The sequence below is a fragment of the Eurosta solidaginis genome, chromosome 2, assembly GCF_040869045.1.
Source record: "Eurosta solidaginis isolate ZX-2024a chromosome 2, ASM4086904v1, whole genome shotgun sequence".
NCBI lineage: Eukaryota > Metazoa > Arthropoda > Insecta > Diptera > Tephritidae > Eurosta > Eurosta solidaginis.
In genome coordinates this window covers 233,550,885-233,695,063 of record NC_090320.1, presented here as the reverse complement: position 1 = coordinate 233,695,063, position 144,179 = coordinate 233,550,885, and the positions used below count along the sequence as shown (strand labels likewise).

General features: G+C 39.1%; 3 protein-coding genes across 4 annotated transcripts in view; 1 reads left to right on the top strand and 2 right to left on the bottom strand.

Moving 5' to 3' along the window:
• Positions 1–2,572, bottom strand: part of Tbcd (tubulin folding cofactor D) — a 26,017-nt gene extending 23,445 nt beyond the window's left edge. The window contains exons 1-2 of the mRNA XM_067767293.1: positions 2,289–2,572; positions 1,411–2,219 (exon numbers count right to left, since the gene is read on the bottom strand). Of these exons, the coding sequence (XP_067623394.1) occupies positions 1,411–2,219; positions 2,289–2,449 (970 nt within the window). The 5' untranslated portion in view covers positions 2,450–2,572. The remainder of the gene's footprint in view (positions 1–1,410; positions 2,220–2,288) is intronic.
• Positions 2,573–9,957: 7,385 nt separating this feature from the next.
• Positions 9,958–43,348, top strand: Tnpo-SR (transportin 3). Its single transcript, XM_067767292.1, has 6 exons — positions 9,958–10,237; positions 10,319–11,407; positions 25,683–25,849; positions 27,688–28,502; positions 39,066–39,615; positions 42,261–43,348. Exons 1-6 carry the CDS (start codon positions 10,121–10,123, stop codon positions 42,319–42,321), a joined length of 2,799 nt encoding a protein of 932 aa, XP_067623393.1. The 5' UTR covers positions 9,958–10,120; the 3' UTR covers positions 42,322–43,348.
• A 24,909-nt stretch (positions 43,349–68,257) lies between these two features.
• On the bottom strand, positions 68,258–108,790 carry Vps53 (vacuolar protein sorting 53). 2 transcript variants are annotated; one of them, XM_067767291.1, is made up of 8 exons: positions 108,579–108,790; positions 108,004–108,510; positions 107,725–107,932; positions 94,294–94,864; positions 94,060–94,232; positions 81,203–81,458; positions 78,571–79,547; positions 68,258–68,404 (listed from the first exon to the last, which is right to left on the bottom strand). In XM_067767291.1, the coding sequence occupies exons 1-7, from the start codon at positions 108,690–108,692 to the stop codon at positions 78,575–78,577; spliced, it is 2,802 nt and encodes a 933-aa protein (XP_067623392.1). In that variant the 5' UTR covers positions 108,693–108,790; the 3' UTR covers positions 68,258–68,404; positions 78,571–78,574. The 2 variants fall into 2 exon arrangements, with proteins under 2 accessions (XP_067623392.1, XP_067623391.1); XM_067767290.1 differs by lacking the exon at positions 68,258–68,404 and having other exon boundaries at positions 78,395–79,547; positions 108,579–108,789.
• Between the last annotated feature and the right edge of the window lie 35,389 nt (positions 108,791–144,179).

The window sequence follows — 144,179 nt, the reverse complement described above, 5'->3', positions numbered from 1 at the left end:
GCTGGCATTTGCTATTTTTCCCCCAGCGGGTTAGGGGGTTAGAATATGCCCGCGGTAGGTATGCCTTTCGTAAGAGGATCAAAATACCAAATAGATTCTAGGGGTTGTACAACGCGACCTTTTGAAGCGGTTGCCAGCGCAATATATAACTTCTCCAACCCAATTGTCAACCTCACCTATCCGTGGAGAATCCATTAACAGCCGAGGCTCTGGAACTCCTCATTGATGTAAGGGGTGGGAGGGCGGTTTGGCCTAGAAGGTCGCATGCGGTCATACTAAATCGTTCCCGAGATGGCCGGGCTTGGTACCGGAACGTACCGGATCTTCATCCGGCAAAGGACCGTCAACATTCGATAACACTCCCCAATGCCTTCGGGGAGTGTCCTTATCGCTACAACAACAACAAAAACAACACTTGCTATTTCTGTTGTTCTTAACATTGGGTAGCTCTCTGTGATACAGTTCCGGAATATAGAGATAGTAAAATAACAAATTCCACTTATCCTGCGTTTTAGCTATAGATCGGAAGATCAAATTAAAGTGGGACACTTTGAAACTAGTAGCGCTCCACCGTAAACATACTCTCGTAGTGTTTAGCAATGGCTCGAAGAAACGCGAGGGCTTCGGAGCTGGGAGTCATTGAGTATGAATTGTTTAGGGGTTAATGGAGCTATTATGGCGTTAGGGTATCTCACAATAAGGGAAGAATTTAGGCAGGAGGCAAGCCTCAGAGAACGACACTGGCGTGGAATTCCAGGCAAAGGCACTAATAGAAAGACGGATAATCATAAAGCGATATAAAGTCATGATTAACATCCGGAAACAACAGCCTTGGAATTTTGACGGGCATACTTACAGTCACTGCAGATTAAATAGCCTCATGCACAAACTCTATATTTGGTCTAGCAATCTCCATCGGTTCTGCGACAGCGAGGATAGGCGGTATAGCACACCCTTCTCGAATGTGATGCCATCGCAAAAAGACTCCTTATATCGATAAACCTGGAAAATAATCATATACACTCTCTAAAACCAAGCACCCTTCTGCAGGCAGGAGATGACCTGTGGGTTCAAGAGAGTGCAACCCATACCGCCTGCCAATTTATTGGGACAATTAGTAGCAGAATACTACAGATTTGAGATAAAACTCGATCTAATACGTTCTCTAAGTTAAATTTGTTGCAAATGGTATATTTAACGCCATGAAGCCAAGACTGAGCCCGTCCTTTATTTGTTTATGAGCTCCAGAGTACAGAAATCGAGATGGAAAGAGACTAAAACGACCAAGTCTAGGTTTTGCTACAGGAAGCGGAATAACTAGTTATCAAGTAGGTTTCAAAGATTATTTTAAAGTATTTTGTATTAGAATAAAAATGGAGTCTTAGGTCCATACAAAGTATTTCGTCTTACCGCGCTTATAACGCCAACCTGCTAATCTTGGTTTTAAATATACCAAACCAATACGCTGTACAATCTTTATATAACTCTTGTATTTCAAGAAATCATTGCTATCCTTATACTGTAGGCTAACAATCCAGTGTAGCAATTTATCTGCATAAGGCAACAAATCTTCACGTTTTCCATGTTTCAATATAGCCGACACTGCAGCTAATTCACCAAATTTGGCATCACCACTCTCCCTCTGATGCTGACTCATTACCCAATCCAAATAACGTTCCAAGTAAATATCTTTAATATCGGCGCGTACCAAATATTTGGCAGCTAAATATGCTGCTATATTACTGCATGTATCATTTGTGGCCGAATAAAGTTGACAAATATCAAAAATGCGTTCCATTTTAGATTTCGTTTGTGCGTGATTCATTAATATTTTACCATCATTTATGCCGTTCCCATCAGTAATTGCAGAGTGGCCTGCATTACTAGCAGTTGTGGTATAGGCGTCGAGACGTGACATATGGAATGGATTCAAAACCAATATTGACATCCAAAGTAATAACATATAACGCGTTTCCCAATTATTATGTTCTGTCGGATTTTGGCGTTCGAGCAAATCCAATGCGAATTCCAAGTCAGTCAATTCATGTGGCAAGAATTTTACCAACACTTTATATGTACGCACTTTACTAAGGATATACATATATTTAAATGCAGTATGAATTGCATTTTCTGGTAATGCTTTATCGTGCACTTTTGCCAGCAATCGCCCCAACAACAAATCCAAATATGGATCGAGTAAATGGGGCTGCTCTTGGTATCTTAAATAACGTAGAGTATTGTTTCATATATGTATAACTAAATTTAATAAAAAATAAGTTGTTTTTTACCTGGACAAAACTTCCGTATATCTTTCGTAATTTCGTTCAAATCCTGGTTCATCGCAGGCCTTCATTGTATCGATCATTTCAAGTACTTGATCCAATTCCGTAAACTGTTCCAGCGTATTTGAGGGACCTTCATCTTCCTTCAGTTCCTCGCATTGCAGCATTTTCAAGCTGAATTTATTTATCTATTTTACTGAAAATTTTTGGTTAAAATTTTATGTTTTTGAAACAGCCGGTTGCTGAGTGTGATGTCAGTGATGTTGGGTTTTTTTTTTTTTTTTTTTTTTCAATATATATTCAACTATATGGTTGGCTCTTATCTACAGCAACAACATACCTTTGTTCAGATTGTCAAAATCTGCGTGATGGTGTTACGCAAATGGAATGGAATGAAAACATAAAACTTAGCAAAATACTTGTTAACATATTTTGTGTCGAATTCGATTGTTATATTGCAGTTTTTAATTGCGAAAAATGTTAGAAAATTTACCAACCAGTGGGAAAATAATTTCACTTGCAGTTAAGGGCCAATTAATGGTGACTTATAACCATATAACCAAAAGATAAAACAGCTGATCGAACCTACCTTAAAAGGCCAATTAATGGTGACTTATAACAATAAACCATAACAAGATAAAACAGCTGATCGAACCTACCTTATATAATAATTTTAAAGCAAAATTATTTTTATACTGTAAGTCATTAAGCATGTAATGTATACAATTTATTTATATATATATATATATATTTTTTTTTTTTACCTTGAACTAGGTCTTAAAGACCGTAAATAAATAAATTATTATTATTATTATTATATCCATAACCTAAAAATATTTGAGTTGGTTAATTTAATAACTTTTTGTAGATTTTATTCATTGTTTTGGATACGTTATGGCCAACAGACTTATTCTTTGTGGAATATGTTTGTAATTTTTCGCGTTTTCTTCATTTTTATGAAATTTTTACGATTTTTAGGTTAAGGCACCATTAATAGATCACATTGGAGATGGTTAAGGACGAATTAATTGTGAATAACCAGATAAAACAGCTGATCGAACATACCTTATGGGAATCAATGTAATCGATTAATGGTGCCATACCATAACGCTAACTCGATTACATTAGCTATCATCCGGTGGCAAAATCCTGAGCCAGATAAATAATTTTGCACGTAAATGCAACAACAACGATTTGAGCCAGATAAATACAGATAGAAGTCTGGTTCAATTTGTGAGCCAGATAATTTGTTAATTACTTCTTTTTAGGTTGGCAACGCGGCCTTTAATATACCTACTTTTTCAAAAATAGATGTCGCTGCTTAGCCTTTCGTCGTACGAGTTAAATGAAAAACAGCGGCGCCATCTGCCTATCACATTTCGGTGTGCGAAAATTTCACGACATCTGCTTCTCAAGTCTCTCAATTATCCAGAGCATTCCCGTGAGAATTGATTTCCATAAGGTATTCGTGATCAGCTGTTTTATCTGGTTATGGCTTTATGGTTATAAGTCACCATTAATTCGCCCTTTATGGATATGGGTATGGTTACGACTATGGCGTTTGGGTTAAAGAAGTTCAATTAGCCCTTATGCCTTCACTAACTATACGTTTTGAACGTAGTTCTGCTGACAAATCTCTTAGTTCCAGCATTATGTTGTTAATTGGAAGAAATACAATGTATAGCGCAGTTAGGTTTTAGTAAGAAAAGGCTAAAAAATTTGCGTTTTGGTGTAGCCGTACTATGAGCAAACTCGGTAAATCATAAATGATGCTTACTTTTTCCCCTGAACGTTGAGATTAAAAATCAAACGTCTTAAAAGTTTCAACTGTGCAATTACGGAACCTGATTATGATTACATATAAGTAAGTACTAGAAATTAGTTAACAACGTTGTTATTGAAGTTTATGGGGTTCTCTAGCTATGAGAATAAAATACAAAACACTTCTTTGGAAATCAAATCTTTTTTACATTTCCTTCAAAATCTGAATTTAAAAGTAAATTTGTTCAATCGCGATTCGTTATTCATTTGTTTTGGTCACAAAACTCTTGGTTCCAGCATTATGTTGTTGATTGCAATGAAATAAAATGTATGGTGCAGTTAGGTTTTAGTAACAAACGGTTCAAAATTTGCGTTCTGATGTTGCCGAACTATGTATGTGGAAAACTCAATAAATCATAAATGAAACTAGGCAAATTTGTTAGTGCTATTTTTATAGATGCTTACCTTTTCTTTTTCTTTTTTGTTGTTGTTGTTGTAGCGATAAGGTTGCTCCCCGAAGGCTTTGGGGAGTGTTATCGATGTGTCGGTCCTTTGCCGGATACAGATCCGGTACGCTCCGGTACCACAGCACCATTAAGGTGCTAGCCCGACCATCTCGGGAACGATTTATGTGGCCACATTGAACCTTCAGGCCATTACCTCCCTCCCCACCCCCATAGCCTCGTCTGTTAGTGAAACAGGATTCGCCGCGGATAGGTGAGGTTGACAATTGGGTTTAGAGAAGCTATATATTGCACTGGCAACCTGAAGGGTTGCGCTACACAGCCCCTTGAATCTGGTATTTTAGTCGCCTCTTACGACAGGCATACCTACCGCGGGTATATTCTGATCCCCTAACCCGCTGGGGTGCCTAGATTCAGTAAGTGTGAGTTCTGATCCCAGGACTCAGGGATTCTGCTAGCACCTACGGGAATAATTTTATACAAAACCTTCCTTCCGAAATCAAATCTCTTTTGCATTTGCTTCCTTCTGTCTTCGAGTTAAAATATTTCTTGTGCCAAGATACTTAGGTAATTGAAAACCTTGCGTAGCTTAACACCATAATAGTTCTGGAATTCCTTGAACTCATTGAGCTGGGTGAGAAAGATTTAAATATCAAAGTACCAAACGATAAGTAATGCATAGAATTTCTTTGTATAAATTTTGTAAGTGTTAGGCTCACGGCAGAGTGCTCGCTATTCTAGGCGAGAATCAATTTTTATTTTCATAAATTTTACATAGTGCTGTATAATCGATCGAAATATCTAGCCGTTATTAATATTATTATAAAACAAGCGTTTTTTTGATTAGTCGGATATTTAATCAACAATTAACGACAATGTGTTTGCCAACACTTTTCTTTTTAATGCCTGGCATAAATTATATCCTAGGTGAAATGTTATTGTTCTGGTACATTTTATTGACTGAGCAATTTTTTATGGTGAGAGTTCCATTGAAGTAAATTCAAAATTATATGGGGGCTAACAAAAGTGTCGCGAATTTTTGGGCAATATTTGTGAATTTTTACCTGAGTGAAAAAGAAAGAAAAGTACCAATCGAGGCTACTGCCTAAAAAGGACCAAAATTGAAGAAAAGGGACCAGCGGACCAAATGGGGTTGGAAGGGACCATTTTTGGTCCAAATGGACTAAAGTGGCAACCGTGAAAGCGAAGAAAACTACCATTCAAATTTCTCCACAGACACTGGTGAGTTTCTTGATGATGACAGCGTTACCACTTGGGCCAGAATCGCGAATAAAAGAACTGGTAACGATATTCGGTTACATAGAAAAGGCCTTCACACTGATATAATTTACACCGATTTCAGTAAAGCTTTCGACAAAGTATCACACCCATTACTTATTCATAAGCTCAGTCAACTCGGTTTTCAACCCCGTCTTATATGTTGGATTTCTTCGTATCTTGGTTATCGTACGCAAAAAGTAATCTTTAAAAATACACTTTCTGGGGTCATCAATGTTTCTTCTGGTGTTCCTCAGCGCAGCCATCACGGTCCGATTCTGTTCTAGTTGTTCATAAACGATATATCTGGTACAATTAAATACTCAAAAATTTTGATGTACGCAGACGATGTAAAACTTTTCAAATCATGTGCCTCGGTTGAGGAACATTCCTTGCTTCAAATGGATTTAAATCACTTGATTACCTGGTGCAATGTAAATTATATGCCGCTCAATCTCAAAAAATGTAAATTCATGTGTTTTTTCTCGAAGAGTTTCGCCACCAGCTTCATATAGAATTAACAACTATAGTCTATAAACTGTAAATAATTTTACATAATTAATTTGTTTATTGGCCGTTAATGAATAAATATATATATTTTCTGTTGGTGAGCTCTAGGCCTCTTTTAAATAAAACAACTCGGTTTGTTGCTTGTATGTATTTAATTATTCGATATTTCGATCTCAATCTGAGATCATCATCAGGACTGTAATAAAAAACAATAAAAACACACATTCAATTACACATAAAAAACATATCCATCTCTTAAACATAATGCATAAGCGCAACTTACATCTTCCGCTGTGATGCAAAGACTAAAAATTGTGAAGAAAAATGATTATCGGAACCAACGAAAAAACTAAACAGAGAGTATAAATATTTAGATAACCAAATGAAATACCGTAATAGTAAACAAAAATAGGGAAACATTAACAACAATAATATGGCAAGCGGCGAAAATAATGATAATAATAATGTAGGTATGCGTGCAAGTAATCAGGTGTATAATTATTGTACCAAGGCGGCACAGAAACTGCATGAGTGTGCATGTGCAGGGAATGGAGCAAATTGTTACTATTTTTGTTTTATTTTATCACAAGTATTGGTTGTGCTTTAAAATCAGGTTGCGGTAGGCGTACGCACAATGATCCGTGTCAGCCTTAAAATTCATCCTTTTATCATTAGGGGTGTTCACTATGTGAAGCATTTCTAAAGTAAAACGCTTATGATAATTTGTCTCCTCTTCCAAAATTTTGATATTTTCGAAATCCGGGTAATGTCCGGTATCCTTACAATGAGATGATAGAGCCGTTATGTTGTCAGAAAAATTGTTCCTTAATTTTATATTGGATTTATGAGCAGATATCGTTGTCTTCAGTTTTGATTTTGTAGTACCCACATATACTTTCTCGCATACGTGGGACCCGTCGCCACTGCAAGACATCCGATTTTTCCTGTATTGGTATTGGGTCTTTTAATCTGCTGAACACCTTTTTTAAAGAATTGCTGTAGGTAAACGCTAGCTGCACATTATCCATATCATACATTTTTGAATGTTTGATCCTCTCTGAAAGCCCAGGGATATATGTGACGGATTTATAGATTTTGGCATTTTGATTGTTCTCCGTATTATCTTGACCTAGACGCGAGTAATAAACAGAAAATATATATATGTAAATAATTTTATTGACTTGGGAGTCATGATGGATTCCAAACTTAGTTTCAATCTTCATATTAATGCTACAGTGAATAAAGGCAAAAGTGTTTTTGCATTTGTTAAACGGTGGTCAAAAGAATTTAACAACCCTTACAGTCTCGAATCAATACAAAACCAATTTTTACTATTTGCTTTAAGAAATTTCCAATGGGACTCCCCTACAAGAAACGCTGATAGTTTTACTAATACACTCACACTTGTAATTGACAATGCTGATCCTGCGATGACGTAAACATTGATACTCAAATTTATGTATGTTCCTTTGTTCGCTCACGCATGTCCGCATGTTCCCAACGACAGCCTATAATCATGAAAAAGGACTCAAACTGGGAAAGCTTCGGACACCTGGTACAGAACAAAAAAACACACAGCAGATACCATTATGCATGTGAGATAGATACATAATTCTCAACGGAATTTTATGTATGCGAGAACAGTTTATCCGATTTAATCATGTTGTCACTACTGACTGTGATATGACAATCAAATGATTATCACGGTTGTTTTGTTATTTTTTAAATTCCTCCATTTTCAACCGACGAAAACCATATAAAAAATAAGTTTAAGAAATGAAAAAGAGAGCATTTCAAAGCTCCATGCTAAAGGAAAAAAAATCGAAAATAATATTAAAAAATACCAAAAGCTGTCGGAATATATGGGGCGCACTCAAAAAATTGATACGCAAAAAACAATATTGGTTAGTGGTGATTCATTTTTAAATGTGTTTCCGCATGAGGAAAGCGCTCTTCTGTTGTTTTGTTATTTTCTGAATTTAAATTGAACATTATGAACTCGAATTCTTATAAAACTATTTATTTTAAACAAATAAGAAACACGTATGCTTTTATCATGTACAAAATTAAAAACGTAATGAAATAAAGTAAATAAAAAGCAAAAAGCATTGTTTAATTTTTGGCAGAATATAACAATGTTCATTTATGATAGTATAACAGTCAAACCTGATATCTACAGTAAACTATCATTTATGACACTTTTTGATAGTGAGAGTGTCAGCACTGATCCAGGAAAAGGAATGAGAGTGAGCAGTACGGCTATATACTTAATCAGTAGGCCATGTTGGTGTATAAGAAGGAGACAAAAACTCACACGTACACAGTTGTTTACATCACATTTGCACAAGTCCCCTTAAGTTTGTGATAGAAAGTTTGTATGAGGCGCGGATTGTTAGGTTGACATTGCTGAAAATCAGATGTTAGTCAGTATTCTCGTAGGGTCTTTAACTAATCTTCGACCTTATACTAATCGATTAAAGCTTATCAATATTCCAACTCTTGCTAGTCGAAGGGAAATGCTTGGTGTAATATTTATGACAAAACTTTTAAATGGATCAATTTCGAGCGCGTTCCTTCTGAATGAAGTGAACTTTTGCGTTCCCTCTCGGACATCGAGACACTTCAAACCTCTTCTGCTGAAACAATGTAGAACGAATTTCGAACAAAATGAACCTTTTCGGCGTTTATGCCAATATTATAACTCTCACTCAAACACATTTGATAGCTCGGACTGCCTTTTTTCTATAAAAAAGATTGTTCTCACCTCTCTAAATTAATGTATAATACGTTTGCTTCTGTTCTCTTTAAGTATTACGCTTGGCTGATGAAATTTCTTCTGTAGCTGAGCAGTCTCAGATCGTGACGCTTGACAAACCGCTGCCCATCAAAGACTCGGCAAAATAATGTTCTGGGAACTATTTTACCGGTAACGCTCAGGATCGAGGCGTTATTCGTATGGAAAACTATGGTGTGTATGTGTATGCATACACGTATACACAATGTTTACATCAGGTTTGTCATGTCGCTTCTAACAACCTGATAGAAACTTTGCTTTACGCTGTAATGGAAATTTCCATCAGCCATATCTGCCAATTGATGCCTCAAATGACTGACAGCTCTCTAGCAGGGATATCATTGGTCTGTTACATTTTATTGACTGAGCAATTTTTGTGGTAATATTTCCACATACATAAGTAAATTGAAAATTATATGTGGGTTAATGAAAGTGTGCCAAATGATGTGGGTAGAGTTATGAATTTTAACCTCAATGAAAAAGGAAGAAAAGTACCAAAATCATGCTACTGCCTAAAACTGGAGTTGGAACCAAAGTGGCAACCTGCTCGTTAACTAACACAAAACTTACGTTATATTTGGCCAATACCTATATTAATATTAAACGTATACAATAGAACATGTTTGCGCAGGTACTCCAAACAGATCCACAGGTAGTAGGCTTTTATTTAAATTTTTTACCTTAATTACCTATAAATGCAAGCAACATCGTTTAAAACAATCAAATTAATCTTGGCGGTGCACAATTTTGTACAATTGATAAGCGAGCAAATTTAAAGTCAAAAATAATGTATTTTTATGAAATTTATTTACAGTTTGCCCTGTAGATTAGGAATGACGCTGTACTCGATTCCAAGTCATTCCGCAACTAAAACTACTTTTTAACAAAGGTTTTATTGCTGCCTACAACAGACGAGTTGTGGAAGAAAAGTAGGGAAAGCAATCAATTTTTGAGTTATATTTAACTTCAAACCAAAATTTAACAATCGGGATAAATTTTTAAGTGTATAAGTTGGAAGTATTGAAAGAGAAATGGAAACAGCTCCAACTGCAGAGCTGGTGTATCAGGGTATTTGCACCCTTTTTCACAACAGCAATCCCAAAGAGAAGGAAAAGGCCAACAAATGGCTAGAAGATTTTCAAAAGTCGGTGAGTTATCAATCAAGTTGCTTGAGAATACAACGCATGTAAAAAGTTAACACTTGTGACTATAATTTCTCTATTTTACAGATATATTCATGGACAATCGCTGACGAACTATTACAACAGAAACGTGATTTGCATTCGTGTTATTTTGCAGCACAAACGATGCGCAACAAAATCCAGAATTCATTCAACGAATTGCCACCTACTTCACATGAATCTTTACGCAATTCATTGATTGCACACATTGGACAAATAACTAACGATACAGACGCTGTTATTGTCACACAATTGAGTCTTGCTGTTGCTGACTTGGCATTGCTAATGGCTGTTTGGAAACAACCAATTATTGATTTGCTAGATTTACTTTCACCACAACCACAAGCTGTCTGGCCGCTATTAGAGATGCTTACTCTAATACCAGAGGAGATAGATTCACGTTATCTGCGATTGGGTTCAAATAGACGTGAAGAGATACACAAACAATTAGATGCAGCTGCACCGAAAGTACTCGAATTCCTATGCATGTGTTTACAACGACAAGATTGTCCACAAGAACGTCTTTTAAATAGCACTTTTCGCTGTTTTAGCGCTTGGGTGGCAATACAAGCCATACCCATACATCATTTCACAGATAATCCGTTGGGCCAAAAAGTTTTCGATTTACTAAGTAGCGCCGAGACATCACGTAAACTTCATGATACATGTACGGAATGTTTATGCAGTTTACTTAGCTGTATTGAAGCCAATACAAATTGTTTTACCATATATCCAGCTATGGAAACACAAATCTTCAATGCAGTTTGCTCGCTCGAGACTGCGTATCATATAAGCGTGGCACATGAAGATATTGACAAAACTATGAATTACTGTCGTATTTTTACTGTATTATGTGAAGCGTACTTTTATGAAATGCTTTCTAAAGAGGACGTGCCACATTTTTCGATAAAGGGTTTGGATTTGGTGCTGATGTGCGTCGGTCATTTCGATTATGAAGTGGCGGAAATAACATTTAATTTATGGTATCGATTAAGTGAAGATCTCTTTCAACGTTATAATGATAAATTGACATCGCATTTCAAGCCACATGTTGAGCGTTTGTTGGGCGCACTCTATCGTCATGCGCAAATGGACGCCGATCACGATGGGCTGATTGATGAGAGTGATAGTTTTAATGTGAGTATGAATGATGCGTTTATATAATTTGTATGTGCATATATGAATTAATGGGACCCTGAAGAAATTACAAAGTAACCCGAATCAATATATATAAAAATGAATGTCCGTTTGTGTGAGGCTTATAGAATCAAAAACTATCCACTCGATTTTGTTCGAAGTTCCGTATACCTCACGCGGTGGTTTGCACATAGGTTTGGTTACGATCGGCGCACAAGGTCTCGAGATATAGGCCAAAACGTGGACCAGGGTACCCCTAGAATGTGTTTATAGAATATTTAATTTAATTTTTAATTTATTTATAATTACGGCTGTTTAGGCCTAAAACTTAAACTACTAAGTACAATTTATTATTATATCATTGATTTCTATTGAATATGCTGTTGGAATGCCATGTGATTCCGATCAGCATATTTACTGGCGTAACAAACGGACGAGTCTGGGAGCCAGTCAGAATATGGATATCAAATTAAAGCTGTTGTTGAGTGCTTTGGTAGAGGGTAATTTTCATACCCCTGGGTGACTAGGGTCTTGAGATATAGGCCAAAACGTGGACCCGGGTAGCCCTAGAATGTGGTTATAATATCAAATAAAAGCTGTTGATGAGTGCTTTAGTAGAGGGTAATTTTTATACCCCTGGGTGACTATGGTCTACATAATGAGGCGAGAATACTCCCCATCTGGGAGAGAAATGAGATGCTAACCAAACAGTTTCTGTTGAATACTCAGAAACCTGGGCATTCCAACAGACGTCTGATTGATGAGCCAACACCGCCTAGGGACTTGAGTCATCTCCGTGAGAATTTTGAGGAAATACGGCACTTGAGAACTCAGCCGTATGAAGCAAAAAACACAAGCAGGTCCTTGATGAACTCCACATACAGGCGTCGGACCTTTATGCCAGGAATTGCCCGGTGAATCCACTACTCAAAAAAACAGTACCCAAAACTTGCGGAAGAGGAACGCATACTCTCCAGGGAAACGCGAGTCACTCTAGATCAACTTCGTTCTGGATACTGTAACAGGTTAAACTCTTACATATCCAGAATCAACTCCGAAATACAAAATGTATGCCCCGCTTGCAATGTGTCCCCACATGACACCAACCATCTCTTTAATTGTAATGTGTAACCAACGTCTCTAACACCCCTTTCATTATGGTGCACCCCTGTTGAAACAGCAAGTTTCCTTGGACTCCCGTTAGAGGATATTGATGACAATTTGTGATCGGTCGCAGCTATTAGGTGGGGCGAAGCATTGCTACAACAACAACAACTAGGGTCTCGAGATATAGGCCAAAACGTGGACCCGGGTACCCCTAGAATGTGTTTATAGAATATGGATAACAAATGAAAGCTGTTGATGAGTGCTTTAGTAGAGGGTAATTTTCATACCCCTGGGTGACTAGGGTCTCGAGATATAGGCCAAAACGTGGGCCCGTGAACGCCTAGATAGTGTTTTTACATTATGGGTATCAAATTGAAGCTGTTGATGTGTGCTTTAGTACAGAGTAAGTTCTACACCGCTGGGTGACTATGGTGTCGAGATATAGGACAAAACATGTTGAGAGCTTTAAAGCATCGACCTGGCAAAACTGATAAATATGCATGCGAAGCCGAAATAAATCGAATTAATAATACCCACATAGGGAGGACAGAGTTAGACGGAAAAAGCTTATTAAAATGTATGCAGATAGACACAATTTAGGGCAGAACAACGTCTGCCGGGTCTGCTATGTGGGTTTTATTAATAATTATAATGTAAAAACACTATCTAAGACTGGGGACTGAGACTGAGACTGAGACTCGGAGTGGGACTGGGACTGCAACTCGGAATGGGACTGGAACAAAATACATACCACCGTCTGGGACTGGAAATAAGAGATGAAGAACAATGAGAAAAATTTGAGAGAAGAGAAAAGAGGGAAGGAGACTGAGAAAGAGATAGAATGAGACGAAGATGGATATAGATGAAGCGAAAAAATACGGAGGGAGTACACAAATTAGGAAACAGTGTAGAGGGGGAGAGCAGTCAGACGGAAAAAGCTTATTAAAATGTATGCAGATAGACCAAATTTAGGGCAGAACAACGTCTGCCGGGTCTGCAAGTATATTAATATAAAAGGCCTGAAATCGTCTCATTTCAAACACCCAACTAAATATATCCTGAGTTTAGACCAACACAAAAGCGTAGGTCAATTTTTTCAAAACTTGTTTAAACCAAAATATTTGAAAAAAGCTTGAATTCTAAATGAACCTATGATCCAGATTTCGATTTAGATCTGATCTGCGTTGTCAATTTTATAGATACTACGCAAAAATTTTGTTTATGTATGCAACAATTTGTGTTCTTTTCATATTTCTTTATTTCAGTCTATGGCATTTAAAGCCCTTACAGACTAGATAACAATGTTAAATTAAAATTAGATAATTATTTAATAGTATAGTACATAAGTTGAGTATAGACACAATACAACTTACATGCTATGAAGAGGTTGACCAGCACATTTATCTGTTTGAAAAGATATCAGTAAGTATTGTTTTAAAAGTAAACTTAGAAAGAGCAAAATCAATAGCTGAAGAATCAGAGATGCGATTAAAGTGGGTCATAGCTCTAAGCAAAGGTGCGTTTGAGGCATAGAGGGTTCGGACACAATCCGTATAGAAAATAGGTATATTTTTATTTATTTATTTATTTATTTAAGCCAATTAAAAAAGAATCTTTAGGCTAATTATAAAAGTGTAAAGTAGTTAACAATGTATAATAATATAAATTACCTTACTTATAAAAAGTATTTAAAATACTCAGAAATCCATCTTTCGAACAAGAAAAATCTATCTCACAAAATTTAGAAATTCTATTGAACTCAATTAAGGCTCTAGTAATTGGAGCATTCCGCGCATAAAGAGCCCTGAGAACACCAATATGAAAAAACTCAGAAGCACGAAGAGCTCTAGCCGGTATATTAATGAAAATCCTCTCCAAGAGCACAGGGCAATCAACAACCCCACGCTTCCCAAGGCAGTCGGTTCTATGTACCGGAGCGACTCGGGATTTTTCCCGACCAAGGACTGTCATTTCAGTGTAACCCCATTTAATTTGTTTCGTCCCTCCCATAAATTGTCATCCTCCCAGCAGCTCCTTGCAGCAGGACTGCTCCATATTCTCTTGCTCCGGGAAGGTATCGAATCCAATCCGGGTCCGTCTCCTGACCCCGGTCCTGAGAAATGGTTTTGCTGCATCTGCCGGAAAAGAATCTTTTTAGGACGGTCATACTCTGTTCAGTGTGTCTCGTGTAAGGGATGGTTCATCGGACAGGTTGTTCTGGGCTTGATCCCAAAACCCGACGTCCACGTAACTTTTATAAATCTTTTGTGGCTCCTTGCTGTTCACGCCCAAGGGCGCCTCGTAGTCTACGTCTAAGCGCCCCCCCATTACCTTCCAGCAGCCCCGCTGCTCAGCAAGCCACAACAAGTACCCGCTGCTGCTCGCGCCTTACGGCGCCAACAACTCAAACAGCTGCTACCACTCATAACTACAATCTTCGTAGTAGAGTCGGAAGCAATGCTGAGCAACAGCCCCTGCCCCCGTCTTCTCCCCCCCTCTTTTCCGGCAGCAATCGTGTAGGTCAGGGAACCAGACTCTTAGTCCCTACCTCCGTTTGCACCGTTTGCCAGCACAGAATATATATGTTTGCGACATCCGCCCAATGCAGCTTCTGCCTTGGGTGGTGCCACTTTCCTAGATGTTCTGGTCTCCGCGACGGCAACCCCTCGACGGGTTTCATCGCGCCATGTTGCCAGGTCGCAACCCCAAATCATCCGGGTACCCCAATGCTTGCCCAAGAACGCCCAGTCCCAGGGCCACAACAGCAATTGCGTCCTGGCCTTCCTCAACCCAGGCGTAGTCACCCGTCACTTACCCCCAGAGTGGCGACGTCTCCCCTCATGCACTTCAGAATTCTGCAGTTAAACTGTAATGGACTAACTGGGAAGATTACGGAGATAGTCAATTTCATGAAGCGGCACAACATCCGCATTGCTGCGATTCAAGAGACTAAACTCACAGCACGATCTGCATTGCAGACCTGCTCTGGGTATAATGTCCACAGAAAAGATCGCGAGAGCGGAAATGGAGGCGGCCTCGCGTTTATAATACACCACTCTGTGCAGTATCACATATTTGATCCTGGCATCGACCGCAGGGACAACGTCTTAGAACGTCAAGGCCTATCTGTCCGGTCAGGCGATGCAAACCTAGAAATCATCAACATCTACATCCCCCCTGCCACCTGTTGCCCCGGTGGATACCGCCCTAATATCAGAGCCTTACTCACTGGAAACAATCGCATTATTTTAGGCGACTTCAATGCCCATCATGATCTATGGCATTCAAATTTGCGGGCGGACAGTAGGGGCGAGATGTTGGCGGATCAAATAGAAGAAACGACGTTCTGCACAATAAACGGAGACGCCCCCACACGTATGGTAGGAAGCTGTCACAGTTCGCCAGATATCTCAATCGTGAGCGCAGAACTCGTAAACTGCGTCAACTGGCAGCCGATGGTATCATTGGCATCCGACCACCTGCCTATACTTGTTTCGCTCGAGCGTACCGCCGACTTCATCGTCACCGAAAAACGCACTTTCATAAACTTTAAAAAAGGAAAGTGGGAAGAATATAAATCCTTTACAGACAACCTCTTTGCTTCCCTCCCTATCCCGACTGATGCCCGCCAAGGGGAGCGTGCCTTCCGCAAGGTCATTGAATCCGCCTCGGCACGTTTCATTCCCGCCGGGAGAATTCCCGAAATCCGGCCCCACTTCCCGGCGGAGGCCGCAAACTTAGCGAGAGAACGTGACCTTATAAGGCAGCTTGATCCAGGCAACCCCCAAATAAGGGATATAAACCAACGCATCAGATTGCTTGTGGAGCACCTAAGAGGTTGTAACCTCTCTACCGGTGTGGGTAAACTTTGGTCCACGGTAAAGTCCCTATCGAATCCGACTAAGCACAAAGACAAAGTTTCCATCGCCTTTGGCGACAAAGTGCTGTCGGATGCGAAAAAATGCGCGAGCGCTTTCTGCCGACAATATATAATGCATTCTACGGTCGACATAGTTAGACGGAGGGCCAACAGACACGCACATAAACACAAATTCAGCGCGTCACCAATCACCATCACCGCTAAAGAGGTTGAGGACGCCATTGGTCGCGCTAAACCATCCAAAGCAGTGGGCCCAGACGGCATAGCCATGCCGATGCTTAAAAGCCTAGGGAAAGAGGGTTTCAAATATTTAGCGCAGGTCTTCAACCTGTCTCTTTCCACCTTTGTCATACCCGAGAAATGGAGAATGGCCAAGGTGGTCCCGCTACTAAAGCCTGGTAAACCAGCTAACATAGGAGAGTCGTATCGTCCGATATCTCTCCTATCGCCAGTAGCAAAGACGCTCGAAGCCATTTTACTCCCTTATTTCCAAGCAAATTTGCAACTAGCCTCCCATCAGCATGGCTTCAGAAAACTCCATAGCACTACCTCCGCGCTAAATGCCATCAGCACCCAGATAAATTGCGGTTTAAATCAAAACCCCCACCATAGAACAGTACTCGTAGCGCTAGACCTATCAAAAGCTTTTGATACGGTCAACCATGGCTCGTTACTGCAAGACCTGGAAGGGTCTACCCTTCCCCCATGTCTTAAAAGGTGGACCGCAAATTATCTGGGTGGTCGGCAGGCATCGGTGCTATTTAGAAACGAAACATCAAAGCCAAGGAGAATTAAACAAGGGGTGCCACAGGGTGGTGTCCTATCCCCACTTTTGTTTAATTGCTACATATCTAAGCTACCTTCACCACCGGAAGGAGTCACAATCGTTTCCTACGCCGATGACTGCACAGTAATGGCCACAGGCCCAGGCCCACAGATCGATGAGCTATGCAATAAAATAAACGGCTACCTCCCTGATCTCTCCAGTTTTTTCGCCTCGCGAAACCTGGCATTATCACCGACTAAATCTTCCGCGACCTTATTTACAACATGGACGTCCCAAATGTCGACCATTTTGAACATCCACGTCGATGGCTCTACGCTACCGACTGTCCTACACCCCAAAATCTTGGGTGTGACGTTTGATCAGGATCTACATTTTGGTGAGCACGCAGCCGCAATTGTTCCGAGAATTCAGAGCCGTAACAAAATCCTCAAATCCCTTGCTGACAGTACCTGGGGAAAAGATAAAGAAACGCTCATGACTACATACAAAGCAATTAGCCAGCCGATTACGTGCTACGCGTCACCCATATGGTCGCCAAGCCTAAAAATTACCCACTGGAAGAAGCTACAGGCCTGCCAGAATACTGCTCTCAGAATTGCCACGGGCTGTCTTCTTATGTCCCCAGAACACCATCTACATAATGAGGCGAGAATACTCCCCATCAGGGAAAGAAACGAGATGCTGACCAAACAGTTCCTGTTGAATACCCAGAAACCTGGGCATCCCAACAGACATCTGATTGACGAGCCAGCACCGCCTAGGGGCTTAAGGAGTCATCTCCGTAAGCATTTTGAGGAAATACGGCATCTGAGAACACAGCCGTATGAAGCGAAAAAACATAAGCAGGTCCTTGGTGAACTCCACAAACAGGCGTCGGACCTTTATGCCGGGAATTGCCCGGTGAACCCAGTACTCAAAGTAAAGTATCCAAAACTTGCGGAAGAGGAACGCATACTCCCCAGGGAAACGCGTGTCACTCTGGCTCAACTTCGTTCTGGATACTGTAACAGGTTAAACTCTTACCTATCCAGAATCAACCCCGACATACAAAATGTATGCCCCGCTTGCAATGTGTCCCCACATGACACCAACCATCTCTTTAATTGTAATGTGGAACCAACGCCTCTAACACCCCTTTCCCTATGGTCCACCCCTGTTGAAACAGCAAGTTTCCTTGGACTCCCGTTAGAGGATATTGATGACAGTTTGTGATCGGTCGCGTCTGTTAGGTGGGGCGAAGCACTGCTACAACAACAACAACAACAACCCCACGTAACAAATCGAAAACGAACGACAGCGATAAAATTGTCCTCCTGTCCTGCAATGATTTTAAGTTAATCAATAAGCAACGAGCTTTATAAGTCGGGATAGGATCCGAGAAGCGCAGACTGCGTAATGCAAAGCGTACGAATACTTTTTGGATTCGTTCAATTCTTGCAACATGGCAGGAATAATACGGAGACCAGATGAAACAAGCGTACTCAAGTTTGGATCGCACAAACGCAGAATATAAAAGCTTTAGCGTATACGGGTCACTGAAATCCAAGCTATGACGCCTAACAAAAGCTAGCATGGCATACGACTTAGTAATGCACACATTAATACGACTTGAAAACGAAAACTTCGAGTCAAATATTACTCCCAAGTCCTTAATTTCACTAACCCGCAAAAGGGGCGAGTTTGATATTTGATACACGGTATCAATCAAGTTGACACGCTTCGAAAAAGTTATTTGAAAGCACTTTTTTAGGTTAAGTGATAACCGATTATTATTACACCAGTTACTAAGTTTATCCAAAGCTTGTTGCAACAATACCGCATCATTAAGGCTATGAATAGGGAAGTATATCTTAAGGTCATCTGCATACAGCAAGAATCTTACTTTAGAGAAGCAAGAGCGAATGTCATTAATAAACATGACAAAAAACAGTGGACCCAGGATACTACCTTGTGGAACACCGGAGGAAGCAACGAATGGACGAGACCTAACACCATCAACTACAACCATGCAACGACGATTAAATAAGTAGGATTCAATCCAACTCAAAAATACTGAGTGAAAGCCTAAACAGGCTAACTTTTTTATCAAAATAACATGGGAGACCCGATCGAATGCCTTGGAAAAGTCAGTATACACAGCGTCAACCTGATATCCTGCCTGAAAAGCTGCGAGGCAGTCATCCGAGAAAATAGTCAGATTAGACACAGTTGAACGTCCTGGAAAAAATCCATGCTGCTCTGGACACACAAAATTTTTTACACAGAAACGTAACTTATCTTGGATGATACATTCAAAGAGCTTCGCAATGGTGGACAGTTTTGAAATAGGCCTATAATTAGTTAAAGTACCTGTAGATAACGAATTATTAAAAATTACCAACAGTGGATAGACTAGGGAATCACATTGTTTAAACAAAATTGCAGAGAACCCATCGATATCGGTAATCGTCGACGTCTTAAGCCGAATAAGCCCATTGAACATCTTCCTTAGACAATACTACATTACCGAAGTCAATAGAAGCCTGAATATTAAAAGTAATATTATCATGATTGACAGAGTCAGAAGTGAAATTGTTCATAAAGTATTCAGCAAATAGATTTGCAGCGTCCTCCCGAGTATCGACAGCTTCTTCAGCAAGAAAAAGAGAGGACGGAATATTCGAAACTGATTTCTTCGTGTTGACAAAGTTCCAAAATGATTTTGGGTTAGATTTAAGATTTTCCTCAAAATTTAAAATATAATTTCTGTGTAAGAATTTATCCAGACACGCGAATTTCTTATCATACTCTTTATACAAGTTGAAAAACGTTGGATTTGAGTTCTTTTAAATTTCCGAAGTTTCATCAAGGCTCTATTATGCCAGGGCACCTTGTACTTCTTTTTGGAAGCCAAGGGAATGACATTTCTACAAATTTGCAGAACAGTAGACTTAAATATCTCAAACCTTTTAGTGGTATCAAGACTGCAAAACAAATTATCCCAATTTATTTCCAGCAAAAGATTGTTCAAGTTCGAAAAATTACATCTCTTAAAATTAAAAGAAAAATGAGAGCTGGTAGTACTCGCTTCGGCAAATTTATAAAACTCAAGATCAAGAACTAATGGAAAATGATGCAAATCGGATTTTTTAATAGGAGAAATACATTCAAAAAGTGAAAAATTTAGATTATTAGATAAAAATATCAAATCCAAAGTACGACCTAGTCTGTTTGAAAAATATTAATTTGTTTAATATCAATACTTAAAAAACCATCTATTAAATATATGGTTTTTAAGTATTGATATTAAACAAATTAATATTAAATATATTTCACTGGAACCAATGACCTCACATGCTATTAAAGCCGAGTTTGATAGAGTGGGATTCAAGGGGTTGTGTAGCGCAATATATAGCTTCTCCAACCTAATTGTCAACCTCACCTTCGAGCGGCGAATCCCGTTTCACTAACAGACGAGGCTCTGGCGACCCCAAGCTCCTCATGGAACTTGGGGGTGGGGAGGGAGGGATGGCCTGAAGGTTTAATGTGGCCATATAAATCGTTCCCGAGATGGTCGGGCCAGCACCTTAATGGTGCTGTGTTACCGGAGCGTATCGGATCTGTATCCGACAAAGGACCATCACATCGATAACACTCCCCAAAGCCTTCGGGGAGTAACCTAATCGCTACAACAACAACAACAACAGTTTGATAGAGTCTGTGACCATTTAACATTACCCAGATTAAAATCACCCAGCACGCAGAGATGATCACCACCAACTTTGTTCAATGCCAGTGACGTAATATTATCGACATGTGCAGTGTATAAGTCGTAGCTACTATTGGGCGGTATATATGAAGCACAAACAAAAACAGTGTGTGATGAGCCTCGAATGCATACACATAGCTGGTCAAGTAGCGCACTATTATTTTCCAGTATGATTTCAGAAGCATGATGTTTGGAATGTACCGCAATGAAAACTCCACCACCTCGTGCACAACCAGTAAGGTTTGAATTTCTATCTTTGCGAAAAACATTGTATAACATAGGATCAAAATATTCCTCGCTGAAAAAGTTTTCATTTAGCCACGTCTCAATGAAGACAAAAACATCATATTCTTCATGGGAGCTAAATAGCCGCACCAGCTGGGATTTTGTTCTAACACCAGCCATATTCTGCATATATAATCTTAGGTGATTATTTCCTCCATCTAACCCAACCGATTGCCGTCGGACATCGGTTGGTTTTCGTCGTTTTTTGGCTTGAATTTAAACGGGCGCACAACAATATTTGCAGGCCATAGTTCAGGCCTCAACAGCATCGCATATGAGTTGGCATTAACGCCTAACTTGAAATTAAGGTGTCTCAAAGAGCTCGGATCCACACCTTTCTTGCTAAGACTACTGCAAATAATGGAGTTTTGTTCCATACCAGTATGTCTAGCAATAAATTTTTTTACCTGGTCAGCTGTTGCTGAAGTAGAAAAGGGAGATATATGGAGCCATTTTCTTCTGACAACTCGTAACTCATTACTGGAGCTCGACCCAATAACTAAGGGTTTTATTAATTTCCGAGCGTTTGCATTTTTTGGGGGGCTAGCGTTGATATTTGCCCTGGAATCAGCATTGTTACCAGAATCTTGCAACAGATTTGAATTTAAATCGCTTTGGGAAGAATTTGCTGTACTAGAACCAGAGGACTTATTTTTGCTTTTATTAGACCTCTTTTTTTTACGCACAGTGTTCCAATCACTTTGGTTATCAGCACCTGCAGATGGTTCTTCTAAATTATTTGCATTCATATGGGTTGGAAACACCGGCGCCGCAGTCGGAGTACCAGTAGCGGGAGCAGCAACATGAGGGGACGGCAGCATTTTCTCTTGGCCAGTAGAAGCAGAAGAAGAGGTATAAGAAGAGGAAGTATTAGTAACTACACTAGTTGACAAAGCAGCAACGAAGGCGTATGGCATATATGTTGTTGGAACAGAAGCTGTCTCAGCTGCAGAATAAGAAGTATTGACTGCACTGAGTACACCATTACCATCAGACACAATTATTTCCTTTCCACTATCCTTCTCTTTGGCCAAAGGGCAACTAACAATACCACGCACTTCACTGAATTCAGATAGAAAGTGCGACGCAATCGATTTATTTTCAGCAAGCATAGAGCGCAATTCAATGATTTCAGTTTGAAGAGTCTCAACTTTATTGCGAAGGCATTCATTATCTTCTCTCAAAGCATTAACCACACACAGAATATTAGAATTAAGAGCTTTAACTTCAGCGAGCTCATCGATCAACAACGCAAGAGATTGATTGTCAATGTTTTGGTTGCACTGGCGCTCATTACTTGTTGTATTATTTTTAAGCGGAGACCGAAGAGAACAACGGCGCACAGTTTTACACTCATCGCACAGAAATGGGGTATTTGAACTCAAAAGTTACTCTAAGTCAGACTGTTGCATACCAACACAATGTAGGTGGAAAAGCTTATTACAATTAGAGCACTGCACTTTGGCCTGAGCACGTTCCACTTTCGTCCCACAACGGCAAGTCATATTTAATTAAATAAATGCACAACTGAATAGATATAATTACTAAATTGTTTGTTTTTTTTTTTCTATACACACTGCGATCACAACGAACTATTCACATTATAAGAGTCAATATCTCAAACAGTTTATTATGCACCATGCATAAAAACATTGCAAAATTATTAGTTATTAAGACATAATTAGGGCGCGATTAAAAAACACGTCCTCTCCGAACAAACGACAGATCGTAAAAGCGAGGCCTTATAGGGATATGGAATCGGAGACTCCTGAGGAGACAAGGTGCATCAACTACACCATTAATGACGTCATAAACAAACGTGAGCGATAGGACAGTTCTTCTGCATTCCAGGGACTCTAATTTGATAAGTGAGCACCTGGATTTATAAGATGGAATCGGTTCAGAAAAGTTCATCGAGCGCAGCGCGAACCGAACAAACGCTTTCTGCACACGTTCAAGCCTAACAATATGGCATTCATGATACGGCCTCCAAATAAAACAGGTATATTCCAGCTTCGAACGAACTAGTGCAGTGAACAATAACTTGAGGGTGTAGGGATCCGTGAAGTCCGTGCAGGAACGCCTAATAAAAGCCAGAAGTGAATACGCCTTAGAAATAGTAGAGTTAATATGAGTCGTGAAAGAAAATTTCGAATCGAAGACAACACCCAAGTCCTTTATCTCGTTAAGAGTTGAGAGGTGGGTACCATCGAGAGAGTAGGAAGTGGGATGAGGCCACGTGATTTAGAAAAGCTTACAAGAAAGCATTTGCTAACATTTAGTGGCAAGTTATTGGCACGACACCAAACAGCAACGTTATCTAAATCAGATTGCATTTTAATCACGTCGTCTGAGTTTCCGATGGTATTAAAAATCTTTAGGTCATCAGCGTATAATAGAAAATTAGAGTGCTGGAAGCAGGTGGAAATATCGTTTATAAAAATTACAAAAAGTAATGGGCCAAGTATGCTACCTTGAGGCACCCCGGAGGTGGCTGTGAATGTGTTTGAAGAGTTATTGTCTACAACCACAACACAGCTACGCTGGTGGAGGTATGATTTAATCCATGATAAAAACATCGAGTGGAAGCCCACGCAAGTCAATTTAGAAATCAGGATAGAATGACTAACTTTATCAAATGCTTTTGAGAAGTCGGTGTACACAGTATCAACTTGACAACGGCCATTAAAAGAAGATATGCAAAAATCAGAGAAGATAGATAGGTTGGATCTACCGGCCATAAAACCATGCTGATTTTCAGTGATTAGAGGTTTAAAAGCAAAGTACATTTTTTGTTTCACAATGTACTCGAAAATTTTGAAACCGATGATAATTTTGCAATGGGCCTATAATTCGCGACATTGTTCTTGCTACCACACTTGAAAATAGGGCTGATGAAGGTTATCTTCCACGCATCAATAAATTCGCCGCACTCTAAAGATTTGTTGAAAATTAAAAGGAGGGGAAATGCCAGAGCCAAACAATTTTTCAAAAGATAAGACGATAAGCCGTCAATATCAGTATGGGTAGATGATTTAATATTCTGGAATCCATCGACCATATCTTCAATTGATAGAGTCAGCGCACCAAAGTTAATGGGACTGTCAACCACAGTAGGCAACTCCTGCGGGTCTTCCGGTGGCGTAACGAAATTGGAGCAGAAGAAGGCTGCAAAAAGATTGGCCGCTTCAGCTGTTGATGAAGCATGCTCAGGATTATAGATGACTGAGGCAGGGATACTTGAGCATCGTTTTTTGGAATTTACATAAGTCCAGAATGCCCTAGGGTTTTCCTTAATGTCGGATTCAAAATTACGAACATAGTTACCATTGAGCCTCTTGCCTAACGCTTTGAATGATTTGGAATAACGCAGGTATTTTTCTTTATACGCCATTAGCTTAGTGGCCTTGAACTTTTTGTAAAACCTATTCCTCTGATTCTTAAGCCTCTTTAGTTTTCTAGTATACCATGGTATTCTGTAACACCGCTTGATTTTCTGAGGTATATTGTTTATGCAGATTTGATTTACAACGTTTTTAAATAAGCTGAAGCATCGAGCAATATCACATCCCCGAAACAGGGCTTCCCAATCAACGGAAGAAACTTCCTGATATATCCAGTCATAATTTCCACGTCTAAATGAAAAAGTAGGATCCTCATTCAGAGTTCCAATACTTTCGAAGTTATAGAATTCTACTTCGAGGATAAGCGGAATGTGGTGCAAACCAGAGCACGACAACGGTTCCAGGCATTAGGTGACCGTACAGCTAAAATTATCATTAAGACAAGATCAAGAATTCTCGACAGTTGATTGGTGAAGCCGTTGATCTGAGAAAGACTAACACTTGAGAAACTGTCAATAAGGTAAATCTCAGAAGTGGTGTTTACATTGTTCGGAACCAATGAGTAGTTATTATCGACGTAAGACCATTCAACGAACTAAATCAGTAATATTATCTACATGAGACTTATAAAGTGAGTCTAGACTAGACGGTGGAATGTATGACACACAGATAAAAATTTCAGAGATGCCGCGAACTGAGACACACAGTTGGTCAAAAAGCGAGTCTTGATCCTTCAGCTCCACAAGCGACGAGTTGATGTGCCGGCGTATGGCAATTAAAACTCCACCGCCTCTAGAGAGTCCAGTTTTGGAAAAATCGCGATCCTTGCGATAGACAGTGTACAGGTTAGAGTCATAAAACTCAGCTTCTGATGGTGACATATTTACTCCCGAGCCCGAATAGGTTTATTCGGTTGCAACTTATACATATATTCGCTTTTTCGAATTTGAATTTATTACGACTTTACGTACTTGGTCACTTCTTTTTGAGTAATGGTGATTTTTGGATATTTTCAATACTTTTCAAATTTTGAATATGTTTATTTAGTTTCTACCCTACTTCGGATATTGGTCAATCATACTTTTCTCATTAAGATAAACCCATTTCTATTTATTTTTTTTAAGGATTTCCGACGTAAAGTATCTGATTTAATTAAGGACGTAGCTTTTATTGTGGGATCAGGAGCCTGTTTTAAACAAATGTTCCTTATATTGCAAGCGCCAAACACCACTTGGGAGTCGACGGAGTCGGCTTTATTTATAATGCAAAATGTGGCTAAAAATATAATACCGTAAGTGAAAATTTTAAAAAGTGTTATGCTATATGACGTTAATAAAAATGTTTTATTTTAGGAGTGTATAGCGTGTTAGGCGGCCACCGTGGTGTGATGGTAGCGTGCTCCGCCTACCACACGTTATGCCCTGGGTTCGCACCCCGGGCAAAGCAACATCAAAATTTTAGAAATAAGGTTTTTCAATTAGAAGAAAATTTTTCTAAGCGGGGTCGCCCCTCGGCAGTGTTTGGCAAGCGCTCCGGGTGTATTTCTGCCATGAAAAGCTCTCAGTGAAAACTCATCTGCCTTGCAGATGCCGTTCGGAGTCGGCATAAAACATGTAGGTCCCGTCCGGCCAATTTGTAGGGAAAATCAAGAGGAGCACGACGCAAATTGGAAGAGAAGCTCGGCCTTAGATCTCTTCGGAGGTTATCGCGCCTTATATTTATTTTTTTTATTTTATAAAATAAAACTATGGCTCAATTTTTTAGGGCGAGTTTAAACTCCAGTTACAGTTGACTACAGTTTAACCTTGCCACTTTCATAACATCAATGCAGCATAAGCGGCCGGAAAGGCAGGGTTCCTAGTCAACTTTAACTGGAGCTCGTAATAAAAAATTGAGTCTTGTAAACACGAAAAGAAAGTTCAGCAAAAATGGGACAACTCATTGAAATTTTATATGAAAGTCCTATGCGGAGTGTTAAGGCCACAATAGAGGTGGACGGTTGGCGCAAAGGTGCTCAAATGGTGGACGAGGCGATACATGTGTACACAGATGGTTCCAAAGTAGTGGAAGGAGTAGGATCTGCGGTATACTGTGCTGATCCGGAAATAAACAGATCCTACAGGCTGCCGGATTAATGTAGCGTTTTCCAAGCGGAAATAGTAGCCGTAATCAAAGCAGTAGAAACCCTGGAAGAACCCAAGCTGCAATCGTGTTAAATTTTATATTGACAGTCAAGCAGCAATTAAAGCACTAATTTCGCATTGCACAGCATCTAAATGCGTGTTAGAGTGTAAGCAGTCCCTGGAGATAATCGGGACAGGGAGAAGTATACATCTATATTGGCTCCCAGGGCATATGGGAATAGATGGGAATGAAAAAGCGGATGAATTAGCTAAAAAGGGCGCATCCCTTGAAGCTTGCTCCGTAGAAGTCTCAATAAGACTGAGCGAGATTAAGTAAAGGCGAGAGGTGCACATGATCGACCAAGCAGGAAAGACGTGGGTAAAGCGCGGGGCTGTAAAGTGTCGATAATTATGTGTAGGTCTTACAACATTAGACTAACAAAATTGCTTCTATTATTAAAAAGAGAGGACTGTAGACTCATGACGGGTGTTCTGACTGGACACTGCCTTCTGGCGTCACATGCCTTTAAATAAGGCTTGGTCAGTGATAGCAGATGTAGGAAGTGCGAGCTGGAGGAGGAAACGATCGAGCATGTTCTGTGCTCGCGCCCTGCGCTTGCCAGGCTAAGACTCCGGCTATTAGGAGTGATACAGCTGTCAGATCTAGAAACAGCAAGTGGAAGCTTATATTTGCCAAGAGGACGGAGTTATTTTATAACATAGGTCCTGGTGTTTGATGGGGTTTTTCAGTGTGGTCGTTAAAACAAACTTCTGGTAACACTACGGACTTATTCAGTCTATGTGAGGTCCTCATGGACCGGCCAGTTCAACCTAACCTAACCTATGCGGAGTCGCATTTTCGCAGAACTTTGTGATTTTGAGTGTTGTTTTATGGCTATATTTAACTTTTTTATACACTCTTAAATAAATCCATTTTTATTGCCGGCCGTTCATATATAGTATGTACATACGAAGGATAACAAATTTCTATGTGCTCTTCTTACAGTGATGAAAACGAAGTTATACCCAAAGTCGTCGAAGCCATACTTAATCTGCCTGATAATACACACATTGCCGTACGATACACTTCCATTATGTTATTGGGCGAGTTATGCGATTGGATTGAGAATCATGCGGAATCACTACAAGCAGTACTAAATTTTCTACTATATTCACTACAACAAAAGAATGGTTTAGCTCCTGCTGCAGCAATCGCGCTGACATCAATTTGTTCGGCTTGCCGACAAAAAATGGTTTGTCACATTAGTGGCCTTGTTGAAATAGCACGTAGTCTGGATAGTTTTGAAATTAATAACGATTTAGCTATTGGCCTCTTAAAAGGCATTTCTTTGATACTATCTCGTTTGCATCGCACACAACTCGATAGTGCGATGCGTGAAATAATCTCATTTCAATTACAACCCCTAGCCTTAATGGTTGAGAACCCAACTGTGGTCACCGTACAAAAAGGTGAGCGTACAGATCCGGCTTATTGGATTGATCGTGCATGTGCAGTAATACGTCATACAAATCCTGATGTTACCGATGGTGAAATACATCCGACTCTGCAAATACTCACCGACGCCTGGCCGCTAATAACACAAATTATGACTAAATATCAAACTGATGTACGCATAATGGAACGTACTTGTCGCCTTATACGCTATGGTGTGCGTATGGTGCATAAACAGGCTTCACTTTTAGTTGAACCATTAGTTCAGCAAATGATTTGTATATATGCACTTCATCATCATAGCTGTTTTTTATACCTGGGATCTGTTTTGGTGGATGAGTTCGCTAAAGTTGGTGAATGTATACCAGGTGAGTGGAAACTTTTTACAACGCAGAAAGTAATATATTTTTTCACACCCAGCGGGTTATAGGGTCAGAATATACACGCGGTAGGTATGCCTGTCGTAAGAGGCAACTAAAATACCAGATTCAAGGGGCTGTGCAGCGCAACCCTTCAGGTTGCCAGCGTAATATATAGTTTTCCCAACCCAATTATCAACCTCACCTATCCGCGGCGAATCCTGTTTCACTAACAGACGAGGCTCTTGCGACCCCAAGCTCCTCATGGAACTTGGGGGTGGGGAGGGAGGGATGACCTGAAAGTTTAATGTGGCCACATAAATCGTTCCCGAGATGGTCGGGCTAGCACCTTAACCATCCTACCTAGCACCATCACATCGATAACACTCCCCAAAGCGTCCGGGGTGCAACCATATCGCTACAACAACAACAACAACATATTGTTTCAAAGAGAAGTGGGCGCTTCGAAAGTCTTATTCTTATATTCGAATTATTTTACCACCCCCTTAGGCAAAATAGTCGAAAAATCAATCTTATTTTTCGGATATCAAAAAGGAAAGTTTTTTTAATTATCTGCGCTATAACGTTAGGGATTACCCATTCAATTAACATTTAGCTATTCGAGAGTTTGCGGAGAATCAAACGACTTTATTTCTGTTACCTGATCATCTTCATATTCGAAAACTCAGGTTCCGATTTAGTCGGAATGCCAGCTTTAAAAATCCTTTCAGATTTTAGTTATGGCTAGCACAGGCTGGATAAAAAATATTGGGCGAGAATTGCATGACCAGACTGTAGAAAAGCGCAGAGAAAATACAACATAATGTAAAAGAAAGTGCTTTTAGACTAGACGGCTACCCAGCAGTCTGATCACGAACTCACGATTCTTGTTTTGTTTCCTCGACCGTTTCTAACGTCCTGCTTGTCTGAAACAGTTTCATTTTGGCGCTAAATTTGCAACTTCGTGAGCGTCTAAGTGCCGGGACAACTGGCTGATTTTAACCATAGCTTCCACACCTCAAATGAATTCAAATCTGAAAAAATTACACTTTCTTTCTGAAAATTTTATATAAACTTTAATGATATATATACTGTTTTTGGACCGATTCCAGTTTATCGCAGTGATTTTGATACCGTGGGCTCCAGATTATCGAAGCATATTCGAATATTGGCCTCATCAATGATGTAAACAGAGTTTTAGTAACGTGCGGATCATTAAATTCCTTAGACCAGCTTTTCACCAACGCCAAAGTACCTTTAGCTCTGTTAACGCAAGTTTCTATATGTAACCTAAAGTCAAGGTTAGGGTCCACTGTAACACCTAGGTCAGTGAAGTTGGAGACTTGCTTAATAACATAATCTCCAATCACATACTCATGGGAATTAAAGGTTTTCCGTGTAAAACACATGAACTTACACTTCGGAAGATTTAGTGACATGAGGTTAGCATTACACCATAAAACTAGGCTGTTCAGATCCAACTGAAGAAGTGCTCTATTCTCTGGTGAGCGGATAGGCATAATAAGTTTCACGTCATCCGCATACATCAACGGCTTAAAGTGCTTCAAAACGCTTGGTAGGTCGTTAATGAATAACCAATGGCCCAAGATTGCTACCTTGTGGAACACCAGAAGTTACATTAATAAATTTGGACCAGCCGTTGTTAAAAATAACAGTTTGTTTAGGTTTATTCAAATAAGAAGAAACCCAAGAGAGAAGTAAAGGAGGAAAGCTTAACCGGTCGAGTTTGTGTAAGAGCAGAGAATGGGATACTTTAACATCAATTCCGCAGTTAGATTTAAAACTATTGGATACTAGAGTCGTGAACTCTAGAAGTTTAATTTAATTTAATTTTATTTTATTTATTTACGATCTTGAAGATCTATATAATTTAATAAGGTACAAAGTATTTTTAATGTTTACATATTTGTTTCAATTCATTGAATTTCTTTGACTTCAACTATATAATAATCTATAAAATTATTTACTAAATAAATTTAACTACTTTACAGGTAGCGCTTTACAGTAGCTGTATAATAACTTTCTGAATTTTTTGGTATTATTACAGTTTTTAATATCAATTGGCAGATCATTATATTCTCTAATTCCTTCGTAGTATATACTTTTTTTATCGAATTCAGATCTCACTACCGGCAAGTAAAAGTTGTTATTGTGTCTTGTTTGATAGCTATGGACCTCTCTGTTAAGTCTGACACGTTCACTTAGGTAATTCGGCAAGTTTCCCAACTTTATGTTGTGTATAAACTTCAATGTGTAGTAAGTGATGTTCTGTTTTACACTAAGCCAGTTTAAGCTGTCTAGTAAATCCTTAATTGGGGTATCATACCGTTTTCTTAATATGAAACGCATAACTTTGTTTTGTTTAATTTGTAGCCTGGATTTTTGCGAATCAGCTAATGCGAATAGGATTGTAGGACAGTAAATAAAATGCGGGTCGATAATGGATCTATAGACCATTATTCTGTATTGCATACTAATATGCCTGCATGAACGAAACATGAACCCTATTTTTTTGGAAATTTTCCCTTCTATGTATTTAAGATGTTCATCAAATTTTAATTTGTCATCTATAATTATTCCCAGGTATTTTATTCTGGTTACTCTTTCTATAGGGGTATTTGCTATTTTTAGCGATACATCATCTTGAGTCACTCTAGACCCCATTATCATCCATTTTGTCTTTTCTATGTTTATTTTAAGCATATTTTGGCACAACCACTTATATATTGCCTGTAGGTCCGATTGTATTTTTGAGGCTGCCTCATCAATTGTGTTACCGCTTATAGTCAAAAGTGCATCATCAGCGAATAATCTTATTTTGCAGTATTTGATACAGTTTTTAATATCATTTATGTAAATTATAAAAAGAATTGCTGCAAGCACCGATCCCTGTGGCAATGCTATTTCAATGTCCACTTCGGGGGAAATCTTATTTCTTATTACAGTTTTCTGTTTTCTTCCACTAAGGTAACTTTTGAACCAGTTAAGCGCTATGTTTCTTATGCCAATTTTATACAGTTTTCTTATAAGAATATCTCTGTCTACTGTTTCGAAAGCTCTTTTTAGGTCGAGGAAAACTGAAATTGTAAATTGTTTCTTCGTTCTACTTTCTTTCCATTCTGCAATTACCAGGTTAAGTGCAGTTTCACACGAGTGTTTTGATCTAAACCCCGACTGCTCCTTTATAATAATTTCGTTTTTATTTAAGTAATCCAGCAATTGGTTCTTAACTACAGTTTCTATTATTTTCTCATCGCTAGGTAAGGTATTTATGGGTCGTATCTCCTCTGGTTTAATTTTTCCCTTTACTTTTTCCACAGGTACAATTACTGAGGTCTTCCAGCAGTCTGGAAATACACCAAATTGGAAACTTTCATTAATTACACATGTGTAGGTATATCCTAAGTACTCCATGCTGTCTTTTAATACACCTTCCGTTACTAATTTTTTTCCTCCGTACTTGTTTTTTAATTTCGTTGTAACTCTCATAATTTCTTCAACATCTATTTCCTTCAATTTAAACACGCTTCTGCTTATCTCCATTTGATTTCCACCTGCTTCGAAGATTTCAATGCTATCTCTGATTCCGATTATGCTCTCATTAAAGTAACGGTTTAATTCAGTTGCTATTTCATAATCATCTTCAATAAGAGCACCATTTATAGAAATTTTTTGAATTTGTGCTACCTCACTACTCAAATTTATGGCGTCTTTTAGACATTTCCACATTAACTTTTGGTTATTAGTATTTCTTGAGATTTTGTTTTCCATAAATGTTTTCTTTTTTATTTTAACTGCTTTTTTGTAATATCGTTTTATTGTAATATAGTTATCCCAAATATTGGTTCTCTCTGCTATTTTAAATTGTTCATACTTCAGCTTATTCAACTCTGTTAGTTCATGGTCGTACCATTTATTAATCAATTTAACTTGAACTCGCTTTTAATATGTTAAAGTGGCCATTACGTCATTAAGGATGTTGTTTATTCTTTGGACCTTTAGACTCACTTCGCAGTTGTTTAGTTAAGCTAAGTTGTAAGTTCTAAGGAGATTTACTAAGTGGTCTTTTGCATAGTTATTCCAACACACGCGGTTTTCAAAGATTCTCATTTGGTACTTCTTTTGAATTGGTAGTTTGAATGAAATAGTTTCATGATCCGATATTTTATGCGAATCCAAATTCGATACTTCAACTTCAGTTTTGTTACTAAAGAGTAGATCTATTCTCGTTTGCGTTGTTTCTGTTATTCTTGTATTAAAATTAATTAATTGATACATTGCTAGTGATTCGAATGTCCTAATTAGCTGTCTCGAGTATGTTGTGTGTGTATTGACATTTATATCGCCAATAACGATATTGTTGCCGCTTTCAGAAAAGCAATCTTCCATCATCTCATTGATATGTCTTATGAATTCGGCATCACTGGTGTTTGGTGAGTGATATAACGCACAAACCCTCCACTTAGTTATACATCGTATTGTTTCAAACACAATACACCATATATTATTACCAATGCTCCTATTGAATATAACTTTGAAATCAATTTTCTTATGAATATAGGTTAAGACACCACCGGTGTGACGACTATGCGAGTCGCATCTAATATGATTGAACCCAGCAATCTCCAGTTCCGAGTCATATACATCCTCCGTAGTATGTGTTTCTGCACAAAGTACAATATCTGGATTTTCTTCCTCGATCATTATTTCAACTTCATTTTTGTTAGCTGTGATACTATTTGTGTTAAGATATATACATTTTAGTTTATTTTTGGGTTTCTTGAATTTGTCATTATATATTTTTTGTGAGCTTTCTGCATCTTCATTTAGTTGCTAATATCCTAATTTTTGTTTTTTTATCTCTAGTTTATTATTGTAGCAGTGACAGTTCCTGTCAAATGTATCATGAGTTATGTCTAAAGCTAGGTTTAAGTTTGTGTTCGCTTTTATGCAATTTAGACACTTGTTAATTGGATTTTCTTCACATGTTTTATCGTTGTGTTTTCCGTGGCATTTGTGGCAAGCTTCTTCGTTTTTACAGTCGGCTGATTTATGATTAAATCCTTTGCATTTGTAGCACATTAGTACATTAATAGCATCGAAGACTTTACATCTATCCCACCCGATATTTATTCGCTCTGCGGCAAGAACCTTTGTAAAATCCTCTTTATCTATTTCGATGATTGCATTATACACCTTTATGTTGCCTCGATTTCTTTCAAACTGCTTCAATACTTTTAATGAGCCTTCGATCAGGTTAATATTTTGCTTCTTTATTGATTCTATTAAATCGCTGTTTTCGTATTTAAAATTCATTCACTAGACACTGTTGACTTTCCTTACAACATCTGCTTTGTGACAATCGCTTCGAACAGCTTGGGAATGGCATTGAGTTTAGCTATTCCTCTGTAATTTGTGACACAAAATCTGCTGCCATTCTTATGGAGAGGAATTATAAATGACTCTCCACTTCATAGGAAACATCCCTTGCTTCAAGGAGGCATTAAATAAACAAGCTAGAGGTCGATATAGGTATTGTGCACAAGTTTTTACCACAACTGGCGGAATTTGATCAGGGCCAGTAAGATATTTTCAGATTCTCCAGATGCCAAAGAACATCCTCAGCACTAATACAAGGAACTAATGCCGAATTCAGTGGGGACAAACTAAATGTATAATCTGACGGCACTTTGAATTAATCTGCAAACATATTAGCAATTATGGCATTATCGCTCGAAGTATGATCGTTAAGCTTCATTGTAAAAGGAAACCCTTTATTTAGTCTTTCTTTTCGAGTTAACGAAACTGTAAAACGCTTAGGGTTACAAAAAATTTAACTCCTAATCCTACTAATATACTCTTTATAGCAACTGCTGTTTAGGGTGTTATATTTATGACGTAATATAGAGTAAGCAGCATAGGCAGTTCTTGTACAAGATAGTTTGTATCGCTTGAACAAACGCGTCTTTTGGTTTTTCAGATGTTTTAGTTCTTAAGTGCACCAAGCAGTTGATGTAGCTGTCGAGGTGTCCGATAAAGGTATGCATTTGTGAAAAATATCGCGAAGCACATTGTTAAAGTGAGATACGCTCAATTCAATATCCCCGTTGTACTCAGGCCAGGCAATTTTTGAAATCTCGCTGATTGGCTCGGACCAATTGGCTTTCCTGAATAGAAACCGGCGAGGAGTCTCACACGCTTCCCAAGGCAGTCGGTTCTATGTACCGGAGCGACTCGGGATTTTTCCCGACCAAGGACTGTCATTTCAGTGTGACCCCATCTAATTTGTTTCGTCCCTCCCACAAATTGTCATCCTCCCAGCAGCTCCTTGCAGCAGGCTGCTCCATATTCTCTTACTCCGGGAAGGCATCGAATCCAATCCGGGTCCGTCTCCTGACCCCGGTCCTGAGAAATGGTTTTGCTGCATCTGCCGGAAAAGAATTTTTTAGGACGGTCATACTCTGTTCAGTGTGTCTCGTGCAAGGGATGGTTGCATCGGACAGGTTGTTCTGGGCTTGATCCCAAAACCCGACGTCCACGTAACTTTTATAAATCTTTTGTGGCTCCTTGCTGTTCACGCCCAAGGGCGTACCGTAGTCTACGCCTTAGCGCCCCCACTACCTTACAGCAGCCCGCTGCTCAGCAAGCGACAACAAGTACCCGCTCCTGCTCGCGCCCCACGGCGCCAACAAATAAACAGCTGATACCACTCATAACTACTAACTTCGTAGTAGAGTTGGTAGCAATGCTGAGCATCAGCCCCTGCCCCCGTCTTCTCCCCCCCTCTTTTCCGGCAGCAATCGTGCAGGTCAGGGAAACAGACTCTTAGTCCCTACCTCCGTTTGCACCGTCTGCCAGTACAGAATATATAGGTTTGCGACATCCGCCCAATGCAGCTCCTGCCTTGGGTGGTGCCACTTTCCCAGATGTTCTGGTCTCCGCGACGGCAAACCCCCGACGGGTTTCATCGCGCCATGTTGCCAGGTCGCAAACCCAAATCATCCGGGTACCCCAATGCTTGCCCAAGGACGCCCAGTCCCAGGGCCACAACAGCAATTGCGTCCTGGCCTTCCACAACCCAGGCGTAGTCACCCGTCACTTACCCCCCGAGTGGCGACGTCTCCCTTTATGCACTTCAGAATCCTGCAGTTAAACTGTAATGGACTAACTGGGAAGATTACGGAGATAGTCGATTTCATGAAGCGGCACAACATCCGCATTGCTGCGATTCAAGAGACTAAATTCACAGCAAGATCTGCATTGCAGACCTGCTCTGGGTATAACGTCCACAGGAAAGACCGCGAGAGCGGAAATGGAGGCGGTCTCGCGTTTATCATACACCACTCTGTGCAATATTATATATTTGATCCTGGCATCGACCGCAGGGACAATGTCTTAGAACGTCAAGGCCTATCTGTCCGGTCAGGCGATGCAAACCTAGAAATCATCAACATCTACATTCCTCCTGCCACCTGTTGTCCCAGTGGATACCGCCCTAATATCAGGGCCTTACTCACTGGCAACAATCGCATTATCTTAGGTGATTTCAATGCCCATCATGATCTATGGCATTCAAACTTGCGGGCGGACAGTAGGGGTGAGATGTTGGCGGATCAAATAGAAGAAACGACGTTCTGCACGATAAACGGAGACGCCCCCACACGTATGGTAGGAAGCTGTCACAGCTCGCCAGATATCTCAATCGTGAGCGCAGAACTCGTAAACTGCGTCAACTGGCAGCCGATGCTAACATTGGCATCCGACCACCTGCCCATACTTATTTCGCTTGAGCGTACCGCCGACTTCATCGTCACTGAAAAACGCACTTTCATAAACTTCAAAAAAGGAAAGTGGGAAGAATATAAATCCTATACAGACAGCCGCTTTGCTGCCCTCCCTATCCCGACTGATGCCCGCCAAGGGGAGCGCTCCTTCCGTAAAGTCATTAAATCCGCCTCGGCACATTTCATTCCCGCCGGGAGAATTCACGAAATCCGGCCCCACTTCCCGGCGGAGGCCGCAAACTTAGCGAGAGAACGTGACCTTATAAGACAGCTTGATCCAGGCGACCCCCAAATAAGGGATATAAACCAACGCATCAGATTGCTTGTGGATGAACACAAGCGGGCGAAATGGGAGGAGCACCTAAGAGGTTGTAACCTCTCTACCGGTGTGGGTAAACTTTGGTCCACCGTAAAGTCCCTATCGAATCCAACTAAGAACAAAGACAAAGTTTCCAACTCCTTTGGCGACAAAGTGCTGTCGGACGCGAAAAAATGCGCGAGCGCTTTCTGCCGGCAATATATAATGCATCCTACGGTCGGCAAAGATAGACGGAGAGCCAATAGACACGCACATAAACACAAATTCAGCGCGTCACCAATCACCATCACCGCTAAAGAGGTTGAGGACGCCATTGGTCGTGCTAAACCATCCAAAGCAGTGGGCCCAGACGGCATAGCCATGCCGATGCTTAAAAGCCTAGGGAAAGAGGGTTTCAAATATTTAGCGCATGTCTTCAATCTGTCTCTTTCCACCTTTGTCATACCTGAGAAATGGAAAATGGCCAAGGTGGTCCCGCTACTAAAGCCTGGGAAACCAGCTAACATAGGTGAGTCGTATCGTCCGATATCTCTCCTATCGCCAGTGGCAAAGACGCTTGAAGCCATTTTGCTCCCTTATTTCCAAGCAAATTTGCAGCTAGCCCCTCATCAGCATGGCTTCAGAAAACTCCATAGCACTACCACCGCGCTAAATGCCATTAGCACCCAGATAAATTGCGGTGTAAATCAATACCCCCACCATAGAACAGTACTCGTAGCGCTAGACCTATCAAAAGCCTTTGATACGGTCAACCATGGCTCGTTACTGCAGGACCTGGAAGGGTCCACCCTTCCCCCATGTCTTAAAAGGTGGACCGCAAATTATCTGGGTAGTCGGCAGGCATCGGTGCAATTTAGAAACGAAGCATCAAAACCAAGGAGAATTAAACAAGGGGTACCACAGGGTGGTGTCCTATCCCCACTTTTGTTTAATTTCTACATATCTAAGCTACCTTCACCACCGGAAGGAGTCACAATCGTTTCCTACGCCGATGACTGCACAATAATGGCCACAGGCCCAATAAAATAAACGGCTACCTCCCTGATCTCTCCAGTTTTTTCGCCTCGCGAAACCTGACATACCGACTAAATCTTCCGCGACCTTATTTACAAGATGGACGCCCCAAATGTCGACCATTTTGAACATCCACGTCGATGGCACTACGCTACCGACTGTCCTACACCCCAAAATCTTGGGTGTGACGTTTGATCAGGGTCTAAATTTTGGTGAGCACGCAGCCGCAATTGTTCCGAGAATTCAGAGCCGTAACAAAATCCTCAAATCCCTCGCTGGCAGTACTTGGGGAAAAGATAAAGAAACGCTCATGACTACATACAAAGCAATTAGCCAGCCGATTACGTGCTACGCGTCACCCATATGGTCGCCAAGCCTAAAAATCACCCACTGGAAGAAACTACAGGCCTGCCAAAATACTGCTCTCAGAATCTCCACGGGCTGTCTTCTTATGTCCCCAGAACACCATCTGCATAATGAGGCGAGAATACTCCCCATCAGGGAGAGAAATGACATTCTGACCAAACAGTTCCTGTTGAATACCCAGAAACCTGGGCATCCCAACAGACATCTGATTAATGAACCAGCACCGCCTAGGGGCTTAAGGAGTCATCTCCGTAAGCATTTTGAGGAAATACGGCACCTGAGAACCCAGCCGTATGAAGTGAAAAAACACAAGCAGGTCCTTGGTGAACTCCATAAACAGGCGTCGGACCTTTATGCCGGGAATTGCCCGGTGAATCCAGTGCTTAACGAAAATTATCCAAAACTTGCGGAAGAGGAACGCATACTCCCCAGGGAAACGCGTGTCACTCTCGCTCAACTTCGTTCTGGATACTGTAACAGGTTAAACTCTTACCTATCCAGAATCAACCCCGACATACAAAATGTATGCCCCGCTTGCAACGTGTCCCCACATGACACCAACCATCTCTTCAATTGTAATGTGGAACCTACGCCTCTAACACCCCTTTCCTTATGGTCCACCCCTGTTGAAACGACAAGTTTCCTTGGACTCTCGTTAGAGGATATTGATGACAATTTGTGATCGGTCGCGGCTATTAGGTGGGGCGAGCATTGCTACAACAACAACAACAGGAGTCTCACACGCAACTTTGGACCTATGCTCAGGAAGATCGTGAGATTCGAAATACAAAATAAGAGCAGGATGATAGACATCTGCAGGCAAAGCAAACGGATCACATCTATTTACAGAACACATCGAAGTGTCATCTACAAATATCAAGTCCAAACATTTACCAAATTTGTTGTGAACATTGTTCAATTGATAAAGTCCGACATCAGCTAGGTCGTTTAAAAAATCGTAAAAGCACGGGAAGATGCAGGAACCATAAATAAATAATAAATAAATATCTAAAACAATTCCTTTTTCTAAGTTATTAATTTAAACTGTTTTCCTTTTATCTTCAACAGGCCTTTTAGAAATGATGCGATCATTTATTGAACCCACATTCAGTATGTTGCAAGTTGAAAATGGCTTAAAAAATAATCCCGATACAGTTGATGACTTTTTCCGACTTTGTTCGCGTTTCATCGAATGCTGTCCCATACCCTTCCTCGAAAGCACGCTTGTCACACCTATCTTCCAATGTGCTCTATTAGCTTGTACGCTAGATCATCGAGAAGCCAATTCATCTGTCATGAAGTTCTTTTGTAATCTACTGAAATGGGGCCGAAATTCAAATAATCGTCAACCACAATGTCGTCCCTTGGTTAAAGAAATAGCACAACAAAATGGCGAAGCACTTATTATGAACTTAATACATGCTTCGGTTTATTGTCTGCACTCGTACATGCTATCCGATGTGGCTGATGTAATGTATGAATTAAAACAGGTTGTGACACAGGATCATATGCAGACATACGTCAAGACAGCACTGGATGCTTTACCGAAACGAAATAGTGGTGGATATGTGACAGCTACTCAACAGCAATTGAATGATTTTACTACAGCGTTGTTGAGGTAAGTAGTAGACACTAATTTTTATACTCAGCTGAGCAGAGCTCACATAGTATATTAACTTTGTTCACATAACGGCAAAAACTAATCGAGATGGATATAGACTTCGATATATCAAAATGATCTGGGCGAAAAGAGAATTTTATTTAGCCATGTCCGTCCGTCCGTCCGTAAACACGATAACTTGAGTAAATTTTGAGGTATCTTAATGAAATTTGGTATGTACGTTCCTGGGCACTCATGTCAGATCGCTATTTAAATGAACGAAATCGGACTATAACTACGCCCACTTTTTCGATATCGAAAATTTCGAAAAACCGAAAAAGTGCGATAATTCATTACCAAAGACGGATAAAGTGATGAAACTTGGTAGGTAGGTTGACCTTATGACGCAGAATAGAAAATGTGTAAAATTTTAGACAATGGGCGTGGCACCGCCCACTTTTAAAAGAAGGTAATTCAAAAGTTTTGCAAGCCGTAATTTGGCAGTCGTTGAAGATATCATGATGAAATTTGGCAGGAACGTTACTCCTATTACTATATGTGTGCTAAATAAAAACAAGTAAGGACGGGACTTCATTTAAAACTTTTCTTGAATGGGGCTGAACAATCGGGTGTATAAGATAAGAAATATATAGTGAACAGATGTACATACCTAAACGATTTTTAAAATAAATATGAAATAAAAAATGGCAAAAAACACCCCTATCTGAACGATCGGTTGTATGGGATATATATTATATATAGCTCCGATCGAAATTATTTTTTCATGAAATCTTCTATGATATATTAGAATAAATATCACCAAGTTTAACGTTTTTATATTGGAAATTAAGGGAGAAATTTCCAAAAATCTTTCTATCTGAACGATCGGTTGTATGGGATATATACTATATATAGCTCCGATCAAAATGATTTTTTCAGAAAATCTTCTATGATATATTAAAATATATATCACCGAGTTTCACGTTTATACTTTCTAAATTAAGGGAGAAATGGCCAAAAATCTTTCTATCTCAACGATCGGTTGTATGGGATATAACTATATATAGCTCCGATCAAAGTGACTTTTTCAGGATATCTTCTATGATATATTAGAATATATATCATCGAGTTTCACGTTTATACTTTCTAAATTGCGGCAGGAATGACCAAAATCGTCTTATCTGAACGGTCGGTTGTATGGGAGATATATGTTATAGTGGTCCGATCCTACCGGATCCAACAAATGTCTAATATAATACAAATATACATCCTTGTGCCAAATTTCATTGAGATATCTAAATATTTGAGGGACTAGTTTGCGTTCAAACAGACAGACGGACGGACGGACAGACGGACGGACGGACAGACGGACATGGCTATATCAACTCAGTTCGTCGCCCTGATCAATTCGGTATACTTAATGGTGAGTCTATCTTCTATATTTCTCAACGTTACAAATATCGGACCAAAGTTAATATACCATTTCATGTTCATGAAAGGTATAATTAGCAAAATCGGATGACGAACACGCCCACCTTAAAAAAAAATAATTTAAGTCTTTTAACAAAAAATTTAATATCTTTACAGTATATAAGTAAATTATGTCAACATTCAACTCCAGTAATGATATAGTGCAACAAAATATAAAAATAAAAGAAAATTTCCAAATGGGCGTGACACCGCCCTTTTTCATTTAATTTGTCTAGAATACTCTTAATGCCATAAGTCGAACAAAAATTCACCAATCCTTGTGAAATTTGGTAAGGGCATAGCTTCATTGACGATAACTGTTTTCTGTGAAAATGGGCGAAATTGGTTGAAGCCACGCCTAGTTTTTATACACAGTCGACCGTCTGCCCTTCCTCTTGGCCGTTAACACGATAACTTGAGCAAAAATCGATATATCTTTACTAAACTTAGTTCACGTACTTATCTGAGCTCACTTTATCTTGGTATTAAAAATGGGCGAAATCCGACCACGCCCACTTTTTCGATATCGATAAATGAAAAAATGCCATAATTCTATACCAAATACGAAAAAAGCGATGAAATATGGTGATTGGATTGGTTTTTTGACGCAAAATATAACTTTGGAAAAAACTTTGTAAAATGGGTGTGACACCTACTATATTAAGTAGAAGAAAATGAAAAAGTTCTGCAGGGCGAAATCGAAAGCCCTTGGAATCATGGCAGGAATACTGTTCGTGGTATTATATATATAAATAAATTAGCGGTATCCAACAGATGATGTTCTGGGTCACCCTGGTCCACATTTTGGTCGATATCTCGAAAACGCCTTCACATATACAACTAAGGGCCACGCCCTTTCATTAATACCTTTAATTTGATACCCATATCGTACAAGCACATTATAGTCACCCCTGGCCCGCCTTTAATTCGATATCTCGAAAAGGCGTCCACCTATAGAACTATGGCACACTCCCTTCTAAAATACTTTTTAATACCTTCCATTTGATACCCATTTCATACAAACACATTCCAGGGTTACTTTAGGTTCATTTTCCTACATGGTTATTTTCCCTTACTTTGACTCCAAAGCTCTCAGCTGAGTATGTAATGTTCGGTTACACCCGAACTTAGCCTTCCTTACTTGTAGGATCTATATGTACTTATATTTGTTTACATTTCTTCTTTTTGTTTAGCGCTGATGCACCTAAGACGATAACTGTTGCACTAAAAAATTTTACTCGCTTGTACCGTTAAATCGAGAGCACTCAAGTATATTGCGCCGCCGCGAATGTCATTGTTAAACACACACATATAGCATTACATGCACATACATAGATATTATTATGTATTTATATAGATGTATATACATATATATATATATTATTTTTGCATCCATAAGGAATATGACAAAAGGTAAAATTTTTTTAATCTTCAAGAAAAATGCAAATACAACAAATGATTCCTTTGCGCGAATTTTTATTCAAGTCAACTCATTTACGACTGACCTGACTCCAAAAGTACGTTATATATTTAATTAGTTTATTATTGCCATTTGATTTTATAATCTGACTATGTACGGTAATTTTATCGTAAGCTGTTCGTTCATACGTTTAAAGAAACAAATTGTTGAGTGCATACAACTACAATTTGCTTAGCAAAACCTTATGCAATTATTGTTGCTTTTTGGTTAATTGAAGCAAGATATTAAGGGTGCATATTAGACTGGGTTGATTTATTAACTGATATTGCGCTATCGATTTTTCGATAGGATTTGGGCTCAGGAAAAAAAATTCCCCTACGCATACCCAAAAAAAATTATTTTCGAGCCTGCGAAATTAAATTTTTTTTTTTTACTTTTTTTCGACTTTAATTTTTAAGGTTTTTTTCATGATTGTAAAAATTTTTTTAGTGTCATGAAAAAACCTTAAAAATCAAAGTCGAAAAAAAGTAAAAAAAAAAAATGAAATTTCGCAGGCGCGAAAATTATTTTTTTGGGTATGCGTAGTGGAACTTTTTTTCCTGAGCCCAAATCCTATCGAAGAATCGATGGCGCGATATCGGTTAACTTTCGTCCTTACAAATCGACCCACCCTAGTGCATATACTGTAAACAGATTTAAAAGTAATGGCCTATAGTTTAGATTTAGCAGAAAGAAAAAAAAAAAAAATAAAAGAACTATTATTAATATAGCGGTTATAATACATAATTTAAAATGTAAACTTAAAAATTTAATGCAATTTTTAATGTTAAATAAATGAGATAGATACGAAGAAGAAATAAACTACTTACTTTCTTTTTTTAGCTGATTTTCTAAATCGAAAGGTATTTCACTACGCATTACAATAGGTACATTTTTGAGTAGGGTTGCCACCTATTCGAAATTAATAAAAAATTACATGAGATGTGCTGATATGGGTATCAAACGATAGTTATTTCACTCCGCATTACAATAGGGACATTTTTGTGTAGGGTTGCCATTTAGGGTTGCCACCTATTCAAAAAAAATTGCATGAGATACGCTGATATGGGTATCAAACGAAAGGTATTTCACTCCGCATTACAATAGGAACATTTTTGTGTAGGGTTGTCATTTAGGGTTGCCACCTATTCGAAATAAAAAAAAAAATTCCATGAGATATGCTGATATGGGTATCAAACGATAGTTATTTCACTCCGCATTACAATAGGGTCATTTTTTAGTAGGGTTGCCATTTACGGTTGCCACCTATTCGAAATTTAAAAAAATTGCATGAGATATGCCGATGTGGCTATCAAACGAAAGGTATTTCACTCCACATTACAATAGGGAAATTTTTGAGTAGGGTTGCCATTTAGGGTTGTCACCTATTCGAAATTAAAAAAAAATTGCATGAGATATGCTGATATGGGTATCAAACGAAAGGTATTTCACTCCGCATTACAATAGGGACATTTTTGAGTAGGGTTGCCATTTAGGGTTGGGGTAGTTAGGCGAAATAGTACTCTACTTACTCATATTCTATTAAAGCTTTAAAGGAGAACATTAAAGTTAAAAATCTTCGTAAAAAAATCTTACACATGATTCGACTTAATTTTCTTAATTTCACATACGCTAATAAAATTGAAATGCCATATCAAGGCACCGTGGCAAATTCTAGCAAAATATATTTAAATGCATATTTTTGGCAAATATGAAATGAATAATTGCAATTTCTCACAGATTACTATTAGAAAGATTTCTCACCATGGTAATTTGCTACCGTTGAACACTAGAGGCATATGTTCAATTTGAAAACGACATCTAACCATTTAACTACTTACCAATAGATGGCGCTTAGGGAGGTAATTTGATATTTAATTAAACTAACTGATAGTTGTCATTCGTGAAATTTACAAGTTTTTGGAATGTAATAAAATTGTGAGACTTTCATAGTGTATAACTAAATAAAAAATGTTTGAAATTAATAAGTCGGCGCATGAAAATACTCGGGCTAAATAACTTAGTTCTCGATTTCTCTAATTGTCATAAGAATCCCTTATACGGCTGGAATTACCCATTTCAAATTTTTCATTCCAGTTCATTTTGCGGTTAGTGTTTGATATGTTTTTGAAATCTATTTTTAAGGAAATCAAACATTGGTAAGTAAAAATATATAATATATGTATGTACATTAGGGTGCGCCTTATTTTTTGACTTTGAACTATGGCATAACACCCCCCCCCCCCCCCCCCCCCCCCCCCCAAAGTTGCATTAGAGTATAATATTATGTTCTACAAAAAATTTTGGCGATTGGATAATGGGAAGACGTGGCGCAACGAGGGTTAAGTTTGCAAGATTCATAAAATTTTTTTTAAAATCACAATATCTTCAGTACTATTGAACCGATTTTCAAAACTTTTTTTGCATTGGATAGGTAATTGAATTGCCTTTCATTTGAGGTAACACTGCTGTGGGTGCAAAACCGCGTATGTGCAAAATTTTATTTTAAAAACAACCCTGGGCTACGCCATGCCAAGTCCTTCGGCGTAGTACATCCTTCTGCGAAGTTGCATTAGAGTATACATAATACATACACAGACAAACATAAATATTCATAATCAGGAGCCATATGCAGGCATTGCATTGACACACAAACCTACATGTATGTAGCTCGCACAGCGGTGGCTGGCAGCTTGCAACTAATCTGCTACCAATTCGACACGACGCTTAAGTACTTTTTCTCCGTGCCGAACTTTGGTTTAGCCGAAGCCAAATCGTGTCGCGAAACACTTGAGCAGGTCGTCGGTAAAAAACTACTTAAGCGCGGCCAAAATGTAGGCATTTAAGCAGTAGTGAAATAAGTGATAGTGTTTAATAAAAATAAAAACTAAAAAGTGTTTAAAATTAGTGCAAGCTCCAAAGTGTCCAAAGAGATCAAAAATTGGGTACCAAAGAGATCAAAAAATGTACCAAAAATCACTTTGGAGCTGCAAACTTGACTTATACAGACATGATAATTATTTAGTTTATTAAGAAGTTTAAAGTGTGCTACCTCGTGTAATTTAAATAAGACAATTAAATTAAATTAAGTTAAAAATGCAAACCAGGACACAAGAAAAGTTATATCTCCTTGACTATGATGAAAGCCAAATTATCGGCGCTAAGTTGCCATCCAACGACCAAGTTTTGCGTTTGCTTTTTTATAACCTTCGTAAAGTAAAATTAAGTCTCCGTGGTGCTGCTTACCTCGTTATTAAAGAAGTGGAAGTTTTTTGGGCTAAAGCACGAATACCAACGAAGAATGTGGACAAAAGTGTTTTAAAACTTGAAGGCTTGTATCAGGAATGGAAGGGGTTGCTGAGAGCTCTAATCGCCGGACAACAATGCAGGAAAATCGGGAGCAAGATTTTGTTGCAACTTTTAATAACCTTTTTGACATTGCCCACGCTGATGCCCTACAACTAATTACGATTGAGGAAGATAAATTATTTCTTCTAGTCAAAGGCAGGAAGGGAGACCCGGTTCAATGATTGGTTCAGATCGCGTCTTGTTGGAAAAAGAAAAGAGGAAACTCCTTCGCGAAGCTGTAGGAAAACGTAAAACCGCCGAATATGTTGCTAACATCCATGGTAAGATATATAATTTAATACGGTTCGAGTTTGACGTTGTTTAGCGTAAAATTTTAGTTTCACCATGTTTTTATTATTTGTGTCAAGTGTGTTGCAAAAAGTATACATTTTTTTCTTTTTGTTTTGTTGTTTAATAGAGGGGTATAAAAATTCCGAATGCACGTTAACTGAAGATGAAAGTAGTGAAAATGAGCAAGATGATGAAGATTTATCCAAAGATTTCGACGATTTGCCGGGTCTCAGTAATGTAAAGAAAAGTCGGGCGCGAATCAACTTTATTACACCCGAGCTTGTCACAGTTCTGGATAAATGCAAAGTAAGTGATCGTGATGCGGTACGAATACTAATAGCAACTGATAAAGCTTTAAAACATGACGCTAACGACCTTATTATAAACGGAACCTCCCTTCGACGGTGTCGTTTTCGATATCGAGTTGAATCCGCCCAATAAATTTATCGCGCCTTCAAAAACCAGGAAATAACTGCAGTGGTGGTTCATTGGGATGGTAAAATTTTACCATCTTTGATCAACTCAGAGAACGTTGATCGGCTACCGGTAGTGATATCATTCAATGGTACTGAACAATTGCTTGGAATCCCAGCTATTTCTGCAGGCACGGGAAAGCAACAAGCGTCAGCCATATACAACTTGCTCAGCGAATGGGGCCTTCTTGAAAAAGTGCAAGCCCTCTGCTGCGATACTACAGCGTCAAATATGGGACGTTTACAAGGGGCGTGTATAATTTTAGAGCAAAAATTAGAGAGAGACCTTTTATATTTACCCTGACGACATCACATTCTGGAAATAATTTTGCGGAGCATGTTTGAACAAAAAATGCAAGTGTCTTCTGGTCCTGGTGTTCAAATATTTCACAGATTTAAACAGAGTTGGCAGAAAATAAATCAAATGAATTTCAAATGTGGTGTTGAGGATAACTATGTGAAAGATACACTTGTGGACGCATCAGAAATTATAGAATTCGCCTTGCAGAATCTCAATGAAAATCAACCACGAGAGGATTATAAAGAATTACTCCAGCTAGTTGTAGTTTTTCTTGGTGGTACGATATCCCAGTTCGTATTTCGGGCACCTGGAGCATTTCATCATGCCAGGTAGATGGCTAAGGCAATTTATTGCTTAAAAATATTTTTATTTCGGGAGGAGTTTAGCAAGATTTAGTTTTGATCAAGAACTTGTATGCTTACAGATACATAGATGAAAGAGCTAGTCAGGAACTGCTACGCAAATTTTGTAACCATTTATGGTATTTAACTGCAGAAGCTGCTGGATTTGCCTTTTTTGACCCACAAATCAACAATGACATAAAAAAACGTATGGTGACCGCTTTGAAAAATGTTAACGATACCGAGGAAAAAAAGTTGATAGTACCTTCACAGGATTATAGCCTATATTCCGACAAAAGTATTGAAGACTTCATTTCACAAAAAACCAAAACTTTCTTTAAAAGATTCGGTATACCAACAGATTTTTTAGCAAAAAATCCTGTAAAATGGAAAGATGAGTCGTCTTACAATATCGGATTAAACATAGTTAATAAAATAAATGTTGTTAATGATACGGCAGAAAGAGCAGTAAAGCTTATGGAAGATTTTAATAACGTACTTTCAAAAAATGAGGAAGAAAAGCAATTTATTGTTCAAACTGTAGCTGCTTATAGGAAACTTTACCCTGACGCAAAAAAGTCGACACTTTTGCAATAAGAGCATTAATGTACTATGTGTAAATGCCTATATGTATAAAAAAAATTATGAACAAAATGAATTTATTAAACTCGCTATTTTTTTCAAAATGCAAATACCTTTTCTTATAAATTTTAGAAATAAAATCGCTCATAAAATTACCACTGTAGTATTATTGGTTTATATTGCAATTTTTATGAATCTTGCAAACTTAACCCTCGTTGCGCCACGTCTTCCCATTATCCAATCGCCAAATTTTTTTGCAGAACATAATATTATACTCTAATGCAACTTCGCAGAAGGATGTACTACGCAGAAGGACTTGGCATGGCGTAGCCCAGGGTTGTTTTTAAAATAAAATTGAAATTGCAATTCAATTACCTATCCAATGCAAAAAAAGTTTTGAAAATCGGTTCAATAGTACTGAAGATATTGTGATTTTAAAAAAATTTTTATGAATCTTGCAAACTTAACCCTCGTTGCGCCACGTCTTCCCATTATCCAATCGCCAAAATTTTTTGCAGAACATAATATTATACTCGAATGCAACTTTTGGGGGGGTGTTATGCCCTGTACGCTATATTTTTTTTTCTCCCATATAGCTAAGGCGCAGCCTAATGTACATATAAAAAAAGTAGAGGTTGATTAATGATGACATGTAGAACAAAGTATGTTATGCGGCATACTCGAAGATTGCCGAGCAAAGGTCGGTCGCCCAGGCACTGTAACCTTGAAACAGATATGGCCATACAAGGTGGCATGGAAGTCACCTCCCTAGAAACAGGGGGTTGCCCTTCAGAAATTCATGAACGTGGAACCGATGAAATAAGAGGTACATTAAGTACATGAGTTGGGCTGGAATTATTAAGTAAACCTACTGTGTTGGCTGCTTGAAGGTTGATGCCACATTTGTGCCACCAGAATTAATCGCCAAAATTTTTTGCAGTAACTGTAGGAGCTGGTGTTAAAGGTACAGGCGCATGAGTAGGTAAGATTGGGAAGGCTAAGGATTTTAACAGCAGTGTAGAGGAAGGGACAGCTAAGGAGGTACCATTTTTAGTTTGGACGACGACGGCATAACCAGAAGTCACCAATACTTTTCTGCTTTAAGGACTTACAATTTTCGAGAAGCGAAGCAAACTTAATAGACTTCATCCATTTGAGAACCAATAATGTCAGCTTAGAAATTCAACGAACAGACACTTTTGCTAACAAGTGGTCCCACACAAAACAGGCTCTATATGTTTCTCATCACACCTGTCCTTATTTGTATACGACTCGGAATCGTGAACGTTGCAAGATATTAGGATGACAATTGCAGTATTCGATTTTCTTTCTATGGTTTATGATCTGTCCGGTGGTGCAATAGCGTATATCGGAAGTTTAATAATATGCTGTATAAACCATTCGCATATAAGAATATAGTGCAGCCAATAGAAGCACAAAGAGTAGGTTGGTTGGATCATGTTATGAGAATGGATGAGAACACTTAACAACACCAGAAGAAATTTCTTCCGACACACTACTGGTTTTGGTAGCACAGGAAAGAGGAGGAAGGTGGAGCAAAACTTGATCCCTATTGGCGCCAGTTCTCGCTAAGCAGGGACTACTAAAATTATTTGCTACACACCAGCCAAAATCGTCAATCAATGATCATATACATTTCTGACTGACTAAAAAAATAAATGAAAAGAATGTATTTGTATTTATTCGAAAATGTGTATTTGTATTGTGACGAATATTAGCATCAATAGGTTAGGTTAGGTTGCAAGGGCTGAGCTGGACACTATGGTAACAGCTCACTACTTAGGCCACCAATTGGCCCATTGTAATACCCTATACGGTCTCAACGAGGACCCCTACCCTGCCTAAAACGGGTCAAACCACTTCGTGGAATTTATATATTTTGCTATAGCCTTGACTTCATAGCGATAAGGTTGCTCCCCGAAGGCTTTTGGGAGTGTTATCGATGTGATGATCCTTTGCCGGATACAGATCCGGTACGCTCCGGTAACACAGCACCATTAAGGTGCTAGCCCGATCATCTCGGGAACGATTTAGATGGCCACATTAAACGTTCAGGCCACCCCTCCCACTCCATGAGGACCTTGGGGCCGCCAGAGCCTCGTTTGTTAGTGAAACAGGATTCTCCGCGGATAGTTGAGGTTAACAATTGGGTTTGGAGAAGCTGTTTATTGCGCTGGCAACCTGAAGGGTTGCGCTACACAGCCCCTTGAATCTGGTATTTTAGTCGCCTCTTACAACAGGCATACCTACCGCGGTTATATTCTGACCCCCTAGCCCGCTGGGGTACACACTCTCCTCCTCTTCTGTGCATCTGCAGCTGCGACAATAGTCGAAGGTCGTTGCCCCATTCTAACACCATGCGTGCCTATTAAACAATGCCCTGTTAGAACCCTTATCAGGGACGATAGAACTGATTTCTTTAAAATCAGAAGCGCTCCTGTGCGCCCCTTGTCATATGAGGGCCAGGTTATCCTGGATGTCTCACACGATGATATGGCTGACCATAGTCCATTTGCAATTCTTATAGTGCTTGTGTTCACACGAAGCCTGAAAGTGGCAATGGGTATACCTACTGAATCATTTCCCGGAAGGATATGGTCGGTGGTGCCTCTTCTGGCCAGCTCGTCTGCTCTGCAGTTGCATCAATATCTCTGTGACCAGGTGCTGAGTCATCTCGTTAAGAGATCTGCGGCATTCAGTGACCGACTTTGCGTTGTCTACGAATGAGTCCAGGGCCTTTAATACGGCCTCGCCGTCTGAGAAAATAAACACCCGTTTACCATCCTTAGGCATAGACCCGAGATGATTCACAGCCTTGTGTATTGCCAGCATTTCCGCTTGGTAAACACTACAGTGATCTGGTAGGCGAAAAGAGACCTCTAGATCCAGATCCGGTGAGAAGGGGCCTGCTCCCACCTTCCCGTCAAGCTAAGAACCATCCGTGAATATGTTGATGGCACCCGTTACCGTATGTTGTCTGGTATTCCAGTCTTGTCGCGATGGTATGTATATATTGTTACGAATATTAGTAACACTAAGTGATACTCACATCACTAATCTGATACTAAGTAAATAAAGCTACAACAACACACACACACTTGTATGTACGTAAACAAAGGTAAACAAATCAATCATTATGTCTACACATTTGTCCATACAAGCAGCGGAGAGAAACACACAAACACATGCATATATCTGAGATACTCCCAAAAGTAGGCAATCATCGGTGGAAGTATCACTCACATATAGACACCCATATGGCTATGCGAGAAGCTATAATGTGCATCTGTAGTTATAGCTGGTAACTAAGTAGTAAATTCTAGAAACGCCTAGAAGTATGCGAACGAAGAAATCGAAGAGCATAAAAGAGCGCAAGCTGAGCAATCATGGAATCAGATGATGCGTTTAACGCAAGCTTATACATTCCAATAACATCGCCACAATCAACCAAGATGTCACGTTTGTAAATATGAAGAAACTTCAGACTTGGCAATTGATGTTTATTACGCCTTGCTCATTCACATACAAAATTTCGCGAAGGACTGGTATAAACATTCTCCCTATACAACAAAAATACTTGCTAACATATTTTGTGTCGTATTCGATTGTTATATTGCAGTTTTTAATTGCGAATAATGTTAGAAAAGTTACCAAGCGGTGGAAAAAATAATTTCACTGCAAATTGTGCCAACACCCTTAGCAAAAGTAAACGTCAAATTCTTCTTATGATTTGCTTGCAAAAAAATTTGGAAGTTGGCTACTTTTCCATATCAGATGGCGCCAGTGTCGCTCAATCTACCGTTCCCCATAAAAATACGTGCAATCTACTCATAATGCATAAGCATGTGTCAAACTCATCTCTATGAAAAACTGCTTATCTGACGGAGCTATAATTACCAAGCAGGAGATAGAAGAGTTGTAGAAGATGGAACGTCTAGAACTTTGGAGAAATATGCGGACGAGGCAACAGAGAGCATACAAGCAGCGCAAGCTGAGTAATAACTAAACAGTTTTGATTTAAACACGCTACTGGTTGTGAAGTACTACTCCCAAAGTAATCTAAATAAATACTAGTTTGCAATACTGGATTTTGGAGTTATTTATTCGACAGCTCAGCGATACGGACGTTAGCAGAAGGTTTCAAATAAGCGGAATTCCCCAAAATTCGTTACAGTATTTATTTGAAAATGTGTTCCTAGCACAACAATTTGACAAATTATTTTACAGTGTTAGTCATGAATAGCATGAGCTATAAAAATTCAACATTAATAATAATAAGGTACATAACCCTCCGAGGTGATTTATGCTTCCAGTTTGCGTCTACTTAATTGTTCCTACAATTTAGCTATACGGGACTTACGGCGTCGCTGAGAAGCTTTTCATGGCAAAAATACACTGTGTTGGCCAAACCACTGCCGAGGGGCAACCTTAGAAAAACTTTCTTAAAAGTTGCTTGTTGCTGCTTTTCACGGGCCTTGTGCTAAGGATCTTTGGTATGGTAGGCTAGTACGCTACTACCTCACCACGATGGAAAGTATTTAAATCGATTCAAGTACAAGTTGTTCGATTATCGAGCTGGGGTTTCCTTGTGGTGATAAAGACAATCCCTGAAGGTTTTGAGGAATTTTTAACGATGTTCGGGGACCGATTTATTATGACCACATTGATCCTTCTAGGCGATACCGTCCGCCATCTCCTAGTTCCATGAGGAATTTGGGGTCATCTGAGCCTCGGCTGCTAAAGAAACAGGATTCGTCAGTGGTAGGTGAGGTTTGGGTTGGTGAAGCTATAAATTGCGGGTATATGCCCCCTAGCCTCTTGTTCTGTCAAATCATAAAATGAAAAAAATTTTAATAGAAAATATGTGGAAATGTTGGAATTTTTTAAACAGTTTTATTTAGGTTGACTTGACAGGCAGCACTGAAATCCAGCGAAGAACCAATCTTGCCAATAAATGCTACTTTGGACTAGGTAGGCAATTGAAAAGTAAAGTCCTCTCTCGGCGAACGAACATCATACTCTACAAGTCACTTATCGTACCCGTCCTGCTATACGGGGCAGAAGCATGTACCATGACAACAGCAGATGAATCGGCTTTGGGAGTGTTCGAGAGAAAAGTTCTTCGAAAGATTTATGGACCTCTATGCGTTGGCGATGGCGAGTACCGAAGAAGATTTAGTGATGAGCTGTACGAGCTATACGCAGACATCAACATAGTCCAGCGAATTAAAACGCAGCGGCTGCGCTGGCTAGGCCATGTTATGCGAATGAAAGATGATGCTCCGGCCAAGAAAGTGTTTCTATCGGAACTCGCCTATGGAAGCAGAGGTAGAGGGCGGCCCCCACTCCGTTGAAAGGACCAGGTGGAAAACGATTTAAACTCCCTTGGTTTGACCAATTGGCGCCGGTTGGCGGAGCGAAGGAGCGACTGGCGCGCCTTGTTGGACGGCCATAACCGTTTAGACGGTTAAGCGCCAATTAAGTAAGTAAGTAAGAAATACATACAAGAATAGAAGGCGACCTATGAAAAAAATCGCCGCTAGGTGGCGCAAGGATCGATATATTCACAAGAATCGTATTTGTGGTCCGATTTGGTCCATATATTAAAACACATAATACATACATGAACAGAAAGCGACCTATGATGTCCGATTTGGCTCATATTTGGAACACATAATACATACAAGAATAGAAAGCGACCTATGAAAAAAAAACGCCGCTAGCTGGCGCAAAGATCGAGATATCCAAAAAATCGTATTTGTGGTGCGATTTGGTCCATATTTGGAACACATAATACATACATGAATAGAAAGCGACCTATGATGTCTTATTTGGCTCATATTTGGAACACATAATACATACAAGAATAGAAAGCGACCTATGAAAAAAATCGCCGCTAGGTGGCGCAAAGATCGAGATATTCTTATAAATCGTATTTGTGGTCCGATTTGGCTCATATTTGGAACACATAATACATACAAGAATAGAAGGCGACCCATGAAAAACCGCCGCTAGGTGGCGCAAGGATCAATATATTCACAAAAATCGTATGTGTGGCCCGATTTGGTCCATATTTGGAACACATAATACATACATGAATAGAAAGCGACCTATGATGTCCGATTTGGCTCATATTTGGAACACATAATACATACAAGAATAGAAAGCGACCTATGAAAAAAACGCCGCTAGGTGGCGCAAGGATCGATATATTCACAAAAATCGTATTTGTGGCCCGATTTGGTCCATATTTGGAACACATAATACATACATGAATAGAAAGCGACCTATGATGTCCGATTTGGTCCATATTTGGAACAAATATTACATACAGTCCGGTAGAAGTGACATCAAAATATTATGGAGTTGGAGGAGGGACAAGCATACGTGGCGAAGGGTCGAGTAAAGTCTTTGGAAGGATTATGTATTGAGGACTTAGCTTGTAAGAAATTGTCAGGAAAGAGTCTTTGTAATAATGAGTCACTAAATGAACTAAATAGAATGAGAAATAATAGGCAATTAAATAAAGACTAGGTTAGGTTAGGTTGAACTAGCCGGTCCACGAGGATCTCACATAGACTGATTGAGTCCGTAGTGTTACCAAAAGTTTGTTTTAACGCCCAAACTGAAAGACCCTATCAAAAAACAGGACCTATGTTATAAAATAACTCCGTCCTCTTGGCAAATACTAGAAGCTTCCTAGGACTTAAGCCACTTGCTGCTTCTAGATCTGACAGCTGTATCACTCCTAATAGCTGGAGTCTTAGCCTGGCAAGTGCAGGGCACGAGCACAGAACGTGCTCGATCGTTTCCTCCTCCAACTCGCACTTCCTACATCTGCTATCACTGACCAAGCCTAATTTAAAGGCATGTGACGCCAGAAGGCAGTGTCCAGTCAGAATACCCGTCGAGTCTACAGTCCTCTCTTTTTAATGATAGAAGCAACTTTGTTAGTCTAAGGTTGTAAGACCTACACATAATCTTCGACACTTTACAGCATGGTCGATCATGTGCACCTCTCACCTTCGCTTAATCTCGCCCAGTGTAATTGGGACGTCTACGGAGCAAGCTTCAAGAGATGCGCCCTTTTTAGCTAGTTCGTCCGCTTTTTCATTCCCATCTATTCCCATATGCACTGGGACCCAATATAGATGTATGCTTCTCCCTGTCCCGATTCTCTCCAGAGACTGCTTACACTCTAACACGCATTTAGATGCTGTGCTATGCGAGATTATTGCCTTAATAGCTGCTTGACTGTCAATATAAAAGTTAACACGGTTGCAGCTTAAGCTATTCTCTTCCAGGGTTTCTACTGCTTTGGTTACGGCTAATATTTCCGCTTGGAAAACGCTACAGTAATCCGGCAGCCTGTAGGATCTGCTTATTTCCGGATCAGCACAGTATACCGCAGACCCTACTCCTTCCACTACTTTGGAACCATCTGTGTACACATGTATCGCCCCGTCCGCCATGTATCGCAACCGTCCACCTCTATTGTGACCTTAAGATCTCCCTCGAAGCGCAGATTGGGAATCAGGTAGTTTATTCGTCTTGTGATTGATGACGCTATACTACTATAGCCACATGGTCGGCGCTCAAGCTGCCCCGAGGGCACCGAGCCTGGTTGCGGTTATTAATGCTATGTTCTTTGCTACCAGGTCTACAGGTGGAATGTGCAGTATGACATACAGTGCAGCCGTCGGGGTTGTTTTCAAGGCTCCCGTAATGCTAAGCATCGATAGTGTGCATACCCCCTCTAATTTTTTTAGGTATGTTGTGTTTTGTGTGGCTTTCCACCAAACATGAACTCCATAGTATAGAATAGGGCTTACAATAGCTGTAAAAACCCAATGAGAAAGAGAGGGCGATAAGCCCCACGTACACTCCAGCATTCTTTTACATGCATAGAGTGCCGTTGAGGCCTTCTTAACCCTCTCCTCCACGTTGAGCTTCCATGACAGCTTATTGTCTAGGATGTTTCCTATATATTTTGTGCAAGGTTTCCCCTGCAAGGTTACCCCTCCTAACTTAGGCCTGGTCCAATTTGGGACCTTGTACCTCTTTGTATATAAGACCATATCCGTCTTCTCCGCATTGACTTTCAATCCGACATTAGATGCCCAGGTATGAATATCCCGAAGCGCCCGATCCATCAAAGAACTAATCGTTGGAAGGCACTTTCCACTTATGACAATTGCAACGTCATCTGCGTAAGCCGTAAGTTTTACGGGTCCCTCATCGAATCGCCTGAGCAGTTGGTTGATGACCAGCGTCCACAGCAGAGGTGATAGCACCCCTCCCTGCGGCGTGCCCCTGTCCACTGATTTTGTGGCCTCGTACAATCCGCATTGTGATGTAATCGTCCTGCAATTTAACATGCAGCCGATCCATCTGATTAAGGCGGGATGTCCTTTAATGTAATTAAGACCATCCATAATCGACCATATAGAGACATTATTGAAAGCCTCGGCAATGTCCAAGAAGACTCCTAGAGCATACTCCTTATATTCCAGGGATTTCTCTATACTTATTACCACCCTATGCAATGCGGTGTCTACCGACTTGCCTTTGGTATACGCATGCTGTGTTGTGGAGAGCAGCTTTTCATCCACGTTGGACTTTATGTACACATCTATCAGCCTCTCAAAGGTTTTGAGCAGAAATGATGTTAAGCTAATGGGTCTATAGTCTTTGGGATACACGTGACCGACCTTCCCCGCCTTTGGTAGGAAAGCTACACGAGCAATTCTCCAAGAGTGCGGTACATGAATCAGCCTTATGCACCCATCGAATATTATTTTAAGCCATTCCACGACCGCCATACTTGAAACTTGTAGCATGGCCGGGAATATACCGTCTGGGCCCGGCGATTTAAACTTAGAAAACGTTTTCACTGCCCATCCTATCTTGGTATCGGTCACCAAGCCCGGCACTACTAGCTCCGTGATCGAAGTGTGAGTGATGTCTGCTGGCTCTTCTAAACCGTCTCCCGATGAGAAATGTGAGTCGAGAAGCACCTCAAGGGATTCCTCACTATTAAGTGACCATTCCCCGTTCTCTTTCTTTATTAGTCCCTGGACTATGTTTCCCCTTGCTAGTGAAACCCGAATTATATGAATAAAAGGCAACACATAGTTGATATAAAGTATTTAATTCATTTAATGTAGAAAAGTGAATTAGTATTAGGAAAGTAAATGTTGATAGAATTTAATATGACGGAATGGTAAAGTGGTGTGTCTTCGTTTGTCCCGAGCGCGCAACTAACTCTAACTACGTAAATTGCTCATCAGTGTACGGAGTTTGTTTTTAAGGTTGCCATACCGTAACAACTCGGCCTATCCTGCATCTCTGATCGCCCTCGATCAGATGTTGTCATCGTCCATATTACTCGGACTATCATTGTCGTCGTCAGGAAGCGTATAATTAAATAACTTTAACTTGCCGGATGAAAATACAGTAGAGTAATGCTTCTGAGTACGTCCAGGAAGATCTTCGATAACGTAGCGATCGTTGCCAAGACTTTTAGCAACGACAAAGGGACCCTTAAATCTGGGCTCTAACTTTCGTGGTTCGCCAGTACTACTGACTTGGCTTTCGGCTAGTACAATGTCACCTTCTTTATAAATCCTCGGTTTAGTATGTGGTCGAATCGTTGTTTTGCTTTTTCTCGTTGCGTGGTGATTTTTTCGGCCGCAACCTTGCGTATTGATTCGATATCTGTGGTGTGTGATCCTTCTTCGGACTATAATGTGAGGATGGCTTTGTTACGTAGCGTATCACGCGGTTGATAATTAAACAATAATTCATGAGGCGTTCTACCCGTGGTTTCGTTAGTCATCGTGTTGAGAGACCACTGCAAAGAGAATAAATTTACGTCCCATCGTTTATCGTTGGTTGTTGATGTTCGTAGCATGGATATTAAGGTTCGGTTCACGCGTTCGGCATGTCCATTAGCCCTCGGGGTACGGACAGCGTTAAGTATATGCGTGATATCATTGTCGACACAAAATTTTTTAAATACGTTAGAAGTAAAAGCCGTGCCTCTGTCTGTGATCATTCTGCCTGGCGTTCCAAAGTAGCTAAATACGTCGTTAAGTACATCGATGACATGCTTCGTCGCGGTGCTTTTGACAGCACGAATAATCGTGAACTTAGTAAACGCGTCAACGATGACTATGGTGTGTTCGTTCCGTAGACTGCTTCGTGGAAACGGGCCTAAATGGTCCAGATGTATCGTTTTGAATGGGATCGGGTCAACATCGGAATAATGATACTCCCCCTCTCTTTTGCCACTAGGTTTTTTATTATATGCGCAGTCCACACAGGAGCTAATATAAGATTTTGTAAAATTTCTCATGCGAGGGAACCACATAGTTCGTTTTATTCTGTCGATCGTTTTGTCAACACCCAGATGGCCTGCCTTATCGTGAGATTCGAACAGTATTTTGTAGCGTACAGATTTTGGAACAACCCATAGCGACCTATCTTTTTCTAATCGATAAAGTCTCCCCTTATCAAGGTGGTAACCATCCATTTTGGTACCGTTTCGCTTATTCATCTCGTCTACAATTGCTTTTATCTTGCTATCTTGTAGTTGCAAACTGAATAACCAGTCACAATTTTCGACGTTAATTTTGTTAATTCGTAGTGATGCTGGTTCCACTTCGTGTGGAGGCTCGGCAGGAGACCTACTCAGTGCATCAACGTGGTTCATGAGTTTTCCCGCCCTATGTTCGACTACGATTTCGTAGTCCTGTATGCGGAGCCACCACCTAGCAATGCGTGGAATTAATTCTCGTCTGGTCATTACCGTTCGAATAGCGCTACAATCGGTTACAACCTTTATCGATTTACCCTGGATGTAATACTTCATCCTCTCCAACGACTCAACAACAGCCAGGCATTCTAATTCATAGCTATGATAACGTCGTTCAGCAATACGCCAGCTACTCCAACAGAACTGGCGTCGGTATGAAGTTCATGATCGGCTTCTAAACGATATGCAGCTATAACAGGCTGCGAAGTTAATGCTAGTTTCAACTTATCAAATGCTTCGTTTTGTTCCTCCCCCCAAATAAACGGTTGATTTTTGCGCAATAGTAATCGTAACGGCTCTGATAATAGGGCGTAACGACGAACGAATTTTCGGAAGTATCCACTAAGCCCCAAGAATTTTCTAAATTCCGTGAGATTTTTTGGTATTTTAAAATTATGAATAGCTAAAGTTTTTAACTTACAAGGAGTGATGCCTTCAGGTATTAATTGGTGACCCAAAAACTCGATTGTCTCCCGTAAGAAAACGCATTTATCGGTGTTAAGTGTTAACGACAACTCTCGTATGGCTGTAAAAACGCGTCTTAATTTCGGAATAATGTCGTTAAATGTCATGCCGGGAACCAAAATATCATCCATATAATGGATCATGTCGCCCGGTTCTGTTTTTTCTTTAACTTTTGCCATCAACCGCTGGAAAACCGCAGGCGTGTTTTTTAACCCGAACGGCATACGTTTAAACTCGTAGAGTCCTTCCGTCGTTACAAACGCGGTATATTTTCGGCAATCCTCAGCGATTGGTACTTGGGTAAACCGCTATTTCAATCTAATGCACAAAACATTTTATACCGTTTGGCGTCGTGCAATGTTTCTTCGATATTCGGCATTGGATTTCTTTCTTTGTATATTGGTTCACTTTTCGAAAGTCGATGCACAATCTATCTTGACCATTTTTCTTTTTAACGAGCGTTATTGGGCTTGCGTATTCCGATTCCGATTTTTGCACGATATCATTCTCAATTAATTCGCGGATCATTTTTGCTACGACGGCACGTTTTGGTTCCGATACGCGATACGGTTGTTGCGTTATAGGTTCGTTTGTAGTTAATGCGATTTTCATCTCGATTGCGTTAGTGTTACCGATTTCACCCAAGCCACACGCGAATATGTCCCGATATTCATTTATCAATGCCACGATTTTGTTCTGTGTTTCTGCATCACTTATACAGAAAACGATGTCGGTGTTACTGATTGGACGTTTTCCAATTTCTTTGTAAACTACACTTTTATTTTTATTTTCATTAGTGGCTACAAACTTTGCCACTCCACTATCGACAGTAAAGTTTAAATCATGAAATACTTTTTGCCCGATTAACAAGTCATGAGTTAACATATCGTCATCGACGATATACGCTTGTATCTTTCTAGATACGTCATCTATTTGGATGTCAATTTCTGATTTTTCGTTCGCGAATCGTTCACCACCACAAATACCACTTATTTTCAAAATACACGGTTCTCGTTTTATAGGCAAAGCAGCAGCAGCTGTTTTTCGTATTAACGTGCAATGACTACCCGTATCCACAAATGCAATGTATTCGCACTCATTTATACGCACAATTTTTTCAAAAACTTTTTCGAATGCGTTACATATAGCTTGTCTGACTTGCCTTGCTTTACCACAATTTTGCGGTTCACCTTTGGGATGAACTTTTTTGCAATCCGTACAACGTGGGCGACGAGGTGGTTTCGGACATTTAGACGATATATGCCCTACTTCACCACAGTTGTAGCACTTAATTCCATTTTGCTTATCGGTCACAGACGCACTTTTAGACGTATTGTCGATTTTAGTTTTATTAGCAAATTGTTCGCGTGTATTAACCGGATTATTTTGAAAAAAGTCATTTATACGTTCACGAAGGTCTTTAATGGACTGAAACTTCATAGCTGCAATGGCACATTGTAACTCGCGGTGTCGGAGACCGTCGCGTATATATTTTATTATCGCTTGTTCGCTTAAATTAAAACGTCTGCCTAGAGAACATACACGGAAACAATAGTCAATAACATTTTCATTGCTTTTCCGCGACGCAGTGGACATTTGATGGTGTACTTCAGCTTCATTTAGACTTAAACCGAATTCGTTAACCAGATCGTGCGAAAAGTTTCCCACTTTGCATAAACTACTATGGAGCCATCAAGCCACAATTTTGCAGCACCCTTCATTTTACTAAATACGGCTAGCATAAGCCCTTTTTCGTCCCACCGATAGGCGTTTACTGCTGCATTAACACGTTCGACAAAATGTTCAGCCGTTATAGACTGCATGTCCGTAGGATTAAACTCAGGTATGGACTCGGCAATTTCTTTCACGGAAATAAATTACGCGCCGCACCCGCAACAGCCCTTTTATTTGCTTCAACAATCGCTGAACTTTGCTGTACATTACCCGGGGTTTGCTGTAAATTACCCGTGCCGCTTGCACCGATCCCACCGACCGCAGCAGTTAGTTATTCGATAATTTTGCGCATTTCATCCAATTGGTTTTGCATATTCGCGTCTTCCGAACCCGTTGCTTCGATATATGATTGTACCAATTCAGCTTTTGTTCCTACCGTTGACAAATTCTTCACCCGCAAAATTTCTTTTATTGCTTCGAGGCACAAGTCATTTATTTTAACCATTTTGTTTACGTTTCGTATTTTTGTTATGATAATGTATTCACTCGTTAATTCGTTTGACGTTTTATAAATTGCTTTATTTGTTGAGCTCTTTTGACGTTTGCGTTTACTCGTTACGCTTTCTTGACGTTTGCGTTTATTCGTTTTATCCAAAGCTCATCACTTGATTCGTTTTCAAATTTTCGGTTATCCGCGTTTTATCCGTATATATATATATGTATATGTACATATGTATCAGCACAATCGTAATTACGCCGAATTTGTTTGCTTGCTACAAATTTACACGAGCATGCTTTACCATGCACATTTGAACAAGAACAACTGCCTTTTCAAGTGATTTACTTATACATAAGTATCGCGCATATACATTCGTATTCACATATATTATACATATATTACTTCTTTTTACCGGATCGCACATAAACAATTGCGCGTTGCATTTACCGAGACAGCGATTTTTGTCAACGTTTTATACCGACACTCACCAACACTTCAACCCGCACGTATTGTCACATATAATGCTTTATGTTGTGAATTCAGCCCGCTTCTGACTTGAAACGCGTATTATATGAATAAAAGGCAACACATAGTTGATATAAAGTATTTAATTCATTTAATGTAGAAAAGTTAATTAGTATTAGGAAAGTAAATGTTGATTGAATTTAATATGACGGAATGGTAAAGTGATGTGTCTTCGTTTGTCCCGAGCGCGCAACTAACTCTAACTACGCAAATTGCTCATCAGTGTACGGAGTTTGTTCAACCGTGCTGTTTCGCTGGAGCACTCTATGTCCGCACATAAACTTTTCCATGAGTTTCTCTTCTCCCTGGTAATTTCACGCTTGTAGATCCTCAGTAGATCCCTGCACTCGTCCCGACACGCTTCGTTTTCTGCGGTCTTTGCGAGCTTAAACATTTATTTTACCTGTCCTCTTACAAGACTCAGCTCATTTCTCCACCATGGCGGCTTTGCTTTTCTTCTGAATCTTCTTAGAGGGCAAGCTTTGTTATACGCAGTCGTAAGCGTCCTTGTTAGGAATTCATTCGACTCCTCCAGTTCCTCCACATTGGCACACTCTTTGGGTTGTCCCAGTTTTGTTTCTACATGTTTCTGGAATTTAGTCCAGTTCGTTGACCTAGGGTTTCTAAAGGTTCCTCCCTTCTCTGCCCTCTTTAGGGGGATGCTGAAGCTGATATACGCATGGTCGGAGAAGGATGGTCTATCAAGAACCATCCAATCATACCTTGATATATCACGCTCGGAGCTCAATGTAATATCCAGAAGATTGCTGGATGTTGGACCAATGTATGTAGGGACATTTCGGCTGTTGGCTATGTAACAAAATAGAGATTCGCCTCTCTCGTTCGTATCTGCTCCTCCCCACGCATTGTGGTGCGCATTTGCATCTGCGCCTATGACCAACCGCCCTTTGCGCCCTTCCTCCTGTACTAGCCTTTTGCACTCCATCGGTGGAACCTGCTTATTCTTTTGCTCAACGGCCACCGCTACGAGGTCCTCAGTGGTGTAATTAGGCAGCATATATGAATGCAGCTGTTTCCTTACCATTACTACAGCTCGCACCCGTCCTTCCGTTTGCGCGTAGTAAACGCCAAACCCGCGCGCGCTAAGTCCAGAAACCTTTCCTCCCGATGAGAGCCACGGCTCCTGGATCAGCGCCACTTCAAACGAACCCTCCTCAAGGGTTAGGAGGAGTTCGCTCGACGCCACATTACTGTGTTGGAGATTTATCTGTAGGACTCGCAGCACCATTGGGCTGTTTGTCCCCCTCCAGCACCTTCGTCGTGACGTCGCCGTCCTCCCTTTGCCCTTTTGGTTTAGAGTATTCGAGGCCCCCTTCAGCCTCTCGTGACTGTTGTGCCTGGTGTTCCTCTGTGCGAGTCACATTACCATTTGGCGGTTGGTCCTCTTCTAACACCTTCGTGGTGACGTCGGGGACCTTCACCCGTCTTTTTTCCTTTAGGCTTTTGAGGTCCTTTTCGACTTCGCCCACCTCTAGCTGTTAGGGTTTTTATCCTCGGGACTTCTTTTCCTGAGTCGAATGTAAATTTTGCCAGTGCCAAAGGACATTTTGCCAAGCTGCGTGTACAAAATATCCTCCGCCTGCTTGTTTGTTTTGGAAGATGTAGAACTGACCATCCCCGGTAGGCCGATATACAGTAAGTGCTTTTCAATCCTGTGTCGGTATGTTCGGATTCTGATTCTGCAGAAGTCGCAGTGTATCCTCCGACTTCATCACGCATGGTATCCATACCTTAACTTTTGGTACCGTGGGGATTTGCGCTTTATCCACCACCTCAAACGGCGCGTTCGTGCCTTGCCCTTAGAGGTTTGGAACCACTTCCTCCAGCCACCGCAAGCTCGCGATGTTGTCGCACGTTATCATCTTCACACCATTATACCATCCCCCCGAATCAAAGGTTGGAAGGGGCTTACTTGGTTGTTCCCGCATCATCTTAAGCATGAAGCTAATAAGCTCCCTTTCCACAGATCTCCACCTTTCAGTACTCATTTGTCCGAAAGGACTGCTACGATCAAACAGCGCCACAGTCAGTGACTGCTTTGCCACATCACACATCTTCTCGGGAAAAGCCGGAGTGTTAGTGTTATCTCCCTTTGGCACCTCCGAGAAAGCCGGAGTCTTAGCGTTAACTCCCTTTAGCATCTCCGAGAAAGCCGGAGTCTTAGCGTTATCTTCCTTTGGCTTATCTCCTACTTCCGGAGTTGGAACTTCCCTCTGGCTAGCAGCTTTCGAGGTACTTGCTACCTCGCTATTGGGGCCCATCTGTATTACATCTTTGGGCCTACTTGTCTTGTCTATGCGACTGCCCTGCCTCGCGGCTCTAGGACTGGGTCCTTTCTGCCTCTTGAAAGCAGGCTTGTCGCCCTCCGCCGAACGTTGCCTCTTAATTCTACCATTGGACGCTTCTTCCTCCTCGTACCGGTTGCAGAACCGAGGGTTTCTCGCAGCAAACCTTTTGAACTGCCTTCGACCTACTTCTACCGCCTCATGGGCCCATTCCATGCGCTCGATCTCCACTTCTGATGGATCGACCACTGCTCCCAAGCGTTGTACAATTCTTAGTGCTGCACGGTACTGCGAGAGAGCTCTTTTACTTCCTCTGCTCCGTACCCTTCTCCACTCTTCTACTCCGTTTTCATTTGTGTGCTTCTCCAACACGGAGTTCATTGAATCAGCACTACTCGCGCTCCCCGAGTCCGACGCATCGCTTAATTCGTATTTGTCATCCTTGGATTGCGACCCAGTCCTCCTCTTTACATCGTCCTTATTACAATCAGGTAATGAGTCGTTCATCTTGGTCGTACGACCACCTGCCCAACAAGGCGGACTCAGCGGTCCAGTATTATATACGGGGAAAGAACCGTCCGCCAAAGCAATGCCCCTTACTGTGGTAAGGCCATAAATACTTCCCGAGGTGGCACGGTATCGGGAAGGCTCCGTTCGAATACAGCCGAATTTATCCCCTGGCTGCAAATCGTCCAATAGGCACGGTCCGCATAACACCCTGGATTAGGGGGTTGGCAGTTCTTGGACACCGACATCCCGCCGCTCTCCTATGAGGCGAAACGGCGTAGATGTCAGTCCTAAACAGCTCCGCCTCATAGTCGGGCGCTATGGAGTTCGGCTAAGCCCTCACATAAAGACTAAAAACTTGAAAATAAAATATTAAAAAAAAATTTTTAGTTAAACGGTTTTATTCAAAAACAATACTGTAGCATTATGCGTCATGCCCACCTATGCAATATATTTGCGGCATTACGTATCATAAACTTCTATGCCAATACATTTTTGTAATAGCATAATCATATTACAATATTATGCGACAAAAATTACAGTGACCTAACACAGCGGTAAGCCAACATCAATGGAATGCCGAATATGAAACCCTTGTCAGTTCACACATTACACATTTTTCTTAGTCACTCACTCCGGTCAATACACTGCCGATCGTCAATGTTAGTTTGCCACCAAAATATTTACATACAACCAATAATGTGAATTAACCAAATATTCACATACAAACATTTTACATGAATAGCAATCTGCTGACTTTGCATACAAATCTACAAGTATGCATACCATTTATACAAATCTACATATATGCATACTATTAATACAAATCTTCATGTATGCATACCGTTTATACAAATCTACATATATGTATACTATTAATACAAATCTACATATATACACACCACTAATACAAATCTACATATCTTTAGTATTAGAATAATTATGAATGTATAAGTTAAGAAATTATGTATAAAAGGGAAAGAATTTCTTTTAATAAAAGCAATCATTATCCGACTTCCAAAGTCAGAGTTTCTTTTATTTACTATTAAACATTTCATGGCGATCCTGCCAGTTCGATCCCTAATAAGCATAAAAATTTGCTGACCAAGCAAATATTGCTAAGAAGATCTAAACTGACCAGAGATCCTGCCAAGTTTTTGTATTTAATAAAATTAATGGCCACAAACTCGGACCAAAAAGCAGGACATACTGGAAGGAATCGAAGCTGCATTATTTGACAAACAAACCGAAGCTAACCAATGGAAAAATTCGAACTGGATAAAAAACTTTTTCATCGAACCGCATAAAGAGTGGAATAGAAATGGTAATGAAGATAGATAAAAAACTTTTTCGTCAAACCGCATAAAGAGTGGAATAGAAATGGTAATGGAGATGGACAAAGAACTTTTTCACCAAATCGCATAGAGAAGTGGAATACCACATTAACATATCAGATTGGCAACAAAACCACAAGGATTTTCGTTTTGGATGAAGAAAACCACAATATAACCAGATGCAATTAAGTATATAAAATTAACATTAAGTCTTAGCATCAATTGAGCGGCCTTTACGGACGCTAAACTATTAGCAAAAACGGAAATTTTTGCTTAGGATTTTTTTTTTTCTCTCCTAAGTAGGAATTGAAAATAATTAATATGCAAATAACAAAAATTCGTTGTAAAGAAAATTTAATAAAAAAAATAGAAATAGGAAAATATATGTGTTAAATTTTGAACATTTTTTTTTAATTTGAAAAAATTAAATTTGAAATTTTTTTTAAGAAAAAATTTTAAATATCTAAATTAGAAATGAAAAAATTGTAAAGTAACATAAAAACTACAATTTTAGAAATAAGTTGTTAAAATAGCTTTTAATTAAATAAAGCAAATTTATTAAAAATTAATGAAGGTCAAGAGTAAAATGGAATGCATAGGATAAATAATAAAATCAAAATTTTATTAAAAATTAAACTTAGTTCATTTCTCAGAAAGATAATTATAGAAAATTTTCAGGATGTCTTGGTGGACAAAGATTGCGCAAGGCATCATGATAGTGATAGCCGGATATGAACTAGGGAAGGAAAATTCAGCAAGTTCAGAAAATAAAATATCTGAATATAGGATAGTTAAATATGAGCCACCAGACGAACTAGACACAAAAATTACCCCAAAAATTCCAGATTTTTGGATAGGAGCAATTATTTGCGTAGTCGGGCTATTGATCATTGCAATGGCCACAATACTAAGAAAATATTTGAAAATCAAATATATGCAATTGAAAAACGTACAACAGCGCATCTAAAATTTTTTTTCTCCTCAAACACCTAAATTCTTTTTACCCAAAACTGCAGAAGAGCAATAAACAATTCAAGTAGATCTGAAATAGCAAATCTAAAAATGTCACAATCGACAGCGAAGGCAGCCCTGCCTAAAGTGAACGTCAAATCAAAAATTTGCATAAATTCCTGTGAATGCGCCTGACAAAAATAGTCATGAAGCAATAGAAAATTCTAGGACAGTGGAAATAGGCAAAAACTAAGAACAAGAAAAATTTTAAAACCACCCCATAACAACAAAAAAGAAAAGAATGAAGAAAATTCACAAAGAGAACCTATAAAAATATAAGTGAAGCGCTATATAAATTTCCAGCAATAAGACATGTCGCGCTCCTAAAATGGTAGCGTAAGAAATACAAGCAACCTGATTGTAGATGATAAAATTGACTTAGAACAATTACTTATCAGGCTGTACACACGTTGTACAAATGCCGCCAATCCAGGACTTGAAATTTTTAAGAAAAACACAGTTGTCCTGAGGGACAAATTGGTGAAAAATAATTGAATATTTCCTCGAGTAGGCAAATTTAAAATAATAAAAATAGGTGCCCAAGTTCTCAAAGATCAAATAATTGCACTAACCAAAGAGGTTGTGCATGTGACAATCCCGGTAAAAAAATAAAAATAATTCTTCATAAAAGTCATGACGATTCTATCTTGGTGGCCGCCGCAGAAATCGCATGACGAAAAAGACCAAAAATATATTGCTGGAAAATACGAAGAAAACATGAAAAGAACACTTATAGATATGAAAAAATTTTGCATCCACTGTACCTTCCGTTTACCCGTTAATTAAAACTACTATGCTCTTCCATCAATCACAACCCCAAACATTTTTTTTTCGCACAATGAGTGACAGACTTCTTACTTTATGTGTCCAAACAATGAAAGTCGTTGTTAATACAAAAATCAATCATCTTTAGTTATTAGAAATAAATATAAAAATATTTAGGCACCTGGGTCCCCTTTATGAAAACCTCACAATTCAGGTCATAAGCACTACATAATATACAAAATATTTTTACTTTAGCCACAGGTGGAATAGGAAATATTAATAAGAAAATATTTTTAATCTAACCTTCAGTAGAATAGGAGACTTAAATAATTAAGGAAACGGCATCTCGTAAGATAAACAATAAGAATTTTTACCTTAACTTATATACATAGAAAAATTTCGATAGGAAAATAGTTTTGTATAATTTAGAAAATAATGATAGGAATAATAAAGATAAAAAAAAGAATAGTCCATAAGAATAGGCTTAAACACATTTAAAACATCTTTTGATAATTTAAAGCAAATAATCGTAAAATAAGCATTCCAATTTACTCGGTTATTTAATAAAAACTTCTAGAAACAAGAAGATTTTAGGTGGGTCGACACATTTAAAATCCGGCTGTAAAATAAGTAAAATATAGAAAATAAATAAAATAAGTAAAATTAGTAAAATAATCGTTAAATTTAAAATTTTTTAAATATAAACGAGCTCTAGGCCAAATATTTGTATATTCTTAATAAAACACAATACGTGAATTTTTGATATACAATTATATTATTTAATTTGTCGATATTTCGACTTCAGTCTGAAGTCATCATCAGGACTAGGTACGAAAAGAACAAACATATATATTAAAATCATAAAAATACACATTTGCACAAGTACAGAACTTACATTTTTGAATGCAATATGTCGACTAGTGTAACAAAAATATAAGTTTACGAACAGTGCAAAGCAAATAACAATAAAATGTAAATAACACACAGCCGTTATCATAAACAAAAAATGAACATAAGCAGAAAGTTATCTAAATGAGTAGTGAGCGCCGCTCAAGTGATATCAGCTGCAGCCTGCAGGTGAACTCTTTGGTAAACAGTGGGAGATGCTCTTATCTATTATTGTTGTTGTTGTTGATCAGATGCCTAAAGGCAGAGGCAATACCAATTGTATCAGATTTGAAGTTCATCCGTTTGTCGCTGGGTGTATTTATTATGTGCAGCATCTCTAATATGTAGCGTTTGTTGTAATTCCTCTCTTGCTGTAGAATTTCTACATTTTCTAAATTGGGAGAGTGTCCAGTTTCTATGCAATGCTGTGTTAGCGCCGTTTTGCCATCATTATGGTTGTTGCGATTTTTAATATTCGTTTTATGCCCGGAAATCCTCGTGTTTAGTTTCGATTTAGTAGTCCCCACATATACTTTGTCGCATACGTGGGACCCGTCACCATTACATAGAATTTTATATATCAAGTCCGATTTCTCATATTTATCTATTCTACTACTCTAGAGCCACACCACACTCACAAAAGAACTTTTTCTAGAAGTTGTTCGTTTCTGCATTAGAGATAATAGATATTTTAAATTAAACAATAAAATTTATGAGCAACGCTGCGGTATGCCCATGGGTTCCCCAGCATCCCCCGTCATAGCAGACATTGTAATGGAAGAATTACTGGAGAAATTTGAAGATGACTCCCCTTATAAGCCACGTTTGCTTACCAAATACGTCGATGACCTTTTCGCAATTGTGAAAACTGATACGGTGGAAGAATTGCTAAATATTCTAAATGGATACAACAGGAGTATTAAATTTACAATTGAGGTGGAGAAGGACGGAAAACTACCGTTTCTCGATACTCTTATTATAAAAAAGAATAACCAATTATGTTTTGATTGGTATAAAAAACCTACCGCGTCAGGTAGATTAATTAACTTTAATTCTAAACATGACAAATCTACAATAGTCAATACGGCCAGAAATTTTATCAACAGAGTTCTCTCGATCAGCGATGAAGTTTATCATAAAGAAAACATTAAAATAATAATAAATGTTCTAGAAAATAATGAATTTCCTACACGCATAATAAAAAACTTTATAAGAGATTATTATAAGAAACCCACTGCGAGGAAAAATGCCGAAAATAATAAAATATATAAATCGACTACATATGTGTCAGGCCTGTCTAACAGAATAAAATATTCAAATATTTATGACAAAGAGAAATATAATTTAGCCTTTACCTACAATAATACGTTGCGACAAATTTTCAGTAATACCAAGAGTAGAATAGATAAATATGAGAAATCGGACTTGATATATAAAATTCTATGTAATGGTGACGGGTCCCACGTATGCGACAAAGTATATGTGGGGACTACTAAATCGAAACTAAAAACGAGGATTTCCGGGCATAAAACGAATATTAAAAATCGCAACAACCCTAATGATGGCAAAACGGCGCTAACACAGCATTGCAGAGAAACTGGACACTCTCCCAATTTAGAAAATGTAGAAATTCTACAGCAAGAGAGGAATTACAACAAACGCTACATATTAGAGATGCTGCACATAATAAATACACCCAGCGACAAACGGATGAACTTCAAATCTGATACAATTGGTATTGCCTCTGCCTTTAGGCAGCTGATCAACAACAACAACAATAATAGATAAGAGCATCTCCCACTGTTTACCAAAGAGTTCACCTGCAGGCTGCAGCTGATATCACTTGAGCGGCGCTCACTACTCATTTAGATAACTTTCTGCTTATGTTCATTTTTTGTTTATGATAACGGCTGTGTGTTATTTACATTTTATTGTTATTTGCTTTGCACTGTTCGTAAACTTATATTTTTGGTACACTAGTCGACATATTGCATTCAAAAATGTAAGTTCTGTACTTGTGCAAATGTGTATTTTTATGATTTTAATATGTATGTTTGTTCTTTTCGTACCTAGTCCTGATGATGACTTCAGACTGAAGTCGAAATATCGACAAATTAAATAATATAATTGTATATCAAAAATTCACGTATTGTGTTTTATTAAGAATATACAAATATTTGGCCTAGAGCTCGTTTATATTTAAAAAGTTATAATTCAAAGGCCGTAAACAACAAAAATAATTTAAAATTTTATAAAAAAAAAGATTTGTACAAAACATTGTTAAGAAAAAAAATATATAAAATGTAAAAGTAATAAAAGTATCAAGTTCAGCAAATTAGAAACAAAGTACACAAATTCTTTCATTATAATATCAAGTTACAGTAAAATACCAAAATCATTTAAAATTCGAACAAAGAGTCTTATACAATTGTTCACAAAACAATTATATAATCATCTTTTTCTAAGGCGGATGGTGTAGCATTATGCGTCATGCCCACCATCATGAACTTCTATGCCAATACATTTTTGTAAAAGCATAATCATATTACAATATTATGCGACATAAATTACAGTGACCTAACACAGCGGTAAGCCAACATCAATGGAATGCCGAATATGAAACCCTTGTCAGTTCACACATTACAAATTTTGCTTAGTCACTCACTCCGGTCAATACACTGCCGATCGTCAATGTTAGTTTGCCACCAAATATTTACATACAGCCAATAATGTGAATTAACCAAATATTCACATACAAACATTCTACATGAATAGCATTCTGCTGACTTTGCATACAAATCTACATGTACGCATACCATTTATACAAATCTACATATATGCATACTAAGATAAATAAATGTAAGGCGCGATAACCTCCGAAGAGATCTAAGGCCGAGCTTCTCTTCCAATTTGCGTCGTGCTCCTCTTGATTTTCCCTACAAATTGGCCGGACGGACCTACATGATTTTATGCCGACTCCGAACGGCATCTGCAAGGCAGATGAGTTTTCACTGAGAGCTTTTCATGGCAGAAATACACCCGGAGCGCTTGCCAAACACTGCCGAGGGGCGACCCCGCTTAGAAAAATTTTCTTCTAATTGAAAACCCTTATTTCTAAAATTTTTGATGTTGCTTTGTCCGGGGTTTGAACCCAGGGCATCCGGTGTGGTTGGCGGAGCACGCTACCATCACACCACGGTGGCCGCCATGCATACTATTAATACAAATATTCATGTATGCATATCGTTTATACAAATCTACATATATGCATAATATTAATACAAATCTACATATATACACACCACTAATACAAATCTACATATATTTAGTATTAGAATAATTATAAATGTATAGGTTAAGAAATTATGTATAAAAGGGAAAGAATTTCTTTTAATAAAATCAATCATTATCCGACTTCCAAAGTCAGAGTTTCTTTTATTTACTATTAAACATTTCAATACTTATTGATAGTCATATATAAGACCAACTGAAATAAACAGCTGTTGGTTTTGGTGGTACCACCTTGGAGATTTTTTTCAACTCCACCTCAACTCGATATGCAATGTAGGATACCAACTGGAGAAATGTGTTGAATATTCATTTGAGAACTGTACATTTCTCAAAATCTCTCGAAATTAGGATAATAATTGGAAAATAATGTTACGAATATTAGCAAAACTAAGGGGTGCTGCTATCTCTAAGCCGATGCTAATCAGTGACGTGAATTCACATCAATAATTCAATCATTATGTATCTACATAAACGAAACAATAATTGCGTCTACACATATGTACCACGTACATACGTATACGAGCAGCGGAGAATCACTGCGCAAACACATGCATATATCTGAGATACTCCTGAAAGTATGCAATGAGAAAAGCTATAAAATCGTGCAATTGCAGTTACAGCTGAGAAGTTTGAGAGCTGATGGACTAGTAGATTCTGGAAGCGCCTAGAAGATGCGAACTTTGAAATCAGAGAGTATTAAAGGCAGCAAATGTAGAGGCGCTGGAATTCAGTTTGATTTGAGCTATCAAGCATTTTCGATTAAGACGCTATCTAGCGAGCCATAGCAGTATTATTTTGAATGGTAGAGTTTCATTTGAGCTATTAATCAGTTTGGTTGTTAAGCAAGCTAGTTGCAAAGTTGATGTACTGGAGACTTGAAGTACTTTATCTAGCATACAAATGTTTATATTATATACGTATTGAATTACTTGTCTAAATGTATCTCATATTTTTTCATTCAATAAATTTCATTAACTACAATAGGTTTTGGGCCCAGGCGATAACTGTCAAATTAAAAAATTAATTTAAAGTTTTTTCATTGAAATGTCGGTTACGAATATTCCTCAAATTGAACGACTTAAAGGGCGAGAAAATTGGGACAAATGGCGTTTTGCAGTAGCATCGTATTTCCAGATGGAAGACTTGTGGAAATGTATTATTGGCACTGAAACAGATGTAAGGAAGAACGTCGTGGCGAAATCGAAGCTGGTGCTGCTGGTGGATCCGATGCTGTATGTTATGATACAGAACGATGCAACTGCAAAAGACATGTGGGCTAGTCTTGAGCGGGCGTTTCAGGATTCAGGACTAACACGGAGAGTAAGTCTTTTGAAAAAGCTGATCACGACTCGTATGGAAGATTGCCAGAATATAGAAGATTATGTGAATACCATAATGTGCACAGCGAATAAACTAAGCAATGTAGGTTTAACAGTGAGCAGCGAATGGATTGGAGCGTTGATGTTAGCGGGATTGCCGGACATCTATCTACCAATGATCATGGCTATCGAAAATTCTGGAGTTGATATAAGCGGAGATTACGTGAAGACAAAATTGTTGCAGGATATGTCAGTCACCTTTAACCAGGACATTGCATTGTTGGGAAAGCCAAGTAAGTCTAATAATAAAAATTATAGAAAGGGACCGAAATGCTACGGATGTCAAGAATTTGGGCATATTAAAGCAAACTGTCCGAAGAAAAATATTGTAAAGCCGAAGAAAAAGTCAATGTTTGCGGCAATGTCAGCTAGAGAATGCATAGATGGTGAGTGGTTTTTTGATTCAGGGGCTACAGCGCATATGTGCAATGATTCATCTGCGTTCAGTACAATTACACCATGTTCGAAGTTTAGCATTGTTACGGCTAACAACTCTTCAATGGACGGGGATCATTTTGGAAACATTGATGTGAAGGTAATTGATGATAATAAAACCGAAGAAATCTGTTTGCGAGATGTTTTATATTTACCGGGCGCACATACAAATTTGTTGTCCATATCGAAAATTGTGAAATATGGTCATGAAGTCGTTTTTAATTCTACGGGATGCAAGGTAATTGATTGTAATAAAAATACAATTGCAACAGGTAGTATGGTAGATGGTATGTTTCGCTTAAATAGGGCACAAAAGTCAGTTTATATAGCGAAATCAAATAACGACGCCGGAATTTGGCATAAACGCTTGGGTCATCCATGTCATGATAACTTAATGAAGTTGGTAGATCGCGTTGGTGGAACTAAAGCGAACTTTTTAGAAAACAATCAATGTACAGTTTGTGCGAAGGGAAAAATGTCACAACTGCCATTTAAAGACCTTGGAAATAGAGCTAAGGATATGCTTGAAGTCGTAATTCTGACTTGTGTGGTCCAATGGAAGTAGCTTCGTATGGAGGGTCTATCTATCTTCTGACATTCATTGATGACTTCTCTAGAAAAGTTTTCGGGTATTTTTTGAAGTCGAAGTGTCAAGTTGCAGGAATATTTTGTCAGTTTAAACAGTTGGTTGAGAATCAGACTGGTAGGAAAATTAAAACTTTAAGGACGGATAATGGTACAGAGTTCTCCAACAAAAAGATGGAAAGTATAATGAGGTCTGCTGGAATTGTTCACCAAAGAACAGCCCCGTATACGCCCCAGCAGAATGGAATGGCAGAACGTATGAACAGGACGCTGATCGAGAAGGCACGTTGTATGCTCATACAATCAAAGCTTGGCAAAAGGTACTGGGCGGAGGCGGTAAATACAGCCGTGTATCTAGTGAATAGGTCGCCTTGTAGAGGACTAAATGGTAATATTCCAGAAGAAGTATGGCTTGGTAGAAAAATAAACTTGAAACATTTGAGAGTGTTTGGTTGTAAATCTGTAGTACATATCCCAAAAGAGAAAAGAAAGAAGCTCGATTCTAAAGGCGAAGAACTTTTATTTGTTGGCTATTGTACAGAATCCAAGGCATATCGATTTATGAAACCAAATACTGGTAAAATAACCATTAGTAGAAATGCTGTTTTTCTGGAAGACCAATTCGTTTCAGATAGTTGTTTGAAATCTAATCAAAATATGTTTCTTATTTACTATGATTGTCATCATACAGTAACAAATTCGATAGAAAATGGTTCAGAGGAAGAATTTTACTCGGATCTTGACGAGACAGGAGAGGATGAAAACGAAAAAGATGATTCACTTGACCGTGATAACGATGTCATTCTAACTACTTCCTGTAAAGAGCATCAATCTGTAGAAAATGGTGTACAGATTGTTCCCGATAGCCAGGTAGATAGGGATGCTGAAGCTGAAGAAACACTTGTTCTTAGGAGATCTTCAAGAGTTAAGAAACCTGTACAACGTTATGCAGTACTGGGGATTGAAGAACCGATAATGGAACCCCAAACTGTAAGTGAAGCTTTGCAGAGTCCACAGGCGTCGATGTGGAAGAAAGCAATGGAAGAGGAGTACAATTCTCTTATTGAAAATGGTACATGGGTTTTATGTGATCTACCGCCTGACAAAAAGGCAATAACGAACAAATGGTGCTTCAAATTAAAGAGGAACACTATGGGGAACATTGAGCGGTATAAGGCACGCCTAGTTGTAAAAGGATACTCCCAAAGAAAAGGTATTGATTACGAAGAAACGTTTGCACCGGTAGTTAGATATTCTTCAGTGCGTTTGCTTTTGGCTTTAGCGGTGAAATATAATCTGGACATTGATCAGATGGATGTTATAACAGCATTTCTTCAAAGCGATTTACAGGAGGAAATATATATGCAACAGCCAAAGGGTTTTGATATTACACAAGGGAAAGTATGTAGGCTAAAGAAGTCACTATATGGGCTGAAACAAGCAAGTCGTTGTTGGAACAAAAAGCTTTGTGAGACTTTAAAAAAATTTGGATTGTGTCAGTCGAAACGGGATCATTGTTTATATTACTATGTAGAAGGGGAAATAAGAGCATACATAGCAATATATGTGGATGATATCCTAATTTTTTCAAATAATACTTTGTATAAAGAGAAACTAAAGGCATTTTTAAAAACGAATTTCAAAATAAAAGATATGGGACAGGCTAAATATATACTAGGTATGAAAATTACAAGAAACCGGAAGAGAGGAAAACTATGGTTAGATCAGCAGCGATATTTGACGGATATCCTTAATCGGTTTAACATGGAAGATTGCAAAAGCGTAAGCACTCCTGTTGATGTAAATCAAAAATTGTCAGATGAATTTTCTCCTACGACAGATGAAGAGAGAAAGTTGATGCAAGACGTGCCTTATCAAGAAGCGATTGGAAGTTTATTGTATGCTGCGCAGATTAGCAGACCAGACATTGCATTTGCAGTGGGGACCTTATCCAAGTTCAACAGAAATCCCGGAACTGTGCACTGGAAAGCTGTTAAGCGATTATTTACATATATTAAAGGCACACTTCATTATAAATTAGAATTTTCCCAAGATATCAATGGAGAGGTAATTGGCTTTACTGATGCTGATTGGGCTGGTGACATTGATAGTCGTCGATCAACTACTGGTTACGCGTTTATGTATCAGGGTGGTTGTATATCTTGTAGTTCAAAGCGGCAAACAACTGTAGCATTATCAACAACCGAAGCTGAATATATGTCATTATCAGCAGCATGCCAAGAAATAATATGGCTAAAAGCACTATTGAATGAGCTGGAACAAAACCAAAAGAAATTGTGGACACTATATTCCGACAATAAGAGCTGTATTGACTTAGCGCATAACAACATGTATCACGCTAGGTCCAAACATATTGATATTCGACATCATTTTTTGAGAGACCTTGTTCAAGAAGAAGTTGTGAGCATTAAATTTATAAGCACTGAAGCATGGCTGCAGATATTCTTACAAAAGCAGTGACAATTACACAATTTAACTTCTGCAGAAACAAGCTAGGCGTGAAGAACTTCAATTCTAGTGGGGATGATGTACTGGAGACTTGAAGTACTTTATCTAGCATACAAATGTTTATATTATATACGTATTGAATTACTTGTCTAAATGTATCTCATATTGTTTCATTCAATAAATTTCATTAACTACAATAAAAGTATAAGTGTTATTGTGAAGTACTTTAATAAAGGCCATTTTTCCATTATTCAATCTTGGAGTTATTTATTCAACAGTTTAGTGATTCCAACTTAGCAGAGGGTTGCAAATAAGAGGATTTGCAGTAAATTCGTTACAATAATATTGACCTTGTAGATCAACTCGAAAACTTCTAATTTTACAAAATTCTCAGAGGTTGGATAGTGATTGGAGAATGAAGTTGGATATTAACTCGAGAACTATCTCGTTTAAGAATAATTAAATAATGATGTTGGATCTCACTTCCGGAACTAGATATATATTTCGCTGGGTAAACAAAATCCAGCTGTTGCCGTATCTACAGTTTAAATATGACTAGAGTTTAAGCAAACTTAGTTTAAGCTTAGCTTAACCAACTACTGATAAGCCGGGCGTCAGTATTTTGTATTGGCAAATTCTATTTCCAATTTTTTTTAATATTTTGCGAGAATTTTAAACTGATCAAGTAAGGAAGGCTAAGTTCGGGTGTAACCGAACATAACATACTCAGCTGAGAGCTTTGGAGACAAAATTAGAGAAAATCACCATGTAGGAAAATGAACCTAGGGTAACCCTGGAATGTGTTTGTATGACATGGGTATCAAATGGAAGGTATTAAAGAGTATTTTAGAATGGTGGACGCCTTTTCGAGATATCGCCATAAAGGTGGACCAGGGGTGACTCTATAATGTGTTTGTAAGATATGTGTATAAAATTAAAGGTATTAATGAGGGTTTTAGAGGGGAGTGGCCCTTAGTTGTATATGTGAAGGCGTTTTCGAGATATCGACCAAAATGTAGACCAGGGTGACCCAGAACATCATCTGTCGGGTACCGCTAATTTATTTATATATGTAATAGTTTTTCGGGTTTTCGAAATTTTCGATATCGAAAAAGTGGGCGTGGTTATAGTCCGATTTCGTTCGTTTTAAATAGCGATCTGAGATGAGTGCCCAGGAACTTACATACCAAATTTCATAAAGATACCACAGAATTTACTCAAGTTATCGTGTTTACGGACGGACGGACGGACATGGCTAAATGAATTTCTTTTTTCGCCCAGATCATTTTGATATATAGAAGTCTATATCTATCTCGAATAGTGTATGCCGTTACAGGGTACCGTTATGCGAACAAAATTAATATACTCTGTGAACTCTGCTCAGCTGAGTATAAATATGTTGATATGTTGGAAGTTTTTTCACTTTAGCACTTCGCAGAACGAGAATTACCGCCCCTCCTCCCTGAACATGTTACGTATTACGGCGAGAACAGTTTTTTCTTTTTATAACTTAGTAATTTGTAATGCAAATTCTATTTCCGCAAAGCAAAAGGCACTGCAAATATACTAATTTTTTTTTTAATATTTTGCGAGGATTTTAAACTAAAAACAAAAAGGTATAGTGTTTGAAAATTAAAATGGAATGTAATTAATACCCACCCAAAATCAATTCAAACCAAAAACAATTAGAACTAAATAATTCTCAGAGCATACAACTTCTTCTCCTGAAGCAACATACCATCTTAAGGCAAACGTTTTTTTAACAAACTTTCCAGCTTACGTATACGTCCGCGATCACTACCATTATTCGATGAGCCATCTACATTCTTATCTGCACTCCCGGTAAAACTGCCGACACTAAAAATGAAAGCACGTTTTGGCGTAGACGTGGAGGCAGCAGCAGGATTGGTATTACCACCAATAATGTCACCAGTACTCGATTGTGTGACCATATTCAACTCACCACTGCTGTTGGCTTCATTTGATATCAATGGGTCAGCATCTAAATTTGCGCTATCATTCAAATTCCCTTGTAGTGGGGTTGCACCATCTTCACTAGGCGCCGTCACATCCGACAAACCGCCAACTACTGCTACATGCGATGCAGTATGCTTAAATAAGTCAATCAATTGCAACTGATCCACACGCTTTACTGCTTTCATATCTAAAATTTTTTGATATTCCGCAATGGTAACATCCGGTAATAGTTTTAACACTTGTTGTGTAAAATGGGATGGTGGTTGAACTGGTGTCATCACAACTTTAATAATCATTTCAGCACGTGTCATATCCTTGACCACAACTTTCGTATAGCTTGTGGGTGCTTTACGATTTACACTCGAACCAATCGAAGGCAAATCGAGTAAGGCCGTCTTCAAACTGTGCGTATCCAATAATAATTGTTCGCACCCCAAAACATTGTTTGAGCCATCGGAATGCGTTAACTTACATTTGTATAGAACATTAATGAATTTCGGTATAAATGCATTAACAAATTTGTGGCAAAATTGCGTAAAGTATTTGCGTGATGTTGCCAAATTGTCGCGTATTATAGGCACTGTTTGCTTAAAGTTTGTACATATGGTGCTAATAAAGGGACTCTGATCGCCAACATTACTTATACTCTGCCATTGTACTTTCGACATGGACTGCAATGAGGGTTCACAACCCGATTCCAAATCCTGCACCAGCAATTGTATACAATTCGATATGATACTGTGGATGAAAAGCGAGGAAGTAAAGTTTATTGTAATAAATATTAAAGTGTACGTTCGGGCTGAAACTGAATATTATATACCCAGTGCACAGTGGTCGGTTCCCTAGGCCAAAAATAAAAAAATTTAAGTGAAAAGTTTGTCACCAAATATGTCGTTAGTATCTCTTATTAGAACAGCCTTTTAAAAGATACATATATATATTTTTTTTGTTGTATTCGAACTGTACTCTTTTGTTCAAAAGTGAGGTTATGGTATTAGTTGGTTTTTGCAGTGTGAGCAAGTTAAAAATAAAGTGCAAGTTTAAGTTATTTAGAAATACATAAAATATCATTGTATTGAAATAAGTAAAAATGAATATTGAAGTCAAAGGTATTTACTTCATTTTGAAATAATTGTTTGTGTCTTTAGTTTTTTTTTTTTTTGCACAAATATTTCAAGTTCAGCTAAAGGTTTAAGTGCTAACTAAACTTCCTTAACACTAACGCCATAGTCGTAACCATACTCATATCCACAACCATCTCCAATGTGATCGATTAATGGTGCCTTAACCTAAAAATCTTGAAAATTTCATAAAAATGAAGAAAACGCGAAAAATTACAAACATATTCCACAAAAAATAAGTCTGATGGTCATAACGTATCCAAAACAATGAATAAAATTTACAAAAAGTTATTAAATTCACCAACTCAAATATTTTTAGGTTATGGATATGGCGAGAAACCAAAAACCAATTGGTTGGCTGCGGTATGCTTATGGTGTAAGCGTTATGTTATGGTACCATTAATCGATTACATTGATTTCCATAAGGTAGGTTCGATCAGCTGTTTTATCTGGTTATGGTTTTATGGTTATAAGTCACCATTAATTGGCCTTTTAGTTGGGTTTCTCACCGATCCTCACGTTGGGACTTATATCTTAATATTAGTCATAGTTTTAGAATTCTAAAGTGTTAATATTAGCTGCCACTTTCTGCCACTAACTATGTTTTGCGACATTTTTCTGATAGCGTCAACCTGATAAATATTGTCGTATGTCATATGTACTAATATGTAACATATGACATTATTTTATCGAGTCGACGATATGCAAATGTAAACTTTTGTGTGTGTTTGTTGTTTTGTTATTGTTATGTATGCAAGATCTTTTAATAACTTTAATTTCTTTATTTAATCCTACTAAACATTGTATTTGCGATAGTCACATCTTACCACTTTTCCCCCACATCTACTTACTTTTTGTATGCATGCAGTGAAAGTGGGTGGATGTGGGTCGGTATGAAGGTATCACCCATACCAATTTTATTGAAAAAATAATTCCCACATATTTGTAAAGCCGTGACCAAAGTTTCACGTTGATATCTCTACTGGAAGTATTTTTGGCCACCAACTCCATATAAGACCGACCACTGTGCAGTAGTGGGGTCTTGAAGAGAAAATTTCACCGGTTTTTTTTTTTTTTGAAAGCGACTAACCAAACTTTCAGAGTAATGGTGTCGTGCTGGATAGACGAAAAATCAAGTTCAGTAACAAGAGAAATTCTTGTTTGCAATAACAAATTAAAATAAAGAATTAAATGTTATAGAATGAGGAATAAACTAAATTTGCAGCTGAATATTAAAATTTTCGATAACAAATTAAAATTTCGAATACTCACCGATGAAAAACATCTTTTTCTTCCGACATATCAATCTTGTTCACATATGCTACGGCTACTTTTTCCTTAAGCTTATCCTCCAATTGCTGCACAGTCTCCAAACAGTATTCAGCAGTGGTTAGAACACAGCAAATTTGTATTAAATCTTCACGTTGAAATCTCTGTGTCTCGCCTTCTTTTAAAAAGTTATGAAAAACTTGACCAGCGGCTGTGGATAGATTCTGCATGTCGCGGGTAAGTAAGGACATGCTTTTGCCTTTAAAATATATAAAGTATACGCTATTTCATTTATTTTTATATTTATTTTAATTATAAATAACGAGTCTTATATATATACCCAGATGTGGCTCCCACTGCGGGTAAGTGGTTAGAATATACCCGCGGCAGGCAAGCGATCTTAAAAGGCGACAAAAAATCGCGGGTGCTCAAAGGCCGCAAGTACGTCTTGCGCAACCCACCATTGTCGCCTAAAATTGGTGCCGTGGGAAGCCTGTATATAGTTTTCACTATCATGGTCATGGCAACGGCCCTTTGAGGGAGTTTCGCATTGGATGTGGCAACGTCATCTGCGAGGTGGGTTTACTTTTGATTTTCATTAATAAGTTCAAAATAAAGTGCTGCCTTAGGGTTGTCCCACCCGATAGAAAGCAAGTCTGACATAAAAATATTACATTGTATTAATTCTAAACTATGCAAGGAAAACGATACATTTTCCATGAGCGTATCTAACAAAATTTGAAAAATACAAAGCAATTGTTTTTTACACATAACTCTTGATAGAAGTAATATTTTTATACCCAGCTGTACTTGTACACAGGGTATTATAACTTTGATTGGATAACGGTTGGTTGTACAGGTATAAAGAAATCGAGATAGATATAGACATCCATATATCAAAATCATCAGTATCGAAAAAAAATTGATTGAGCGATGTCCGTCCGTCCGTCCGCCCGTCCGTCTGTCCGTTAACACGATAACTTGAGTAAATATTGAATTATATTCTCCAAATTTGGTACACGAGCTTATCTGGACCCAGAATAGATTGGTATTGAAAATGAGCGAAATCGGATGATAATCACGCCCACTTTTTATATATATATAACTTTTTGGAAAACACAAAAAACTGATTATTTAGTAACTAATACACCTAGAATGTTGAAATTTGACGCGGGGCTGATATTGAGACTCTTGATAAAAATTTAAAAAAAAATTTTAAATGGGCGTTCCACCGCCCACTTGTGTTAAAATCAATTTTACAAATATTATTAATCATAAATCAAAAATGGTTAAACCTATCGTAAAAAAATTCGGCAGAGAGGTTGCCTTTACTATAAGGAATGCTTTGAAGAAAAATTAACGAAATCGGTTAAAGACCACGCCCACTTTTCTATAAAAGATTTTTAAAAGGGTCGTGGACGAATAAAATAAGCTATATCTTTGCAAAAAAAGCTTTATATCAATGGTATTTCATTTTCCAAGTGGATTTATAACAAAAAATAGGAAGTACTTCAAATTTAAAAAAATGGGCGTGGCACCGCCCCTTTTATGACTAAGCAATTTTCTATGTTTCGGGAGCCATAATTCGAGGAAAAATTAACGGATCATAATAAAATTGGGTTCACAAATTTTCCCTATAGCAGGAAATATTTTTAGAAAAAATGGACGAGATCGGTTAAAGACCACGCCCACTTTTATATAAAAGATTTTTAAAGGGGTCGTAGACGAAAATAGTAAGCTATATCTTAGCGAAAAAGAGCTTTGTATCAATAGAATTTAACTTTCTAAATTGAATTATAACATTAAATTGGAAAACACTAAAATTTTTGAAAATGGGTGTGGCACCGCCTCTTTTTTGTGTAAGCAATTTTCAATGTTTCGGGAGCCATAACTCGAAGAAAAATTTACATATCGTAACAAAATTTGGTACACATATTTACCTTACAGCAGGAAATATTTCTAGTAAAAATGGATAAGATTGGTTAAGGACCACGCCCACTTTTATCCAAATGACTTTAAAAAGGGTCGTAGGCAAAAATAATAAGTTAAATCTTAGCGAAAAATAGTTTTGTACCAATCGTATTTTGTGCCATTATAACAAGAAATGGGAAAATAATTCAAATCTTGAAAAATGGGCGTGGCACTACCTTACAATGCATTTCCCAACGTTTCTGGAGCCATAACTCGACAAAAAAAATTGGTGTTTAACAGGAAATATTTTCAGTAAAACTGGACTAAATCGGTTAAATCGCCTTCTTTTATATACAAGATTTTGTAAAAGTGCGTAGATGCAGGTAATAAGCTATTTCTTGTAAAAGTTGGAAAATTTCGTTAATAACCCTACCCACCAGCCACCAGCCTAAATATTCGCTACCACCCTAATGCACATTTTTAGCAATATTATTTACCGGTAACGGCCCACCCCTGCCGAGCGCTAACTTCAAAGGGGAAAAACTCGACGAAAGTTAGCTATCGGTAGGTGGTGCGGACCTTTTTTCGTTTTAAACTCGTCCACTTCTGTTTAGAACGTTCGAGCGCCAGCAGCTATCTTACAGGTGAGTAATCTAAGCCAACCATTTTCACTATTTAATAATTTGCCATGTGAATCAATATTGCAAGTATCTAATTTTATTATCTGTGCATTTAATAAATTTTTTTTTCGTGAAATTATATTGCAAATAACTATTTATATGAATTCGAATTGCCAAGTGCATAGTAAAGTGTGCATGTAATTTATTCTCTGCGTTGTGGGTTTATATATTTTTTACAATTTAACACTTGCAATTGTCATTTAATTTAGATTTGCAATTAATCACCTGCCTAAATTTAAATGTGTAAATGCCCTTTGTATTTGAATTAATTCAACCCTTTCAATAAACAAAGCGAATAGTTGTTCTCCTTTAATATAGTGAATAAAAATTGTTATTGTCTGATACTAACTCGGTCTTTTCTTTTCTTTTTATTTGCGTGCGATCGCGCCCCACGACCCGGGTGCCAAATTCCCCCCGCAACATTTGGTCCTTCGAGCCGGATATGAACCAGCGAGTGTCAAGTGGTGAGCGTGCTTCCTTGTTACAGATTTTCTTGTAATCTACTGATCCATTCCAGAGCATGACTGGAGTAGACGATTGAATTTGCGTTCACCCATATCATCTTTGTGTTTGGGCACTGGTCTACCACAAGCACCAAACAGCTTGGCAGGCCAACTGAGCGGAATTGCAATTATGCACAGTTGAAAAATAATGAGTTTTGTTGGTAAAAGTATTAACCTAATGTACAATTTACGAAACCCCCTTACACTTACTGTCTAATATGCAAGCAAATGTTGAGCCATTGGTTGTTTAAACGGAGACTGTATTTTAGACCTTGTTTTAATGTAAGAGATTTTCAGCAGTCCCGCAGCGATACAACGAAGGCTTCAGGGACATATTTATGAAAATATAATTATGTGGCGGTGGAGAACTCTCAGTTCCCAAATCGTTGCACAGCGGGAGGGACTGGTAAGACTTATATTCTAGCTTTACAAAAGGTTTCACCTGACACATTTATATTAGGAAACTGTTTGTACGAAAGTTCCTCTTAACTTCAGAAAAAGGCCACAAGCCTAAATATTCGCTACCACCCTAATGCACATTTTTAGTAATATTATTATTTACCGGTAACGGCCCACCCCTGCCGAGCGCTAACTTCAAAGGCGAAAAACTCGACGAAAGTTAGCTATCGGTAGGTGGTGCGGACCTTTTTTCGTTTTAAACGCGTCCACTTCTTCTATTTTTGAACGTTCACGAGCCAGCAGCTAGCCCCAGGTGAGTAATCGAAACCAACCAATTTTTACGCTTTAACAATTTGTATTTGAAGTGATATTGCAAATAATAATTTTCATCTTTTGTGCCTTTAATTAATTCCCTCTTTGAATTCCGTGAATTAATATTGCAAGTAACTATTTGTGTAACTTTGAATTGCCAAGTGCATAGTGAAGTGTGCATTTAATTAATTCTTTCTTTAACCAATACTTTTGAGTTGGAATTAATTAAGCCCCTTCATTAAATACAGCGAGTGTACTCTTGCACAAACTTTGGGTTTTAACTTTAACCTTAACGAACCTTTTGATAATCAATAATCACATCTTCTTTACACAGTGAATAATTTTTTATTGTTTTGATACTAATTCGGTGTTTTATTTCTTTTTATTGCGACGCACACGCCGGACTTCCCCGGGTTCACACTGCCCCCGCAACAACGCTTTTTAGCACAATGGCACTTGCGGGTTTATGTTTATTGTTCTGTTATATCTTTATTTTAAAATAAACAGTAGGCAAATCCCCATATCTGAAGGAAAACTGTATTATTACCCGCTCAAGGTCATTGGTGTTAGCCCCTGTATCCTTTTTGCTTCTTTTAAACGGTAATTAGTTCATAATAGAACCATATTTGTATATATTATTGCGCAACCTTGTAACACTATTAAGCATACAAAACAAACAACAACAGCATTTAAAGTGTACAGATGGGTATGTAATGTTCGGTTTCACCCGAACTTATACTTCCTTGCTTGTTAATATCAACATTGGACGATTTTTGTTAGGTTCAAAACACATCTTTTGATATCTCTTCCCACATTTTTGGACGTGTTTTAATCCGGTTTTCAAGTATCAGTATTCTATACCTTTTTATACCTTTCATGAAAATGAAATGGTATATTAATTTCGTCACGAAACCGAAAATTGTAAGTCCTTAAAGGAAAATAGATAGACCCACCATTAAGTATACCGAAATAATCAGGTTGAAGAGCTGAGTTGATTTAGCCATGTCCGTCTGTCCGTCTGTCCGTCTGTCCGTCTGTCTGTTTGTATGCAAACTAGTCCCTCAATTTTTGAGATATCTTGATAAAATTTGGTGAGCGGGTGTATTTGGGTGTCCGATTAGACATTTGTCGGAACCGACCGGATCGGACCACTATAGCATATATCCTCCATACAACCGATTTTTCAGAAAAAGAGGATTTTTGTAATATCTTACCCAATTTAACAGATTGAAGCTTCAAACTTCACCATATACTTTCGTATATTGCACATATTGTTGCCTGAAAAAATTGATGAGATCGGTCGTATATATAGCATATATCCCCCACAACCGATTGTTCAGATAAGGAACTTTTCGTAATTACTGCCCTATTTTAAGAGCTAGAGGATTCAAATTTCAACGAATGCTTACGTATATAGCATATATTGTTGTCTGAAAAAATCATAAAGATCGGTGGTATATATAGTATATATATGGTGGTATATATAGTATATATATATAGTATATATATATATATATATTCGCAAATTTTAGCCCCATTTTAACAGCTAGAAGCTTCAAATTTCACCGAATACTTACGTATATAGCATATATTGTTGTCTGAAAAAATCATAGAGATCGGTTGTATATATAGTATATATCTCATACAACCGATTGTTCAGATAAGAAACTTTTCGCAATTTCTACCCCCTTTTAACAGCTATAAGCTTCAAATTTCACCGATTGCTTACGTATATAGCATATATTGTTGTCTGAAAAAATCATAGAGATCGGTTGTATATATAATATATATCTCCTACAACCAGATTGTTCAGATAAGAAACTTTTCGCAATTTCTACCCCATTTTAACAGCTATAAGCTTCAAATTTCACCGATTGCTTACGTATATAGCATATATTGTTGTCTGAAAAAATCATAGAGATCGGTTGTATATATAGTATATATCTCATACAACCGATTGTTCAGATAAGAAACTTTTCGCAATTTCTACCCCATTTTAACAGCTATAAGCTTCAAATTTCACCGATTGCTTACGTATATAGTATGTATTGTTGTGTCAAAAAATCATAGAGATCGGTGATATATATAATATATATATGATGGTATATACATATAGTATATATATATAGTATATATATTTTTTTTTGCGATTTCGGCCCCATTTTAACAGCTAGAAGCTTCAAATTTCTCCAAATGCTTACGTGTATAGCATATATTGATGTCTGAAAAAATCATTGAGATCGGTGGTATACATAGTATATATCTCATACAACCGATTGTTCAGATAAGAAACTTTTCGCAATTTCTACCCCATTTTAACAGCTATAAGCTTCAAATTTCACCGATTGCTTACGTATATAGCATATATTGTTGTCTGAAAAAATCATAGACATACGTTGTATATATAGTATATATCTCATACAACCGATTGTTCAGATAAGAAACTTTTCGCAATTTCTACCCCATTTTAACAGCTATAAGCTTCAAATTTCACCGATTGCTTACGTATAGAGCATATATTGTTGTCTGAAAAAATTATAGAGATCGGTTGTATATATAGTATATATCTCATACAACCGATTGTTCAGATAAGAAACTTTTCGCAATTTCTACCCCATTTTAACAGCTAGCTATAAGCTTCAAATTTCACCGATTGCTTACGTATATAGAATATATTGTTGTCTGAAAAAATCATAGAGATCGGTTGTATATAGTATATATCTCATACAACCGATTGTTCAGATAAGAAACTTTTCGGAATTTCTACCCCATTTTAACAGCTATAAGCTTCAAATTTCACCGATTGCTTACGTATATAGTATGTATTGTTGTGTCAAAAAATCGTAGAGATCGGTGATATATATAATATATATATGATGGTATATATAGTATATATATATAGTATATATATTTTTTTTTTGCGATTTCGGCCCCATTTTAACAGCTAGAAGCTTCAGATTTCTACAAATGCTTACGTGTATAGGATATATTGATGTCTGAAAAAATCATTGAGATCGGTGGTATACATAGTATATATCTCATACAACCGATTGTTCAGATAAGAAACTTTGCGCAATTTCTGCCTCGTTTTAACAGCTAGAAGCTTCAAATTTCACAAAATGCTTACGTATATAGCATATATTGTTGTCTGAAAAAATCATAGAGATCGGTGGTATATATAGTATATATCTCATACAACCGATTGTTCAGATAAGAAACTTTTCGCAATTTCTACCCGATTTTAACAGCTATAAGCTTCAAATTTCACCGATTGCTTACGTATATAGTATGTATTGTTGTGTCAAAAAATTATAGAGATCGGTGATATATATATAATATATATATGATGGTATATATAGTATATATATCTTTTTTTTGCGATTTCGGCCCCATTTTAACAGCTAGAAGCTTCAAATTTCTCCAAATGCTTACGTGTATAGCATATATTGATGTCTGAAAAAATCATTGAGATCGGTGGTATACATAGTATATATCTCATACAACCGATTGTTCAGATAAGAAACTTTCCGCAATTTCTGCCCCGTTTTAACAGCTAGAAGCTTCAAATTTCACAAAATGCTTACGTATATAGCATATATTGTTGTTTGAAAAAATCATAGAGATCGGTGGTATATATATTATATACTTCATATAAACTGTCATTTTTGCCCCTTTTTACGGCTAGAAGCTTCAAAATTCATAAAATTTCATCAAATAGTTACGTTTACGTCATATATTGTTGAAATACGTGATTCGTAGTCATAGTTTTTACACGGAGACCACAAAAAACCGAAACTTTGCATCCTCACACAAAGTACCTACCTATTTTTTATTTTATATTTATGTTAAAAATCGTTTATGTATGTAGATCTGTTCACTAGATATTTCATATCTTATACATCCGATTATTCGGAGATTACGAACGGGATAAGATTATTGTTCAGCCCCATTCATGAAAGGTATGAAGTCTTCGGCATAGCCGAAGACAGTCCCGTCCTTACTTGTTTAGTTTATATTCAGAAAGTTCCAATTCATATTCAGAAAATTACAATTGTTATTCGTAAAGTTACAATTGATATTCAGAAAGTTCCAATTCATATTCAGAAAGTTCTGAATATGAATTGGAACTTTCTGAATATAAACTGAAAAAGGTGTTGTTTTTCTTTCAATTGTAAAGTTCCATATGTTTAAACGAGAGAGATATGAGAAATACATCGGTTTTGTGGTATGGCTAAGAACTAATACTACTAGTTATTGTTTTGTATTTTAAATTTAAAAAAAAATTTAGTTTTTTAAATAACAGGCAAACATATTATGTGTATATATGAGTTGAGTGCTACCAACTGTCAAAGATCTGATCCGGATCATTTCAATAAGATTTGATACTTATCCAGAACTGAATAGATCATTGCAACGTTCCTCATGTGGGTAACGCACAAGTGGGTTAAAAATATTAAAAAACAAGTAAGGAAGACTAAGTTCGGGTGTAACCGAACATTACATACTCAGCTGAGAGCTTTGGAGACAAAATAAGGGAAAATCGCCATGTAGGAAAATGAACCTAGGGTAACCCTGGAATGAGTTTGTATGACATGAGTATCAAATGGAAGGTATTAAAGAGTATTTTAGAAGGGAGTGGGCCGTAGTTCTATAGGTGGACGCCTTTTCGAGATATCGCCATAAAGGTGAACCAGTGACTCTAGAATGTGTTTGTACGATATGGGTATCAAATTAAAGGTGTTAATGAGGGTTTTAAAAAGGAGTGTCCCTTAGCAGTATATGTGAAGGTGTTATCGAGATATCGACCAAAATGTGGACCAGGGTGACCCAGAACATCATCTGTCGGGTACCGCCAATTTATTTATATATGTAATACCACGAACAGTATTCCTTCCTGCCATGATTCCAAGGGCTTTTGATTTCACCCGGCGGAACTTTTTCATTTTCTTCTACTTAACATGGTAGTTGTCACACCCATTTTACAAAGTTTTTTCTAAAGTTATATTTTGCGTGAAAAAAACAATCCAATCACCATGTTTCATCCCTTTTTTCGTACTTGGTATAGAATTATGGCATTTTTTTCATTTTTCGTAATTTTCAATATCGAAAAATTGGTCGTGGTCATAGTCGGATTTCGACCATTTTTTATACCAAGATAAAGTGAGTTCAGGTAAGTACGTGTACTAAGTTTAGTAAATATATATCGGTTTTTGCTCAAGTTATCGTGTTAACGGCCGAGCGGAAGGACAGACGGTCGATTGTGTATAAAAACTGGGCGTGGCTTCAGCCGATTTCGCCCATTTTTTGTTCGACTTATGGCATTAAAAGTATTCAAGAACAAGTAAGGAAGGCTAAGTTCGGGTGTAACCGAACATTACATACTCAGTTGAGAGCTGTGGAGCCAAAGTAAGGGAAAATCACCATGTTGTAAAAAGAACCTTGGGTAACCCTGGAATGTGTTTGTAAGACATGTGTATCAAATGGAAGGTATTAAAGAGTATTTTAAGAGGAATTTGGCCATAGTTCTATATATGGACGCCATTTAGGGATATCGCCATAAAGGTGGACCAGGCCTGACTCTAGAATTTGTTTGTACGATATGGGTATCAAAGAAATGTGTTAATGATAATTTTAAAAGGGAGTTGGCCTAAGTTTTATAGGTGGACGCCTTTTCGAGATATCGCCATAAAGGTGGACCAGGGGTGACTTTAGAATTTATTTTGTACGATATGGGTATCAAATGTTGTTGTTGTTGTTGTTGTTGTAGCGATAAGGTTGCTCCCCGAAGGCTTTGGGGAGTGTTATCGATGTGATGGTCCTTTGCCGGATACAGATCCGGTACGCTCCGGTACCACAGCACCATTAAGGTGCTGACCCGACCATCTCGGGAACGATTTATGTGGTCACATTAAACCTTCAGGCCATCCCCTCCCTCCCCAACCCCAAGTTCCATAAGGAGCTTAGGGTCGCCAGAGCCTCGTCTGTTAGTGAAACAGGATTCGCCGCGGATAGGTGAGGTTGACAATTGGGTTTGGAGAAGCTATATGTTGCGCTGGCAACCTGCAGGGTTGCGCTACACAGCCCCTTGAATCTGGTATTTTAGTCGCCTCTTACGACAGGCATACCTACCGCGGGTATATTCTGACCCCCCTAACCCGCTGGGGGGTAATCAAATGAAATGGGTATCAAATGAAAGGTATTAATGAGTATTTTAAAAGGGCGTGGGCCTAAGTCCTATAGATGGACACCTTTTCGAGATATCGCCATAAAGATGGACCAGGGGTGACTCTAGAATTTGTTTGTACGATATGAGTATCAAATGAAAGGTGTTAATGAGTATTTTAAAAGGGCGTGGGCTTTAGTTCTATATGTGGACGCCATTTGGAGATATCGCCATAAAGGTGGACCAGGGGTGACTCTAGAATTTGTTTGTACTATATGGGTATCAAATGAAAGGTGTTAATGAGTATTTTAAAAAGGAGTTGGCCTTAGTTCTATAGGTGGACGCCTTTTCGGAATATCGTTATAAAAGTGGACCAGGGTTGACTCTAGAATGCGTTTGTACAATATGGGTATCAAACGAAAGGAGTTAATAAGTGTTTTAAAAGGGAGTGGGCCTTAGTTCTATGGGTGGACGCCTTTTCGGGATATGCCCATAAACGTGGATCAGCGGTGACTCTAGAATGCGTTTGTAAAATATGGGTATCAAATGAAAGGTGTTAATGAGTATTTTAAACGGGCGTGAGCCTTAGTTCTATAGGTGGACGCCTTTTCGAGATATCGCCATAAAGGTGGACCAGGGGTGACTATAGAATTTGTTTGTACGATATGGGTATCAAATGAAAGGTGTTAATGAGTATTTTAAAAAGGAGTGGGCCTTAGTTCTATAGGTGGAACCCTTTTCGAGATATCGCCATAAAGGTGGACCAGGGGTGACTCTAGAATTTTTTTGTACGATATGGGTATCAAATTAAAGGTATTATTGAGGGTTTTAAAAGGGAGTGAACCTTAGTTGTATATGTGAAGGCGTTTTCGAGATATCGGACCAGGGTGACCCTGAACATCATCTGTCGGGTATCGCTAATTTATTTATATATGTAATACCACGAACAGTATTCCTGCAAAGATTCCAAGGGCTTTTGATTTCGCCCTGCAAAACTTTTTCATTTCATTCTACTTAATATGGTAGGTGTCACACCCATTTTACCAAGTTTTTTTCTAAAGTTATATTTTGCGTCAATAGACCAATACAATTACCATGCTTCATCCCTTTTTTCGTATTTGGTATATAATTATGGCATTTTTTTAATTTTTTTTTTTACACAGTACAAAGTGAGTTCAGATAAGTATGTGAACTGAGTTTAGTAAAGATATATCGATTTTTGCTCAAGTTATCGTGTTAACGGCCGAGCGGAAGGACAGACGGTCGACTGTGTATAAAAAAGGGAGTGGCTTCAACCGATTTCGCCCTTTTTCACATAAAACAGTTATCGTCCTAGAATCTAAGCCTCTATCAAATTTCACAAGGATTGGTAAATTTTTGTTCGACTTATGGCATTAAAAGTATCCTAGACAAATTAAATGAAAAAGGGCGGAGCCACGCCCATTTTGAAATTTTCTTTTATTTTTGTATTTTGTTGCACCATATCGTTACTGGAGTTGAATGTTGACATAATTTACTTATATACTGTAAAGATATTAACTTTTAAAATTTGCATTTAAAAAAAAATTTTTTTTAAAGTGGGCGTGGTCGTTCTCCGATTTTGCTAATTTTTATTAAGCAGACATATAGTAATAAGAGTAACGTTCCTGCCAAATTTCATCATGATATCTTCAACGACTGCCAAATTACAGCTTGCAAAACTTCTAAATTACCTTCTTTTAAAAGTGGGCGGTGCCACGCCCATTGTCCACAATTTTACTAGTTTTCTATTCTGCGTCATAAGTTCAACTCACCTACCAAGTTTCATCGCTTAATCCGTATTTGGTAATGAATTATCGCATTTTTTCGATTTTTCGAAATTTTCGATATCGAAAAAGTGGGCGTGGCTATTGTCCGATATCGTTCATTTTAAATAGCGATCTGAGATGAGTGCTCAGGAACCTACAAACCAAATTTCATCAAGATACCTCAAAATTTACTCAAGTTATCGTGTTAACCGACAGACGGACGGACGGACATGGCTCAATCGAATTTTTTTTCGATACTGATGATTTTGATATATGATACAACCAACCGTTATCCAATCAAAGTTAATATACTCTGTGAGCTCTGCTTAACTGAGTATAAAAATTAAATGAAAAAGGGCGAAGCCACGCCCATTTTGAAATTTTCTTTTATTTTTGTATTTTGTTGCACCATATTATTACTGGAGTTGAATATTGACATAATTTACTTATATACTGTAAAGACATTAAATTTTTTGTCAAAATTTGACTTAAATTTTTTTTTAAAAGGTGGGCGTGTTGTCATACGATTTTGCTAATTTTTATTTAGGAGACATATAGTAATAGGAGTAACGTTCCTGCCAAATTTCATCGTGATATCTTCAACGAGTGCCAAATTACAGCTTGCAAAACTTTAAAATTACCTTATTTTAAAAAAGGGCGGTGCCACGCCCATTGTCCAAAATTTTACTAATTTTCTATTCTGCGTCATAAGTTCAACCCACCTTCCATGTTTCAACGCTCTATCCGTCCTTGGTAATGAATTATCGCAGTTTTTCTGTTTTTCGAAATTTTTGACATCGAAAAAGTGGGCGTGGTTATAGTCCTATTTCGTTCATTTTAAATAGCGATCTGAGATGAGTGCCCAGGAACGTACATACCAAATTTCTTCGAGATATCTCAAAATTTACTCAAGTTATCGTGTTTACGGATGGACGGACGGACATGGCTAAATGAATTTCTTTTTTCGCCCAGATCATTTTGATATATAGAAGTCTATATCTATCTCGATTAGTTTATGCCGTTACAGGGTACCGTTATGCGAACAAAATTAATATACTATGTGAGCTCTGCTCTGCTGAGTATAAAAAAATTTAAATTATCTTACCAATAGATGCCGTTGTTGTTAATAATTTTGGTGTACTAAACTCTAATACCTTGCTGGCATATTCACGTAGATATTTTTTAAAGACGAGTGCTAATTCATACATTGGTTGGTCGTTGCTTAGTTGATTACACTGCACCATGCACTTTTTGTAGAATACAAACAAATCTGCTGAGCTGTAATAAGAATAGCAGTTTTACTGGAATATCAACTCATATTTAAGAACGTATCGCTAACCTTGGATATACCGTAGTTTTGACTTCAGATACTTTCAGTGGCGCTTTTGCCATTTCCACAAATTTTTCCATCAGTTCTGTTAAATTACGATCAATGCTTTTAATGTAAATCCCCAAATGTGCTTTGAAACAAATGCCAATTTGATCATGAAATATACCAATTGTTGTTGATGCCGTACTTTGATCAGATAAACCACTTTCAGGTAGTACTTTAAGTGCGGATGATGTAATTAACGCTGCTGGTGTTTCAGCACCAAGTGTAACACCGGTGAAGCGTTTGGAAAGCAGTTGCTCAAAAGCTTGAGTTTTATTAATTGCAAATAGCAGTAGACGCACATCAATTTCATTACTACGTTTCGCCATGATTTGGGAAAGTTGTTCGCGTGTGAGGCGACAAAATTCGACGGTAATGCGTTCAGAGACCTCCCAATCAAGTGGGAAAACAGAGCCAAATTTATCTTCGAAATCTAATAGATGTCGTTTTAGCCAAGCATAACGTTTATCGATTTTATCCAGCCAAGCAATATCTTGGTTTTCATGAAACAGTTGTACATACTCTTCAAGTTGTTGTGCTATACAATAAAAAAAAAGATATAAAAAAATTATTCTTCAGCTAAGCCAACTTTCTTAAGCAATTCTTATAATAATTGAGGCTTTATTAGGGAGTGAATAACATATGTATGTATATACTGTAACGAGCTTCAAGAAACCCTTGATTATTCTGCATTTTTTGCTATCGTTGGACCCGTTAAACTGTTAATGGGGGTTTTAAAAGGGAGTGGTGGTAGTTGTATATGTGAAGGTGTTTTCGAGATAGGGACCAGGACGACCCAGAATATCTTCTGTCGAGTACCGCTAATTTATTCATATATGTAATACCACAAACAGTATTCCTGTCATGATTCCAAGGGCGTTGCATTTCGCCATGCAGAACTTTTTCATTTTCTTCTTCTTAATATGGTAGGTGTCACACCCATTTTAGAAAGTTTTTTTCTAAAGTTATATTTTGCGTCAATAAACCAATCCAATTACCATGTTTCATCCCTTTTTCGTATTTGGTATAGAATTATGGAATTTTTTTAATTTTTCGTAATTTTCGATATCGAAAAAGTGGGCGTGGTCATAGTCGCATTTCGGCCATTTTTTATACCAACACAAAGTGAGTTCAGATAAGTACGTGAACTGAGTTTAGTAAAGATATATCGATTCTCAAGTTATCGTGTTAACGGCCGAGCGGAAGGACAGACGGTCCACTGTGTATAAAAACTTCGCCCTTTTTCACAGAAAACAGCTATCGTCCTAGAATCTAAGCCCCTACCAAATTTCACAAGGACTGGTAAATTTTTGTTCGACTTATGGCATTAAAAGTATCCTAGACAAATTAAATGAAAACGGGCGGAGCCACGCCCATTTTGAAATTTTCTTTTATTTTTGTATTTTGTTGCACCATATCATTACTGGAGTTGAATGTTGACCTAATTTACTTATATACTGTAAATATATTAAATTTTTTGTTTTCTGATTATTTTCGGCCTTAGATTTATAAATTTTAAATATTTAACGAGCTCGAGGACATATACATATATTCAGATTAAAACCAGGATAGATTTTATATATGCATATATATTAAATTTTATTTAGTCGATATTTCGACCTCAATCTGAGGTCATTCTCAAGACTGTAAAAAACAAACACGAAACATTAAAATCATAAAACATATAAAAACTTATTTATAAACTTACACTCTTGGGTGTAGCTTGTCGACTAATTTTACAATATTAAACATAAGTACAAGAAGGCAATAGAACCGAAAAAGTAAACATCAAAAAATATACAGTAATGGTAAACAAATTTTTACACAAACAGCAATACATTAAACTAACTAAATAATAGGCGAAACTCTCATAGTGCTCTCCTGTTGCTCCTGTTGATCAGTTGACGGTATGCCGACGCGCATTTTTCCGTATCTGCTTTGTAGTTCATTCGTTTCTCTCTCGGTTCATTGATAATAAACAACATCTCAAGTATGTATCTTTTGTTGTAATGCTTCTCCTGTTGCATTATTGCTACGTTCCCAAATTCTGGTGTGCCCGGTTTCTCTGCAATGCTGACTTAAAGCTGTTTTGTTTTCATTAGGGTGGTCGCGATTTTTTAATTTTGATTTATGCGCGGAAATCCTTGTTTTTAGTCTGGACTTAGTTGTACCAACATATACCTTAGGGCATACGTAGGACCCGTCATTTTTGCAAGGAATCCGGTATATAACGTCGGATTTGTCATATTTTTCTATTTTGTTTTTTGTATTACTGAATATTTTTTGGACGGTATTATTATAAGTAAATGCTATTTTAAATCTCTCACGGTCATACATTTTGGAATATTTCATTCTATTTGATAGCCCCGGAACATGCGTGTGTGTCTTATATATTTTACTAGCAGACCCGGCAGACGTTGTTCTGCCCTAAATTTGGCCTATCTGCATACATTTTAATAAGCTTTTTCCGTCTAACTCTGCCCTATCCCTCTACACTTTTTCCTAATCTTTTTATTCACTCCTCCCTCGGTCTTTTTCGCTTCACCTCCATCTTCGTCTCATTCTATGTCTTTCTCAGTCTCCTTCTCTCTTTTCTCTTCTCTCAAGTTTTTCTCCTTCTACTTCATCTCTTATTGCCACTCCCAGAGGGTGGTATGTATTTTGTTCCAGTCCCACTCCGAGTCTCAGTCTCAGTCTCAGTCCCAGTCCTAGTCCTAATCCCAGTCCCAGTCCGTCTCTGGTATACTTCCCCGAAAAAAGCATCGTAAATACTAATATAGGCAAATTCATATACGAAATTTCAGGCAAATCAAATAGGACGTATGTAAATAGGTATGTGGGTATTATTAATTCTTGTCTTTATTTCGGCTTCGCGTGCATATTTATCAATTTTGCCAGGTTGATGCGACTAAATCAAATATCACAATGAACTTCAGAGCTCTCAGCAACAGCTTTCATTTGATATCCATAATACACACACATTCTAGGGGTACCCGGGTCCACGTTTTGGGCTATATCTCGAGACCTTAGCCTCCCAGTTGTATGAAAATTATCCTGTACTATAGCACTCATCAACAGCTTTCATTTGATATCCATATTGTATAAACACATTCTAGGGGTACCCGGGTCCACGTTTTGGCCTATATCTCGAGACCCTAGTCACCCAGGGGTATGAAAATTATCCTGTACTATAGCACACATCAACAGCTTTAATTTGATATCCATATTGTATAAACACATTCTAGGGGTACACGTTTTGATCTCAAGACCCTAGGCACGTAGCGAAAAAAGGTAGACGTTGGCCGATTCTCAGACCTACCCAATATGCTCACAAAATTTCATGAGAATCGGTTCAACCGTTTCGGAGGAGTTACGCCTCTGAACCGTGACAGAAGAATTTTATATATTAGATTTTTCTAAAAAAAAAATCATAACTCAAGAATGGCTAAACCGATTTGGGATTTCAAAATCAACTATCCATCATCTCTCCTTCCTGTATCTTTCCTAAAAATTTCATGGCAATCTTTCTATCCGTTCTCGAGTTATGGAGTGACAATCAAAATGTACACTTCTTTTTATATACATATATAGCCTCTTATTAGACCTAAAGGAAAATCGTTGTCTTTCAGAATTTTCGTAATGGTTTCTATATTTTTGCCATGGTATATCGTATCACTGATTGATAAAACTCTCTTGATAAAGTTTTTCGCTGTGTTGACTATGGTTGATTTGTCGTGCTTCGAATAAAAATTGATCAATCTGCCCGATGCAGTGGGTCTTTTGTACCAATCAAAGGATAACTTATTATGCTTTCTTATTACCAGCGTATCTAGATATGGTAGTAATCCATCTTTTTCAATTTCAAATGTAAACTTGATAGTTCGATTGTAGCTGTTTAATAGATTTATCATGTCTTCCACTGCATTCGTTTTCACAATGGCAAACAGATCGTCAACATATTTTGTTAGCAAACGGGGCTTTTGAGGCGCATCCTCTTCAAATTTTGTTAACAATTCCTCCATTACTATGTTTGCTATAACCGGCGATGCCGGTGACCCCATCGGCATTCCTACACGCTGCTCATATATTTTATTGTTGACTTTAAAATACCTATTTTCTTTAATACAAAAACGTACGACTCCCAAGAACAGTTCTTTGGTCAGAGTTGTATGGGGTTCTATCAGATTCCATTTGGATGATATAATTTCCAAAGCATGATCCACAGGAATACTGAGAAATAGGGAAACAACATCGAATGATACTAGACTCTCATCGTCAAATATGTGCGTGTCTTTTATTTTATTCTTGAATTTAATAGCGTCTTTGACATTATATTTTGATGATTTCGTAATATTTTTGAGGACGTTAACAACATATTTACATAAACTGTACGAAGGGGAGTTAACAGACGAACAAATGGGTCTTAGGGGAACTCCTTCCTTGTGGATCTTTGGGAGACCATATAATCTTGGCGCGTTAGCCGTTTTACTCAAAAGTTTATATCTCTCTTTTGTATCTATCATTTTATTCTTGAATAATTTCTCAACAATTTCATTTTTTTTTTCTTGTAACTTATTGGTAGGGTCACGCTTCAAAATGCGATATGCAGAAATGTCATTAACCATTTGCTGCACCTTCATTTCATAATCTGATTTTTTCATCAAGACTGTAACATTACCTTTGTCAACATTCAGAACCAATAAGTCGTTGTTCTTCTTAAGGAACATCTTTGCTGATTGTAGGGTATCTAACATAAATCTGTCACGCTCACTGATTTTCGGTTTTTTTAAGTGATCCCTTATTAGTGAAGTAAAGTTATTTCTCTCAATTTCTTGCTGTTCCTTGTCTTGGATGGTCTGAATACAGTCCTCTCCGTCTGCTATTAATTTAAATAGTGGGAACTCTTCATTTATCATTGGTAAAGAGAACTTGGGACCTAAAGAGAGAAGCCATTGAATATGTCGGTATGTCTGTCTGTGTGGTATTACAAAACCACTCAGGTATAGATTTAATGTTCAGCGATTGTTTTTGTAAATCTCTGAGTCTTTCAAATTTATTAGTTTGTGTCTTCTTAGCTTTTGTTGTGAGATTATCTATTAGGAGTCTTTCACTGTCGAAAAATATGGACGCATCTTCCGTATCAAGTTGTTGGTGTAGTTTATAATCGCGACCACCCTAATGAAAACAAAACATCTTTAAGTCAGCATTGCAGAGAAACCGGGCACACTCCAGATTTTGAGAACGTAGCAATAATGCAACAGGAGAAGCATTACAACAAAAGATACACACTTGAGATGTTGTTTATTATTAATTAACCGAGAAAGAAACGAATGAACTACAAAGCAGATACGGAAAAATGCGTGTCGGCATACCGCCAACTGATCAACAGGAGCAACAGGAGAACACTATGAGAGTTTCGCCTATTATTTAGTTAGTTTAATGTATTGCTGTTTGTGTAAAAATTTGTTTACCATTACTGTATATTTTTTGATGTTTACTTTTTCGGTTCTATTGCCTTCTTGTACTTATGTTTAATATTGTAAAATTAGTCGACAAGCTACACCCAAGAGTGTAAGTTTATAAATAGGTTTTTATATGTTTTATGATTTTAATGTTTCGTGTTTGTTTTTTACAGTCTTGAGAATGACCTCAGATTGAGGTCGAAATATCGACTAAATAAAATTTAATATATATACATATATATAAAATCTATCCTCGTTTTAATCTGAATATATATGTATATGGCCTCGAGCTCGTTAAATATTTAAAATTTTTAAATTTTTTGTTAAAATTTGATTAAAAAAAATTTTTTTTAAGTGGGCGTGGTCTTTCTCCGATTTTGCTAATTTTTATTAAGCATACATATAGTAATAGGAGTAACTTTCCTGCCAAATTTCATCATGATATCTTTAACAACTGCCAAATTACAGCTTGCAAAACTTTTAAATTACCTTCTTTTAAAAGTGGGCGGTGCCACACCCATTGTCCAAAATTTTACTAATTTTCTATTCTGCGTCATAAGTTCAACTCACCTACAAAGTTTCATCGCTTTACCCGTCTTTGGTAATAAATTATCGCATTTTTTCGGTTTTTCGAAATTTTCGATATCGAAAAAGTGGGCGTGGCTATAGTCCGATATCGTTCATTTTAAATAGCGATCTGAGATGAGTGCCCAGGAACCAACGTACCAAATTTCATAAAGATACCTTAAAATTTACTCAAGTTATCGTGATAACGGACAGACGGACGGACGGACAGACGGACGGACGGACATGACTCAATCAAATTTTTTTTCGATACTGATGATTTTGATATATGGAAGTCTATATCTATCTCGATTCCTTTATACCTGTACAACCAACCGTTATCCAATCAAAGTTTATATACTATGTGAGCTCTGCTCAACTGAGTATAAAAATAAAATTTGATGAAAGTGCGTTTAATAAAACAAAGTAATAAAGTGTATAATGTTTAATGTGTGCCAGAATATTTGATGTACGCCCAATTGAAGTTCGGTTAGTAAGTACATACATACATATGTACTTATTTGTCCGATTTTTGTTTTAAATTCAAAGAAAATGGAAACATTTTATATCAAATGTACGTACACCAATATAAATATAATTATAATATAACAATATGGTAAAAAATTTTGAAGAAAAAGTTGAAATAACGTTGTTGAAACCGACGCCAATGTGGTTTAACAAACGGTATATGCTCTTATTTTCGCTAGAGCATGTACTAACGCGTGTGTGAATATGTATGTAGCATATATACAAGCCATTTTAAAAGAGTGGAATGAAACCCTAGAGCTGTCAGTTTCAATAATAAAATTGTGTGGTTCACCTTGTCAAAAGCTTTTGAAAAGTCAGTGTAAACTGAATCAACTTGAAGGCGATTTTGAAACGCAGAAATGCAGTATTCCGAAAATACGGCGAGGTTTGAGACTGTTGAGCGACCTTTAACAAAACCGTGTTGTTGAGCGGAGATCAAGTGATTTACCGTAAAATAAATTTTATTTTTAACTATAGCCTCAAACAGTTTTGAGACTGAGGATATCTTTGAAATTGGCCGATAATTCGCAATATTGTTCTTATTACCACTTTTAAACACTGGAGTGATAGAACTGACTTTCCACGCATCAATAAACACTCCTCGTTCAAGTGATTTATTGAACAGAACTAACAATGGGGAAGCAAGGGCAGAACATTTTTTTAATAGGTATGAAGACAACCCATCCACATCGGTTTTAGTAGAAATCTTCAGTTGTCGGATTCCTTCTTCTATATCAGCGAGCGTTAGGGTTAGCGATCCAAAATTTATTGGGGAATTTATGTTCGTGTAACACACCTGATCAAAATCAGTGCCAGCTTCAAAGTTTGACTTGAAGAAATCAGCAAAGAGATTAACAGCTTCAATAGTGGAGTGCGCTTTGGTCTCATTGAGATAGACAACAGAAGGTATACTCGAACACGATTTTCTGGAATTGACATATCTCCAAAATGATTTCGAGTTTTGCTTTATATCCGATTCGAACTTACGAGTATAATTACGCTTCAAGTCCCTGTTCATGGATTTAAATTTACTTGAATAAAACAGAAATTTGTCTTTATATATAACAGATTTGGACAATTTAAACTTCTTGAAATATTTGTTTCTTAAATTCTTAACTTTTAACAATCGTTTTGTATACCAAGGTATTTTATATCTGGGTTTCTTAAGGATTGGGATATGCTTAACGCAGATCTCACCTAACTTATATTTAAAGATTTCAAAGCAGTTGGCAACATCAACGTTGGAAAATATTGAATTCCAATCAATGGCATCAACTGCAAGGTTAACCATATCGGCATCCATTCGACTGAAGCAGAAATTAGTAACTTGTTCATCATAATGAACCGAATTAAACTCATAGAATTCGACCTTTAAAACGAATGGTATATGATGAATACCAGGAGTAGATAAAGGATCAAGGCATTCAAATAAAGAAAAATGTACATTATCGTTGACAAAAATTAAGTCTAAAATGCGAGAAAGCCGATTTTGAAAACCATTTATCTGAGAAAGGCCGCAACTGGATAAGTTATCAACCAAGTAGGATTCAGATATACTATTTACGTTATTTGCATATAGCTCATTACTATCATCAATATAAGACCAAACAATATTTCCCAAATTGAAGTCACCCATGACACAGATACTATCATTATTATGACTAGATGCTACTGCTAAAATATTGTCCACATGTGCTCGGTATAGCATATCGTTGCTTGTCGGAGGTATATAAGAAGCGCAGATTAAAATGTTTGAAACGCCTTTTACTGCCACGCAGAGCTGATCCAATAATGTATCATCATTCTTTAATGTCACGAGTGACGAGCGAAATTTCCGATTAACTGCTATAAGAACACCTCCGCCTCTACTGTGACCAGTTTTAATATAATCACGGTCCTTTCGAAACACATTGTATAAATTCGAATCGAAATATTCATTATCAAAGAAACTCTCGTTTAGCCACGTCTCAACGAGAACAAAAATATCATAGTCCAGGTGCGAGCTCAAGGCATAAAGCAGCTTAGATTTGGTTCTCAACCCAGAAACATTTTGATAATATATTTTTATTTTTTTGGCAGGATTGTTATTAACGGAACTGGTTATCGTTGTTGTGTTGATACACCTTCTTGGTGAAAAAAACGAAACGGACGAATTTTCACAAATTCAGGCCATATAGCTGGATTAAGCACCTTATCAAATGAACATTCCGAAACACCCAACTTGAAATTGACTTTGGTTAAGCTATCTATGGGAATGTCTTTCTTTACCAATGTATGACATATCAATAAATTGGGTTCAATTTTAGCATGACTTGAAACATACGATAATATATCAGATTCCTTAATAGTAGGCGAAAATGACGAAATATGCAGAAACTTGAAAACTGGAACTACTTTTAACTCGCTGGTATTACAATTACCAATAACAATGGGCTTACTTAATTTCCTTCGAGTACTTTTTGCTTGAATTTCCCGCTGGGTTACTTGGCGCACTGTGGATGCTGGTACATTTACCGAAGCAACAGCAGATTTAGCAACAGATGCAAATGTAGGCGTAGCAGAGGCTTGCGACGCAGCATGAGGTGTCACTGCTAGCTTACGCTTAACATTTTTAGTGCCTGCAGCATTACGCACTTTAGATTGGGACGTTGACGTCATTTCACTATCATTAGGTACATCATTGACAGAAGGGGAAGGCAAAATAGTAACGTCATCATTTGTGCTCATTTGAGGTTCTGACTCATTTGCAATTATGTTTTCCTTTATTTTTGAATTTATTGGCTTTACACTCTCAGCATTCGCAGCAATAATTTCAGCGGTTGTAGGCTGCTTTGGTAGGTTAATAGCTAATTTAGCAACAATGCTACTAAGATTTTTAACCTCAATAGTTAGTGTTGAGAGAGCGGAATCTTTAGCATCAACCTGAGAGCGCAAAGAGCGAACTTCGGCAATAAGATCATCAGATTTCAGCAGTAGATTTTTGTTGTCTTCGTGCAATGTATTGACACGTAACAGAATGTGTTCATTCTCTTGCCTTACTTTACTAAGCTCATTAGCAAGAAAAGCAATTTGATGCTTCGGATTATGCACATCTTCACTGACATCAGATATATTATTTGTTTTAAACGGCAGAGTTGACAGGGGCTGCGAACGTATAGATGAGCGCCTCTCAGCTGAGCAGGCTTTGCAGAAAAAAGGCTTTCCTGAAGTGAGCAGAAAATCCAAGTCACTCTGAAGCAAACCTACACATTCAAGGTGAAAAAACTCTTTACATCCATTGCACTGCACTTTTGGATTCTCACGATTCACTTTTTGACCGCAGTTGCACGGCATATTAAGTATTATCACTCTCTGATTTATGTTTGTGTTAATGTATGTTTGTTGTGCAGAAATTATGATTTGATTGGTATCATTTAATTTATCCAACCTTCACTCTAATAATATTGCACTTTGTCTTTTTTTATTATTTCTTAAATTTTACCCAAGAGAAAATACGAAAAAAAAAAAGACTAGAGTCATTTTTATTTTATTTTTAAACTCATAAAGTGTACAAAACACAGAGCCATTAGTAAAACACGTCCGAACAAGATGAGCAATACTATTTACTTATATGTGTAGCAAGCATGCGTATTTATGTATTTGCATATTTACGTATATATATGGCAACATAATTTCGTACAAAGCTGTCGATGATAATTCGGAACAAGTTTTGTTTATTTGATTTCAGATTTAAGTTATTATTATTTTAATTAATATTACTAAATATAGCAATAAAATCATTAGAAATGAAATGTACTTATGTGTAATTTATACAAATAAAAAAAAACTATATAAGTTTAAATATATATTTATCCGGCTTTTATTTTTTCTACAGGTATTAATGTCATATGAATATAATTCTGTTGATGTAAAAGTTTACGTTATTAATCTAGAAAAAATAAAAATCTCTGTCTAACGGCTTTCGCTGTTAGTCTCATCGTAACATAAAATCTGTTAATCTAACAGTTTGCACTAGTAATTTCAAAGGAACAGAAATCCCTTTCATATTAATAGTTTTGATTGGTATTCTTAGAGCGACAGTAATAATGGTTAATTTAACAAAACTATGGGTAAAGTATAATGAAACAACTTTTTTTGTTTATTTGACTACTAAAACGGTCAATTACGAATCAACGATTTGTGCGCAGTTGATTCAACATCTTGTTGCGATGGATAAAAATTGACAGAAATTTCGATTGGATTGACCCGTATTTCGGTTGATTTTACCAGTCTTTTTCTTTCTACAGCCGAAATGTTTTTTTTTTTTGCAACTTGGTTATTTGACACATGATTTTTTTAATTAATATGTCATATTTGTCTTAAGATGCTCTATAGTTTCTTTAGATAGTCTTCTGAGATCTGAAGTCGTTTTTTTATAGCTTTTAAAAGTAGGTAATTCATCCAAATGATCCCTGAAATGTTTTTAAAATTATTCCGAAATTATCCCAAAATGCTACTAAAACCTGAAATGATTCCGGAACGCTCCTGAATTGACCACGAAAACAATGACTAAATGCTCCGGAGATAGGCACAAAATGAGACGCAGATGGTTCCGAAATCATCGCGACCAATACCGAATCACGGTAAACAAACTCGCAATGGTACCTATGTACATGGTACTAACTGAATTCGAAAATGATTCCGAAACGATCCAGAGTTGGGATTCGAAATTTTCTCAAACCCCCATCTGTATATATAAAATATTATTGCTCCAAGTCAAATATTTACAGTTATATCAATTAAAAAAAACTATTGCCAGGAGATTCGGGATGTCGGCATTTGGACATTTCCAAAATTGTTAGACCTCGAATTTTATGAACCCCATTCTCAATACCACTATCCAATTTTCTTCAAGTTATAACGATTTCCAGAGTTCACGCAACACGCCCCTAATACATACTTTCAGGCAATTGGCTAGCTGTACGCCAAATTTCTTCAAAACATGTAATATAGGCTATTAAAACAAGTAAGGAAGGCTAAGTTCGGGTGTGACCGAACATTACATACTCAGCTGAGAGCTTTGGAGACAAAATAAGGGAAAATCGCCATGTAGGAAAATGAACCTAGGGTGACTCTAGAATGTGTTTGTACGATATGGGTATCAAACTAAAGGTGTTAATGAGTATTTTAAAAGGGAGTGGGCCTTAGTTCTATAGGTGGACGCCTTTTCGAGATATCGCCATAAAGGTGGCCAGGGGTGACTCTATAATGTGTTTGTAAGATATGGGTATCAAATTCAAGGTATTAATGGGGGTTTTAAAAGGGAGTGGCCCCTAGTCGTATATGTGAAGACGTTACGATATATCGACCAAAATGTGGACCAGGGTGACCCAGAACATCTTCTGTCGGGTAGCACTAATTTATTTATATATGCAATACCACGGACAGTATTCCTGCCATGATTCCAAGGGGTTTTGATTTCGCCCTGCAGAACTTTTTCATTTTCTTCTACTTAATATGGTGAGTGTCACACCCATTTTACAAATTTTTTTCTAAAGTTATGTATACTTTGCGTCAAAACCCAATCCAATCACCATATTTCATCCCTCTTTTCGTATATGGCATTTTTTTCATTTTTCGAAATTTTCGATATCGAAAAAGTGGGCGTGGTCATAGTCGGATTTCGCCCATTTTTAATACCAAGATAAAGTGAGTTCAGATAAGTACGTGAACTAAGTTTAGTAAAGATATATCGATTTTTATTCAAATTATTGTGTTAACGGCCGAGCGGAAGGACAGACGGCCGACTGTGTATAAAAAATGGGCCTGGCTTCAACCGATTTCGCCCATTTTCACAGAAAACAGTTATCATCATAGAAGCAATGCCCTTACCAAATTTCAAATGGATTGGTAAATTTTCGTTCGGCTTATGGCATTAAAAGTATTCTAGACAAATTAAACGAAAAAGGGCGCAGCCACGCCCATTTTTAAATTTTCTTTTATTTTTATATTTTGTTGCACCATATCATTACTGGAGTTGAATTTTGACATAATTTACTTATATACTGTAAAGATATTAAATTTTTAGTTAAAATTTGACTTAAATTTTTTTTTTAAAAAGTGGGCGTGTTCGTCATCCGATTTTGCTAATTTTTATTTGGCACACATATAGTAATAGTAAAAATTTCATCATGATATCTTTAACGACTGCCAAATTACAGCTTGCAAAACTTTTAAATTACCTTCTTTTAAAAGTGGGCGGTGGCACGCCCATTTCCCAAAATTTTACTAATTTTCTATTCTGCGTCAGAAGGTCAACCCACCTACCAAGTTTCATCGCTCTATCCATCTATGGTAATGAATTATCGCATTTTTTCGGTTTTTCGAAATTTTCGATATCGAAAAAGTGGGCGTGGTTATAGTCCGATTTCGTTCATTTAAAATAGCGATCTGAGATGAGTGCCCAGGAACCTACATACCAAATTTGATCAAGATACCTCAAAATTTACTCAAGTTATCGTGTTTACAGACGGACGGACGGACATGGCTAATGAATTTCTTTCTTGCCCAGATCATTTTGATATATAGAGGTCTATATCTATCTCGCTTAGTTTATGCCGTTACAGGGTACCGTTATGCGAACAAAATGAATATACTCTGTGAGCTCTGCTCAGCTGAGTATAAAAATTAAAAGTAAATGTACAGTGGACGTGAGATCTCAAATATAACAAAGAGATCCTTTACGACTATTTGTTTTATGTATGCCGCATCCAAATTTGTACAGTCGTTTTAGCCTAAAAAAGCTGCATTATATCTAATCAAATGCCCTCTTGTAAGAAAGTAAAGTTATCTTTCATCTACTCACCAATGAACCACTTTAACAACTCCTTCTTGACTTTTGTATCTAACACAGATATAACTTTACAAGCATCTGCCAACTGATTCAAACCTAAGCGTTGTTTATTGCCAGCATTTGCCGACGTGCTTGATTTAGGCAAAAAAGCATCTTTAAAATCATCTGTGATTTGCGTGGCGAGTGTTACCTGAATCTTGTCCACGTTTTGTGAAAGATTCTACAATATGTATGCATAAAAAACATTATTATTATTATATTCCTATATCTTCTGCAGAATCTTTTTCATACCTTTATTTCGTCAATGTCGGAATATTGTTTAAAATGCTGATTAACTTCTGTAATTGCTTGCAATGGATTAAGTATTTCGCCATACAAGCGCTTCTCAATCAATTTATTTAAACTCTCAATTCCACCCACCAGCATATGCAAGTGATTTAACGTTGTTATGGCCGATGTAAGGTTACGTTTTGCACAATCCAATTGTTTAATGTCACGTGTAATCTCTTTGACCATTTCTTCCGTTTTTTCGGCGCGGGTTTTTACATCAATGATATGTGCATATAATGTTGTTATTACTTTTTGTGCTTCAGTCAATGCAATTTGTCCATCTTGTCCGGTATTCGTTTGTCCCCGCACCACAGAACGTATATTATCATCGATTAATGATACCTCACATTGCATACGTTGTATAGTCTCATCAATGCTCACCAATGATTGTTCATTTGGAAATAACTGATTGATGTAATCAACTGTATTGAAGTCTGGTGAGTCCATAGGATCATCAGTTTTTAACACCTGCAAAGGATATGCATACGGATTTGGATATGTCTCAACAGAAAGTTAATATATTTATACAAACTAACCTTATCGATTGCGTTCTTTACATCCTTTGTAAAATGAATACGACTCGTACCAGACGACCCATTCTCGATCTCAGTTTCCATTTTTGGATATCTTAACTGTTTCTTTTTGTTCATAAACAATTATTTAAAGCCTTCTGCAAAGTTTATTTGAGACAGTGGATGAATAATTAAAACCACTGATGACCTGATACGAAACTTTCATTCTCTCTCAATTTGTTTCCAGGAAAGGGGCTTGAAATCAGCTGACTGTTCATTCAATTGTAAACAAAAGTTCATTCGTTGTAAACAAAAGTTAATTCGTTTCCAAGAATGGGGTCTGAAGTCAGATGGCTATAGAGTTGCCTAAAACACGTAAAAATATTCTCCAAGAAATCCGTTCGGTTGCATCATTTTCAAATAAATCAGCAAGTAAGCTGATAAAAACTTATTAAAATTTATAAAAAAGGTAAAGTTTTGTAGAAATATTTTGTGGTAGATAAGTGAAAAAATATGAAATAATATATTTCAATTGCGTTGCTTTGCTTTGTTGCTCTGGCACCGCCATAAGATAACAATAAGCGGCTAGTCCCTTTTTTCACTTTTGATGCGACCAAAACGTTCATGTACATACATAACGCAAAAAATGTATAAGAAATTACGAAATTATATCACTTGGTGAAGTATCTGCGTTGTCGTCCGCAAAATGCTGTTTATTAAAAATGTTGCGTTAACCTATACGTATACCTGCAATTTATCTCAGCTGTCAAAAATAGAATGCCGCAACGCTCCTCAAAAACATGGCCTTTATGTATCCATTTACATCAATGCGAAGACTAAGAATCTGACTTTTTCACCAATCGAAAGTTGCTACCAAAACCCGTTTCGTGTGCAGCCCTTCGCTGAAAGGTGTTGTCACTGATAAATTTTCCACGGGTGAAAAAGAGTTATTTTTTCTTCGGATTTGTAATACTTACAAAAATTCGAGTTTTTTGATATCCCATTTGACAAGTTTGAGTAAATTTTCGGTGAAATTCATAAATTAAACCTTTACCATGTAAAATACCCCAAAGTTATTCTAAAATTCCCAAATTCGATTTTGAGTATGATGGCATCTATGGCCAATGTTATAAAAATGCACATTTGTACGCGCTCTCAGAGAGCGAGAAGTTTCATATCAGGTTATCAGTGATTAAAACTGCATGAAGTCAAAACGTCATTTATAAACATCTGTTTATTTTGATATAACCGTCGAAGTGCATTGAACGCGTTATCGTATTATCGGAAGACGTACATTCGCTGTTATTTATAAAAAATCAGTGTACTGGCACTCAAAAATCAGGAGGTATTCCAAGAAAGTTATATTAAAATTTTAAGAATTTTTGTTGTTATATCGGCCTACTGATTTTAAGATCGCGGGTTCGAATCGAGCTCAAGGCCTAACAATAATTTTTTATCATTATTATTGTTATGATAAATTTTTTCTTAATTGAAAAAATTTTTAAATTAGAATAGAAGAAAGAAAAAATTTTAGACAACTGCCAAAGCTCGTTGTATAGATCCATTTCGGGAACTGCTAAATTCCTTCATCGGCAACGTTTAGGCGCCGCTGCTATAACCATTCAGCTATCACAGCGGTTTTTTGTTTGTCTTCATTAATCCTACTTCTATTCTGTTTCGTGCCAATTGATATTCACAACACTGCGACATCTGTTGCAGAATGGCTGTGAAAATTGGACTTGTTTGTTGGCAATGCCGCCATAGTGTCATAATTTATTAACACTTTTTTCCCCGTGCTCTGGGATGTATTAACAATTTTTGTTGTTATATCGGCCTACTGATTTTAAGATCGCGGGTTCGAATCGAGCTCAAGGCCTAACAATAATTTTTTATCATTATTATTGTTATGATAAATTTTTTCTTAATTGAAAAAACTTTTAAATTAGAATAGAAGAAAGAAAAAATTTTAGACAACTGCCAAAGCTCGTTGTATAGATCCATTTCGGGAACTGCTAAATTCCTTCATCGGCAACGTTTAGGCGCCGCTGCTATAACCATTCAGCTATCACAGCGGTTTTTTGTTTGTCTTCATTAATCCTACTTCTATTCTGTTTCGTGCCAATTGATATTCACAACACTGCGACATCTGTTGCAGAATGGCTGTGAAAATTGGACTTGTTTGTTGGCAATGCCGCCATAGTGTCATAATTTATTGACACTTTTTTCCCCGTGCTCTGGGATGTATTAACAATTTTTGTTGTTATATCGGCCTACTGATTTTAAGATCGCGGGTTCGAATCGAGCTCAAGGCCTAACAATAATTTTTTATCATTATTATTGTTATGATAAATTTTTTCTTAATTGAAAAAATTTTTAAATTAGAATAGAAGAAAGAAAAAATTTTAGACAACTGCCAAAGCTCGTTGTATAGATCCATTTCGGGAACTGCTAAATTCCTTCATCGGCAACGTTTAGGCGCCGCTGCTATAACCATTCAGCTATCACAGCGGTTTTTTGTTTGTCTTCATTAATCCTACTTCTATTCTGTTTCGTGCCAATTGATATTCACAACACTGCGACATCTGTTGCAGAATGGCTGTGAAAATTGGACTTGTTTGTTGGCAATGCCGCCATAGTGTCATAATTTATTGACACTTTTTTCCCCGTGCTCTGGGATGTATTAACAATTTTTGTTGTTATATCGGCCTACTGATTTTAAGATCGCGGGTTCGAATCGAGCTCAATTCAATTAAGAAAAAATTTATCATAACAATAATAATGATAAAAAATTATTGTTAGGCCTTGAGCTCGATTCGAACCCGCGATCTTAAAATTTTAAGGTTCTAAGTCTTTAAAGCACGTCCAAAAATATGGCAAGAGGTTTCAAAATACGTGTTTGGACCACAAATCCGAAATCGGAAATCATCGTTTTTCTTTGGTGAAAAGATCCAAAAAACCAAAATACCGGATTGCTCCGAAACGGGGAGTGGATTCCATAATAATTTTGCGATGCATTGGGCTAGTCTTCTGCCCCTATTACGGTTAACAACTTAACTTAGTTGGGTTGTAATTAAAAGAACTCAACTTTAAGACAACTCAACTCCTGTTTGATATTACGAATTACAACTTATTTCTGTTGAAGTTGAATTGATGTTGCCAACCTAGGTTAGGTTAGGTTGCAAGGGCTGAGCTGGACACTATGGTAACACTACTTAGGCCACCATTGGGCCCATTGTAATACCCTATACGTTCTCAACGAGGACCCCTACCCTGCCTAAAGCGGGTCAAACCACTTCGTTGAAATTATAAATTTTGCTAGAGCCTTTACTTCATAGCTAGAGACCTCAGCGAGGTCATGTAGAAAAGCTTTACCAAGGATGGCCAACCTACGCCTACTAAGCGCTGGACAATGACATAGAAGGTGCTGGACACTCTCCCCTTCTGTATATCTGCAGCTGCGACAATAGTCGAAGGTCGTTGCCCCCATTCTAGCACGATGCGTGCCTATTAAACAATGCCCCTTTTAGAACCCATATCATGGACGATAGAACTGATTTGTTTAAAATCAGAAGCGCTCCTGTGCGCCCCTTGTCATATGAGGGCCAGGTTTGCCTGGATGTCTCACACGATGATATGGCTGACCACAGTTATTTTGCAATTCTTATAGTGCTTGTGTTCACACGAAGCCTGAATGTGGCCATGGGTATACCTACCGAATCATTTCCCGGAAGGATATGGTCGGTGGTGCCTCTTCTGGCCAGCTCGTATGCTCTGCAGTTGCCTTCAATATCCCTGTGCCCAGGTACCCATATAAGGCTGATACTGAAGTGCTGAGCCATCTCGTTAAGAGATCTGCGGTATTCAGTGACCGACTTTGCGTTGTCGACGAATGAGTCCAAGGCCTTGAATGCGGCCTGGCTGTCTTAGAAAATAAACACCCGTTTACCATCCTTAGGCAGAGACCCGAGATGGTTCACAGCCGTGTGTATTGCCAGCATTTCCGCTTGATAAACACTTCAGTGATCTGGTAGGCGAAAAGAGACCTCTAGACCCAGATCCGGTGAAAAGAGGCCTGCTCCCACCTTCCCCTCAAGCTTAGAACCATCCGTGAATATGTTGATGGCAACCGGTACCGTATGTTGTCTGGTATTCCAGTCCTGTCGCGATGGTATATATATACTATAGTTTTTAACGAAGACGTTCTTTGGCGTGCAGTAGTCAGTGCGCACTGGTATTGGGACTGGGGCGTTCGTGCTCAGGATTGTTGCGTGTCCACTAGATCCATTTGACCAGAGACCTGTTTCCCTTATGCGAAGAGCGGCAAAGACCGCTATTTTCTTCGCCACCAGGTCAAGATGTGGAAGGTATAGCATTGTGTTGAGTGCTTCAAATGGAGTGGAGCCGAGAGCTCCGGTGATGCAGAGCTTCCAACTCCGTTGCACCTTTTGAAGCATTTTAAGAGAGGTAGTTTTAGCTAGTGCAGGCCACAACACCAAGGAACCATAAAGCAGAATCGGGTGCACAATGGCTGTATAAATCCAGTAGACCACCTTAGGGGAGAATCCCCAAGAGGTGCCAATTGCCCTCTTGCAGGTGAACAGCGCTGCTGCTGCCTTCCTGCATCGCTCCACTATATGGACTCCCAAGTAATTGACTTGATCGCTAAACGCTAAAAACGTACCCCCAATTCTTGGCGGTGTTAGATTTGGTACTTTGTACCGCCTCGTGAAGAGGACAAGCTCGGTTTTATCCGGGTTGACTTCCAAACCTGTGGCTGTGGCCCAGTGCGAAATTTTGGATAGTGCCCCTTCCATTAGGTTGCAAAGAGTTTGCGGAAATTTCCTCCGCATGGTGACGCAGATGTCATCTGCATACACGATCACTTGGTGACCTTCTGATTCCATGAGGCGTAGTAGTTGGCTGACGGTAACCACCCAAATTAGCGGAGAGAGAACACCTCCCTGCGGAGTGCCTCTGCAGACCGGTCTGCGGATCACGCATCCACCTAGCTCGGTTTTAATCTACCTACGCGTAAGCAGATTGTATATAAACTCCACCAGGCACGCGTCCACCCCCAGATCGGTCAGCGCCGAGGTGATGGCCTCCGGGAGAACGTTGTTGAAGGCACCCGCTATATCCAGAAATGCCACCAATGTGTATTCCTTGAGGTCTAGTGACCTTTCGATAACGGACACCAGTGAGTGCAAGGCCGTGTCAGTTGACCTGCCCTTAGTATAGGCATGTTCAGCTTGCGAAAGAAGCGACGGCTCAATCCTCCTCCTGATGTAGTCCTCGTGGAGTCTTTCGAGTGCTTTAAGCAGAAAAGAAGATAAGCTCATAAGCCTATAATCATTTGGTTTAGAGTGGGAGGATTTCCCTGCCTTGGGGATAAAGACCACGTTGACTTCCCTCCACGATGTTGCCAACCAAAGAAAGTGAGGATTTGACAGATAAATGAACAGCTGATCAATTTGTGGTGGATATTTAAGCATTTGCAAAAGTGATTTTGTTATTAAAAACAAAACGGATATTATATGAAATCTATTTTATAATAGCAAAAATGATGGCGATTGATATGTCGCGAAGACGAACAACATTCGCGTGATCATTCCAATACCCTGGAACTACCAAGGACCAAGTAAGAAAATGTTTAAGTGACAAATGATGAGCTTCTAATGAAGTTATTTTGCAGATTTGAAAGAAAGCATCTTGCTCATTACTAAACACAATTAAGGACCATTTCCGCAAACGCGTTCGAGGGAAGGCTTTACCCCTATTTTAAAATTATGCGCCACACTCAGATTCCTTGCTGATGGCAGCTATCAAAAATGCTGTGGAAATGATTTTGGTGTTGGACTGGTTTTAGATATCATTGAAGAGCATATTAGTGCGATGTGGATTAAAACCCATACATCAAAAATTTTATTTTACTCTAAAATAGGTGTTGCCGTCAAAACTAGGCCTTATCGTTCGATCACGATGGCAACCTCCGCGCGCACAATAATATTTCTTCTGTTGCTACAATCTGTTCGTTCGTACATTTTTTACACTTGATTGTACATGCATACATACATACATATCCGGCAACTTGACATTCAATTCGGAACAAAAGAAAGAAGGAAGAAACTGAAATTTTTTAAAGCGCTCCCGCTATTTTTATTAAATACTTTATTAATGTGTTGAATTGATAAATAAAGTTATAGCTGCTATTAAACATCAAATATTTCTCCTTCTTTTCCCGTAACAAATCTTTAAAAAATTTTGGTGTTTTGCCTTGATTAATTACTTGGAATCGCGATCATTGTTCAGCACTTGCACGTGCCAATAAAGGCTCTTGCATAAACCGGCGACAGTGGCTAAAGCGTTCGCAGGAATTTATCTAGCGAAATCAGCGGCATCAATTCCGAAATCAACAAATTGTACTCGAGTTTTTCCTAGTTCACACTGTTACCTCGTGCAAACATGTGCATTTGTAAGGTATGCGGAAAAAAGGAGGACAAATCTGCAGGGGAAAACTGGGTGCAGTGTGACGAATGTGAAGGATGGTTTCACTTCGAATGCGCTGGAGTGGATGAAAGTGTCGAGCAGCGTGATTGGAGTTGCGCTTCCTGTACTGAAAATAACAATACGGGACCAGGGCATACAAATGCAATGCAAGACACAAATTCTTCTGGTTCGTCACAACAGCAAACGCAACCCGCTCAACCCAGGGGCAACGGATTAGAAGTTGGTGATTGTGTCCAGTCGCAACGTCAATCCAATGAAGGCAGTCGTCAACAACAACTTATGTTAGTTATGCTCGAAGAGAAACGCGCTGCAGAAGAACGTTTCATAGAGCAAAAGTATCAGTTACTTGCTCAAATGAATATTAGTGGCACAACCGATACATCTTTACCATTTGTTGCCACCAATACCCCATCACCCTCGCAAGTAGCAGCCAGTCAGGCCATACCGAAAGAGTTGCCTACCTTTAGCGGCGACCCAGAAGAGTGGCCGATGTTCATCAGCACCTAGGAGCACAGTACGTCAATAGCAGAGTTTTCGAACGTAGAAAATATGCTGCGTTTGCAGCGTTGCCTAAAAGGAAAAGCACGCGAGTTGGTGAAGGACAAGTTGCTCCTTCCAACTATGGTACCCGATGTTCTCAGCACACTAAAGATGTTTTTCGGTAGACTAGAATACATTTTGGAACGAGTCATCGCTAAAGCAAGGAAAATAGCTCCTCCAAAAGACAAACTTGAGACACTCATAGAGTTTGCACTAGCTGTCCGTAATATATGTGCGACAATGCAAGCTTGTAAGCTGAACGAACACCTCAACAATCCGATGCTGGTGAAAGAACTTGTTGACAAATTACCTAATCATCACAAGCTGGCTTGGGCAGTGCACCCGCGTGACGGTGCACCACACATACAACAATTTAGCGAATGGCTTTATCGTATTGCCGAAGCAGCATCAACCGTAGTATCACCTGCCGTCGTTTACAAAACAAGCTCAGTTAATACACACAGCAGCAACAATGACATACAACCAAAAACCGACGCACTGCATAACCATGCTCAGGGTCAGTCAAAGCAGTATATGTCGGAATGTTTCGCGTGCAATGCTACTGATCACTACGCTGCGCGTTGCTCAACATTCAAAGACTTGCCAGTAAATGAAAGGTAGTCTATGGTAAGAAGGGAAAAGGCATGTTATCGCTGCTTGAAGACTCACCGCAAAGGCTGTTTCTCGAAGAAGGGTTGTGGTACGAACGGTTGCACACAAAAACATTATCCACTTCTGCATAGTGGCGGCAATGAAAATGCAATTAAGGCAGAAAACGACCAGGCCATTGTAAGCACACATCGTGCCGATAAAAACAGCAGACAGTTCTTTCGTATAATGCCAGTGAAGCTGCATGCGCCAGGTAAGACAATCGAAGTGTTCGCGTTCCTGGACGAAGGGTGTACCAGCACCAATATGTCTACAGTGGACGAGCGAAACTACGCGCAGCGCACTATGAAGGTGGTGCACTGAGGGATTACGGGGAGGTAGCACGTCACTTTATTCAATAAAAAACGCGATAACTTTCAGGTTAAACGTATAAAAAATATATGCCCCTATTACCGTTTACAACTCAACTCTGGTTGAGTTGAAATTTCGCAATTTGGTATTACAGATTACAACTCAACCTGTCAAAAAAAATTTCGGTTGAGTTGTCTAGTCTTCTAGTCTTACAACTTTTTGTGGCATTGCCGTTTACAACCTTGTGTTGGTGTAGTTGTCAAAGACGTGAAAATCTTACAACTGCTTACTAACAGTTGTCTCATGAAATTTTGCAGTTGTTTTGAAAAAATGTTACGTTTTAGAAGACTGTTCACCACCTAATTTTTAACAAAGATTTTCAAAGTTGATATCAAAAGACACGTTTCGACCTCCGATTTAAGAATCCGAAAACAAAAATTGTAATTCTTTGCGACAGCACGGCACTGCTAATACGCGTCCAAAAATATCGATACGCGTATTAATATCGAGAACAATAATCCGAAGGCGGAAAAGAAACATTTTATCTCTTGTCCGGAGATATTTGTAGTTGAAGTTGGCGATTTTCATGTGGTTGTTGTAATGTTGTTGTCTTTTTTCGGTTTTTGTTTAATATCTTTTGAAGGAGTTAAAATTTTTACTTTTCCGCCTTCGGATTATTAATACTGATGCCAAGACGCATCGTTTAATACCTCTCTCGATATTTTTGGACACGTATTAGCAGTGTCATGCTGTCGTAAAGAATTACCACAAAAATTAAAAATTTTATTTCTAATCAAATCTAATTTCATGTGGTTGTTGTATTTTGCCAGATTTTTTGTACACAGCTATGCAGAAAGGTGTTCGACCCAACCAGAGTTATTTTTACGAATCGCGGCCAAAGGCCGCCAACGCAAAAAGATGTTCTGTGTAAAAAAAACTGTGGAACGGGCCTCATATTTCGGACCCTCTCGGGCCATTTTGTGGGTCTTTGTAAATATCTTTCAAAAGAAATAAAATTTTTAATTTCCGCTCTCGAATCCTAAAAATGGAGATGGAAACCCGTCTTTTGATACCACCTTTGATAAGAGTTAGATGGTGCACGGGCTTATAAAACGTTACCAAAAAAAAAGCAAAACATTTAAAGCCGGTAGTTAAACCTTTTTTAATCAAACAATAATCAACAATTTTGTACACATTTCTAGAAAAAACAACGTTTAAACGAATTACATTGAATAACTTTTTGACTTTAGTTGGACGAGGCTGGCCGCAGTTCGGATGCAGCCAAAATAGGTGAAATAATTATGCGAGTCCCATTGATACTTATCAGTACTCCTGGGAATCCTATTTGAGTAAAATACAGTTTTTTCTGTTTGGGTTTTAATCTACTTCGCACATATATTCTCCTCAATAATATCTAAAACCAGTCCAACACCAAAATCATTTCCACATCATATTTGATAGCTGCCGTCAGCAACGAATCGGAGTATGGCGCATAATTTTAAAATACGAACGCGTATACGGAAATGGTCCTTAATTTTGTTTAGTACTGAGTAAAATGCTTCCTTTCAAATCTGCAAAATAACTTCATATGAAACTCATTATTTGTTTGTCACTTAAACATTTTCTTACTTGGTGCTTGGTAGTTCCAAGGGATTGGAATGATCACGCGAATGTTTTCCGTATTCGCGAAATGTCAATCACCAACATTTTTGTCATTATAAAATAGACTTCATATAATATTAATAAAAAAATCACATTTGAAAATGCTTAAATTTCTGCCACAAATTGATCAGCTGTTTATTTATCTGTCAAATCATCACTTTCTGAAGTTGGCAACTCAATTCAATTTCAACTGAAATAAGTTGTAATTCGTAATACCAAACAGGAGTTGAGTTGTCTTAAAGTTGAGTTGTTTTAATTACAACCCAACTAAGTTGAGTTGTAAACGGTAATAGGGGCAATAAACTTTATTTTCACTTTTTGAATTATTTAATTTAACAATTTTCACTTTTTCGTAGTTATTATATTTAGCGGCGTGATTAGTTAGGCTGATGGCGAATAACTAATTTTACAACGGCCCAGCACATTCCACTGGACCGTTTACTCCTTTTACTGAGAGCATACATATGTATGTGGGTATACATAGATATGTGTACGCTAAACAGTAATTATGTTTCTTATTTACAGGGTTCTTCAAACAGGTAAATATACATGGTATTCCAAAAGGGTGAGTATAGAATAAAGGTAAGTAATTTTAACCAAATATTTCATATAGGTAAATATTTCAAAGGTAAGTAAAAGGTAAGTATTTATAATATAAGTATTAGAAATTAATTCATTTCAATATAATTATAATTTTTCTTTTCAGATAATATATGTATGTATTATATATGTTCGAGCGGGGATAAATGCAGCCGGAATTCCTCGTGAATTCCGGAAACGGGGAACCTATGGGGAGCCGGTTCTTGAAACTCGCGATAATGAAATGGAAAACTTACCAGCTACGCCTCGCTGTCCAACAACAAACAGATAAGTTAAATATCCAAAGATATGAAGTATATATGTATATATATATATAATAGCCTGTCGCACAGGCCTTTATTGAAAATATAAAAGGACGAAAATGTACAAATGTATTGGCAAACACTCACCTGATGGATCGCTGGTAAAAGAATAAGGGCGAGTCTATCGCTGTTCGTCCCTTTTATAGGCTCCAAGGAACTGATGCCATTTAACGGATGCGTATGATGGAACAAAGTCCAAGAAAGGAAAAAAAAACGCAACGAGTGCTTGCAGCGAGTCTTCTACCAGCGACCCCTTCAGGTGAGGTTTGTAGTTGATAATGCAGACGTTAACATGCCGCCCGCCTTGCAGCATCACTGCAATATAAATTCAATATTAATGTATAAACTTCATTATAAATTCAATTACGTATAAACTTCATTTTTTCTTAACGCTAAAGGTTTTGCTTGCCAGCTCAGTATGGGGTTACTCCGAATATGACCCATCCAAAAACGGTGTTTTGAGCAGCCGGTCGCGTCGGGGTTGCAGGCCTAAGTCCAGGACGGAGTATGGCTCCACACGCGTCTACTCCCAGAATCAGAGACACTGCGCCTGAGCGGTAGAATGAGGGGTCTGCCAGGCGCAGGTTGTCGAAATCATCGGCGACACGCGCATCAATAGTACGCTCAGGGGCGCTCCTTACGAGGCTCCTAAGGACCTTTGCCTGGATTTGCACCCTCTCATTCAGACCCTTCAAGGTAAGGTCGCAGTGTTCCCTTTCATTCCATGGCAGCAGATGGAGTCGTTGTGCAAGGCCCCGAGATATGGTGGATATGGGTTGTCCAAGGTCGAGGACCGCGCGTACTGCATGAGTTCGTCCCATTGTCATTACTTTGGTCACCACGGTAGGCATAAGGACAGAAAAACCCGTAGCGTTTCTGGCAGCCCATTGTATTCGCTCTCGAGCGTCTCTTAGCCCTCGGGGTGGACCTTGTTGTGCGACGCGCCTTCGTTGGTGTCGCTGTGCTCGACGCTGGTGGGGCACAGGAGGCGGCCGAGAAACTATGGACCGGATACCCGACAGGGGTGGTCTGAGTACCGGTGTTTCGGCGGTGACTGGCACAAGAGCATTTATCTGCTGGAGGTCTTCATCGCTGGCATCAATCTCCAGTATTTCTTCACTTGAATCCGACAGTTCTCGAGCCCGGTATGGTCGCGGTCGCTGACTTGGCCGATTTTCCACCTGCTCAAGGCCCTGTGGCACGTCATCCTCTCGCCGTGGTGTCTCCCATAGGTGGAGAAGGCTGTGATGCTGCTCATGGCATCGGTCACATCGCCCTGTTGACGGACAATTGCGCGTTACATGGCGCGGGGACAGGCAATTGGCACAATGGCGGTGGAGGAGGACGGCGCGTAGTCTCTCCTCTGGTTCCATACGGCGCAGCTGGCGACAAAACAGAAGTCGGTGGTTATGCTGACATAAGGGGCATTGATGGGGGTTTTTAGTATTGGCTCGGACCATTTTGGTTTGAACGACTTTTATCTAAGAGAAGAAAAAAAGAAAGAAGAAAAAAGAAAGCTGAAAAGAGAGAATTGGTTACTTAGGGATTTCGATAGGTAGTAGGACTAATTTAACTATTGGCCGGGTAATCGCACCACGGGCTGTGCGTATTTCTACCACCCGTACTCGATTATCTTGGCCTGGGAAAACCTTCACCACTCTACCAAGTCGCCATTCATTAGCGGGTAAATTATCCTCTTTGATAATTACTAGATCGTTAACCTCAAGATTTCGTTGGGGGTGTTGCCACTTAACCCTCTTATGTAGCTCCTTCAAGTACTCTCCCTTCCATCGTTGGCAGAATCCTTGATGAATAGCTTTGAGCTTTTGCCATCGGTTGACGATTGACATCGGTGTTCCTTGAACCTCTGGTTCTGCATTCGCGAGTATGGGGCTTCCAATCAGAAAGTGTCCAGGGGTGAGGGGTTCAAGGCAGTCGGGGTTGTCAGACATCGGACTGATCGGTCTCGAGTTCAGACAGGCTTCTATTTTGGCCAGTAGAGTGGATAATTCCTCCATTGTGAATCGCATGGTAGTTGAAATTTTGCGGAAATGGGTTTTGAAACTCTTCACCCCTGCTTCCCATAGTCCTCCCATGTGGGGTGCTCCTGGTGGAATAAAATGCCAGTGGATTTCTTGATGGGCATATGACATAGTGGTATGCCGAGCAGCTTCAGTCATGAAATTCCGAAAGTCTTGCCTTAATGCTTTGTTTGCTCCTACAAAGTTCGTCCCATTGTCCGAATACACCTGGTGGGGACAGCCTCGCCGAGATATGAACCGCGCAAATGCAGCCAGAAATGTGGCTGTCGATAGATCGCTTGTTGCCTCTAAGTGTATTGCTTTCGTAGCAAAACAAACAAACACGCAGACATAACCCTTCGTTAATAGGCATGCCCTGCCCGTATAATTTTTGTTGTCGAACGGACCAGTGAAATCGATTCCGGTATTAGTGAAGGGTCGCGAGAGCTCCGTTCGTTCTGGCGGTAGTGCTGCCATCAACTGCTCACGAGCCCTTTTCCTGTAGATGAGACAAACTTTGCAATTATTTATTATATTTTTTATCAAATTTTTTAGCTTCACGATCCAATATTCTGATCGCAAAAGTCGTAGCATTAGTTGATTTCCCCCGTGTAGGGAAATCAAATGGGAAAATTTTACTACAAGCCGCGAAAACGCGCAGTCGTATGGGAGAATAATTGGACAACGTTCGTTGTAGGGTATCGTCGACAGCTCCAATCTTCCTCCCACGCGCATTATTCCGTCCGCATCGAGGAAGGGGTTGAGGGTGCGGATGGAACTCTGTGAGCTCACGGCATCAGTTGAAGCTAGCATCCGATACTCTTCAGCGTAGCATCGTTTCTGCGTTAAACGAATAAGCCGGGCTTTTACCATCTTAATTTCTTCTGGTGAGATATCTGGGGTGCCCTTGCGGGGGGTCAACTTATGCACAGGATGCGTGTTGCGGTAGAACTGGAAGATCCGGGCGATGACTCTGAGGGCTCTCGAAAAGTTCGAAAATCGCTCCAGAAGATCCGGAAGTTCTTGAGCGCTGGTGGTATGAGCTCGGACCGCTCGTTGTTCTAGGTCCGTTTCCATAAGCAAGGCATCTGTTTTGCTTGGCCACTCCGATGGGGGCGCCTTCAGCCATCTGGGGCCTTGCCACCAGAGCGTGCTGTCCGCCAACTCTTGCGGAGTCACACCGCGACTGCCCAGGTCCGCTGGATTATCGCTAGATTCCACATGATTCCATCCCTCCACTCCGACGAGCTCATCAATTTTTGCGACCCGATTCGCCACGAAGGTTGTCCAGCAGCACGGTGGCTTCTTCATCCAGGAGAGCACGATGGTCGAGTCCGTCCATTTGTAGATGGTCGGCTGCGTAACGTCGAATTGGGGGAGCAAAGCGTGGATAAGTTCGGCCAGAAGCAATGCTCCACATAATTCCAACCGTGGTAAAGAGACGGTTTTAACTGGAGCCACCTTGGTTTTACCTACCAGTAAACTGACATGAGGAGACCTGTTTGTTGTGCGGTCGTACACTCTAACATAAAGGGCGGCTGCATATGCCTTTTCCGAGGCATCGCAAAAACCGTGGAACTCGATTTCATGCCACGGTGTGAAATGAATCCACCGTGGAATTTTAATTTCTGAAATGTGGGTATAATTTTTTAGAAATGTTTCCCATCGCCGGTGAGGGTCTGGAGGGAGGCTATCATCCCAATCAATCTTCGTAAGCCATATGTCTTGCATCAAGATTTTGGCTTCTACTACTATGGGTCCTAACCATCCTGCGGGGTCAAATAATTTGGCAACATAAGACAAAACCTCACGTTTGGTGTAATTTGGTTTTGTAGGGATTTCCTGGACGCTAAAATGGAACATATCGTGTACCGCATTCCACCGTATACCTAACATCCTGGCTTCACTGAGGTCATCAATTTCCAGGAACTCCTCCTTTAGCAGGTGCTCCTTTGGTAACGCTGCCAAGGTCTCTTTCGAGTTTGACGTCCATTTCCGAAGGGGGAATCCAGCTCCTTTGAGCGCTTCTATGAGCTCGTCACGAGCTTGTAGTGCTGTCTCGCGGTCATGGGCACCTGCGAGAACGTCGTCGACGTACATATGCTGCTTCAATATCCTGGAAGCCAAAGGGAAACGAACCCTAATATCGTCAGCTAACTGGAGGAGAGTCCTGATAGCTAAGTACGGGGCACAGTTTACTCCAAAAGTCACTGTGCGGAGTTCGTAGTCTACCAGCTCATCGTTCTGGGACTCCCGAAAAATTATCCTGTGAAACTGGGTGTCTTTGGGGTGTAACAGGATCTGCCGATACATCTTCTCGATGTCTGCATTGAACACATACTTAAAAAAGCGCCATTTTAATAATAGGGCAGTAAGGTCGGTTTGTAGAACTGGGCCAGGGTAGAGAACATCATTCAGACTAACTCCATTCGACGTGGGACTGGAAGCGTTGAAGACCACGCGCACCTTCGTGGTTGTGCTGTCCGGTTTGATGACTGCGTGGTGAGGTAGGTAATAGGGAATTGAGGAGTTCCTGCCCTCCGTGGGCTTCACTGGGCTCATATGCCCCAGCATGATATACTCCCGCAGCACCCTATGGTACTCTTCCTTTAACTCCGGTTTTCGACACATAGCGCTTTCGTTCCGGATGAACTGTTGCACTGCGCTGCTTCGCGAATGTCCAATATTGATGTCGTCAGGGAATTCACGTCGAAATGGTAATGCTACCATGTACCGTCCTTCATCATTCCTGATCGCTGTCCTTACATAGTGGTTTTCGCAAAATTGTTCTTCGGGGGTAACGGACTTTTTGTTCGGAACTTGCTCTAATTCCCAAAACCGCGTTAACTGGGCGCTGGAAAATTCCGTATAGAGGGAGACGCAAGACTCTGAACTCGTTTGGAGGGGGAGCGGGGCTGGGCCAGTTAGGATCCAGCCAAACACTGTTTCTTGAGCTAACAAGGAGCCTAAGACATCCTTCTTTACACACCCTTTTATTACCGCGGGGTACAAGTCAGCACCGATAATCATGTCGACCTGCTGACTTTTGTGAAAGTTGACGTCGGCCAACTGCATCGGGGGGAGTTGACCAAGATAGGCTTGGTCGACAGAAAACTGGGGAAGACTACCTGTCAGTTGGGGGAGAATGAGGCCTCTTGCCTCGATTTGGAGCTGGGGGTCGACAGGTGATCCTAAAATGAACAGTGCTACTTTACGCACGTTTGCAGCGGACGTGGCATTGATGCCGCTTACCTTGGTGTTTGCAGCGAGTGTTGGAAGTTTGATGCGTCTCTGGAGGCGCTCCGTGATAAAGGTCCCTTCTGAACCCGAATCCAGAAGAGATCTGGCTTCATATGCTACTCCATTATGACATACGTGTACCATGGCGGTTCCTAAAATAATATTCTTAAAATTCGCCGCGTACAACGCGTTTACATTCCCTGAGGTCGTTGGGTCCTGAGAATGTTGAGTCGTATTAGTTTGGGGGGAGGGACTGGCATTTGATGGAATTTGCCTGTTTCCGTTTGGGTTGCGATGCAGGAGTGAATGATGACGCTGATGGCAAGTCATGCAATTAAAGGTGCTAGTACAATTACGTGCAACGTGTGAATGCGCGAGGCAATTCATACATAAATTGTACTTCCTTACTACCCTACAGCGCTCCTCTACCTTCATTGCTAAAAACTTGGGGCACGACTTCAGAGTATGGGGAACATCGGGGCACAGCCTGCAGCCTGCCTGCGAAACATTGCCGTGATTGGCAGATACCTTCCTTTTTTCGTGGGTGGATGTCGAGGGCCGACTGATTGCTCCGCGGGAAACTCGAACTCCTTGAATGTCCGACACTGTCTCCAAGGTTTGGAACCTGCTCGTCAGGAAATTGTCCAGATCCTGCCACGCCGGAATCTCGCTTTTGTTGGTAATTCCCTGCTCCCATAAGGCTAGTGTTGCGTCCGGCAGCTTGCTGGATACCAGATAAATAAAGATTGCATCCCAGTTGTCGGTATCAATGCCATGCATCTGCAGTATTGAGATGCAGTTATTTACAGATCGCTGTAAATTTTTTATTTCAGTTCCCCGCTCTCCTGTCACAGATGGCAGATTAAATAATATTTTCAGCTGAGAATTGATCATAATTCTCTTATTTTCGAACCTATCGGAAGGGTTCTGCCACGCAATGGCAAAACCCTCATTCGTGAGTGGGGTTTTCTTCACAATATCCCTGGCTTCCCCCCGAGTTTTGTGATTTAGATGGTATAACTTTTCCACTTCACTTAACCGCGTATTATTTATATATATGGCCGTAAACAGATCCCGAAAGGACGGCCATGCAGTGTAGTCACCATAGAATATTTCGGTGTCGCACGGTGGAAGTTTAACGCTGGAGCGCACCGTCAAATCAGGCTCGTGTGTGAGGTGATTTACCGTGGAAGAGGGTTGACGGATGAGGGTGAGGTTATGGATGGTCTCACCCATCAGGGCTGCGCACGTCAGATATGCTGTGTAGCAGTTTTGGTATTTAACCTTCGCTTCTCGCAAGGCCGCGGCCCCGTCATCGTCGTCGTTAAGGTCTCGGGAATAGCTGCAGAAAGACTTTTTCACTGTGTCCCAAAGAGCCTTAAGTTCCTCCTTTTGAATTTCTAAGGAAAATACCGTATGATGCGCCCCTGGAGATTCGTTGAACCGATTTTCAAACTCCAGAAGTGCATCACAAGCGCGAGAGAAATCCTGTGCGTTGGCCATGTTCAGGGACCCTGATAAATAGCTATTTACAAACTGGTGAGATAGGGGTCCTGCGTAGGGGGACGGTGTTCGTCGCAACTTAAGGGGGTTTGGTCAACCTATGTATCACTATTCCGCTTGTGGGTACGTAAGGAGGGTGGGTGTGAAAGTTGCCTTTAGCGCTGCTGAGGGGGTGGAAAGCTAGAGAGGAGTACTGCGCCGCAACTTGAGGGGTTACTAAACTAAGTACCAATAAACTGTTTAAAATAGGCAAAGTTTATAAAAAAAACTCACCCGTTTAGTGCCTAACGTTTTGTCGACTTACTGCTTGGGCGGCGCTTGCAGATTCCCAAAGCGGTGGGCCGTTCGTGTGGGCCTTTTAGGATGTGTTGCGTGTTATCCAAAGCGATGGGCCGCCCGTCTGGGCCTTGAGAAGGTTGCGCTACACTATTGCTTTCCAATTCGGCGGGCCGTGCGTGAGGGCCTTTGAGCTGGTGCTCGTCTGCTTACCCGATTCCAAAAGCGGTGGGCCGTTCGTATGGGCCGATACCTACACAGACAGACGTGGGGAGGTGAGTTCAGGATAAGTTACTTACCTGGCCTGTAACTGCCACACGTCTTCCTTCTATCTATGCCCGTTTTAGAGCTGACCGTCTGAATTCTTGGACCGTGGCTGACCTTCTGCCTCTTGATGACTCCGTACAGTTTTACTGGATGCAGTAGGAGGGTTGATGTTGCCTGACAGCCCCGTTTGCCGCCGAGTTGCCCTAGCTTAAATTTTTAACCCAACAAATTTCAATTTTTAAAAACTGGATTATCAAAAAAAAGGCTACACTCGGTCAAATATGCTCTTGAGCGTTTTCAGTGGCTGTCACCCTCTTTTGACCGCGTTTTGTGGAATCACTGCCCTGCTTTTTCAGGGACTTTTGCACTCACACACACTTTTACTTTGATTACTCCGCTTTTTTTTGGGGGGTAGTATCACCTTTTTTGAAGCACCTTTTTCAATTCACTGCCCTGCTTTTCAGGGACTTTTGCACTCACACATACTTTTACTTTGATTACTCTGCTTTTTTTTGGGGGGTAGTATCACCTTTTTTGAAGCCCCTTTTTCAATTCACTGCCCTGCTTTTCAGGGACTTTTGCACACACACACAACTGGCCTAGTATGCTCTGCTTTTTTGGGGTATATTCACCCTCTTTTTAGGCACCTTTATATCGCTTCACTGCCCTGCCTTTCAGGGAGTTTTCCACTTCACTCGCGACTGGCCTAGTATGCTCAGCGTTTTCTTTGGGGGGTATATTAAACCTCTTTTAATGCACCTTTTTTCACTCACTGCCCTGCTACTCAGGGACTTTGAATCACTTTCACTCGCAACTGGCCTAGTATGCTCAGCGATTTTTTTTGGGGGGTATATTAACCTCTTTTAATGCACCTTTTTTCACTCACTGCCCTGCTACTCAGGGACTTTGAATCACTTTCACTCGCAACTGGCCTAGTATGCTCAGCGATTTTTTTTTTTTTTTTTTTGGTATTTTAAACCTCCTTTAAGGCACCTTTTTTCACTCACTGCTCTGCTTTTTTGGGGTATATTCACCCTCTTTTTAGGCACCTTTCTTCACTCACTGCCCTGGCTTTTCAGGGGCTTTTATTTCGTTACCTTTCAATTTACTGCCCCGCTACTCAGGGGCTTTTAATCACTTTCACTACTAAGGCTTTTTATTTACTGGCCACCGGTGGGGACTGTTCGCTTAACAGTCTTATCGCACCGGTCTTCTAATTGTGGTCCTGGCCACACTCTTTCGGTGAGTCGGAGCGCAAACTGGTCAACGCACAGGCAAACTGGTGAATCACACCGTGTACGGAAGGCTGTAATGCTAATACAAACTCACAAGAAAAAATATGCGTTTTCCTTTAGTTTTTGATATATGTACATGTAAAAGTACAATACCTACGTTACCTTTTTTCGAGTAAAAATGTTACCTTCTTTTGGGTGCTTTCCTCCAACACTTCGCTGTTGCTCCGGTGGTTTTCCTTTTCCTGGGCCGTCCTGGAGATGTGCTGGTGCTCGCGGCCGCCGAATTTCCAATAAAAAAACCACGAATTTACTGTGGTTTTTCTCCAGCAAACTTACCAAAATCTGTTTTCCCAATGGCTGACTTCTGAATGTCAAAAACCAAATGTAAACAAGCAGCTTCTTACTTGCACTGCCTATTCACAATGGATTTTGGTATGGTGTGTTTGTTTGGTTTCCAATGGGACTTGGCAATTGTTGGTAGACAGGTTTTAAAAAAGCAACATTGTTGGAAAAGACAAAAGATATGAATTTGTGTTGTTGGACGCGTATAGGCAAAAAGACAAACTAATTGCAGCTGGTTTTATTACCAAAAAAAATGAAAAATGTTTCAAGATCCGGCTCGAAGGACCATGTTCGAGCGGGGATAAATGCAGCCGGAATTCCTCGTGAATTCCGGAAACGGGGAACCTATGGGGAGCCGGTTCTTGAAACTCGCGATAATGAAATGGAAAACTTACCAGCTACGCCTCGCTGTCCAACAACAAACAGATAAGTTAAATATCCAAAGATATGAAGTATATATGTATATATATATATAATAGCCTGTCGCACAGGCCTTTATTGAAAATATAAAAGGACGAAAATGTACAAATGTATTGGCAAACACTCACCTGATGGATCGCTGGTAAAAGAATAAGGGCGAGTCTATCGCTGTTCGTCCCTTTTATAGGCTCCAAGGAACTGATGCCATTTAACGGATGCGTATGATGGAACAAAGTCCAAGAAAGGAAAAAAAAACGCAACGAGTGCTTGCAGCGAGTCTTCTACCAGCGACCCCTTCAGGTGAGGTTTGTAGTTGATAATGCAGACGTTAACAATATATATAAATTTATTTTAATCCTCAAACTCTATGAGGTTCTCGCTCATGTCTTCAACATGCCGGCGGGCCTGGGGCGAGGTGATCTGCATGAGATCCTGCAGCTCCTCCAGCGTTTCCTTGGCTTGATTGAATAAGCCGCGAAGGCGCCTTTGGAGGATAGGACGACGTGGTTGGCGCGGCTTCTCTACACGACTGCGCTGGGACTGAGTGGTGGACTTCGGCCTGGTTGCCGTGCTAGTTCGCCGTTTGTGATTCCTCGGAGGTCGATTTGTTTCGCGGTCATGATTTGTCGAGCGTTTTGATAGAGCGCGGGGTGGGCCCTGTGAAGCAGAGTATGGTGTGCTAGCCCGCAGCGACGACAACTTGTTGGAGAGTCACAGGCGCCCGTTACATGTGAGGTGGCTAAACAATTTATGCAGTAACGGTGCGCCTTTGCGGATTCATAGCGCTCGTCTGGAGTCATAGCCAGAAAAGCGCGGCAAAATCGAAGTGAGTGAATGCGGCAGCAGAGGCGGCACTTCCGATAATCCTTGGATCTGGAAAGAAACGTCGAAAAACCTTATTAGAAGGGGGTATGTGTGAGGAGAGATTACATTCGGGTAACATGAGGGGTCCTATAAAAACTGAGGAATACGATTAGGCGGGGGGTAACAGACAGAGTTTCGTTATGTTGCGAGTGACAGTTCCGCCCTCGGTTCGGATATCTACTACCCAAACACTTTGATCACGAGCAGTATAAAGTTTTGTGATTCGGCCTAACCGCCATTCGTTGGGAGGTAAGAGATCGTCTTTAATGACGACGAGGTCACCATCCTTAATGTTGGCTTCTTGGCGTTGCCATTTGTATCGCTTGTGGAGTTCTTGCAGGTATTCGGTTTTCCAGCGTTTGCTGAATTGGTGATGCAGTACCTTTAGATTTTGCCATTTGTTCACTAAAGAGAGGTTCTCACAGTTAGGCTCAGGAATAGACAGAAGGGGAGCACCGCGTAAAAAATGACCTGGAGTTAAAGGTTTTAGATCGTCGGGGTCTTGTGACATCGGTCAAAGCGGTCTGGAGTTGAGGAGCGCTTATATGCGAATGAGGAGAGTGTTGAACTCCTCAAAAGTAAACTTCTGATTTCCGGCAACCTTGGTTAAGTGAATTTTAAAGCTTCTCACTGCTGCTTCCCACAATCCTCCCATGTGGGGGGCGTACGGAGGTATAAACTCCCATGAGAGTCCGTGGATAGCATATTTGCTTACGATGTCTTCGGCAGCTTCCTGGAGAAATGTGGTAAACTCGCGTTGCAGGCCGCGTTGGGCTCCTACAAATGTCTTACCATTATCGGACACAATCTTTGAGGCGATGCCTCGACGGCTCACAAAACGGGCGAATGCTGCTTTGAAAGCTTCAGTGGTGAGGTCTGAGCAGACTTCGAGATGTATGGCTTTGGTGGAAAAGCATACGAAAACGCAGAGGTATGCTTTGGCGTATGATGCACGTCGGAGAGTTGACGTTTTTACGAGGAAAGGCCCTGCGAAGTCTACTCCAGTGGTATGAAAGGGCAGTGAGTAAGTTACGCGCTCTGGTGGTAGAGCGGCCATCACTTGAGATTTAATTTTTTGCTTATAGATAGTGCATTTCTTGCACTTAAATATGCATTTTTTCACCCTTTGTTTCAGGCGGGGAATATAATATTCATGCGGATCATAAGTTGTGTATCGGCATGGAGGAAGTCCAAAAGGAGAGCGCAGTACCGTGAGTTGTCGGGTATGATTATAGGGTGCTTTTCGTTGTGACTCATGTCTGCATAGGCGAGGCGTCCATTTACGCGTAATAGTCCCATTTCGTCCAAGACCGGGTTTAGCGGGAGCAACGAACTTCCTTTTCCGAGAGACTTTGCAGCTTTGAGGTCTGCAATCACTTTTCCATACTGGTTTTGCTGAGCGTTCGCAATGAGCTGCACCTTTGCCTGACGAATCTCTTCCTGGGTGAGATGAATTGTGGAGGGTATCAGCTGTTTCCTGGACTTCGAGACAAATCGGCGAATATAAGCGAGGACTCTCAATGCTCGAGCGATTGACGAAAACCGGTCCAGAAAGTCATGATTTTCCAGTGAGTGCAGGTCTTCTATCCGTCGTTGTTCTGGGGGTGAGTCATTATGATGGCTATCTTTCGGCCAGTCAGGAAGGGAATGTACGAGCCACCTTGGGCCGTTCCACCAGAGTGAACAGTCGACCAAGTCCTGGGGTCGACATCCCCGAGTGCCCATATCAGCTGGATTTTCTCCACTGGGTACATGTCGCCACGTTGCGTTACTGACATTGTCGAGTATCTGGGATACGCGGTTTGCTACATAGGTTTTCCATGTATGTGGTGGCTCTTCGAGCCAAGCCAGCACTATGGAGGAGTCTGTCCACAGAGTCAAGTTGCTCTCTGTGAGTTTAAGCGAAGTTCGAATATGCTTTACTAATTTTGAGAAGAGTAACGCTCCGCAGAGCTCTAATCGGGGAAAGCTCACTGTTTGTAGGGGTGCAACTTTACTTTTTGCTACGAGTAAGTGAGAGGATATAGAGTTATCGCTGTGTTGAACTCTTAAATAGACGCAGGCACAATATGCCTTTTCAGAGGCGTCGGAGAAACTATGTATCTGAGTGGGCACGTTGGGGGTGAATTGAACCCAACGTGGAATTTTTATATCTCCCATTGCTGAGAGGTCTTCCGTAAAGGGTTTCCATTTGAGAAGTGAACCGGGTTTGACGTGCTCATCCCAATCCATTCCTTCCATCCAGAGCTGTTGCAGGAGAGTTTTTGCTACTATCATTATAGGCGATAGCCATCCTGCCGGGTCGAAAAGTTTCGCGACGGACGAGAGAATATGTCGCTTGGTTGCCGAGTGTGCATCTGATATGGGGTTGTACGAATAAGAGAAGGAGTCTTCGATTGCGTTCCAGCGTACTCCAAGAGTTTTTGTGGAGCTTGAGTCGTGGAATTTTAGAAAGTCAGCATCGAGAAGATCAGATTCGGGGATTGATTCCAATATTTCTGGGTGGTTCGCTGTCATTTTTTTGAGTGGGAAGCCTGCTGACTTTAGTGCTTCGATCAACTGAGTCATGGTTTCGCGAATGGACTGTATGTTATGTCCGCCTGAGAGAATATCATCCACGTAGGTCTCTCGCAGGAGAACGTTGGTAGCGAGGGGGAGTTCGGTTTTGCAGTCTTCTGCGAGCTGCTGCAGGGTGCGAATCGCCAAACAGGGAGCACAGTTAACACCGAAGGTTACTGTTTTTAATTTAAAATCTTCTACTTGGCCTTGAGGAGATTGACGAAAGAATATTCGTTGGAAGTCTTGATCTTCCTTGTGGACATATATTTGCCGATACATCTTCTCAATGTCGCCGTTAAATACATATTTGTAGAGTCGCCAGTTGAGTATAACGACCATTAAATCATTTTGTAAAACGGGACCTGAATGAAGCACGTCGTTGAGTGAGATGCCGGAGTGAGATCGTTTGGATGCATTGAAAACTACTCGGACTTTAGTAGTTTTACTATCGGGTTTGAGTACGGCATGATGTGGTAAGTAAAACGAGAAATACTTTTCATCACGTATAATTTCCCGAGGGGTTGTGGGCTCCATATGATCTAGGGTTAAGTATTCCGCTGAGACGTTGGAGTAGGTCGTTCGAAGCTCTTTTTCTCAATGCTTCGTTCTACGCTGAGGTATTGTTGCTGAGCAGCGGGTCTAGAGTGCCCTAAAGCTATTGAGTTGGGAAACGAGTCTTTAAATGAGAGTTTTACTACGTAGCGGCCATCATTTCTTCGGATTGTGGTACTTTTGTAGAGCTCTTTGAGAGAGGAAGCCGATGGCACTTCTTCTTGTTCCCAAAACCTTTTGAGTAGGTCTTCGAGGAACTCATTTTGCGTTTCAACTACTTGAGTTGAGAATGTTGAGATCTGTTCCTTAAGTGGCCTGCTTAATATCCACCCGAAGATTGTGTTCTGGGCTACTAAACTTCCAGCTACATTGGTTTTGAGGCCCGGAATCAGTATTTGAGGGAGTATGTCGCTACCTATTACCATATCTATCTTGGCAGGCGCGAAACAGTTGGGGTCTGCTAGAGAGAGTGTTGAGTACTCTTTAAGGTCTATATAAGAGACTTTAAACGTTGGCAAGAATTGCGTCAGTTGAGGGAGTATGATCGCATTAGTTGCGATTTTAATATTGAGATCTGGAGAACATATGGTGATTGAGCACACCTTATCTGCTTTCTGGACTGTTCGTCCGCCCATTCCCAATATTTCGTAATTGGTCTTTTGAACGGGTAGACCAAGTAGCTTTTGTATTCTAGAGGTTACAAAAGTTTTTTGGGATCCTTGGTCTAGAAGAGCACGAATATTAAAGGTTTCTCCTTTGTGTAACACGGGAATGTTTGCTGTAGGGAGCAAGGTTCGCTCTCTACTACTAGAGAAGTGTGAGAGTACGTCCTCCGTGCTGTTTTGAGGAGCTGGCTCAGAGTTCATCGATGCCGCTTGTTGAGAGGTACAAGGCTTTTCTTCATCGATGGTCACGTGAGATGTGATGAGATTTTTCTTCGGTTTTGAGCTGTTTTGCGTTTGGTTGTTGGCTGAGTAGTGTAGAAGGGAGTGTTGTCGCTTTTGGCAGTAAACGCACGTGAAACTGCTTCCGCATTGTCTTTCTGAGTGGGAGTAAGCCAAACAGTTCTGGCAATACCTGTTTTCCCTTACGAATTTGTTTCTATCTTGAACTGAGAGCTCTTTAAATTTGACACAATTCATCAGCGAGTGATTGCTGTTGCACAATTTGCACGAAGCCTGCCTTTTTGGGTCAGTGTGCAATGAGTGTGTCTTGTTCCTTGAGTGGAACGAGTTATTAGTAGGAGTAAAAGACCGCGGGGTGAAATTCGATTGATTAGGCTTTGGTTTGTTAGGCCTATATGTGGTTAGGCGTTCAACTACCTCATACCGAGTAGTCAGAAACTGGTCCAATTCGGACCAAAGAGGTAACTCCTTACGAGAGTTGAGGGATTGCTCCCATAAAGCTAGGGTTTCGTCTGGCAATTTGGAGCAGAGATATACTAGCATCGGGTCCCAATTAGCTGTGGATACTCCGTTTGCCTTAAGGGTTGAGAGGCAATTATTGATTGTGGTTTGCACATTTTGTATGCGTTCACCATTTTCGCTGGTTACGGGTTGGATATTAAAGAGGGTTTTGAGCTGGTTGTCGACGAGAATTCTGCGGTTTTCATATCAATGCTTTAATGCATTCCACGCAAGCTCAAAACTTTGGTCATTAAGCGGGTAATTTTTAATAAGGAGGGCTGCTTTACCTCGGGTTTTTTGCCTCAAATGGTAAAGTTTTTCGGCAGGAGAGAGTTTGGGGTGACTAATGTACATTGCAGTGAACATGTCCCTAAAGGATGGCCAGTCTTCATATCCTCCGTAGAAGACCTCTGTGTCACATTCAGGTACCTTTAAATAATTGGGTTGATTAGAAGGGGGAGCGTTGCCAGCGGAGTCGGATTGGTTCTGCTAGCTTCTTCTGGGACTGGCCTAATACTACTGAGGATCTCATTTATCCGTAGTCTCGTATTTAATCCTGAATCGTTGATTTGGTCGTATCTTTCCTCGCTCGATTTCCTTATTGTCTCTTCAATGTTGCTCATCTAAAGGTTTTCATTCGCCATGTCCACCAAAGCCATGTGTTTGTTTAGTTGCTCCAGATAGGTCTTGAGACCAGCTTCCGAGTGGTCAGTTTCCGTGATGTTCCACCACTTGTCGCAAAATTTCTCTAATCTTGTGGCTTCAAACATGAATTTTTTATTAAAGATTGCTGCTTCCTCTTCGTCACTCTGAGATTTCGCTCTTGTTTCTTTGGTGCTTGGGGTAGGAGGGATTGTGGTTTTTCTTCACCTGTGCCGCCCATTGTGAATTTAATTCAATAGGAAGAAATTGAATTAGGGGTTCTAAAATTGTATCAAAAGTTTCAGGGTGATTTGAGTTCTTTTGACCCACTGTATTTTGAGTTGTTTTTATAAGTTGAGGGCCACTGTACTTTTGACTAGCGGGATTTGCATAAACAAGTGAGGGTGGGAAATACTTGTCTTAGCGCATCTAAGTCCAAGTATGTTTATGTGCATACAAATATATATATTCAGCGAACAAAAATAAATAGTGGTGGGCGGAGTTAATTTGCAAATTACCTAAATTAAATGGTGTTATAATAAGTACACCTAAAAGGAATTGAGAGAGTCAATAATGCGCTGTTTAACTCTTAATGTTTCAGGGACCGAAACAACGTTAAATATTTTGCAGTTTTAAGGCTGAGTTTGCCTTTTGATTTGGGACGAATACATATGTGTATATATGTAACTTTTGTACTATTGTAAGTCCCAACCAATATCTAAAGTAATTTATTCTAGGAGAGCAAATTTCTTGTGGTGGCTGTGAGAAACGGTATACGGAAAATTTTAAGGGGAAAGTCTAGTGGAAGACCCGACAAATCTTACAACGGGTTGGTATATAAGTAAATATGTGATATGGGTATGTGTATATATGGATATATGTAAGAATCACAAATTTGAGCGTATTACCAATATACCTATGTATATATAAGAAGAGCTTAGCGGAATTTTATTAAATGAGAGAGATTTGCACAAAACGGTGTTTTGTACGGATTCTTTCCAAGATCTTGTCAACTTTACCGTAGATGAGTGCGATTATGTATTTGCTTAGGGGAATTCCGCTGCACTTATATATGCATATGTTTTGAGCAAGGTGTACTTACTTTGGCATATTTTGTTTTTTACCACCTGATTTTTCTGTTGCGGGATTGTTGTTGTTGTTGTCGGTCGGTGTCGCTGATGCTATTGCGCAAATCCTTTTATTTGCAACCCTCTGCTAAGTTCGTATCGCTAAACTGTTGAATAAATAACTCCAATATTGAATAATTGAAAAATGGCCTTTATTACAGTACTTCACAATAACACTTATACTTTGCAACGAATAGCAAGCTTAATAACCAAACTGATTGATAGCTCAAATGAAACTCTACTATTCAAAATAATTCTGCTATAGCTCGCTAGATAGCGCTTAATCGAAATCTCAAATCAAACTGAATTACTTCTTACTCGCCTGCTCCGCTTTTATAGTTTACGCTGCATACTTCTAGGCTCTTCGATTTACAGAACTTACTAGTTAGTTTCGGCTACAAACTCGCCAGCCACAACTACGTGCACAAATTATTGCTCTCTCTTGTGACAACTCAGATAAGATATATGCATGTGTTTGTGCATTGCCGCTCCGCTGCTCGTATACGTACATATGTGTAGACGCAATTATTTATTCGTTTATGTAGATACATAATGATTGAATTATTGATGTGAATGTTTGTAGTTTACAGTCTCTCGCGCATACATAGGCGTATAAGTAAATGCATCTGTGTGTGACATCTTTCGGCTGCCTTATATATGTGTATACATGATTTGATTATTGACGTAAATACTGCTTATCGTGGCCTTAGCATCGCCTTAGTGATGGTATAACTTAGCGATGCTAATATCCGTGACACTGCCCTCCACCTAAGTCTGATCGTCCCGATCAGACAAATCTCCCGATCTAACTGCCGCTAGCATCTCCAAATGTACCATTCTTCTAATCCGTGGTTTCCCAGTGGTCTGTATGCGGTGGATGGTATCACTGATCTTCTTCACAACTTTGTACGGGCCTTCCCAACTGCACCGAAATTTGGCTGGAACACTTTTCCGCCGGTGAGGGTTGTTTAACAGTACCAAATCTCCCGCCAAGAAACCTTCCGAATTAAAGTTCTTGTCATGCCACTACTCGTTACCCGTTCGGGCCGTTCCTTCACACTCTGTTGTTTGGTCAATGAACCACTTCGTAGAGCTTGCGCTGGACGGTTTTTTCTTTGCATAATCGGTATAGTTCCCACATTTCACAACAGTAGTGCGCTCCGGCTTGAAACTACCCTCGCATTCTTTCTCGGAAATTCGTTGCTTCGTTTTCCTGCGTCTTTTAGGTTTTGTCAATGCCAGTGTTTCTCTCGCAGGTCCTTTTGATTTTGATTTATTTGGCCCATTCGATCTATCAACCTTTGCCTTTGACTTTCGTGGTCTTTGTCGAGTCTTTTCCACCAGTACCCGATTACTGCTGAACCCTTTTTCCAAACTAAAGTTAAGTGGTATGTCCTGGTTCTTATAGCGCATAATTTTTCTCCGCATATCGATCCTGACGTCATGGTCAACCAAGAAGTCCACTCCCAATATGACTTCATCAACGATCTCCGCCACAACGAATTTGTGTAGAACCATGACTTTTCCAATTAATACCTCACATACCACTTCGCCTTGGACTTGATTATACTCGCCTGTGACCGTACGCAACCTTGCTCCAGGTAATGACTTTACTCGCCTGTAGACTAAATCAGATCGAATTAAGGAATGAGATGCCCCCGTATCTACAGTCAGTACACGCTCTTTACCATCCACATTCCCTCTGATGGTAAGACTGCTTGATTTCCTTCCAATCTGCGACACAGATATCACAGGACATTCAATAGCCGGGGCAAGTTTTCGTTCTTTACATCCGACACGCTCTTGCTCATTTCCGCCAGCTTTGCGTTTACGGCCACTCACATTGTTGGAACTATTAGGACCAAGATCGCAATGACGTGCAATGTGACCTGGGTTGCCGCACTTGAAACATTTAATAACTCCGGCATTCTTCTGTCGAGATCCCTTCAGTGCTTCCAAAATTGTGTCTACCCACTCTGGCCTTTCTACTTCCACTCGGCGTGCTTTGAAAACTGGCTTACACAGAAGCGACGCTGTTTCCTGAAGCATGCGATACCGTTTCAGCAAATGTTAGTTTTGGATTCGCATATGTAGCCCGCTTCGTTTCCACATCTCGTATGCCATTTATAAAGCTCTGAATCTTTACCTTTCAGTGTATTCCACGGGTGCATCCGCATTCGCTAAATGTGCTAGCCTTTCAATATCCGACGCAAACTCTTGCAATGTTTCATTCGCTCTTTGGTGACGGTTTTGCAACTCAATTTGGTATATCTGTTTCCTATGCTCGCTTCCATAACGTCGTTCTACAGCAGCCATCAATGCTTCATAATTGTTCCGCTGTCCTTCGGGAATCGTCTGTAGGATTTCCGCTGCTGGCCCCTTCAATGCCACGAACAGCGCAGCAACTTTATCTTCCGCATTCGAGTTGTTCACTGTTGCGGTCTTCTCAAACTGTAGCTTGAACACCTGGAAAGGAACAGAACCGTCAAAGGATGGTGTTTTTACCTTTGGATTACTCGCTGAAACTGCTGGACGATTTAGTTGTAACTGCTCGATACGTCCTCTCAAAGCATCCACCTCGGCCTCAATTTTATCCTGTCGACCACTGAAGCCTTCATGAAACTGGGTTAGTTTTTCTTCCATATGCGCTTCCAGTTTAGATGATATACGGACTTCCTGCTCTTCTAGTTGTTTGGAGATCTGAGATGATATCTGTGCTGAAATTTGTGCCGACATTTGTGAAATACGCGTTTCTTGTGCTTCAATCTTTGATGTTATTTCTGACGACATTTCTGCAATATGTGTCTTCTGTTCTTCCAATCGTGATGACATGTTGGTAGATATTTGTGATGACATTTCGGACATTTGTGCCGATATTGCAGCCAATATCATGTTCAGGTCTGTGTTCGCCATTGTCTGCGGTGTTTAATTTTTCTCTTCAATTTTTGTTGTTGTCTCGTCCTCATCAGGATAAAAGACATACTCGTCCACATCAATTCCTTCTGCTTCCATTGCCTCTCGTAGCCGTGCCTGAAGTTCGAGTTTAACGCCGCTTGTATTCAATCCACGGCTCTCCAACTCCTTCTTTAGTTGCTGGATCTTCAATTCACTGAACTTTGACATGTCCTTGTTGTCCTCTGGAATTTATTCAACAATTCCTCTTCTGAAACCAATTGTAACGAATTTGCTGCAAATCCTTTTATTTGCAACCCTCTGCTAAGTTCGTATCGCTAAACTGTTGAACTGTGAATAAATAACTCCAATATTGAATAATTGAAAAATGGCCTTTATTACAGTACTTCACAATAACACTTATACTTTGCAACGAATAGCAAGCTTAATAACCAAACTGATTGATAGCTCAAATGAAACTCTACTATTCAAAATAATTCTACTATAGCTCGCTGGATAGCGCTTAATCGAAATCTCAAATCAAACTGAATTACTTCTTACTCGCCTGCTCCGCTTTTATAGTTTACGCTGCATACTTCTAGGCTCTTCGATTTCCAGAACTTACTAGTTAGTTTCGGCTACAAAATCGCCAGCCACAACTACGTGCACAAATTATTGCTCTCTCTTGTGACAACTCAGATAAGATATATGCATGTGTTTGTGCATTGCCGCTCCGCTGCTCGTATACGTACATATGTGTAGACGCAATTATTTATTCGTTTATGTAGATACATAATGATTGAATTATTGATGTGAATGTTTGTAGTTTACAGTAGGGGGACTCATGTAACCGTATAAATGCCTTATAAAGTGTGTAAACGAGCTGTCAAATTTTGTATGAAAAATCATTTACACAATTTGTATAAATTTACGCGCACATTTCATTGTGTAAACGCGGTAAACTCAAAGGAATGCAACCTTGCAGACATAACAGCAGGCATTTTCATCAGAAATCTCCAACATCAGCAAGTAAAGACGTTTTAGTTTTTATTTTTCACTTAATCTTGTCATTTTTTAATTTGTATAACAATCAAAAAAATTTTGTTTGGCAATAATACAGCTGTAAACAATCAAGTTTATCAAGAGTATTACTAGGTGCGTTCATATAACCGCGTGTGTAAATGGATATAATTTTACACCTTATAAGTTTATATGCTTTCATGAGTCCCCCTAGTCTCTCGCGCATACATAGGCGTATAAGTAAATGCATCTGTGTGTGACATCTTTCGGCTGCCTTATATATGTGTATACATGATTTGATTATTGACGTAAATACTGCTTATCGTGGCCTTGGCATCGCGTTAGTGATGGTATAACTTAGCGATGCTAATATCTGTGACAATATATTTTTTCTTTAATATAAATCGTTTTGTTTTTTTTTTTTTGTTTGATATATAGAAATTATATTATTTCTCTACTTTCTTCTCTTTTTTAATATTTTAAAACTTTTGTTTTTCTTCCTGTTTTCCGACAACTTTTTCCGTTTTTTTTCCAGCACTTAGCCACTGTAGCTTCACCTCACTTACTTTTTCAGTAAATTTGGTATATATTTTTGTTGCTTTTATTCTTTCTGTACTTGTATATTTGTTTTTGTATGTATATATTTTTTAATATTTCACACTTAATTTGCACTTTTATTTTATGTTTAATACTTTTTAATATAATGTATTTTTTATATTCTGAAACTTTTGTTTGTCTTTTTATGTTTTCAGCACTTTTACATTATACTATATATAATCTGTTACAATGAGATTTGAAAAATACAGCAAACTATTAATATATTTATTTATTTATTTAATCTTGAAATTGTTACATTTCTTACAGACTAATTACCAATGTAGGCAAATACCAACTAACTTAACTGGTCATTAAGTAGCATTTTAAACCTATTTTCACAAAAGCAGAAATCCAAAACTGAAGATTTCGGAAGCAAATTAAACTCTTTAAGAGCTCTGACAACAGGAGCATTGGCAACATAATTAGTCCTCGCCAGCCCCACATAAAATGTGGCATGATTCCTTAAACAAATATTAGGAATAACAAAGAAAATACGTTGAAGTAAAAAGGGGCAGTCCACCACCCCAGATATCAAATTAAAAATGAAAGTCAGAGATAAGAAGGTTCTCCTACAATTTAGTGTCTTAAGACCGATAAGCAAACATCTAGACTCATAAGCGGAAACCGGAAGTTCAAAATGAAGGGGTCGCAGAGCATACTTAATAAAGATTTTCTGAACTCTCTCCAATCGACTAATATGACAAGAATAATACGGACGCCAAATAAAAGCAGCATATTCTAGTTTCGAGCGTACCAGTGAAGTAAAGAGTGTCTTTAAACTATACGGATCGGAGAAATCTGAACTGAAACGTCTGACAAAAGCCAGCATAGAGTACGACTTAGCTATGGTATAGTTAAGATGGCTATGAAAAGTAAACTTGGAATCAAAGACCACCCCAAGATCAGTGATTTTAGAAACAATGTCTAGTTGTGAGCCACCAATAAAATGTGAAGTAGGGATAAGAGTACGGGACTTGGAATAGGAGACATGGGAGCATTTTTTAATATTTAAGGGAAGCATATTTTTCTGACACCAAGCTACAACATTGTCAAGATCACTCTGAAGTTTCGTCGAGTCAGAGGAACACGTTATTTTGCTAAAAATCTTCATGTCATCAGCATACAAGAGAAATTTAGAATATTTAAAACAAGTAGTAATATCATTGATGAACATCACAAAAAGAATCGGACCCAATATACTTCCCTGAGGAACCCCAGAGGAGGCAATAAAAGAATACGAGGACACCCCATCAACTACAACTTCACATGATCTATTAGAAAGATACGATTTAATCCAATTTAAAAAATTTGAATGAAAACCAAAACTTTGTAACTTTGATAACAAAATACGATGGTTAACTTTATTAAACGCTTTCGAAAAATCCGTATACACTGTGTCAACTTGGGCGCGGTTACTAAAGGCTTCAATGCAGTATTCGGAGAAAACTGCTAAATTAGAAGTGGTTGATCTCACAGATATGAATCCATGCTGATCAACAGAGATGAGACGATGAATGGAGAAAAGAATTTTATTTTTCACTATGCATTCAAAAAGTTTTGAGACAGTGGAAATTTTAGAAATAGGGCGATAATTGGAAATATCGTTTTTATTGCCAGATTTAAAGACTGGCGTGATAAAGGAGATTTTCCATGCATCAATGAAGACGCCTTGCTCAAGGGATTTATTGAAAAGCAGCCAGATCGGGTAGGCGAGAGCTGCGCAGTTTTTAAAAAGGTGAGACGACAACCCATCGACATCAGTCTGTGACGACATCTTGATTTGACGAATCCCAAGTTCAATATCATCTAACGAGAGTTCAAGAGCCCCAAAGTTTTGTGAAAAACCACTAGCATCCAAGGCACTAAAAAAACCACCACTACTCAAGACAGGGTCAGCCTCGAAATTCGTGCTGAAAAAATCTGCAAAAAGATTTGCAGCATCTAAAGCCGAATCCGCTTGTGTATCTTTGTAAAATACAGCAGAGGGAATACTAGAACACGATCTCTTTGACTTCACATAACGCCAAAAAGCCTTCGGATTCACTTTAATATCGTCTTCAAATTTACTTATATAATTCCGCTTCAAAACTTTGCTCAATGATTTAAATTCTTTCAAATATTTTAAATACAATTCCTTGGAAGTAGGAGACCTAGATTTTTTAAATTTTTTGAAAAACTTGTTTCGCAAATTCTTCAGTTTTTTCAACTCTTTTGTGAACCAAGGAATTTTGTAAACCTTTATTCTTACACTCGGAATATGTTCACAACAAATGCAATTTAAATTATTCTTAAAAATATTAAAACAACTGGTAACTTCAACCTCGGCAAATAGCGAATCCCAATCAATAGACTCAATTGCCGCATTAACAGCATCAACATCGTAATTTTTAAAACAAAACTTGGAAAGTGAATCTTCTACGTAAGAATTAAACTCATAAAATTCCAAATGAAGAACAAGCGGTACATGATGGGGACCAGGAGTGGACAAAGGGTCTAGACATTCCTGGAGGCAAAAATTCATATTATCACTTAAAAATATGAGATCTAATATTCTATTAAGACTGTTATTAAAACTGTTAATCTGACTAAGGTCACATCTTGAGAAGCCGTCAATCAAATAGGTTTCAGCAAACGCATTTGAAGACATAGGAAGAAGCCCCCGACTATTATCAAAAGCAGACCAATCTAGATTACTGAAGTTGAAGTCGCCAAAAACGCAAACATTTTCATGACTAGATGCTAAGGCTCTTTATAAAGTAAATCGCTACTAGTAGGCGGTACATAAGAAACACAAATTAAAAGTTTAGAAACTCCATGTACAGAAACGCAAAGCATATCTAAAAGAGAATCAGCATTCGGCAATGGCACCAGAGTCGCTCGATATTTTCGCCGAATCGCAATTAAACCGCCGCCTCCTCTAGACAGACCAGTTTTTAATGCATCGCCATCTTTTCGAAAAACGCAGAATAAATTTTCATCGAAAAATTCACCATCCATAAAAGTGTCATTTAGCCAGGTCTCGACAATAACAAAGATGTCAAAATCCAAGTTTGAACTCATCGTAGATAGTGAGTCAGACTTGGTTCTTAGGCCAGATACGTTTTGAAAATAAATTTTAAGATCCTTGTAAGAATGAATATTAGCTACATCCCGCGTCGAGGTTTGTATAGAAATGTTTAAACGGTTCCTTGTACCATCTGACCCAACCGATTGCCATTGGACATCGGTTGGACCTTGTCGTTTTCTGAACGAAAATTAAAAGGACGCACGGCAATGTTTGAAGGCCATAAGTCAGGCACCAAAAGCTTAGGTAGTACACTTTCCTCAACACCCAATTTAAAATTAATATAACGCAGAGAATTGGAATCCACGCCAATCTTCACCAACGGAAAACAAACAATGGAGTTAACATCAATGCCAGTATGTTGAGAAATATGAAGTTTTATTTTATCGGATGTGACCGAGGCAGAGAAAGGCGAAATATGCAACCACTTCCTTTTAGAAACAGCACTTAAGTCACTATTAATGCCCGACCCAACAACTAAAGGTGGCGCTAGCAAGCGCGAATTAATTTTATTACCATAATTGTGGGAGGGTCTAATGTTATCATTAGCATTGGCAGCGTTTTTGTTGCTTACAGCATTATTCGGAATTGAACTAGTACCTGTGGTACCTGCATCAGAATTATCATTACTGGGACTGGGTCTAATGTTAACATTAGCAATGCCAGCATTATTGTTGCTTTCAGCACTATCCGGCAATAAACTAGTACTTGTGGTACCTGCATCAGCATTATCATTGTTAGAAGCGCTTTCTTTGTTATGTTGAGTTTTATATCTTCGTTTGAATTTTTTTTATTTTGCACTGTCTTCCATTCGTTTTGATTACCAACAACTGCAGGAGACGAAGTAGGCGAAGAAGATTGCAAAGCAACGGCCATTGTACAGGTCTACAAGTAGGAGATGTAGCAGCACGCACATACACAGCCACGCTCACCTGATAAAATGCTTGTTCTTGTTCGTTTTTTTTGTGGATGCTATTTGGCACTGTTGTACTTCTTAGGACCAAACAAAGTTTAGTAGCTGCTATCG

Excerpts from the sequence above, each read along its gene's own strand:
- Vps53 (XM_067767291.1), bottom strand. The coding sequence starts at position 108,692 with ATGAACAAAAAGAAACAGTTAAGATATCCAAAAATGGAAACTGAGATC. Across the intron at positions 108,511-108,578 it reads TAAAGAACGCAATCGATAAG|GTGTTAAAAACTGATGATCC; the intron begins GTTAGTTTGTAT and ends TATCCTTTGCAG. Across the intron at positions 81,459-94,059 it reads AACAACAACGGCATCTATTG|GCAAAAGCATGTCCTTACTT; the intron begins GTAAGATAATTT and ends TATATTTTAAAG.
- Tnpo-SR (XM_067767292.1), top strand. The coding sequence starts at position 10,121 with ATGGAAACAGCTCCAACTGCAGAGCTGGTGTATCAGGGTATTTGCACC. Across the intron at positions 10,238-10,318 it reads TAGAAGATTTTCAAAAGTCG|ATATATTCATGGACAATCGC; the intron begins GTGAGTTATCAA and ends TCTATTTTACAG. Across the intron at positions 28,503-39,065 it reads AGTTGGTGAATGTATACCAG|GCCTTTTAGAAATGATGCGA; the intron begins GTGAGTGGAAAC and ends TATCTTCAACAG.